Source organism: Paramisgurnus dabryanus, chromosome 5, assembly GCF_030506205.2.
Source record: "Paramisgurnus dabryanus chromosome 5, PD_genome_1.1, whole genome shotgun sequence".
Lineage (NCBI taxonomy): Eukaryota > Metazoa > Chordata > Actinopteri > Cypriniformes > Cobitidae > Paramisgurnus > Paramisgurnus dabryanus.
Window position 1 is genome coordinate 19,497,331 of NC_133341.1, and position 117,191 is coordinate 19,614,521.

At 37.7% G+C, this 117,191-nt stretch overlaps 11 protein-coding genes and 1 long non-coding RNA gene across 17 annotated transcripts; 5 read left to right on the top strand and 7 right to left on the bottom strand.

Moving 5' to 3' along the window:
* The first annotated feature begins 410 nt into the window (after positions 1-410).
* On the top strand, positions 411-1,668 carry ift22 (intraflagellar transport 22 homolog (Chlamydomonas)). The gene is made up of 5 exons (XM_065250176.2): positions 411-518; positions 612-694; positions 776-865; positions 975-1,177; positions 1,351-1,668. Exons 1-5 carry the CDS (start codon positions 480-482, stop codon positions 1,497-1,499), a joined length of 564 nt encoding a protein of 187 aa, XP_065106248.1. The 5' UTR covers positions 411-479; the 3' UTR covers positions 1,500-1,668.
* A 134-nt stretch (positions 1,669-1,802) lies between these two features.
* atp5l (ATP synthase, H+ transporting, mitochondrial F0 complex, subunit g) lies at positions 1,803-4,356 on the bottom strand. The gene is made up of 3 exons (XM_065250177.1): positions 4,197-4,356; positions 3,556-3,716; positions 1,803-2,009 (listed from the first exon to the last, which is right to left on the bottom strand). The coding sequence occupies exons 1-3, from the start codon at positions 4,246-4,248 to the stop codon at positions 1,911-1,913; spliced, it is 312 nt and encodes a 103-aa protein (XP_065106249.1). The 5' UTR covers positions 4,249-4,356; the 3' UTR covers positions 1,803-1,910.
* A 3,568-nt stretch (positions 4,357-7,924) lies between these two features.
* Positions 7,925-14,517, bottom strand: nherf4b (NHERF family PDZ scaffold protein 4b). 4 transcript variants are annotated; one of them, XM_065250179.2, is made up of 11 exons: positions 14,341-14,517; positions 11,976-12,003; positions 11,661-11,722; positions 11,368-11,579; positions 10,881-11,085; positions 10,314-10,450; positions 9,772-9,976; positions 9,492-9,688; positions 9,186-9,395; positions 8,626-8,850; positions 7,925-8,504 (listed from the first exon to the last, which is right to left on the bottom strand). In XM_065250179.2, the coding sequence occupies exons 1-11, from the start codon at positions 14,360-14,362 to the stop codon at positions 8,454-8,456; spliced, it is 1,554 nt and encodes a 517-aa protein (XP_065106251.1). In that variant the 5' UTR covers positions 14,363-14,517; the 3' UTR covers positions 7,925-8,453. The 4 variants fall into 4 exon arrangements, with proteins under 4 accessions (XP_065106251.1, XP_065106250.1, XP_073670791.1 ...); XM_065250178.2 differs by having other exon boundaries at positions 11,976-12,009; XM_073814690.1 differs by having other exon boundaries at positions 11,976-12,792; positions 14,341-14,373.
* A 6,037-nt stretch (positions 14,518-20,554) lies between these two features.
* On the bottom strand, positions 20,555-42,220 carry abcg4a (ATP-binding cassette, sub-family G (WHITE), member 4a). 2 transcript variants are annotated; one of them, XM_065250181.2, is made up of 15 exons: positions 40,733-42,220; positions 36,590-36,827; positions 28,075-28,192; positions 27,715-27,847; positions 27,575-27,625; positions 27,292-27,437; positions 26,629-26,752; positions 25,314-25,428; positions 24,495-24,634; positions 24,288-24,386; positions 24,013-24,181; positions 23,751-23,851; positions 23,321-23,479; positions 21,076-21,194; positions 20,555-20,998 (listed from the first exon to the last, which is right to left on the bottom strand). In XM_065250181.2, exons 2-15 carry the CDS (start codon positions 36,816-36,818, stop codon positions 20,773-20,775), a joined length of 1,929 nt encoding a protein of 642 aa, XP_065106253.1. In that variant the 5' UTR covers positions 36,819-36,827; positions 40,733-42,220; the 3' UTR covers positions 20,555-20,772. The 2 variants fall into 2 exon arrangements, with proteins under 2 accessions (XP_065106253.1, XP_065106255.1); XM_065250183.2 differs by lacking the exon at positions 40,733-42,220 and adding an exon at positions 40,499-40,637.
* A 1,554-nt stretch (positions 42,221-43,774) lies between these two features.
* Positions 43,775-45,944, top strand: LOC135732263 (cobalamin binding intrinsic factor-like). Its single transcript, XM_065250184.2, has 4 exons — positions 43,775-44,027; positions 44,880-45,018; positions 45,164-45,297; positions 45,752-45,944. The coding sequence occupies exons 1-4, from the start codon at positions 43,949-43,951 to the stop codon at positions 45,814-45,816; spliced, it is 417 nt and encodes a 138-aa protein (XP_065106256.1). The 5' UTR covers positions 43,775-43,948; the 3' UTR covers positions 45,817-45,944.
* Positions 45,945-46,455: 511 nt separating this feature from the next.
* Positions 46,456-49,059, bottom strand: LOC141282188 (uncharacterized). Its single transcript, XR_012336707.1, has 2 exons — positions 48,735-49,059; positions 46,456-48,624 (listed from the first exon to the last, which is right to left on the bottom strand). It is a non-coding gene; the product is annotated as an uncharacterized lncRNA (long non-coding RNA).
* A 1,962-nt stretch (positions 49,060-51,021) lies between these two features.
* On the bottom strand, positions 51,022-59,821 carry hinfp (histone H4 transcription factor). Its single transcript, XM_065250185.2, has 10 exons — positions 59,706-59,821; positions 59,110-59,315; positions 58,491-58,720; positions 57,721-57,820; positions 57,346-57,498; positions 56,208-56,285; positions 55,906-56,026; positions 55,634-55,772; positions 55,198-55,322; positions 51,022-52,748 (listed from the first exon to the last, which is right to left on the bottom strand). The coding sequence occupies exons 2-10, from the start codon at positions 59,270-59,272 to the stop codon at positions 52,388-52,390; spliced, it is 1,470 nt and encodes a 489-aa protein (XP_065106257.1). The 5' UTR covers positions 59,273-59,315; positions 59,706-59,821; the 3' UTR covers positions 51,022-52,387.
* Positions 59,822-60,616: 795 nt separating this feature from the next.
* Positions 60,617-65,388, bottom strand: dpagt1 (dolichyl-phosphate (UDP-N-acetylglucosamine) N-acetylglucosaminephosphotransferase 1 (GlcNAc-1-P transferase)). Its single transcript, XM_065250186.2, has 9 exons — positions 64,599-65,388; positions 64,369-64,489; positions 63,947-64,160; positions 63,473-63,619; positions 63,159-63,243; positions 62,886-63,074; positions 62,481-62,568; positions 60,854-61,009; positions 60,617-60,773 (listed from the first exon to the last, which is right to left on the bottom strand). The coding sequence occupies exons 1-9, from the start codon at positions 64,751-64,753 to the stop codon at positions 60,708-60,710; spliced, it is 1,221 nt and encodes a 406-aa protein (XP_065106258.1). The 5' UTR covers positions 64,754-65,388; the 3' UTR covers positions 60,617-60,707.
* Positions 65,389-65,866: 478 nt separating this feature from the next.
* On the top strand, positions 65,867-95,768 carry c2cd2l (c2cd2 like). Of its 2 annotated transcripts, none has more exons than XM_065250187.1 (15): positions 65,867-66,214; positions 67,116-67,543; positions 85,981-86,076; positions 86,299-86,418; positions 86,764-86,877; positions 87,223-87,336; positions 87,525-87,627; positions 88,738-88,870; positions 89,380-89,444; positions 89,538-89,659; positions 90,125-90,296; positions 90,400-90,504; positions 92,765-92,898; positions 93,421-93,658; positions 93,983-95,768. In XM_065250187.1, the coding sequence occupies exons 2-15, from the start codon at positions 67,181-67,183 to the stop codon at positions 94,234-94,236; spliced, it is 2,133 nt and encodes a 710-aa protein (XP_065106259.1). In that variant the 5' UTR covers positions 65,867-66,214; positions 67,116-67,180; the 3' UTR covers positions 94,237-95,768. The 2 variants fall into 2 exon arrangements, with proteins under 2 accessions (XP_065106259.1, XP_065106260.1); XM_065250188.1 differs by having other exon boundaries at positions 92,768-92,898.
* A 423-nt stretch (positions 95,769-96,191) lies between these two features.
* h2ax (H2A.X variant histone) lies at positions 96,192-96,867 on the top strand. The gene has a single exon (XM_065250189.1). The coding sequence runs from the start codon at positions 96,296-96,298 to the stop codon at positions 96,722-96,724; it is 429 nt and encodes a 142-aa protein (XP_065106261.1). The 5' UTR covers positions 96,192-96,295; the 3' UTR covers positions 96,725-96,867.
* A 156-nt stretch (positions 96,868-97,023) lies between these two features.
* Positions 97,024-104,950, bottom strand: hmbsa (hydroxymethylbilane synthase a). Its single transcript, XM_065250190.2, has 14 exons — positions 104,733-104,950; positions 102,716-102,769; positions 102,176-102,248; positions 101,765-101,814; positions 100,881-100,936; positions 100,201-100,278; positions 99,915-99,992; positions 99,681-99,756; positions 99,415-99,528; positions 99,105-99,143; positions 98,588-98,707; positions 98,267-98,320; positions 98,046-98,132; positions 97,024-97,948 (listed from the first exon to the last, which is right to left on the bottom strand). Exons 1-14 carry the CDS (start codon positions 104,760-104,762, stop codon positions 97,778-97,780), a joined length of 1,080 nt encoding a protein of 359 aa, XP_065106262.1. The 5' UTR covers positions 104,763-104,950; the 3' UTR covers positions 97,024-97,777.
* A 632-nt stretch (positions 104,951-105,582) lies between these two features.
* Positions 105,583-115,119, top strand: arcn1a (archain 1a). Its single transcript, XM_065250191.2, has 10 exons — positions 105,583-105,738; positions 106,993-107,256; positions 107,882-108,061; positions 108,825-109,024; positions 109,807-109,971; positions 111,073-111,238; positions 112,189-112,336; positions 112,442-112,550; positions 113,087-113,291; positions 113,547-115,119. Exons 1-10 carry the CDS (start codon positions 105,736-105,738, stop codon positions 113,634-113,636), a joined length of 1,530 nt encoding a protein of 509 aa, XP_065106263.1. The 5' UTR covers positions 105,583-105,735; the 3' UTR covers positions 113,637-115,119.
* Positions 115,120-117,191: the final 2,072 nt, after the last annotated feature.

Consider the following 117,191-nt stretch of genomic DNA (forward strand, 5'->3'; position numbering starts at 1 on the left):
GAGCACTGCCCCCTGCTGGATATTTTCAACTTTAGGAGCGTGCATAAACAGGTACTCGTATTCTGCAATATGAATAAAACATTAATTAATTAAAATATACCTACAAACTCAAGTAGATTGATTATAAAATATATATTATACATGCATCTATAGTTTCAGTGATTAAATTTGCATCTCTATTTGGCATATTTAGAGTTTGGGAAGTGTAGCGAATCTGCAACTGCTATATTTACCTACCATCCCATCGCCTTGGAAACGAGGTGTTTATATTAGCCATAAGCTATTACACAATGCGCTTCACATCACATTGATTTGACAGTTCTCCTTAACGCGTTAACCAACATTTTACAATTTATTTATATCCCATGCAGAAGAGAAATGTTTAATTGTTCATACGACTTGTTTGTAGCTTGCTTGCTTGCTCGCTCGCTCGCTAGCTGGTTGGCCAACTGAGCTGCCTTTTCCCTCAATGTTTGAAGATGTTCAAGTTGAAAATACTATTGATTGGGCCGAGCGAGGTAAATTCGTTTGTGTTTATTTGTTATTCTGTTGCATGCGATGTATTTTGTGATAAACATTTTAACATAATTCAACGTTTTATAATTTGACAGTGTGGAAAAACAGCACTTGCTAATTTTCTCTCCGATACAACGGAAACAATCGGGTCTGAATATAGCCCAACACAGGGCGTAAGGTGGGTTAAATATGGAGTTGTTTCTATGGGAAACGTTTAATTCGGTCGTCTCCAAATGACACATACATTTTTTTTCCTTAGGATACTCGAGTTTGAATCACAGAATCTGTCTAATGGCAACAAACATTCAGCATGTGAGGTGGAACTGTGGGATTGTGGAGGAGATTTCAAGTACGTTAACAAAACGTGTATCAAGTTTCTTTCCCCGTCTGTATGTGCGTTTTATTTTTTTGTATAAAAAGATCTTACCTTTTTCTAAAGTGATATCGTTTGCTAACAGGTTTGAATCCTGTTGGCCAGCTTTGATGAAGGACTCCAATGGGGTACTGATAGTGTTTAACCCAGATGTGCCCAGCCATCTGAAGGAAATAGAGACCTGGCATTCTACATTCATCTCTTCCCAGGGGTTACTGGAGACCCAATGTCTGTTAATAGCGCACCATAAACCAGGAAGTGGAGCGGGTACTGCTCGTCCAACATTAGGTACTGAATCAAACTCGACAAGTGTTTTATAGGAGCCTAAATAGTATCTGTAATTAATTAACTAATATAAACTGTTAATTTGTATTAACGTTGAATTAACTCAAAAGTATTTTCCCATTTTTTGTTTGAAATTAAGAATTAAAGTAGACTTATTCCATGTTTCTCCCATATAGCCCCAAAACTGAGCAAACTGCCTCTCGTTCACTCAAACCTTGAGGAAGATCCTGAAGTTGTCCGCCAAGAATTCCACAAATACTTGGGAAATGTTCTGCGGATGCTTTCAGAAAACCAAGAACGTGAAGAGATGTCAATTATTACATGATTAGATTTTTATACTGAATCTTATATCACGAAATATACACTTTATACATAATGTGCATCTGAATTTTTAATATGGTTTGTGACGTTTCACTTTTTTCCTTTAGTTTCAAAGATAATACAGAAGTGTGCTCTGTAAGTTCTGAAGTTCTCTGAACTCTACTACATGCATAAATTAACAAGTGCAATAAGGCATTAATTAATGCCTTACAATAATAAAAAGAGAAAGTTAAACAATATCTGAATTTACTCTACCATCACGATAAGATATGATTATAAGCTCAGTGATAAAAAAGCAAGATCACTATTGTTTCTTTAATAATATCCATTTATTTAGTTCCTGGATTCCAAGAATTCTGATGAAGGGAACAAACAAAGCTCATCAAAGAGAACAAGCAAAACAGACAGTCCACATTTATACAGCATAGCCAATAAGGCCTCCTTTTCCAATAATCTCCCCGATGTAGAACCACATCAGAACTTCTGTTGCAACAAGTCCATTCCTTAGAGCATCCTGTGGAAATATTTAAAGAAAGTAAATTAGGCATTAAATTCTGTGACAACTAGTTAGCCGTTTAACCAGACAAAGATAAAGACACCACCCTAAAAGGTAGACACTTCACTCTACTCTTTATAACTGCATTACAGAAGTAACTTGTGGTACAGAGATTCTGCTTTACATGTACTACAAACGTAAAAAGCCAGGACAGTTCTCTATCAAACATGCATCTATATTCAGTATTAAAGAGCAACTATATTCTGATTCAAGATTTTACATTTCCTTTGGTGTGTATTAGTACAGGGGTTTTCAAACCTGTCCTTGAGGACCACTAGCCCTGCGTTCCAGTTTTTTTTTTATGACCTTCCCTCAGTCTCATTCACTCGGATGTACGTCATTGCTTACATTGTACGAGTGCCCACTACTGCTGAAACACTTGAAGTAGGTTCAAATGGATCACCCTAAGCCCTTGATCATATGGAAAGTGGAGACCGCCCCCCCCCCATGTGCAAAGCGCAAGTTGCTAAAGTGACGTCACAATCGTGATGCATTGTGGGATATGTAGCTGCCTGAAGTGTACATGTGAAGTAGACTCGCTCCCTCTGTCAAATTCGAGGAAGCAAGGGTCTGTCCACACAAACTTCCCTCGTCCACTTGACAAAGTGGAACGCACCTTTAAAATGGCGACAGGGATTCCCCCGAGGGGAAGTGTTTAGGGAAGTTTGCGAGTGTGTGTCTAAAACTGGAGTGGAACGCACCCTAGTACTGCACAATTTGCATGTCTCCCTCATTGGACACACCTGGTTTAGCTCAGCTCATTAGTAGAGACTGCAAGACCTGAATTGGGTGTGTAAAGTAACTGAATGAGGTGTGTCACAAAAGGGAAACATGCAAAATGTGCAGTACTAGTGGTGCTCCAGGACAGGTTTGAAAACCCCTGTATTAGTACATATTAACGATATGCAAAAGGTACAAACCACAAGTTAAATTGTTTCCAATGTAAATCTCTTTCCTTGGATTATAACAAACAAACAGATTGTAAGCAACAGTTTACTTCCTGGGACGGTTGAGGTGTACAAGGCCGATATTTTCATAATTCCTCCCGCTTTAACTCACAGCCTGTAAATTAACTCCTGCTAGCATTGCATTGTGAGCAAATCTTTCAAACATAGTAAGGAGCATCAGAGGTATTCAGGCCAATCGGACACAGCGCTTTTCAGATCGATGAGTTTTGTACAAAATCAATGCATTTGAGGAAGCGAGGATATCCAGAGCTACAAAAATGTACGGTATGTGGAAAATAATGTGTTTATAATTCTAAATCATGCGAACACATTTTATTAAACCAAATACACAAAATAATGTTTTTTTAGCAATGAAATAGGTGCACTTTAAAGACACCTCACTGTCTTTAAGGCTGATGGTTTAAAGTTCTGTTTAAACGGGAAATGTCTTTCACACTGCTGGTATTGCCACACATATTTTTGTACAAAATACTGTTCTTCATATAGTGCTTAATACTTGCACAGTCAAGTGAACACGCCAACCCATCCATACTAACCCTGACTGTGGTCTGAGCAAGCCTTCCTGACTGAAAGCCCTTGAGGAGATCTTGGGCACCGCTGATGGCCTTGGGGATCTCTGCTGGGGTGGGTGGCACCAACTCCACACGGGCGTAATACCAAAATGTGGATAGCCGAGGTTTGGAGTAGGTGACAGCGGCTTAAAAAAAATATCAATAGTGAGTGTTATTAATCATCTCAAACATAAATGTGATATATAAAATCTGTCATGATTTTTTATACATAAAAACATCACAAAGTAGAGGCTAAATAACTACAAAAACACAATGTGAGTAATTGTTATGCGAAGACATCACACGTTGACATTGCCACTGTCAACTTCACCATACTCCTGTAGGACGAGCTAAGAACCGAGAATGAATTGACAGCTCAAGATGAAGCGGCACACTGACATTGAAACTAATAATAATGTTACACACTATTTATGTATCATTATTGTATTTTCTTGTTCTCAAAATCAAGCGATTACATCTGTGCAACTAATCATTTTAATGTTTGAATGAATGCATGTTTTCCTGATTCCTGTGGCCTGTTCCTCCAACTGCCGAAAACGAAAGCACGCAAATCGAATAAAAGACATATAAACCTTAAAGGATATTTAATATATAAATATTCTTACCGCCGACCAACGATGGTACTTTAGCCACAAGTTTCTGTACTGCCTGAGCCATGGTTTGCGTTTCTGTGAAGGTTTATTCGCCGCTAGTCTTCACAAACTGAGGCCCTTCAACGAATGTCACCTCCAGCGAAAGACCCTACAACTTAGGAGTCACAATATATGCCTGACGTTAATGCCGCTAGTGTTTATAAAAAAAATCTCTTTAGATTAGATATCAAAGTGCTGGACCTAAAATTATGTGTTTCATGAAAATACAAATTACGTATAAAACAATATATTTACAAATTGTTTGCCTGATTAAAATACTTTTGCGCATAAAAACAAACGGCACAAGAACGTCGACTAAGTGATAATGCTAATGTTAAACATGTTTATTCCTGCGTATGCGCTACTGGTTATTTAGCAGATACTGGAATAATGTGTGTCACCTATATTATATAATAAATACAAAATAATAAAATAATTGTAAATACTATCAACAAAAAAATTATGTGTTTATTTTATGAACATATATTTATATTCTAGATGTAGCCTACTATATTATTGTACAATCGGGCTATATATATTGTTTATCTGGGGCCGTATTCACAAAGAATTTTAAGGCTAAAAGTAGCTCCTAACTGGCGAATTTAGGAGCAACTCCTAAAAATACTGGGCGTGTCACTCCTAAATTTAGGACTCCTAATTTTTTTCACTAAGAGTAATTCACAAAGCATTTTAGCCCTAAAAGTAGCACCTAAGTCTGGGACAGCTTAAAAGAAGTCGAGAGGACTCCTAACTCACTAAGACCTATTCACAAAGGATCTTAAAATGTCTTAGGTGCTGATCCTCCTTAACATGGACAGTTTCACCAACTCAAAAGCATTGCACATACTTAAAAGCACACTTTAATGTAAGCATATTGTTTATAACATTTGTTTCATAATTCATTACATTCATGGCAAGCAGGAAGTTTTTTAGAATTACATGAAACAATAATGAAATTAAATATTTAATATTATAGGCATACCTGTTGCCATGCTAGTCTGTTTAAAGGCTGCAATCTCAACCCTCTACTGCGATTGTAATGCATACCACCGCTTCTCGCAGTCCGGGGTCCGCGACACAAGCGGGAATGCTGCATTGATCTGCAACAAATCCTCTCCCATCAGTAATGCGCGGGTTGATCCGAAATGAGCGGATGCCTGAGGTCACCCGCGGATTTTTTGCGGTCCGACTTGCGGGCGGGTTAGTTGAAAACGTTGGTCGGGTGCCGGTTGTTTTGTACATTGACCCGCGCATCGTTGTCTCGCATGTCTCACGCTTTTGCTTGATATATCAGTGCCGAATTTCCCTTTTATTACGTTTCTTTTTTCCAGCACCAACTGGAACAGCAGCAGTAACTGATCCTGCATCCAGTTGGGCTTTCTTTTCCGTTTTGGCGAGTTCATAATCCACCGTCATTTATTTATTACATTAGGATTCTTCAATATGGGCAACATTTACTTGCTTTAAGTAGTCTATTTAGGCTAATAGGATGTCAATTAATCAAGCAAGTGTTAATGTAATGTCGTTTTTTATTATTAGGCAATTGGCGGTTTTCATTTGGGTATTAGGCTACCTTGATTTAATTTAATTTAATTTCATTCACGACTTTTCTTTAATATATGCATTTTGATGGCATTACTATTATTATTTTGTGTAGGACACAGACATATTTCAATGTTGTAATTCCATGATTTGGTGCGTCTGTGTTATGTTACGCATGACAGCTGTCATCTAACAACCAATCACGGTGGTCATTGCGAGGCAGCTCGTGCATGAGAATTGACGTCATCCGTAGCAACGAAGACTCACTCTTAGTTTAGGAGTTATCATTTTTCCTTACTAAAAGTAGGTCTGAAAGGCGTTGTGAATAACTTTTAAGAGAAAACCCCTAGCTAAAATCTTTTAGTGCGATTTAGGAGTACTCTTAGTGGTAAGATAAAATGCTTTGTGAATACGGCCCCTGATAATTAGACTAATCTGATTTTAAATAATAATCTGGGGCCGTATTCACAAAGCATTTTATCTTATCACTAAGAGTACTCCTAAATCGCACTAAAAGATTTTAGCTAGGAGTTTTCTCTTAAAAGTTATTCACAACGCCTTTCAGACCTACTTTTAGTAAGGAAAAATGATAACTCCTAAACTAAGAGTGAGTCTTCGTTGCTACGGATGACGTCAATTCTCATGCACGAGCTGCCTCGCAATGACCACGGTGATTGGTTGTTAGATGACAGGGCTGTCATGCGGAACATAACACAGACGCACCAAATCATGGAATTACAACATCGAAATATGTCTGTGTCCTATACAAAATAATAATAATAGTAATGCCATCGAAATGCATATATTAAAGAAAAGTCGTGAATTAAATTAAATTAAATTAAATCAAGCCTAATGCAAATGAAAACCGCCAATTGCCTAATAATAAAACGACATTGCATTAACACTTGCTTGATTAATGTACATCCTATTAGCCTAAATAGACTACTTAAAGCAAGGAAATGTTGCCCATATTAAAGAAGCCTGCCTAATGTAATAAATAGGCTAAATGATGGTGGAACTCGCCAAAACGAAAAAGAAAGCCCAAATGGATGCAGGATCAGTTACTGCTGCTGGCCCAGTTTGTGCTGGAAAAAAGAAACGTAATAAAAGGGAAATTCGGCACTGAGATATCAAGCAAAACTAAGCGTGAGACATGCGAGAATGTGATGCGCGGGTCAATGTACAAAACAACTGGCACCCGACCAACGTTTTCAACTAACCCGCCCGCAACTCGGACCGCAAAAAATAAAAAATAAATAGTGTACCCGACCCGCTCCCTGGCCAGCATTTTTTTAAGTAGTAATTGTTTAATAGTTACTGTAATTGCCATCTTTATTTCAAACGACCCGACCGAACGCGACCCGAATATCATAAAAAATATTTTTGGATGACTCGCGACCGCGGGTGACCGCATGCACCCGCTCATTTCGGATCAACCCGCGCATCACTGGGGAGAGGATTTGTTGCAGATCAATGCAACATTCCCGCTTATGTCGCGGACCCCGGACGAATGCGAGAGGCGGTGGTATATGCATTACAATCGCAGTAGAGGGTTGAGATTGCAGCCTTTAAACAGACTAGCATGGCAACAGGTATGCCTATAATATTAAATATTTAATATCATTATTGTTTCATGTAATTCTAAAAAACTTCCTGCTTGTCATGAATGTAATGAATTATGAAACAAATGTCATAAACAATATGCTTACATTAAAGTGTGCTTTTGAGTGTTATGTGCAATGCTTTTGAGTTGGTGAAACTGTCAATGTTAAGGAGGATCAGCACCTAAGGCATTTTAAGATCTTTTGTGAATAGGTCTTAGTGAGTTAGGAGTCCTCTCGACTTCTTTTAAGCTATCCCAGACTTAGGTGCTACTTTTAGGGCTAAAATGCTTTGTGAATTACTCTTAGTGAAAAAAAATAGGAGTCCTAAATTTAGGAGTGACACGCCCAGTATTTTTAGGAGTTGCTCCTAAATTCGCCAGTTAGGAGCTACTTTTAGCCTTAAAATTCTTTGTGAATACGGCCCCTGGGCAAAATATATGTAATAATATTTTAATTAAAACAAAATCATCATGTGTCAGTCTTTAATAATATGTGTAAGACATGTATTTACCAGGCATTATATTATCAGACAAAATAACTTTTAAATAAGTTGATATTTATTATTTAATTTATTTACAAATTTGACCCTCATTTTAAAAAGACATTTCATATGGTATTAAAATGAAAGCACAAATGGCAATTCAATACGACACAATATGGCAAAACCTATAATGAAAATGGGAAAAACAGAACTGTGAGCAAACATTTTGTAATATTATAATAATTTTTAGTGATTAACGATTCAGATATAAATAGTTAATGTTATATAGCCAGTTGCACCTGGACTTCTCTATTTCCAGACACAACTTCATAGCCTAAAACATCAGTCAAACCTCTTCTCTTCTTCACAGCATTAATTATGCATTAAATATGTCAAAGCAATGATGCCCAAGAGCTAGACAATTTTAAACACATGTATACTAGACTTTCCAGTCAAATTGGTGTAGATGTTGTCTTGTTCAAACTAATTAACCAACCAAACACTTATTTCATAATTCTCAAAAAGCAGATGTCAATGCATTTATCAGGGCAGTTTTAATAGCTGTCCCATACAGTATATGTGCACGTGGATTAAGCCTTGTAATCAGACATCATCAATTGGTGGTTCAGCAGCACTGAAGGCATTTTTCTCCACCTGTAACAATTAGTAAATTAACTTATGAATTAATAAAGTGCATTTAATCAGTAAGTTTGCTCTTAAGTCTCAAACACCCTTGGTTTGTGTGATTGAGTTGAGTATAGATGTCATTGCATACCACAGAGGTTGTCGTTACATTGTTTGCTCTGATTGGCTTTTCATTTGTCTTTAGCCACTCATAACCTCTCCGATCGACTACTAATAAGGAAAGAGATCTTCCTCCTTGCTTCACTTGTAAGATCACATCCTCCACAGACTCATTCTCCACATTCTGTCCATTCACCTCCACCACCACATCACCCTGCAGGAGACCAGAACTCCCTCCTGGGCCTCCTGCTGTCACCTAAACACCATCAAATAACACCATAACAATAAAGCAATGGTTGTTTTATACTGAAATGTATTTTTACAAGGTTAGTATTGATAATCTTGCTATGATTGTTTGAATATAACATGTTGACATCATAATTATTTAGTCAGGCAATGTTTTGTTGGCAAGCAAGATATTTATCTCCATGGCTGATTGTCCAGGTGTATACTTCAGAGAAGAATACTTACAGAATAGTGCTATTTAGTCCAGAACAAAGCTTAAATTGTAACCTGGAAACCAGCCTGAATCCTATCGGAGGTCAGTATCGTCTAAAGACGGATTTTGTCAATGAAAGGACTTTATTGTACCTGGCTGATAAATGTGCCAGGTTTCTGTTGGATGCAGCCCAAATTGAAGCCAAAGCCCAGTGAACCCCTCTGCAGCTCACAGAGTCTAATGTCAGGACTGATCTGCACATCCTTCTGGGGCTCAACAGGGGGAGTCAATGGGCTCTCCTTTTTTTCTTCAGGTCTATGGGATGGAACATCCAAACAGAATAGTAACGGAGAAAGACCCAACTGAGAAAAAAATATATATATATTTACTTTTTACAGACACATCTTTTATACTCAAAGTTATATCAATCCCTGCTCCCCATCAATCAGTAAATTCACCTTAGTGTAGAAGTCTTTACCCTGAGGTTGAATGGTTGTGAGAGTGACCTGATATCCACTCTGTTTGATTTTGCTGACAACGTCCTCATGACTTAGTGAGTCTGTGGGCTCCCCATTCACTTCTAGGAGCAGCTCACCTTCTTTAACACCTCCCAGTTCAGCAGGGCTCCCTTTATCCACCTCGCCCAACCTGTGGGCTATGTAAACAAAACACAAATATGTAAAAATCCATTCTAAAAGAATGTAGAAGTAAATGTCATAATGTGTTTGTGCCTCTCACCAATGTATCCAGCCCTATTTATCTCCTGTTTAAGCAGGACGCCATACCCCTGAGTCCCCAAAACCAGATGCAGTCTGCGGGGCCGGTAAGGCATGCTCTCAGCATCAGCCATGGCTGGCAGAATGGGCATTTTTCTGCGGGCATAACTTTTTTCACTCTCACTGTCAATCACCAGCACTGTCACATGATCCTTGCTCTTTTTCACCTGGAAATAGAATCACTCGAGTTTACAGTTTATCAATTTATATTTCATGCACATATCAACACATCTCCATACTTTCCCTCTTGATATATAGCATCTTCTGTACAGTCATCATCTTAGCCTACATTTTTCTAAATTTTCACACATCCACCATTCTTACTTCTTTCATTTTTAGCTTCGTGTCTTGCTGTTGTATTTGAATGTCTGCTATAGAAGCTTAATGTATCAAAGAAATTTCTTGTGTACAAGCAAATGTTTTAACTTGAATGCACTAATATTCTTACGTTTCACATTTTATATCACTTTGTATTCTAAAGTAAGTCTTTTTAATTTTGTTTACCATTTTGCTAATGGCAGAATGTGTGAGTTCAGAGGCCATGGCACCATTGATCCAAACCAGCTGTTCACCCTTTTTTACCCCTGCCTTCTCTGCAGCACCTCCTTTAACTGGGCTCACCATGAATTTGCCTTTCTCGCCTACATAAAAAAAACATAATTTATCAGTCTCATGCAATCACATGGGATTTAAATTCAAAAACAGCTTAAATGCAGAGACAACTACACACTCAGAAAATAAACGTTGTCATTGGGACAGTACCTTTAAAGAAAAGTGTACTTTTTAAAAAGGTTTCGTCCCTGTGAAAATTATTGTACCGTCTTGAACCTTTTTTCTGAGACAACGTAAATTATTGGTTGAGCCCCTGGAAAAATATGAATGTTGTGTCTCTGTGGCACAATTAAAATATATCTCTAAATGTTTGGGCCTTCCAGCCAGCTGGACATAACATTGGTTCATGAGTTTGGGGCAGGACTATCTATTTTGTCTGAGGATGCCATTTAACCTCGGTTAAAAAGATTTACATAAAAGTTTGAAGATGTTAACTTCAAATGTATGAATGATATGTACCCTCTATGGGGAGTATGTTGAGGCCCAGCCCAGATGCAACACCCCTTGTGATGTGGCAGAGACGAGGCGGTCTCCATCCTTCCCCACGGTTGACTATAGCCAGTTCCTCAAGATCACGACCCTTGGACACAGTCTGATCATAGACCTGACCATCCAACACCATGAGGCAAACGTGTGAACCATTCACCTGGATCCTTCGGGCCACCTGTGAACCAGATAAAAACATGATAACAGAAGTGTGTTGCAAAACTCAGAAAAAACTTGTATGCCATATGTGACTTGTATGCCTTTTTTTTACATTTATTTTAAAATCATTTTACACTGTCTGAAAAATGGTCAAAAATGGTGCCAAGCAAGGTCCTTATATGTACCATTTAAGTACAGATATATATTTGGTACCATTTTTTAAGGTACTACATGTACTCTTTGGTACCATTATGTATACAATGATTTCCAAACCTTTGAGTCACAGGTCATGAACAATCACCTCTTTGTGTCCCAAGTTGTCTACAAACATCTCATTGACTTCAAGCAGTCGGTCCCCATCCTTGAGCCCGCTCCTCCATCCCACACCCTGTGACTCTAACTGTCTGATAATGTGACCCTGTCTCCCTCTTTCCACTTTCAATTGGAACCCAAAGGTCTCTCCGTTCTCTCTCTTCAACACACAAACACGCGGTGAGAGATCTGATGCCGGCTCTGTTGGCAGAAATCATAGTTGAATGACAAACAATTTGTTTAAAACTTTTTAAATTTGTTGTTAAAAAATATAACACTAACCTGTATCATCTGCAGTCATCATGGCTGGATTGTCAATTCCCAGCTTGGGATTAAAGCTGAACCTTCTCAGTGAACATTAAAAACGTTTAAGGAATCATTACTGTTAAGTACTGTACACAAACAGCCAATAAGATCAAGCGCATTGCAATAAAGCTGATAACATGCCTTTTAGATTGTACAATACAACATCTTGCGTGCATGTGTGCTCTTATCAAATATAAAGCCACAAAGTCATGAGGTAAAAGTCTGCCTGTGTTGGCATCACGTGTGAATGGAGGTCTGTGTAAAGGGATGTATCATAAAAACATGACTTACTTTGTCAGTTCCATGCTTTCCTCCAGAACTGCAACTAAAGTAATGTGGGAGATAAATGAATATGAAATTTTGGAGATTTCACAGTGAGTTCAACCACACCTAACATTCCTGGACAAAAAAATCTCACCACAAATTCCAAGCATTGAGTCAAGATCAGCAATTTTGCTTCAAAGGACAAAATTTGGCCTTGAGTCCACTTATCAGCTAATTTGCTGTTTTCTCTCCTTTATAATTAAGATTTGGATCTCTGTTGTTGGAATTTTCCAGGTATATTCCCACAATAGTGAGAACACAATGATGACTTTTAACCAAAACCTAAAATAATGCTACAGTATATGGCAATGATTGAAGACCTCAGTTAAATGGGGTTTGGATGTTTGCCTTGCACAACTTATATCTATTGCCAATTTACATATAATGCTTACAAACAAAGCATTATATTATGTATGTCACTTTTTTATTCGTTATATTAAATTATGCATGTCACAGAATTGCTTGTCATCATCTTTTCAGTGAATTCAGATCACATTGACTGGTTTATAGCTTCAGCTGGTTTCATAATAATTTCCTAAGCCACAGTTCAGTGATCGTTACAAATTTAAAATATCACAAATACGAAGAACATTACACAATGCAGCCAAGTTGACCTTTAACACACTAAAAATATGATAAATCATAGATCTAATTACCCTACAGTTTTTTCCTTTACAGTGATAGATCAACTGAAGCCAGTAGCATTGGGTGGGAATTCACACAGACATCCAACCATGACTGACTGCGATTTACAATTAATGTTGACTTTTCCCATCAATAAAGACTGGGAAGAAAAACACGGATTAATACAAATGACAATGTGTATCAATGTGACCATAATACTTTGTAAGTGTCACATCTGTTGATACTTTGGGATGTCTTAAAGGAAAACACCACCGTTTTTCAATATTTTACTATGTTCTTACCTCAACTTAGACTAATTAATACATCCCTATTTTTTGTCAATGCGTGCACTTAATCTTTGTACAGTGCATCGTGAATGTGTTAGCATTTAGCCTAGCCCCATTCATTCCTTAGGATCCAAACAGGGATGAATTTAAAAGCCACCAAACACTTCCATGTTTTCCCTATTTAAAGACTGTTACATGAGTAGTTACACGAGTAAGTATGGTGGCACAAAATAAAACATGCCAATTTTTTAAGCGGATAAAAATGAAAACAATATTGTATGGCGGAATAGCACTTAGTTTGCAGCACTTCGACCTCGGCGTACAGTAACATCATCACTCATGATTACTCCCCTCTAGCTCAAATTTCCGTCAATATTACTGCGCCCAAGGTCAAAGTGCTGCAAACTAAAGGGGATCGCACACCGGCCACGCCGCGCCATTCTAAATCAACTGAACACATTGTTTTCTATGAGTATACGCACACCTGCGCCGCCAGGTGGCGCCTGTCCGCGCCGCTCAGCTGTGACTCAGGAAGTTGCTCAAATCCCTGTGGCGCCATACAGCGCCATTCACATAGTTTAACATTAAATAACATCATATTTGTCCCAAATCATTAACGATTAACATTGGCTGCTAACGTATATTTTGCATTTTGAAGTAGACGCTATCTGACGAAGCTCGCGCTATTTAATGTGCACTTCTGGTTTACAATACCTCCGAGTTCTCCTAGGCGCCACGTGACGCGGCGCGGCGCTGAGCTGCGTGGCCGGTGTGCGATCCCCTTAAGTGTTCTTCCGCCATACAATATAGTTCTCATTTTATCCGTTTTATTTTGTGCCACTATTCTTACTCATGCAACTACTCATGTAACAGTTTTTAAATGGGGAAAACATGGAAGTGTTTGGTGACTTCTAAATTCATCCCTGTTTGGATCCTAAGGAATGAATGGGGCTAGGCTAAATGCTAACACATTCACGACACACTGTACAAAGATTAAGTGCACGCATTAAAAGAAGATAGGGATCTATTAATTTGTCTAAGTCGAGGTAAGAACATAGTAAAATATTAAAAAACGGTGTCGATTTCCTTTATACATTCATTATCATTCAGGAATTGAACCAATTTTCCATAAAGCAAACAAAGTACATGACGAAAACAATGAAACAAACCTCAGACTTTTCTTTTGCTAACACAATGTTTTTCAATTATTAAACCATTAACCATAATTTTTTTTGAAGACATGCAAAACTTTAATTTTATTTTGCAAAGCTCAAAATATGGTCTTATATTATGATGCCTCTAGCACAAAATAGCAATGTTATTACAACACCGGCAAAATCCACAATGAACCAATGTAAATAAAATGCATGAATAAACAGAGATAAAAACAAAGTTTGAGCAAATAAGTAGAGAAGGTGAACCTGTGTTGTCTCTTGGTCTCATAGTGGCCCTTGTCAGTGCGAACTGTGAGTTTAGGAACACACTGATATTACACACCGTTTCATTTTCTCATGTGTTCCTAATTCTGAGTCACCTTTAATGGTTAATCTGACTGTGTGCTCAGAGGAATGGAGCTGTACTGATAGTCCTCATGTGAAACCCCAATACACACACAAACATCCAGTCATTCCTACTGTAACATCTCATACCTGCCAGTTGGTTGAGCTAGAGGTAAGAGCAATGAAATGTAAGGAGAGAGAACCTATTATAAAAATATATCATGTCATATATTATTTATACCATATTTGTCTTAGAAGAGAAAGTTGCCAATCCTTTTTTGTATATAAATAGGAAGTTTGAAATAAAGGTGGGATGAAGTGATAATTACATATCCAAAACCATTCATATGTATCCTTTCTGAAGGACACAGTGCTAAGCTGCTAATTGCAAAAGTGCCATGAAAAATGTGCCTCAGGATATTAGTTTTTATCTTCCATGCGAAATTAATCAGGATAAGAAGAATAATGAAAAAAAATGGAATCTGGTTCCACGACATTTTGAAACAATTTTGAGGGCCATCTGAGAGAGGATAATATAAATTACAGTAATATCAGTATTAATTTAACTACAAAAAATAATAACACTGTGCCTGACAAATTTTGTACAGTTTGCTGATTTAAAGGCGGGGGGCATGATCTCTGAAAGCCAATGTTAAAGGACAAGTTCGGTATTTTACACTTAAAGCCCTGTTTTCAGATTGTTTATGGTGAAATAGAACGGTTTTGACTGAAATTTCGACAAATGCGGCTGCCCTGAGAATTTTCGGATGTTTGTGTTTCATCTCACACCTCTACAATGGGTTTAATGGTGCACTGGAACAATCCTTTCTAAAATGCATTAAACTTTTGTTAACAAAGACATGAAACTCACCGAGTGGTCAGGGGTATTCACTGATATGCTCACACAAAAATCGCTGCAAAAGATGCTTTCCAACAGCTGTTTTAGCATTCGTTGTTAACTTGTGGACCTATTTTTCCAAACGCCTCACACCCGTACATTCTTCCGCTTAGAGCTTGAATAATAGACACTCCAGCCCAGGTGGTGGCGCTAATCCGCCATTGCCAATTGCAAGAATAGAAACAAAGTTCCCGGCGCGGAGTAATACCGTACCTCACAGCACAACTAATACAAGTCAATGGAGTTGGCAAAAACTACGATAAAACAGCTGTTGGAATGCGTATTTTGCAGCGATTTTTGTTTGAGCATACCAGTGAACACCCCTGACCACTCGGTGAGTTTCACGTTTTTGTAAACGAAAGTTTTATCCATTTTAGGAAGAATTGTTCCAGTGCACCATTAAACCCATTGTAAAGGTGGGAGCTGAAACACAAACACCCAAAAATTCTCGGGGCAGCCGCATATGTCGAAATTTCAGTCAAAACCATTCTATTTCATCATAAACAATCTGAAAACAGGGCTTTAAGTGTAAAATACCGAACTTGTCCTTTAACATTTGAAATCACCTAAAATACGCCCCTACACAATTAGAATCTGGACCTACTTTTGATAGACCCGCCCCATATATACGCAACCCAGGCAACAATAGGTGTGTTCGTTGGCTGACTTGAAGCAGTGCAATCCGGTTATTATTTTTGTCCGACTTCAGCTGGCGCTGCAGGCACGTGACTGTGTCATGTGTTTTTTAAGTACCGCAAGAGCATTTCGAGAGTAGCCGGCTAGCTCAGCCGGTGCAGCCTCTCCAGAGTTGTGATGACGACATAGCTTTACGTGATTGGTCGCCTCACTGATGACAACGATCACGTGCGTCTCAAGTTGAATCCAACCTTTAGTTCCACTAATAAACATTATAAATGTTTTAAAACCGGGAAAACACTTTATTATGTATAAATATGTTATACTGTGTCGTGTAATAAAATAAAAATGAAAATAACAAACTCTATTGGTATTTTAATAATATAGGCTTGTTTCCCGTTATTTTCGGGTATACAGTATAAGCAGCAATTAAAATATTCTATATAAAATGTTTCTGGTTGCAACTTTTTATTAAAAGTTTTGTTTTTATCAAATTCAGCATCTAATTCACTTCATTCGCGATTATAATTATATTATAACAAGGAAACACGGCGCACACGTCACTACGGCAAGCAGCAGGTGTCAGGCTTGACGGCTCCGTCTTCAGTTCCTCCCTCGACTGCAAGCGGCAAACCTCGCCGATCGGTCTGCGCAGCGCCAGATGATCTCGAACACACCTATTGTTGGTTAGTAGACACACCCCTTCCTGCTGATTGGCTACAAGTGTGTTTTGGTACTCTGCCTGAAAATCATGCACCCCGCCTTTAATTCACCAAAATTTGAGCAGACTGTCCCATGGCATAAGTATAAAAATTATTTAGCAAAATACTGGAATATGTGTAGCCAGGGCTACTGCAGAAACAGAACGCATTAGGTTATATATAAATGCATTTATTATAATCGTTTGAACATGGTTTAGCACATATAACTTGCATTTCGGATGAGACAAACATAATAAATATGCAGAAATAAAAAGGGAAGCTAACTGCAATAAATCGAGTTCTCCAAGCGCACGATTTACACAATCACTATGCAAGCCAAAACCTTGCAAAATATTTTCATACACAAAACTGAACCAGGATAATTCTTAATATTTCACAATCCGTTTGGATTTTACCTGCTTATCTTTTTTTCTAATCTGAGAGAGAATTATTGCAATATTTTTTTGTTAAGGCATGCATATCTAAGATGTCTAAAAGTAAATAAATACTAGATAATTTTATATGATTGCTAGAGGTGTTTGAAAGATGATCCTGGTGTCTCTCTCCATAACTTTGGCTCCATGTACAGCAACCCATGACATAGGATAATGATAATAATAATAATAACACAAAATGGTGATTTTTACAACAAAGGATCGACAGACAACCACTGGAAATATACAGCATATTCAAGGATTAAATAGAAAATATAACTCACTAGGCACAGAACATTACTATTGCTATTAGAAACAGGTATTATCCAACTCTCTGCACAAGAGATTGCACATTCTGTCACACCTCTGTACCATCAAAAGAAAAAAAATCAATCTTTTGTACATTTCCTTATTCTATCCCTCTCCAGTGACTCCAAAGGAAACAGAACACATAAGACGCTTTTATCTAAAAGGCTCCAGGTTGGTTAGTATTACACAATACTGAACACCGAGTTGCTGACTGTTGTATAGGACGTAATCTGCTCGCCTCTCATTGATTCCTCTGTACAGCTCATAAAAATGGAGTCTGTGGTCCGAAAACATCTATGACCACGGGTGCTCACCTTGGATCTTATCTCTCACCTTGTTTTCCCTTGGTATATGGCATAAAAGTACAACTTATATCAGAGCAGCATTTTTTGATTGCAGAATGACCAAAAGATCATCTTTAAAGCTGTGTGCAATGTTTCAGCGGACAGATTGTTCTAAAAAAAAAAGAGCAATCATATCTTACAGTACTATGAGCTAAACTGTCTAAATGCTACCATTTTATTTATCAGATGGCAAATAGTCAACTTATAGTTAAGCCCAATGTTAATGTTTCTCAAACAAAACTAAAATGTCTGAAAATTAACCCTCTTCAGATTATTTTGCTCTTTTGGGGATATGTTCTGGATACATGTGCAAAACTATTTCTCACACCATCTTGCTTTTTGATTCGAATTCCTCATGCATATTCCACACTCCTAAAAATGCTGGGTTATTTTTAAGGTATAAAAGGGATGAACCCCAGCCGTAGTGTTAAACCAGTGTTCTCAAACTGGGGGTAGCGAGAGATGGTGCCAGGGGGTCCCCAGTTTTATGACATTTTATAAAATACATGAATTTATCATACACTGTAGTTAAAGGCAAACAGCTGCCATAAATACTGTAATTTCTACAGAATTATTTTTTACAGTGTAAATTCTGTGTAAACAAACCTTAGAAGAATATTGCTACCAACCAACAGCACTGCACTGGACAATTTAATACATTTTGTTTGTCAAATTCTAAGATTGAGATTGCTTTATGTCATGAATTTTTTTTTTGGGGGGGGACCACGAAGGGATGCACACTACAAAAGGAGTGGGAGGGGGTGTTTGCCAAAAAGTACTACTGGGTAAAAAATTTTACTTTTGTGAAAATCATGAAAAACGCTGGCGCTGGCTGGCAACTTTTTTTTTAAAAACGCTGGCGGCGAAAGAGTTAAGCCAGAAAATGTTGACTCAACAATGGGTTAAAACAACCCGTGTTTTTGGTGTTACCCAGCACATGTTAAATTACAACCCAATGGGTTGGGTTTATCCCTTTTTGCTTGAAAATAACACAGCATTTTTTAGAGTGCAGTCACGACACTCCAGGAGTGCATGTCATATTTACGGAATATAAAAATAAAAATTATAAATAAATGTGCAAAAAGTTTGATAAACAATCAACAAAAGTGCATACATGTATTTACAATTTGCTTGAAGCATAACACATACTTTCTTCGTGTATATATTCTCAGGTTATTAGTATTCGTCAATATATAAGGAGACATAACACATAGCAGAAATATATTTAGAAGTAACACAGAGTCCTTTGTGAAAATGTCTGCATTGCATTGCGATATTGAGTCGCCTGGTTAGGTGGTACAGTAGCAAGAAGTGTACATACAGGTGAAAACAAGAGACGTAGATTCATCCATCCGGGTTATAAGGACTCTATACCACTGAAGACTTTTAAACTGTTCATCCAGCATTCCATGTTTTTCATAACACACATTCCTGGTCTGGTGTGTCATCGTGTCAATCATTTAACTGCAAATGTTGAGAAGGGCTGACATCTGCAGCAGTGTAGTTCAAGTGTTCAGGGAACAGTCACAAAAAAAGCAGAAAGAAGTGGGCCAGCTAGACCCAATTTGACATTCAGAGAGTGACATCTTAATATCATACATCATTTTGTCATACGTCTTGTTCAAAGATGCTTGTCTGATCGGTCCCAATTCACATGAAGTTCTTCACCTTTTTGGTCATTGTAGGAAATTTCAAGTTCAAGGTACATCCCTGCTGATGAAAATTATAAGAAGAACGAATGGCCATTTCTCTTGAAAGTCCACACAGGCAGTTGTCCAAAAATTCAAGGTAACAGGACGAGTGATTTTGATACTGACAGTGAGATATTTCAGTTCTCCCTCAGAAAAAATACAGGCAGTTCACATCAAGGGCACTTGCTACAACATTCCTCAAATGGTTTTAGGATTCTTTGCCCAGAACTTTGCCAAAACTGAAAGTGATCAGCGGGTTATCATAATAATAGTAACATTGCTGTATTAACTTCTGCAGAAGCGCAGGGTATTGACGGAAGACAAAAAAGAAATAAATTGAAGATACGCTGGTTGGACAACTTGTATATCAAGCTCGGCACAGTTCTTGGATCAGCTGTTGCTCATCCCCAGTACAGTTTGATTGAAGTACTCCAGGCATGCAGAACAATCGCTTCCAAAACACTTTAGCAGGGTCTGAATGAAGTTCCTTAACTATACGACGATATGACTTTCCCTCAATCTGGTATAAAGAGGTGTGTTCATATGTTGGCTGTTGGCCATCCACATGCTATGAAGGGATTGTCATGGGATTGTCATTAGATCCAGACCTGTCAGCATGCTTCAGTCACATTAGGGTACAATGCATTTACAAAGTTAAACTGCATGTAATACATTCAAAAAAGTTAAATGAAAGTATAAATATTTTAATTTACACTGTAAAAAAAATCCGTAGAAATTGCAGCTGGGTTGCCGGTAATTTACTGTAGATTTAAATTTATGTTAATTACTGGCAACATTTTGTTCAAAGTTAAATGAACATTTAACATTTACAAGTCTTTGTCTTTACAGAGTAAACTAAAACAACAGCATCAAGCAAGACATTCTGAGAAACAAAATCACAAAGCAAAAAACACAAAAAGGTTGATGATGATTTCTATTTGCATGAGGCTGTTATTGTATAGTTTTATTCTGTAAAGATAAAGACTTGTTAATATTTAAAATGTATTTAACTTTGAACAAACTTTTGCCAGTAAATAACATAAATGTAAATCTACAGTAAATTACCGGCAACCCAGCTGCAATAACATTGTAATTTCTACGGATTTTTTTTACAGTGTACTATTTTATACTCATCTGAGAATTTAAAACATTTTCAAGTAACAAAAACTGAGCATAATTGTTGCACTGCCAAACTATGGCCCCGATATCAATGTGCATTGGTTTCTGCATTCTTTGAAGAATTGTTATGTGCGTTATGAGTCTATGTGTGTGTGTGAGTGTGTGTGTCTGCATTTTATGTCTATGTAAAATAAGATGTATGTGTAACATTAAGCTCTACCCTTAACGCTCTGATTTGACTTTATAACGCAGGACTAGGTAGGTGGCAAGTCTCAAAATTACGAAGAAGATCCCCAACACAATGAAGTCCACATAGAGCTTTGCATCCTCCACATCGAGGAGCTGCAGTACCTCCTCTGGCTTCTGGAACTTACACACTATGCCTGGACACTCCAGCTCTGAGCGATTCATGCCATAGATAGAAAGGATCACTCCCTCAAAGCCATACCTGTGGAGGGACAGATGACATTATTTAGTGTGTACGTTTTTTAAGGTGTTTATGATTATTATGGTTTCTTCACTGACCTGACGTATGACAAATAGGAGCTCCACTGCAGATATTTAGGAATGGTGTCAAAGTTGACAAAGAAGCCTGAGAACAGAAGGACCGGGATGGCAGAGACCGGACCTATGAATGTGGCGACCTGAAGATGAAGCAAAATACAAAGTTTTCCTCAGAAACGCTCAACATAAGCCATTGCTCAAGCATGAGAATGTTTTATGAATGTAGTGAATTAATGCAGTATAAATTTAAGCTACAATTATGTATGTTTGAAAAAAACATAAAAAGCAAACATCTTCGAAACATAGGCATGGCTAGAAAGGATAGTTGTGATGACTTAGGGTGTTTTCACATCTGTGGTTCGGTTCATTTGGTCCGGACCAAAAGCAAAAAATGATACATCGTAACTTTTTTAGCAGTTTTGGTTTCATTTCACACCACTCTGATTGCTCTGATCCGCACCAGTTGAAACTAACCAAAATTCTGTCATGTGATAAGATCAACATCACTCATTGGCCACATGTTTTTGAACGTATTTCCTAAACTGCTTTTCGATTGGTCAGAATCAACGTGCGCGAAATTCCAACGGAACCTCCGGAAGTAAACCAAAAGACGGAAGTAAACCATGGACAGACGGCCGGAAGCTGTAATTATGTCTCCGTGGTGTTTATACATAGTTTGTATACAGCACTCTAGACAAACCGATTTATTTTCAGAATGAATCGCGGATGAGGCTTGAAAACAACGTTTTAATTCACTACAAACGGCGAAGACACCAAATTTTTTAAAGGCTGCCCCCGCACCTCCTCGCAATTCCAGGTATGTCCGTGATTTTTCATTGTGCTAATATTGCTAATAGAAACGGTCAACAAACACTTCCTCATCCGATAATGCACTGCGCAGCTGACTACGGCAGCTGGTTTAGTCCAAAATGCGCAGTACTTTTGCAGTTAGGTCGGTTAGATCTCGGATCGTGTTCTCAAATGAACCGCTCTAGAGTTCGTTTGAAAGCGTACCGAGACCACCTCTTCAAGGTGGTCTCGGTCTGCTTGTTTGGTCCGCTTTTGGTGCGCACCAGAGTTTGATTGCTGCATTCTCACCTGCCCAAACGAAAAACACTGTGAAAACACTCTTAGGCATATACCTTGTTCACACGGTTGGTCCAAATCCGATTTTGGTGCATAGCCGATTGGAATCCAATCACATTTAGAGTGTGTGACCGGCCAAAAACTTCATGAAATCCGTTTTTTATCAGTTTCAGGCAACATCCAGAGGTGTTTTGAAATCTTCATATCGCATTTCCGGAAAGATATCCATTTCAGTCTGACTGCTCTGATCGCATTTGTGTAGCTTTTTGGTTACGTCATGCTGTCACATCATGTTAACGCAACCCCAGCCTAAACTTTGGAAAAGTCCATTTCTGACGAAATGAAAGGGGTGTTTGGGAAAGTCCATGTATTGGGGAATATAGTTTCTTCAACGTCAGACGTCGAGGCAGATTGTCGTGCCAGCGCGATGTCATTGCCATAGAAACAGTGCAGATAATCCGGAACATGGCAGAATGCTACAGGACGCACAGATCGGATTTGAACAGTTGTGATGCACAATATGGACAGTAAGTCTGTCAAATCGGATATGCACCAAAATTGGATATGGACTGACAGTGTGAGGTATAAGTGACTAAGCTCACCAAGACAAGAAACACATTTCAAACTACATGCTTTTCATGAGAAGTCTGATGAGCTTCAAGATAAGATCAAGACAAGATGAGATTATTTCTCTTAAGCCTTCTTCGGAAGGTAAGTGTTTCTCATGAGGATGTATGTAAAAATATTTGCATGCCTCTTCCATGAAAACTCATGCATTTGGATGAAGATACATTTTCGATGGATGTGTAAGTTTATAATTCGAAACACCTGAAAATGTGCTGCACGTGTGGCTAATTACATGTGGCAATTAAATTACCACACAATCTTGGGGTTTGTCAAAAAACAGTAGGTAATTCGCCCGGGAATTTTTAAGCGGGTGGTCAGAGAAAAACACAGACATTCTGGATTTGGACATTAATGACCACCCCCTGTAAGTGATGAAAATACCTTACTTCCACACAAGAAGCTTTAGATTAAGTTAATACCCAAATATAACAAAACTGGGAACTCTTGTCAAATCTCCTGAGTTATGAAAGCGCGACCTCTGAGCAATACAATTTTCTTCTAGGAATATATTGATGTGAACAGAGGTATCACCATTATGATAAAGTCACCAGACCTGCAATGAGGTGGATGCAGCTCCAATCAGAAGTCCTAGAGATTGAGCCACCAGAGCAGTGGAGGTGGACAGGGCCATGAAGAGAAGATATCTGCCCGCTTCTGGAGGCTGTTCGGTCATCCAGTACACTATACTGCAGTACATTATTGGACATATTATCTGTAATAAAAGATAAACCAACCGATAACTAACATTCTTATGTCCCTGGATTTACCACAATAGTGCTAAAATAAATGTGGTGTCCAAACTAAAAACAACTTGAACTGACTAAAATACATAAGTGCCCTTTGTTTTGCCTCAAAAGTAATGTTTTTAGTAAGGAATGTTTGTTAAAACTAGTTATATTTTATAATTAGAATAATGAGTAGTCCTGGATTAAACTAATCCTTGTCCGAGAACCCTAAATGACATAAGAAAGATGTAGACATACCTGAAATGGAATGTCCGCCATAGTCTTTGCCAGGTAATATGCCTTTAGACTGTACCAGTAGTTAAGATGCTCCCTTAAAAACACAGACATCTCCAGTGGAACTGCAATTAAATTACATACATTTTAAATTAGTGAATCCATTTCACTGATACTGCAAGGATGATAACTCTCAGTCAAGCCAATATATGCGAATCTAATCAGTCACAAAGGGATTTGGTAAATACTCGGATCAAATCTATTTTCCATGCTAATGAAGCCTTACATGTGAGGACTGTGGGCATAAGTGCAGCAAACATGAGGAACAGCATAGAGAAAAAGAGGAAGCCGGTGTTGTTAAACACTTTGCTGGCATCATTTCCAATGTTCAGGTACAGCAGACCAATCAGCACACCAATAAACAAGTGCGACATCACCCTCAGATGGGTTAATACCTAAACACACACACACACACACACACACACACATTAATACATCAACACAATGTCTTAGGTGCTTTCTCCAATGACCAGTAACAAGGGAATAAAAGAAAACTTCTACCGTGTCTCTGCATATAGTGATGAAGGTTCTCTTAAAGAGAATACAGAACTGTGTGAAGGTACTGGTAGCAAATGTGTGTTTCTCAATAGTGCCTGAATCCTGAATAAATAGAAAGAAACACAAAGGTGGACAGGTCAGAGACAGATGATCTAATAAACAAACCAATTTTGTGTCCATGACTTGTTTCCATCACATTAAGTGACTTACATTATAACATTGGGAGGGAGATGTGGGGTCATTCTTGTCGATGGAGTTTTTCTTGCTCTCATCTGAGCACAAGCCTCCCTGAACGGCCTCGAAGAGCACATGGTTCAGATCCCCATACTCTCCTGAGGCGACCTCAATTACTGCCAATAGAGAAGTAGTGGAACTCATACACATGCTGACCGATCAAGTGATAGATAAGAGGATTACAATACAAGCCATTATATAACTAAACAAACTGATATTATTCCTTAAAAAAAATCTGTGTACATTATTTTAATAATTCATTAAAGGTACAATTGCATTGTGTATTTCACTTTGGTTCTTATTGATCATTTCCGTTTTTGTAGCTTAGCTGCTGGTACAGTTTGGAGAAAATAATTTTTCAAATGCGTAAATGTTATGTTTGAAACTACTGACTGGCACTTGTTAAAGGGATAGTTCACCAAAAATGTTGTTCTTAAACTGTATGAATTTCTTTTTTCTGATGAATACAAAAGAAGATGTTTTGATAAACGATGGTAAGCACACAGCTGATTGACTTCCATAGTAGGAAAAACAAATATGATGGAATTCAATGGGTACCGTCAACTGTGTGCATACCATCATTTATCAAAATATCACCATTTATCACAAAACTTCCGTAATATTTCGTAATAGTTATATCATATAGTAACCATAATAGTTGATAGCATATAGTTGACTCGAACTCTAGTCTTGATCTAGAGTTGGACTCGACTACAACACTGCTTGGTATAAACAGGCCTTAAATTTCTCTCTCATACACACACACTCACATACACACGTACACAGTAGACCTACTAAAGTCTGCAGGATTGTGATACGTTGGGCAGTGGAGTCCGAGATTTTTCAGGTAGGGGATTAGGTAAGGTACCGTCCCTTTATATATGCACTGACCTTGACTCAGTATATAAAGCTGTAAAGAAAAACAGACAGAGTTCTTAAAGAAGACATATCAGACTTTTTCCATGTTTATGTGCTATAATTGAATCCCCAGTGCTTCTATCAACCTAGAAAATGTGAAAAAAAAAAACAGTAACTTAGTTTTGGTAAACCATTCTCTGAAAACATGTAAAAAATAGGTCATTGAAATGTGGCTCCCCTTGTGATGTCAGAAGGGGACAATACCACCCCTTAATCTGCACTATCCAACCACAGCACTGCTATTTAGGGGCTGTCAACACGGAGACGTGAATCACTGTATACGTATAAATTTTTTATCGTATTGGCGTTTCGTCCACACGGATCTGGCATTTTGGGAGACTGGAACCGCTATTTTTTGAAACCGGGTCCTAAAGTGGTTAAATCTGAAATCGACACCCTTGCGGTTTCGTGTGTAGAGCCTATCCGTATATTTTGTGAAGCGAAAACGTCATCACGTCACATCACACTACTAGCTTTATTACAGCAAAATCTATTGCTTCTATGCAATTGTGGTGAGCAAGCGATAATGGACAACACCATATGCCACATGCTCTTAGATCCACCACGGAAGACAAGCAGGAGAAAGACAAAAAGAGGCTTTTGCTCTTGAAGTTGTTGCGTTTGCCATCACTTCTTCTTCTTGGTTCGTATACAGCGCGCAAGGTTATGCGCATGCTCAAAGTCTTCTTCTCCGTGTATAGTGTATATCTGTGGGAGAAGTACAGCGCCCCATACTGGTCTGGCATATATACTACACCGCTTTCAGTCGGTTTCAGTGGTTTCGTTTGTTCGCAGATATTTCTTGAGACGACGCCGTGTTTACGGATTATTTTTTTTAGAACGAGAAAAAAAATGATCGGATAGGGAATGCACCGGCTTTGTGTGGACAAAACCTTAGTGCAGAGATCAACTCATTTGCATTTTAAAGGACACACCCAAAACAGCACATTTTTGCTCACACCTACATAGTGGCAATTTTAACATGCTATAATATCTATATGGTATTTTGAGCTAAATCGTTACACACTGTACATACTCTGGGGACATAAAATATTTATTTGATATCTTAAAAAAGTCTTGTGAAATGTCCCCTTTAAATCATTACACATCATTAACATACATACATATATACATACATACATACATAGTTTTATAGTTTTAGATTGTAGCAGTCAAAGAGTAAATGATTCACCTTGTCAAACATCTCAAAGAGTTTAGCACTGGGCTGGTGGATGGTACAAATGATAGTTCTTCCTCCCTGAGCTAGAGATTTCATTAAGGACACCACCTGGAAACAGGATGCACTGTCTAGACCACTGAACGCACACAAACACACACACACACACACACACACACACACACACACACACAGAGAGAGAGCACATGGACATTTTTTTAAAGTTAAAAATAAATGTTTTGCAAAAGAGTAACATTACAGTTAATAATCACAGACTGATATTTCCTAGTTCAGTGATCCTTATGCCTGGCTTTTCAGGTAATTTATAGCCAGTAGATTTAAGTACTGTCTTGTTGGTGTACTGTAAGCAGTATGGCACAGCATGCTATCAGAGACTAACAATCACCCACCTCCAGCCCCAGCTCCACCTGTCTAGATCTGTTTAATTTGCCTAAAATTATACATCAGCATCACTTTTATGCTAACTACTGTGTATTAGCAGCAGCAGGACATCATACTTGCTCTGCAACAGCAGTAGCACGAGCAGATCTAGTTCTGCCAAGAACAAATATATTGATGTTATGACAAGTAATATGCTAAAATGTATCATGAGTCATGTTGTCATGACTAAATTATGGTTATAAATATGCCTGCATGTAATATTGATGATATTGATACCTGGTGGGTTCATCAAAGAACATGACAGGGGGGTTATTGACCAGCTCCAGAGCGATAGCCAGCCGCTTACACTGGCCACCAGACAGAGAGATAGTACGAGTATGGGCACACTCCTGCAGTCCTAATGCTGTGAGGATCTCATTCACCTGTCATACATGATATTAATATGGATTATTGTTTATAACTAATGTTACAAACAACCACAAAGTGTTGATATTTGCAAACATTTGGTGACACTTATGGCACAGAAAACTAAAATACAAAAATGCATAAGTGGACTTACCAGTTCTTTTTTTACCTCCATATTTTCATTGAGTTTGAGGTTAACTGAGACCTACACAAAATAATGAAACATTAAATGAACCAGTAAGTTAGGGGCTAAAGATGCACTGAGTAAAAAGTCACATAAGGACCATCTCTTACCATCATTGCCTCTCGTGTTGTGAGGTTTGGCAGTAGCATGTCATCTTGCATGATATAACATGACATTTTTCTAAAGGTGCGGAGGTCACGGGGTCTTCCATTTACCAGGATTTGACCTTTCATGCCTGTCTCTCTGTGGAGAGAGAAAGACACAAAGACAAAAATCTTAATGCATGCATAAAATGAATGCAGTACAAGGAAGGAAATTAATAATACATTTTTCTTTTTTAAACAATATTCTTTCCCATCAATCCAGGGTGCAAAGATTCCACAACCCCGCAGAGGATAAGTGGGTATGGAGAATGGATGAAAAAAGGGAATATTCCTTCCTTGCCAATGTACACAAACATGCAAGCTCACCTGTAGCCAGCGAGAATATTCATGAGAGTGGATTTGCCAGCCCCAGAGGGTCCCATGATTCCAATAAGCTCTCGACTGCAGAACTTTCCAGAGAGACATTTCAGAAGGGCCTTATATCCTGTTGAAAAATTGTTTGGGTATATCATGTAAATTGTGTTGTACAGTATAACAGAAACGAGCTTACCAATAGGCACAAAATAGGTGGCTAGCAACAAACAAGCAAACAAACGGGGTGATAATATACTTAAAGGGACACTCCACTTTTTCTAAAAAGTATCCACGAAAAAAGTCCCCTGCTATTGAAAATAACCAAAGGGACTACTTTCAGGCACTGCTAGTCATATCGGCCTAGAAAATCCCAACTTTCAATTTTCCTTCGGTCTTAGTACACGATGTAACTACAGAAGAGTCAAGTTTTAAATGGGGAAAATATTGAAACTTTTTGGTTATTATTGAGCGCGATGCTATGCTAAAAGTGGTACTGCCAGACCCGGAGATTGGCTGAATGGATTCCAAAACGGTAAAAATCAAATGTTAAAATCTAGAGGAGCTGGAAAATATGCATTTTTCAAAACAAAGTGGAGTGTCCCTTAAAGTCCCTGTGAGTATTAAGCTAAATGCAAATCTGAATAAGTATGTAAAGTCTGTTTATTCTGATTATTTAAGTCACTTCCAGTAAAATCACTTACAATGGGAAATAGCGAAGAGTGCAGAGTGCAATATGTTTCATAATTAACTTCATACTGCACTTTCCTATTAAATATCATCCGAACAAGTAAGCATTTACTGTAAATTTACAGTAGTGTTGTTACTTAAAATAAACATTTGCTATGACTGATATTAGCTTCCACACAGCTACTGCAAATGGGTATTTTACAAGGACATTATTATAATTTGTTGCATTGTTATGAGGCTTTCACTGGAGACAAATTAAAATAATAATTATTTGTGTAGTCATATACATATATTTTTTTTACATTATTCTGAAGAAAATTTAGTTTAACCTGATACATGTTAATATGTAGTATCAAAACTGATACGTTTAGTTGAACATTTAGCATTTATGTCATACTTTTCTCAAAAACATTAGATCAATCAGTGATAAGTGGACCCCTGTTGAAGAACCCTGCGTTAGTGGAATGAGTCATAGAATTGACTCTTATCTACTTTCCGTCTGCTTCAAAATGGAAACAGGATCTGGGGCTGTAAATGCATTCAATCACTAAACTATCTTTTATTGTTTTCTGTTTACCTTGTATATGCTATCCGCTCCATGTAGCTTTCTTTACTTATGGTTTATTTAATAGGGACCATTCATATTCATGAACAGTGTTGTCAGAATTAGTTAACTACTTTTCATCTGTAGTTCTATGGCAACATAAGACTAACATAAAGACCAACAATCATGTAACATTCATTCGCTATAAATTAAAAAAAAAAAGTAATGACATATACAATAAAAAAGAGAACATACATAATGGCAAAGACATTGTTCATCCACCTCTATACTGCATTCAATTTAGTCAAAGTGTATGAGTGATAAAAGTGTGACAGTGATATGTGATTTTCTAAAAGCCACTGTTTTAAATCAGTTTTAAAGGTCTTGAATGTGGGACATTCTCTTATTGGAAGGGGCAAGCTATTCCAAAGTTTACCAGCTATACATTTTGTCCAAAAGTGGTGCGCCTAAATGTTATCACACACTCCCAAGTCTGTAAAAGAAGCCATGCAGCAGAGAAGGGGCAAGATTATGTACCATTTTATAAACCAAACAAGCATTTTTGGAAATTTTCATAATAATTAAAGCTTAAGAATGTATGTCCATCCAAAATTTTAAAAAGGTGAAATGACAATGCCTTTATCACATTTTTTATTGCTTTCTTAAATAGGGATTCAATACTTTTAAGTTATGCTATATAAGAACAACGTGGCAGCTTTAGTGTTAAGAAATGGCCAGAGCCTGCTTTAAGTCAAGTTAGTTCAGTCAGTGGTCATCTCCTGCACTTTGTTCCATTCGTATAAATGCAATATCCTATTCTGAAATATCTGTGATATGATCACATCAGCACAGCTATGATTAAAGGAATAGTCTACTCATTTTCAATATTAAAATATGTTATTACCTTAACTAAGAACTGTTGAATCATCCCTCTGTCATCTGAGTGTGTGCACGTAAGCGCTGGAGCGCGCTGCGACGCTACGATAGCATTTAGCTTAGCCCCATTCATTCAATGGTACCATTTAGAGATAAAGTTAGAAGTGACCAAACACATCAACGTTTTTCCTATTTAAGACGAGTAGTTATACGAGCAAGTTTGGTGGTACAAAATAAAACATAGCGCTTTTCTAAGCGGATTTAAAAGAGTAACTATATTTTATGGCGTAATAGCACTTTTGGGAGTACTTCGACTCGGCGCAGTAACACCCTCCCTCTCCCATTATGAGAGTGAGAAGGGGAGCGGACTTTTCAGGCGAGTCGAAGTACTCCCAAAAGTGCTATTACGCCATACAATATAGTTCCTCTTTTAAATCCGCTTAGAAAAGCGCTATGTTTTATTTTGTAAAAATTTTTAGTTTTAGTTTTAAAAAGGCATAACAGTACACCTTTAACAAACTGAATCAATAGATGTATCCATGCAGTCTGAGGCTATGTGCTGATAAGGAGAAAGCATCCATCAATCTCCTATATAGTTGAGACCTGAGCGAATTAGGGAGGATTTCTGAAGCTGAGAAGCACAGAATCACATTCTGCAATATATTGAGCTAGTGAAGTATATGAAGGTGCCATCTGTGTACAATAAACATGTTGAATTCAAACTGAACTGAATAGCTGGTGCAGTACAAGAATGTAGAAATGCTGTTTAGCATAGAGACCACCAAGTTCTGAAACAGTCATCTAGCAAATAAAAACTTCTTTGGAAGCAAAAGAGTCACACTGCAGATTTTTAGGGCCAAGCGGCTCTCAGCCTTAACCATACGGTAATTCTAAGTCTACCAGTGAATACAGCATCTGTGTCCAGCATCTATGCTTAATCCCACAGTTTCATATTTTTTAAGGCAGCCATCCAAAAACCATCCATGTTTATGTCTCGACACTATCATTCCTGAATGATGACAGAGGAAAAGTGAAGAGAGAGAGAGAAAAAACAGACTGGGATAAGGGATTGCTGTGAGATAAAGGAGATAAAACATGACAGGAGTACAGTGAGAGAGATAGAGTGGAGCGAGAGGAACATGAATTAAACAAAAACAACAGAGGAAAATCAATAAAGACGAAAAGCTTGGGGAGAGAAAACAAAGGTATGAGGCAGTATGACATTTACAGAGGTGGGGAATAGCAGAAAGGCCACAAAGCCTGTACTTAGATGTCAAATGCATATAACCAGGATTAGCTCTTACATACATTAACATGCATAGGGTCAGGGCAGTACTTGCCTACAGTCACATGCCTACATAACATTAAATACAGAACAATTGAAGTTTGACAGTTTTTTTTAGTATATATATATGATTTATTGGAAATGTAAATAAATTAGACAAATGCATGGAGGCGGTGTATTTGTAAAACATTATTTCCTGCTTAAATACAGTCCAAAGTTGAACTAAGCAGCAGTACCGAGCCGGAAGTTGCGATTAACTTCACTTCCGTGTTGTGATGTATCACACAAGGAAAATAATGTGCATGGCCTGTGTTTTTCACTTTGATTTGATAAAGAAATGTAGGCGTTTCGTACAGAAATGGAACTGACTGACAGTTGGAGGGGGCGGAGTTAAAAGATGCTCCCGCCCAAGCCATCTATATGACGTCATCAGAGAATGATCACCACAAATGGGTGGAAGAATTTTCAGATTTTGACTAGAGTTCACGTGTGGAGATGAATTTTGAAATAAATAAAGACTAGTGGGCGTCTTTTTCAATAGGAGACAGGTGGAAAGCGGCAAAACGGGGGTGGTTAGGTGAAGCGGAGTTGGTCCACACGCCTTGCTCGTGTACCAAAACGCTTCCACTCCACAAGAAAAGCTGTAGCCAGGTGTCGATACATTTTTATAACGAACCCTGCAATGTTACATTAAAAAATAAATTTTTAAAACAGCAAAAACAGCATTTTTTTGAGTGTATGCATATCTGTGCAGGTTTGTCGTGCTGATTAAGCTAGCTAAAAAGGAGGAATAACGGCATCATCAGTTTTTTAACAGGGTAATTAAAATTGTGAAATATACATTTTTATAAAGCCATACAGACCTAAATATAGGCTCAACATCTTATTCCAAAACTGTGTTAAATTTTAAGTTTATTAAAACAAATGAGACTTATATTTATAGTGGCATCATACATCTCAAACATGAAAGAGTTTCACAACAGATGGAAAAACAGAGGGAGAGTATAATGAGGTATGAGGTCAAATGAAACAAAGGGATATTAATGTATGAGCTGCTACGTGAAGAGCGGCATAATACAGTTCAGGAAGACTGCCTTTAGAGAAAAATATGAGTTTTAGACCAAAGTCATTTTAAGGAAGTCGCATCAGTGCCGCGCCATATTTGCAATGCTTCCAGGAACAAGACCTGTCGATTCTGCACATGTGCAAAGTCCTTCTCAACGGATTTTCATTCTTTAAAGGGACACTCCACTTTTTCCAACTCCACTAGAGTTAAACATTTGATTTTTACCTTTTTGGAATCTGGCGCTACCACTTTTAGCATAACTTAGCGCAATCCATTGAATCTGATTAGACCATTTAGCATTGTGCTCCAAAATAACCAAAGCGTTTTGATATTTTTCCTATTTAAAACTTGACTCTTTGGTAGTTACATCGTGTACCATTGTGTATCCCCCATTATTACGATTACGTAATAATTCAAAATTACGATTTATTTTCGCCCTTGTGACGTTGGGGTTAGGGGAGTGGTTTCATTATTGTTTTTTCCTTAAAATTTTACGTTTTGTACGATTCACTTTGTACGAATTCATATAATTTGCCAACTCATAAAAAATATAAATTCCAGTGAGATCAGGTGAGAAGTAACAAAAGCTGCTGTGTGTGCACTTAGGCTTACTGGCCTAAATGCATTGAGGTGCTAAGTGTCCGTGCGTGTGACAGAGAGAGAGAGAGAGAGAGAGAGAGAGAGAGAGAGAGAGAGAGAGAGAGAGAGAGAGAGAGAGAGAGAGAGAGAGAGAGAGAGAGAGAGAGAGAGAGAGAGAGAGGGAGAGAGGGAGAGAGGGAGAGAGGAGAGAGAGGGAGAGAGAGAGAGAACTCTGGGAAACACTGCACTAGAACACACCTTACACTACGACTATCTCGGGTTAAAAATCAGCGCATCAGGCGGTTTTGGTCTCGCGGTAAATGCACTTAAAGAGAAAGCTAGACGAGCATTCTATGCCATCAAAGGCAAATTTAAACAAACAGACATTCCTGCTACAGTTTGGTGTAAAATATTTGATAGTGTAATAATGCCCATAGCTCTGTACGGTTGTGAGGTTTGGGGTCCACAAAGCCTAACAGATTACTCCAAATGGGACAAACATCCAATGGAATCCCTGCATGCTGAATTCTGTAGAAATATTTTAAGAGTTCAGAGAAGAACACCTACTAATGCATGCAGGGCTGAATTAGGCAGATACCCCCTAATAATACACATCCAAAAACGCTCCCTTAAATTCTGGTCACACTTAAACTCAAGTCCCCCGAACACACTTCAATATGAAGCCCTTAAAACTCAAGAGAAGAGACCTAAAACCAGTCCCATCTGTCAACTGGCTCTAAAACTCCAGACCAGCACTAATGAACGCAAACAAACCACAATAAACCAAATCATTAAAGAAAGTCAAACTTTATATTTGGATCATTGGGATAATGAAAGTAAAAACCAAAGTAAACTAGAATGTTATCGGGCACTAAACAGAAAATACAGTCTGTCAGAATATCTCTCCACTGTTAGAGATGTAAAGCAGAGACAAATCCTCACTAAATACAGACTCAGTGATCACAGTCTGGCAATAGAGAAAGGCCGACATAGACAAACATGGCTCCCAAAAGAAGAGCGAATCTGTGTCCATTGTGACAGTGGTGAGATCGAAACAGAGACACACTTTCTCCTTTACTGTGGTAAATATAAAGAGCTTAGAGAAAAAAACTTTGACAAAATCTCAAAGCTCATACCAGAGTTTCATAGCTCTTCAGACTCAGATCAAATGAAGATGTTACTGGGGGAAGACAGACACCCATCAGTTGCTGCTAAATTCATTTATCAGTTACACACCATCAGAAATAATCCACAGCCCTGATCTTGTACAGTACTTTTATTTTACCTCTCATGTGCCTCCATAAATGTACATTTGTATACTTCATATGTTTATATTTCAAAGTCAACTTTATATTGTAAATATCCTCTGATTCTATTTTATTTTGCAGTAGTACTTCATCCATCACCCAGCACCTTAGCTTAATTGCACCTTAATGTTTGTTAATATTGTGTTATTGTATGTTTCTTGTTTTATGTATAATGCTTTGGCAATATTGTAAGTGACACAATCATGCCAATAAAGTTCTTTAAATTGAAAATTAAATTGAATTGAGAGAGAGAGAGAGAGAGAGAGAGAGAGAGAGAGAGAGAGAGAGAGAGAGAGAGAGAGAGAGAGAGAGAGAGAGAGAGAGAGAGAGAGAGAGAGAGAGAGAGAGAGAGAGAGAGAGGAGAGAACAGAAGTATAGGGTGGCAGGAGATACAGTTAGGCTCATTAATGTGATCATTCGGTTATGCAGGGAAACCCCATGAGCAGTTCAAATGGACAGTGATCGATATATAAAAAATAAACTGGGTAGCTTTTGCTTGTATAGCTTAGTGCACATTATCAAAGGCCATGCAGTGCAATCAATATTAAGTGTAAACAGTAGATTAATTTTAAAGGAGAATATTAACAAATTTCAGAGGTTAATATGAATCACAATTCTTTCAGAGGTTAAAAAATTAATAAAATGAAAATTTCATGATTTAAGGACAAAAATAATAATTATACATAAGCTTAAGCACGCCAGTGATAGACTAATGTTCTAAAACTATTTTTTTTTTTTAGGAAAATTTAATAATAAAAAAATCATTTCTCCTGTAATTATAGTTTACTCAAATTCTCCTTCCTTGGCCACATTCAATTTCTCTCGTGTGTGCAAGGGGTGTCTCCACCATGTATCTGTTTATTACCTTACTAGTTATGTTACAGCCTGTCAATCTTATCTCTTACTTTATCTCTAGAGCCAATGAGACAAAAATATCAGAAAACCCTTGCCATGATAAGCAATTTTCTTTCATGCACCCATTCAAAACCAGCCAAGATGCTCCAGACAGCGTAAAAAACAAATGCACTGTACTCTGATCAAATCTAACCACAGAAAAAACACGGTACAAAGGAAGAGGATCCTTAGCAATACATTGAAAGTACATGCATATGGGCTGATCTCCTCCTGGCCAGGCTTGGTTAGCCTGGGCAGTTGACAGCAGAGTTGTCTGGGGAAGTGAATTATTTACTATATCTGAAGTCTGCTGAGAACAGCACTTTATAAGACACAGGGTGGATGACCACGGATGAGTATGCGTTTACTATGTCTTTTCAGGCATGCCTGTCACTGGTTGAAAAAGATAAATGCAGCTAAGCACAGTATTTTAAATTGTAGCTGTGAAAGGAAAATAATTTAAAGGTCCACTGTGTAGATTTTTAGAGGCATCTAGCGGTGACATTGTGAATTGCAACCAAAGTCCACAGCTTCAAAATGCATAGAGAAGCTATGGTAGCTGCCACAGAACAAACAAGGGACAATGAAGTGACAATGTAGTGACAAAAGACCCTCTACAGAACAGTTTGGCCATTTAGGGCTACTGTAGAAACAGTGTGACGCACATAACGGTTAAAAAATAAAAATGGTTTGTTCTAAGGTAATAAAAACAATACAATTCATTTTGTAAGGTGTTTATACACCACTCATAAAATAGGTCTGTATATTATATTGCATTTCTGTCAAGAGATCCTTCTAAAAGTTACACAATGCATCTTTAAGGTGACTATTAAAATTGTAAACACTTAGTTGAGATCATCACTAAAAAAGCCATTACTGTATTAGTGCGAGCAATTATTATAACTCATATAACATTTTTATTCTTTGTGTGCTACAAAGAATAGCCTATACAGTACACTCCGTCAAAATTATTGAAAGTATACCTATCTTGTAATTGCTCTAAGTTATTAATTCTTCATTTTAGCTTAGTTTTTAAAGTTGAAAGGTTACATGAGTATTTTCTGTGCCATGAACTTGCAGTCTGTTTGTTTGTTTGTTGCCTAACAGGGCTAAAAGTAATAACATTGGTTCAAACAATGGCATAAATCTAGGCCACGGCTGCCCATTTCTCCTAATGGCAGATGGTGGTGCTCGCAATTCTTTTTGTACCTCCAGCAATGATGAAATTACACACTCCGCCTTAAAGCCTTAACTTAATCATCAAATAGGATAAAGGATTAAAGCTGTACCTCGCTTTCTCCAGCAGGGACCTTCACGGATGGTGTAGGAGAGCTCAGTAAACTCCAGGTCCACCGCTGAACGCCGAGGCAGATGAGTAAACCTCTGCGCCTCTGTGATGTGGTTTTCCACTTTCTTTAGGTGAGTCAGCAAGGCAGCATCTTGAGCAGTTCCAACAGGATGCTTGATCTCCTCAATGGGTATGGAAACTGACCCCAGCTCTGGGAGCTTTGCAGCCATACCAAGAGCCTGGAAAATGTGTGCGGATACAAGGACGAGAAGGATCATTATAATATGGAATGATTTACAGTAAGTGGTTGAAGATGTACTGTAACTGTAAAGACAAAGATGCACGAGATGAAATACATAACTTGAAAGAGCAAAACTTCTATGTGTGCCCAGTCTGTGAAAAACCAGGTAAAGTCATACAAAAAATCATCCTGTAAAAATATAACCTTGATATCTTTATTTTGACTGAGTAAGGCCAAGGTTTAAAAGATTGAAATCAATGTTAAATTAGTAATTCAAACTTTGATGCTCCTGATCTGAAAATTACATAATATGGGCTTGATTTCACAAACAGGGTCACATTTACCCAAAACAATGGCATTACTTTACAGTCATTGACACATATATGCAAACCAAAACTGTCATGCAATTTCATGCCTCTGAGTCTGTCCCACATCTTTAAATTTGAGCTTGGAAATAGGAGGAATAGAAAGGAAATGAATTAAGCTCATTCCCGCTTTCAAAATGAACCTGTTATCTAATTCAATCATGATGGTCATAATTCTGAATGAGCATTCTCTCATGCTAACCTCATTATGTCACATATTAACATAATATGAAGTGTGATAAGTGACTGAAAGAAATAAAGGACATCTGTAAAAGTGTTACTATATAACCAACACAAAACAGTTATCTCTGTAATAAAGGAAGCATCTGTTCATGTGTGGGATGTTGGTTAAGCACTTACGGTTTCAGCTATTAGATAAATTACCATTAGAGGATATGAAATTTAACACCTGCATTAAAATCTTAAAGAGAAAGCAGTTTTCCATTCTTGTGAGGCCAGACACCGAAGACTTGGAATACAAATTATAGGACCATTTTTTAACCATGGCTGTATTAGTAATATTTAAACGTCCCATTCTTTCTGTGTTTTTGATGCTTTGATTGTGTTTACAGTGCGCAAAATAACATTTGTTCATGTGTCATGTGTAAAAAAGCAGGTTTTTCTTTTCTTTATACCGCTGCTTTTACGGTCCTAAAAACAGACTGATGTCTTCTTTGTCCTATGAAGTCTCTCCTTCAGGAATACGTAACGAGTTCTGATTGTGTAGTTTGTTAAAGGGATAGTTCGGCCAAAAATGATATTAAACCCATGATTTACTCACCCCCAAGCTGTCCGAGTTGCATATGTCCATCGTTTTTCAGGCAAACACATTTTCGGATATTTTAGAAAATGTTTTAGATCTTTCAGTTGATTAAATGTAATGTTACGGGGTCCACCCATAGTCCATGACCTTCAAGTCCAAAAAAAGTGTGTCCATCCTTCACAAATTAAATCCAAACGGCTCCAGGATGATAAACAAAGGTCTTCTGAAGGTAATCCGCGCAGTGTTGTTGTAGAAATATCCATATTTAAAACTTTATTAACGAAAATAAATACCTTCCGGTTGCGCCCCCATCTTAGACTCCTCTGTATTCAGGAGAGAGTATTAGCGTAGTGTACCCATTTTTCTTAGTGACGTATGACAAATTCAGAGGGCGGGTGCACAGAGCAGCAGCAGAGAAGCCTCCGTAGGCTGCGTAAGCTCTCATCCTGAATGCGGACGCGACTAAGATGGCGGCGCAACCGGAAGGTATTTATTTTCGTTAATAAAGTTTTAAATATGGATATTTCTACAACAACATCACGCAGATTACCCTCAGAAGACCTTTGTTTATCATCCTGGAGCCGTTTGGATTTAATTTGTGAAGGATGGACGCACTTTTTTTGGACTTGAAGGTCGTGGACTATGGGTGGACCCCGTAACATTACATTTAATCAACTGAAATATCTAAAACATTTTCTAAAATATCCGAAAATGTGTTTGTCTGAAAAACGATGGACATATGCAACTCAGACAGCTTGGGGGTGAGTAAATCATGGGTTTAATATCCTTTTTGGCCGAACTATCCCTTTAAGTGTGTTGTGATTCGACAGCAGCTTAGCTTAGGAGAACGACTGACGTATTCCTGTGGGCGGATTTTAGTTGACATCATTCAACCAGGAAGTAGAGGGCTGAAGTCCAAACCAGCCGTTCGCTGTAAATGGGACTTCTGTTAAAGAAAATATATCGTCTGGCAGTGAACTTTGAGCTTTATCTTTTTGCAGGTATTATTTATGCTCTAACAGCAACATTACTCTAACTAAAGTTTGATAAATGGGATCAGGAAAAACGTGACCTTTAAATAATTGAGCTAAAATGCATCCCTGACTGTGAAATCCAGGATTAAATCTCATAATCTAATTATAAGATTTTGAGCATCAAAGTTTGATTTTAATAATTGATGGCATGACCTAACTCAGTCAATATTAAAAATATCAAGGTCATATTTTCACACAGTGTTCTATACATTTTGTAGGATGATTTTATAGAAACAGTAAATCACAAAAAAAATTACTTTAGCTCGGTTTTCACAGACTATAGGTCACATTTTTGGTTTAAAATTTGGGGAATTTTTAATTTCTTCCTTGAGAAATATTTTTTCTTGCTGGATGTGGTAATGCTGAGGTTGTAATTCCGGAACTGTTGTAAGGAGTAGCTTTAAGGATCCGATAACAGCCTGACAACATAATGCTGATTCACACAATTTTACAGGATGACAGAGAATGCCAAAGCCCTATACACCACACACACATTTTACACATACAAAAAAGACCTTCAGTTTAAACTGACGTAAAGCACTGGCTGAAAATAGAAAGACAATTAGCTAAAACATAAAAATAGACACAGATTTTGGTACACAGGATCAGAAGTTGCCTTGCACATAACTCTGCATTTCAAAATGTCAGGCGTCCATATTGTGCAAATGTCAATTGAGCAATTATTCAAAATTCATCATTCCGATTTAGTGACACAGACACTGCGAAACATTGCACAAACCAAGAGGCACAGCCAGATTCCTGACAGCGATGAGAATGTGGAATCCATATGAGTTATTGTATTTCACGTCAATGAGAATGCACTTAGACAGCAGAATGCGTCTAAACCAGTTCCGGGTGCGATGCTTGATAGAGCCCTCAGCCCTGCCTCTCTGAAAACCAAATGTTTTCTCTGTTGCCAGCAAGCAAATTATACAGTTGAAGTGCTTGCATGTCAATATGGTACTTTCCATTAGAAAGGGTTCGGTGCATTTTTCATTATGGCTGCAGAAAAGCAGTGATGCTAAAATGTGATCAAGATTCATATGGGACACCAAGGAGTCAACATGAGTGTGAAGGTGAAACATGACCTCTGTACTAAGCTGTGACACACAGTGTCATTAAATGAAACAGATTCGATCATGATGCAGTCACGTGATGCCTTGATGGTGTTCACAGCTGGATAAATACATGCCTCGGTGATGGAGAACAAATCCTCAATGGACAAAAATTCAGCCAATCCACAGATTACTGTGATCAGCCTCTTTTATAAATGTAAAAACCAAGTCAGTTTTGGCAAATCTTGCGTTTTAATTTATGAACGTTACTGATAATCACACTTGGTTTGTGTTGTTCGACTAGTTAGCAAAACACTGTCTGGCTGTAAAAGGTGTTTACTAGTGCTTTTCTCCCTAACACAGACAGAATACACAATGAACAATTATGTTGTTAAGGAGTTAACCCTCTATTCAAAAACAAAGGAATGATGCTGAAATATCTTTTCATCTACCTTACATACAGTATGTGCTCATATCAGGGCTGCACATACTAAATGTTTCCAGTAGCATCCATCACATGCTGAGGACCTGTCAATGACATCACACGCATTCAAAACACACTGCTTTGAACAAGTGTTAATGCACACACACACACACACACACACACACACACACACACACACACACACACACACACACACACACACACACACAAACACAAACACACACAATTGCATGATACGTACTTTTCGACGTGTTGAGTTGATCTAAAGACGACTCAAAGGAATTAGCAAGCGTCAATCCTTACAAAGATGCCCAGTTCATTCCTTTTCAATTACATCATATGTGGACACCGGTACAATCAACAGGAGAGGGCCACGCGCAATAGTCCCGTGGCGAGAAAAGATGCTCAGGGTCCGATACACGCCCGATCCCGCTCACCGGTAACGGAGCGGAGGCTCTTCTTCTTCAGAAAACGGCAACACGTCACATTCATATCTTTTATTGAAAATACACCGATCTGGAGATTATCCCCATCCAAAACAAACACGAGAGTCATGAATAATTAAAAAGATGCAGCATCCGTGTTAAACCGTGAGTTTCGTTTCGGACAGTGAATGAAAAGACAAACCGTGACTCGATCATTGCGCATCTACATCAGTCATCCGGGATGCGCGCGGTGATGTGGGGAGAAGAGTTGCGCTCGTCGGTACTCCGGATGCTGCGCCGCAGTAGCTCCTAATTGCGCGCATGGGTTATGAGCATCCCTGGCACGCCGGGCGAGCTGAGATACTGGGCGTCACTGTCAGGTTAAAACTGCTAGTCTGAAAACTAAATAGTGGCGTGTTAAATAGTCGCAGATATTTAAAGAAGCAGACTTACTTACATGTTACATTATAACGCCTAGCTTGGGTAAATTCTGAAAATGTAGCATATAGTAAACCTCCTGCAGTATGAAGTTTCTATCTTCTGTTTAAAAACATGGATGCAGTTTAGGTGTTATGCAAAAAATGTTATGTGTGATGGTAGAGGCATGTAGGTGTTGGGTGGGGGGGTTACACACTCCTCTGCAGGAAAGAAAGGGCAGGGTTGGCATATAATAGCGCCATATTATAGACATGGGGCTGGTGGGGATCTCAATTTTCCCATGATCCGGTGAAGTTGTTAAGCAGGTGCAACGGTGTCTCTACAGTCTCCTATTCCACGTTTTCTATCATGGCAACAGGGGTTTCTCGTTTTTAGGGCAGGGACACGAAACGCACCGACAGTCTATTTTTAGTTGCCTGTGAGGTTACGTTGGGGGGGAAGCAAAGGAAGGGGTGTGTGTATGGAGACGTAAAAGTTAAACAAAGGGAAATTACAGCCTATCCGACATCATGAGGGAAATGTGCGCGCGGTCTCTTTAAAGACGGCACCTGCGCATCCGCTGGTGCTGATGCTGCAGTGGTCGGGTTATTCTCGGTGAAACCAGTGGGGTTACTCGCGTTCAAATTACGCCCTATATCATTCACTGAGAGTGCACATCTTTTCACTACAGTGATTCACTGTTTATTAAACACAAATATGTATAGATAGAAAGATAATCATTTTTGTTGTGTGGCATGTAATATGTTATAGCACAATAATGAATATATGTGTTTAGTCGTTTCTATTAATTGCAGTCTGTAAGGTGCAACTGCTGGTGAGTCACTGTTTTGGCAGAACTTACACAATGCAAAAAGTCTACTTCAACAACACTTCACTGCAAATTTTCTTTTCAATGATTAGGAAATCAGAATTAAGCTTGGGTCTGTAAGTGAGGCTGCGATAAGTTTTAAACATTAAAAAAATGACACTATAAATCAATAATTACTGACAGGTAAGAGTATGGCGCAGCTGTAAATCTGCACAGAGCAACACCGACTCAAAGCTGCTGTTGCTGCCAAAGGTGTATAGTTGCGGTTTATTTCGGGCTTCCAAGGCAGTACAGACGACATAGCTCTACAAACAGGCACTACTTTTGTTGCTATGAGCTTTAAAAATAAAAAGTGTATGATGTCGCTAAACTGGCAACACTGCTTGTTCTCTCTCTCCCTCTACTGGCAAGTAGGAGGTAATGGCTTTCACCAATGATTGGCTTTCATCACGGATGAGAAGGAATTAAGTATTTTCCCTACAGAACGTGCGCTTTTAGAAATGTTAATTATAATGGGGAAAAATAAAATATGCTACAGTAAAAACTCGTTATTTTGCTAACTTTAAAAAAACTTGAAATATAGCTAACGTTAAAACTCTAATAGATATAACAAAACTTACTTTTTAATTTCTTTTTGAAATAAAGTAAAATGTACAGTAAACTGTGTTAATAACCATATATTTAATAAATAGATAGACAGATAGATAGATAGACGGACAGACAGACAGATAGATAGATGCTAAAACTATGGTTTCTGTAAGTTAAAAATACAAGTCACCTCGCATGTTAGGAAAAATAGTTAACTCTGTTGTGCGTAAAGCCACAATGCAGATACAGAGATGAATAAGAAAACAGCAGACAGCAGACAAAGTGATGTAATAATAAAATAAAGATGGTTTATTGAATAATCTCAGTTGCATTTTCGGTGGTCTGTCTAACTTTGTCTGACTAGAAGCAGATTTACCAAACACAGTGAAAGTTTACCGCTTTAAAATATTCTCGTGACATTAATAAAAACCTTAAGATGGCATTAAAAGATAATACAGCGCCAACATAAGATTAAACAACATAAGAAAGTAAGCCTAATGTAGAATAGAAAAACAAAATAGAATAAAAACGTTAATTTATATAATATAATATAAAATAATATTTAAAATAAGAATCAAAGAAATGAAAGGTATAGGCCTAATTGAATTAATAGTCAATTAAGTAATGCAATTGAATAAAATACACATTACTGCATTTGTAAATAAATGAGTTCTAATGCCTTGATTTGGGTTGTATAGTGGGTTTTTGTGATAGCATTTGGGCTGCATTTTGAACCTTATATAGCTTACACACACACCACAAATTTTTATTCTGTTATGTGTCCTTTTCCTTCTAGACTTGATGTGGGAATGTAGCAGCCGTTTCTAAGCTTTCAGTGTTATCTAACAGTTCTCGGAACACAAATACCCAGAGCAAAACAAATGTTTGAGTCTCAAAAACATCATAGCGCAACCATCTCAATGTAACAATAATCTTTGCAGTCGAAGTGTAGCAATAGATGTGTGTCAACAGAACCTTGAGAAGTGAACAGACAGGTTATTTCCCAACAGTTTGATTCCCATCATAAAATAAGTGCGCACACATATACGCAGCATTAAGATAAAAGTTAAGTTAAACAAACAACAGTTCAGTGTTTAAAACATAAGAGCACTGGAAGCATTAATATTTTACAGAAACTCAAGAACATAAATAGGACACGAGTCTGCAAAAGACCATTAACCAGGAATCGCTGAGGAGAATGACTCGGAAAATGATTTGTCTTTTCTCTTTTGTGGCTCTGCTGTCTTTTGTTGAGCTTGGGCTGCCTGTTAAGCCAGGTGAGTGAACAAGATGATCCTCTCAACATTGTTCTTTTGTTAATAAGATGTCCAATGGCTGTCTAAACACAGACATCTAGACTAAAACAAGACAATTTTTGGGCTGTCAGTGAAAATTAAATAGACGTTTAATCATAATTCAAAAATAAATAAATAAAATAAATTAATTAGTTAAACAAGCACCTTGTATTCACTGTTGACGTACTTAATGAAGTATGACGAATCTCATACACTTTGGCAAAAACGACATGTAACCAAATTCAAGCTTGGCTCTACGTTGGTTACACATAGCCAGACTGGTTCTTAGTTAAAGAATTACTCCACTTTTATAAAAAATAAAATCCCAATAATTTACTGAACCCCATGTCGTTCGAGTTGTTAATGTCTTTATTTGTTTAGTCGAGAAGACATTAAGTTTTTTGAGGAAAACATTCTAGGATTTTTCTCATTTTAAAATAATTTATTGGAACCCAACATTTTACAGAAACTAAACAAGGCATAAGGGTCTTATCTAGCAAAACGATTGTCATTTTTGACAAGAAAAATACAAATGAAGCAATTTTAAACCACAATTTCTCGTCTTGCACCAGCCGTATAACGGCTCAACGCACAAAAACGAATTTCTTCTTGACTGAACAAGAAAGACATTTTGGATGACATGGGGATGAGGAAATTATTGTGATTTCTTATTTCACGAAAGTGGAGTAACCCTTTAACCTAGATGGTGAAAATTACAGTTATTGCTTGTTGGGTTAACTAGTAAAGCATGACACTAGCAATGATGTATAATCTGATTTCCTGTACTTTAAACATCACTGAATACAATTTTGTCATATTTTCTTTCCCGAACAGCTGAATTTGAAACGTATCCCGTGAAGTTGAGCATCATTAATGAGCTCACTAATGATAAAGCCTCATTCACCAGCTCTGTGACAGAAGGAGGGGTGCTGTTTGGGGTTTTAAATAACCTAAATGGTTCCAATGGATTTAGGTACTTTAGAGTTCTGTAATATGTTGTGCACTGTATTTGCAGCAAATTGAAAGGAAATCTGATTAATTTTGTCCCTGGTTTTGATAAATAAGAGATGATGACTCAGTGTTAGTGACATTGCTACTCTTTTTTGTTAATGCAATAGTTACAGCTATTCTGTAAACAATAACTTTGGATTATATCTGGAGAGTGTAAATGGAGTGGCTGGATCTGACAATGACCACACATACTGGGAGCTTCTGACTGAGAGTGAAGGACGCTTAACCCGACTGGAGACTGGTAGGAGTCTTTAAAATTGAAGAGTTTTTGTTGCAAAACGAGACAAATCCGTTTTTAACATTTTTGTCTTTTTTGACAAAAAAAAACCATTTGTGCTACCTAGCGGTATTTTTTAAGTTAGGAAGGTATAAATCAAAACAAACCAACTGCATTTGAATTTATATTAATTGGAATGACAACCAAAAAACAAGATTTCCTGAAAAATCTTATCTCGCAACGAAACTCATAAATTATACACATTCATCAGATTTGAATTGTTATGTTGCAAGGTTAAAGAAGGTTTACCTAATAAAATAGGACATTGACTGAATTTTTAAGCCTTTTAACTTTAATCATAAAGGTCAGTAAAGAGATGTTTGCATATACTTAAAAGACGCTAATTTACAAGAAAACACGTCAGAAGCACTTAGAGGGTTTTGCATCTGAACTTTTCTATTTTATAATTTCTTTGCAGGAATCGGCTGCTATCAACCCAAGAAAGATGAGCATATTATCCTGAGGTTCACCAAGTGGAATTAAATATAGATTTGTTATTTATGTTCTCTGGTTACATACAATACCACTCTTATTCAGTTAAAGATATAAATCAGTATCTTGATCAAGTCATGTAATTAATCTTAAGATTAAGTAAAAGAATCATCAACTCATCATTTCATTGTGTCTGATAAAATACTCTACTGAAGGTCTAAATTACTGAAGAAACTGAAAAACCTCCCTGTTCTTTAAACAATCCTGACTCCAAACAAATAATGTACAGTACTAGTAGAGTTTTATCAATGCATTCAGAAGTCCCTCTTCTAAACAGGAGCTAATTCAATGTGTGTTGCAAGATTAAGGGGCAGTTTCCCGGACAGGGTTTAGATTAATCCAGGACTAGGCCTTAGTTATATTAGGACATTTAAAGGCGCGGCGAACGATCTCTGAAAGCCAATGTTGACATTTGAAATCACCTAAACAAACACACCCCTAGCACAATAGAATCTGGAACTTCTTTTGATAGACCCGCCCCACACATACGCAACCCAGGCAAAGATGTTGGTTAATAGACACGCCCATTACTGCTGATTGGCTACAAGTGTGTTTTGGTACTCGGCCCAACTCCCTTTTCCAAAGAATTCTTAAAAATCGTGCACACCGCCTTTAAGTAGTTTTTACAAAAAACGTTACAAAAAACAATACTGGTGTGAATCTTGAAGATACGTCAGTGCAAGATGTTTTAAATTAAGGCAGCTCAAACATGTATTTTGATCTGGGACTAGGATAAGCCCTGTCTGGGAAACCGAACCAAACAGATCAGAAAAGAACAACAACTCATAACACCTTGGTTTTAATAGACAATAATTATCATAAAGGTCTCTAAATGTCTTTATCTTCAGTATGAGAAGTTCTGTCAAGGTTTTCAGTCAAGTTTCTCTCTTTACATTTATTAAAGAACTGCTCTGAAGTTCATTCCATAACTTACTTAATGATTTCAAATAAAATGATTTAGAAAATAACTCAAAATGTATCTATGGTCTTCTATCCCGCAGAAGCTGAGAAGTAAAAAAAAACAAACGTGACTTTTTTTCTGTAAATATTAATAGTGTGGTACATTGTTTGCTTTAATTACTGGTATGTTGGTTTAACTAGCAGCAGTTTAGTTCACCTACCACAGGGAATGAAGCAATCACAGTCACAGTAGTTGCACCGTGAGAACCAACTCTTCCAACCCGATTCTTTAGTCCTGCAGTTGTCAACGCGACTGCACTCATGGTTCAGAGGGACTGCATAGCTCTTAGGATTCGGACAGGTGGATGTGCATGTCCCGTCGATGTCTTTCTCATTGATCTCCACACGCCCACGATGACACACTCCTAATGTGCACACATGAGAGTAAGCAGCAGGGACACATATTGTGTAAAATAAAAACTTGTGCACACACATACAAACCAGTAGGAAAACTGTATGATACCACATGTACCTGTAGAACCTGTATGGTTCTGCATATTTCTGCATTTGACACTGCACACTATATGGGTCTTACAACAGCACTCTTGGAGTAATTTCAATAAAAATACTATGTAAAGCAACACCAAAGAGTTTTTTTTACCTTAAAAAAAACCTTTCCAAAAAGTTTCAGTCGTTCATCCACTCGAAATAGGGTGAACGACACTTTCACATTCACTTTGCAGCCCTCTATCGGCCAAAACCGCACTAAAGAAGTTTCCAACCGTCGGGTCGCGGTCCTGTAGTTCGAGTGAAAACTACAAAAACTTGCTTTACGGCAGACCTATAATCCAATCAGAGCCAGCTTTGCTGCAGTAGGCCAAATTATTTACGACAGTGGTAATGGACAATTCCGCTTCTAACCTGTAGGGGGAGCAAAAACTCTTTAGTGTTGCTTTAATTGTAAATGATTGCTTTGTGGTCCTTATAATGTTATTTTGGTGTCTTTTTGTTAGTGCCTTTGACACTAACAAACGCTGCCAAAAAAAACTGATTTGTTACAGCTGAAATAAAGGAAAAATCATAAATACACTCAAATAAAGATGGTTCTACTCAGTGAGGCCATAGAAAACCCATTTTTGGATCCCCAAGTAATCTTTTAGTCAAAAGTTCTTTAAAAAGGGCTGTAAAACTATCAATAACATTTTGTATAACAAAAAGTTTATGTGGATTTTTTTGGGGCCATTTTGGGGTCTTTATTTGATTTGAACAGTATTTAAGTAAACGACAGGGTGGAGATAGGGGTTCTTTATGGAACTAAAAAGAACCTTTTAGGAACCTTAATTTTTCAGTGTATCTGAGACCTAAGGCAGATAAGGTATGCAGAATTTGTCAACATTTTCCTAAAATCCAGCAAACTTACGCAAGCAGGAAGGTTTGGGGGTCCATTTCCCATTGGACTGGCAGGCTCGAGCAGGATCACCTACCAACACGAACCCTGGTCTGCAGTCATATCGCACCACAGAGCCCACCCACCAATCACTCCCGTACACCATTCCATTAAAATCTACATCAGGCTTCCCACAGCTCACTAAAGCAAAGAAAAAACACGAGAAATTAAACAAAAAATTACACAGAACAGTTTACAGAGAACATATCACAGTTGGTAAAGACCTTTCATGATTTGGCTTGTGGAAATAAAATAAAAGACTACTACCTAATAAAGATGATCAGATGTACCTCTACAGAGGGATTTGTATCCCACCCAACAGCACTCTGAATCTCCACAGCTATCTCTCCTCAGCTCCTTGTGTCGACCTCTGCACCCTCCAAAACAAAGCGGGGCTGTCCCAGACCAGTAAGTGTATGCCAGTTCATCTTCCTGTTCCACTTCTAAAAGACCTGAAGCATAGTTCTTACTGTTAAAATTCCAGAATTGTTTATAAAATGACTGTTACATTTTAAAACCAGTTTAGTTTTTTAGTTGAGAATATCACTGAACTTTTTCTTACCACTGCCTTGATAGTCTTCCACTGTTGCTACAGTAAGCGCAGTTACAGGCACTTGAGTGTAAATCACTTGCAAAGATCTTAGTAGTAGTAGCAGCAAAAAAGCTTCTAGTTTCATGTTGTTCAATATCTTCTTTTTAAATGCAGATAAGTCTATACCTCTTTTGTTCTTCTCATCTGCTTGTTTTGTCGTCTCATTTTCTAGAGCCTCATATATACAAGCTACATATATATGTAGTGCACAGTGTTCACTAGAGAAATCTGCAGTGTTTAGTACAGAGTTAAACCCTTAATCTTGTTACCATACTGGCTAAAGATTAGGTGAGAAAAAACCCTTGTGCGCATTGATTATACTGTACTAAAAACTAAACTAACTAAGGTTACTGTAAACTATTTGGATCCAATTTAGTTAGTCAGGATTGTTAAAAGGCCAGGAAAGTTTTCCAGTTTCATCCAATAGTATCAGCTGGTGGTTACTGGAGGAAAGAAACAGCACTGTTATGTTTTGTTCAAAATGCCTTTATAGGTTTGAAAAATGTGTTAAAGCTATAGCTCTTTGCACAATGACCCCATGATTTTCTCACCTTAAAGCCATCCGAGATATAGAACAAGCAAAATTAGTTAGTAAATTTTCTCACCCCATTGGCAGATAATTTTGCTTGTTCTAAGCACAAATTCGCTTTATATTTTGTCTAAAAACTAGACTTATTTTCTTAGGTCATTTTCCTTATAAAGAAAAAGGATCTTAATTAGGAATTTTTAGATATTTCTACTGAAAACACGATAAAAATACTAGAAAGTCATTTTTTGCAGTGAAGAGGGTTAATAAAGGCCTTCTGAGGGTAAACAATGTGATTTGGTAAGAAAAATATCCATATTTAAAACTTTATAAACTATAATAAATGGCTTCCGGTAGTGGCCATCTTTCACAATAACAAATACACTCACCTAAAGGATTATTAGGAACACCTGTTTAATTTCTCATTAATGCAATTATCTAATCAACCAATCACATGGCAGTTGCTTCAATGCATTTAGTGGTGTGGTCCTGGTCAAGACAATCTCCTGAACTCCAAACTGAATGTCAGAATGGGAAAGAAAGGCGAATTATGCAATTTTGAGCGTCTCATGGTTGTTGGTGCCAGACGGGACAGTCTGAGTATTTCACAATCTGCTCAGTTACTGGGATTTTCACGCACAACCATTTCTAGAGTTTACAACGAATGGTTTGAAAAGGTAAAAACATCCAGTATGCTGCAGTCCTGTGGGTGAAAATGCCTTGTTGATGCTAGAGGTCAGAGTAGAATGGGCCGACTGATTCAAGCTGATAGAAGAGCAACTTTGACTGAAATAACCACTCGTTACAACCAAGGTAAGCAGCAAAGCATTTGTGAAGCCACAATACACACAACCTTGAGGTGAATGGGCTACAACAGCAAAAGACCCCACGGGGTACCACTCATCTCCACTACAAAAAGTAAAGAGGCTAGAATTTGCACGAGCTCACCAAAATTGGACATTTAAAGACTGGAAAATGTTGCCTGGTCTGATGAGTCTCGATTTCTCTTGAGACACTCATATGGTAGAGTCAGAATTTGGTGTAAACAGAATGAGAATATGGATCAATCATCCCTTGTTACCACTGTGCAGGCTGGTGGTGTAATGGTGTGGGGGATGTTTTCTTGGCACACTTTAGGCCCCTTAGTGCCAATTGGGCATCTTTAAATGCCACGGCCTACCTGAGCATTGTTTTTGACCATGTCCATCCCTTTATGACCACAGTGTACCCATCCTCTAATGGCTACTTTCAGCAGGATAATGCACCATGTCACAAAGCTTGAATCATTTCAAACTGGTTTCTTGAACATGACAATGAGTTCACTGTACTAAAATGGCCCCCACAGTCACCAGACCTGAACCCAATAGAACATCTTTGGGATGTGGTGGAAAGGGAGCTTCGTGCCCTGGATGTGCATCCCACAAATTTCCATCAACTGCAAGATGTTATCCTATCAATATGGGCCAACATTTTTAAAGAATGCTTTCAGAACCGTGATGAATCAATGCCACATAGAATAAAGGCAATTCTGAAGGTGAAAGGGGTCAACACAGTATCAGTATGGTGTTCCTAATAATCCTTTAGGTGAGTGTACATCTGTAACCAAGACGGTTTAAGAGTACACATTGAAAAATCTGTCAGCCAATCAAATCACATTGGGGTCCAAGACATACTTACATCATCTGACCAGACAGACCTAAATGAATTAGAAATCTTCTTCATTAAGTTAATAGCATTCATTGGCAAACTCCATAACATCTGTAAGACACATCATATGTGGAGTTTGTTTGAAAAACAGCCCTTCAATAAGGCAAGAAACCAGTTAATGGCTCTTAAAACTTTTAATTTGATATAGAAAAATTCCAGTAAAAGAAATTTACCACCAGAATGGGCCATTCAGCAGAACAGAGTCTAAATAAACAGATCCCAATATAAATTAAATATAGTTACATTTTTAGTCAGTTAACAGTTTAATGGCACTTCCAACACAACTTTAAAACAGAAGCAAACAGCCATATTGTATAAAACTATAGATGTCCTCCTGAGAAAGACCAATCTTTTTCTCTTTACATTACTAACAATAAATTAGTACAATTAAACTAACGCCTCTCCTAATTCCAAGTCCATGTGTATATTTCACAAAAATTTACTAAATTAAAACTTTTATGTCATTCTAAAACCAAAAGACTTGTCTTCCTTGAAATGCAAAATATCTAGGATAAATGTCTGAACCTTTATCCATAAAATAAAGCTCTATTTAAAGGGATAGTTTACCCAAAAATGATTTTTTTTGTTATGATTTACTCATCCTCATGTTGTTTTTAACCTGTATGAGTTTCTTTATTCTTTTGAACTCAAAACATATTTTGATAAATGATGGCAAGCATGCAGTTGACCATACCCTTTGGCATCCACAGTATTGTTTTTCCTACTATGGAAGTCAACTGTGTGCTTACAATCATTTATCAAAAGATCTTCTTTTGTGTTCAACAGAATAAAGAAACTCATACAGGTTTAGAACAACATGAGGGTGAGGAAATCATGACAACATTATAATTTGTGGGTGAACCATCCCTTTAATTATTACAAAAAAGCCAGTATGATTTTTTCCACGGTATTCTCGGTCAGGACTGAGTGAAACCTTCAGTGAATGAATAACATCTTTAACTTTTTGTCTGAACACACTTTCAAATAGTTTAATGGTATTTTTAATGTAACTTTTTGAAGCTTGTTGGCAGTATAATTCACCTTCTACTTTCAATTTACAATTCAGCTGAACATCATCTTAACATTTTGTGTTTTATCGAAGCCATTCAATAATTTAGGCTTTAAACAACACAAAAAAAAACTTTGTTTTTCTTCCAACTATTTATGTCAGTTCACTACAGCCAAGCAGTTGTTTAGAAGTTTATTTGTTCTGTTGAGTGCTGTGATAACTGTGCCTAATCTTACAGCTCCTAAAACACACTCCATTTTAACTTTGGACCCCTGTTACTCTCTTACTCTAATAAATTTAACTAGACTTATAGGCATGTTCCAACCCCTTTAAATTGTCTGACACAGCAGTCCTAGCGAGCTTCAGTAAACAGAGGAGCCGTTAGAGCACCTCCATGCCCATCTGCTGTGCGGTGTCTTGTAGCTGATGCATCACTGATTCCTCACCTGTAGAGTCCATCTCTGAGGAGGTGCCAGCTGTCATTAACAAAAACAAGTTTTCTCTGTTCTCCTGTATCCTACAGTCCTCTGCAGCCTCCTTTCTTATTCTTGCCTCTGTATTTCCAGCCACAGTGCTAGAAGGCTGTGTCTCCTCTAGTTCTTCACCAGGCTGGATGTTCTGCTGGGTAGACTCGCTGCTGTCCCCCTCGCCCTGCCGCTCCCTCATCAGCTGTTCTGTGAGCTCTACACTCTCGTAGCGGATCAGTTGCAGACGCATGTATCCATCTTCGTGCTCTTTATATCTAAAAGGACGACAGGAAAGTACAGGAAAAATTAGAATAGGAAATGTAGCATTGGAAAGAAATTAAGCTTTTGTGCTTTAACAGCAGCCACATTTCAGACCTGTGCGTACTGTTTTTACTGTATAGACTGATATACATTGATCCAACACCAACATTTTAATTTAGAATTAATGAGCTTGTTGGATCAAATATATAATACCATAGACTTCACTGTTTATGTTAAATATAATTAATCTTTTTTAAATCTAGAGAAGTAACTTTCTTTTTGTCTTCTTAATGACAGACAGCAGGATTTTTTAGGCTACTGTCACTTAAAAGACATAACACACAAATCCAATATAATGATACATCAAATCAGATTTCTCGCTCAACTGTTTACGTTCACTTATTTTTGAATGCTTTATTCTGATTGGTTAAGAAACGTTCCATGGGTGTTGATTATTTTTCAGTAACCGCACACCTAACCTTCGCGTTGTGCCGCATGACCACCTTGGGTGTGCATTATTTTCTTATCATTTAACGGCCGTCGTCAATTATTCCTTGCATACGACATAGGGTGCACTCATATTATACTTAACTGGAGCAAGGAGTTCCCACACCTTGGTTAACTTCAAATTCAAGGACCTTTCAAGGACTTACCAGATCAAATACCCTTAAATTCAAGGACTAAATGTGGGGACACATTTCAAGAGAGAGCAAGGTTACCTTCGAGTTACCTTTTAAGATACATTGTTACACGTTGCGTCACTACTGTGACACTTGTGGACGCCTCCAGGGGAAAGTGCGTTTAAATGTGTACATCAAATTCAATGGTGAGGCTTAATGACAAAGACCAGGGTTCCCACACCTTAGTTAACTTCAACTTCAAGGACTTTCCAGGTCCAATACCCTCAAATTCAAGGACTAAATGTGGGGACACATTTCAAGTGAGAGCAAGGTTACATCATGTTACCTTTTAAGATACATTGTTACAGTTCCCTTTCAAGGGAACTCGCGCTGCGTCACTGCGGTGACACTTTGGGGACGCCTCCAGGGGTAAGTGCGTCTGAATGTGTATATCAAAATCAACCAATGGTGAGGCTTAACGACAAAGACAGGGTGACGCGAGGCCCAGGAAGTATATCGCAATCTGAAATATTGCCAAAGATGGCGTTACATGGACGCAGGAAGTATGGCAGGGGAGACGGAGTGTCTCGTTCCCTTCTCAGGGAACAACATTTACATACATAACCAGAGACCTTTTCATGTGTCAAACACAACTATGCAAAAAAGCATTTTGGTATGAACCAACATTTGCATACAGAAGATATAAGCATTTAAAGTGAACAGTTTAGCATGTGTGCTTAAAAAGTCTAGAATTTTTATATTATCCTACACAGAAAACTTCTAGCATAAAATAGATTCAAGCACTTTCAATGACCTGTATCTATGTATGTATATTTTCAAAAACTTCCCAGGGCCTTGAATTTTTTCCCCCAGATTCACAAACTTTCAAGGATTTCAAGGACCCGTGGGAACCCTGAAAGACAGGGTGATGCGGGAGCCAGGAAGTATATCGCTATCTGAAATATTGCCAAAGACGTTGTTACAGAGACGCAGGAGGTATGGCAAGGGAAACGCAGCGTCTCGTTCCCTTCTTAGGGAACAACAGTTACATACATAACCAGAGACGTTTTCATGTGTCAAACAAAAATATACATTTTGGTATGAATCAGCATTCGCATTTAGAATATACAAGCATTTAAAGCCAACAGTTTAGCATGTGCGCTTAAAGTCTTTTGGTTTTTATGACATCATCCTACATCACACAGGGAATAATATGGAAAATAGATTTAAGCACTTTCAATGACCTGTATCTATGTATGTTTATTATCAAAAACTTTGCAGGACCTTGACTTTTCCTTTCAAGGACCCGTGGGAAGATCATTTTGTGTGTATGTGTGCGGTCAAATGCATGGAGACATTAAGGAGAACTCAACGTGTGAGTGCGCTGTCTAAAACACGGATGTGTGTGCACGTCTTTGTGTGAGCGCTTTCGAGTGTAACAAAGGCAAAATCATTACTATTGTTTGTAAATTAATTCACAAATAAATAAATGTTTGGAGTAATTCCTCATATTATGAGGACATAGCTTGAGATAATGTTTAAAAATGTGCATGACACCTGCAATCCCATGTTGCAATTCAAGCCCTGTAGAAATATAGAAAATTGCATTGTTTTTCTATTGAAGCTGTCACCACTGGTCCTTCAAACATTTTATAAATCAATTTCACTGCTTTTCTAGAGTTTTCACTGTAAGGGTCCTGTCCTTCGGAGTGATTAGGGCATAAGGATGTTCACAAATGAAATACCCTCGTAGGCAGATCGTCTATCCTGACCATAACAAGACATTATGCTATTTTGCTAAAGCCATGTAGGCTATGTGAAATTAAAATGATGTGGCTCAAACCTGAATCTGGGATGTCCTGAGGGCCATTTGAACTGATGTTTCTTGCGTAGATGAGCAGTGAGGTTGTTCCCCCGAGTAAAGCACTGCTCACACACGTGACACCTGTAGCGAGGAGTGTAATCTCCCTAAATGCACAACACAAAACATCACATTTACATTCTTAACCACTCTGAAGGTATGGGTCAACATTGCCACAAATATATATATGGTAGCATGTGTAAAAAGTTTTATAGATTGATTTATTTGTTGTTATTTGCATAAGTTATTTATACATTCCATATGTTGTTTGCACATGTTGAAGGCAAGTCAAATTGCTTTCAATTATTTTCTAATTTAACTAGCCTATATATGTTTTTACTCTGATCCAGTCATTTACATACTGCATTTCAAATGGGCCATTTGTGGGCATGTTGCTGGCATCTTCTGATCGGCTCACCTCATGAACACGTTTGTAATGGTTCTTTATTGAGTAAAGTGAGCGGGTGGAGTAGCCGCAGTCAGCAAAGTCACATCGATATCCAGGCTCACTGCTGTGTGTGTCTAAATGCTTTCGCAGGTCTATCAGGTTTTTACAGCTGAAAACCAAACCCACATAGAGTGACAAATAAACTTTTGCTTCTCGAAATACAAAAACTTTTAATTACAAAAATATAGGTACAAATCCAGGGATGATGCATCACAACAATAACCTGACCTAAGGGATCTCACCTGTACTCGCAGTAGTCACAGCTGTATGGCCTTTCATTGGAATGTCGAAATTTGATGTGGTTTCTCAGTGAGGATGGTGATGGACACGTCATATCACAGAGTGGACATTTATAATGGTTGACTGTCATCAGAGAACACACAAAAAGATCATGAGAACAACCAGATCACAGCTTACTAGACAATTAAAACCTTTGATTCTAAAGCATATATTTATTACCAACACCTCAAGCATCAGCAAAACCTGATCAATAGAGCAAAACAAGAGTACAACCGTTATGACATGCATACAAAAAGACTCGTACCATGATTTCTCATGTGGTCTCTTAGTAGCCTCTCGGTGGCAAAACGTTTAGAGCAGTGAGAACACTGAAACCTTTGACCTACACAAACAAATAAATATAAGTAAAATTATTATATTACAGTATAAAAGTCAGAGAAAATAAATAAATACAGTACTGTGCAAAAGTCTTAGGCCACCACCAGCTTTTACTTTAGGCAAGATAAAAAAACACAACATTTAAGATTTTTATAATAAAATTTCTAAAAACCACTTGCACAGTGTGATGTGTTTAATGCAGTTGTGTACTTACATTATCCGAAAAGTTCCCAAGGATTTGTAAATCAAGAGAAATTACTGTTTTGTTTATATTGGTTCGTCCCTTGTAAAGTACACAAAATGTAAAAAACTGCAAAATTTTCAAAACAAAATGGCTTCTTCAAGCAAATGTTATTATGTCTAGGGCTCTATAACGATTAATTGCATTCACAATTAAATCGTATGCAGAATAAAGATTTTGTTTACATCATATATAGACCATTTTGCAAGATTTAAACAACACTGGTCCAGAAGCACTTCCTGTTGTTTTTAAGATTTCACATTTATTTTACTTTATTATTCAGTTCCAAATTTTCTGTTGGTTGTATTTTGTTCCAATATTAATTCATATTAATAGTTTGTTTAGTGTTAAAAAAATGAAACTGGAAGTGTTTCTGGACCAGTGTTGTTAACGTCTTGCAAAATGGTCTATGTGTGTGTGTGTGTGTGTGTGTGTGTGTGTGTGTGTGTGTGCGCGTGTGTACTGTGTTTAATAATTATGCATGTATATTCACACATGTATATATATACATTTTTACACTTATAATTTATATTTTTATAAGTAAACTTATATATTTATTATACATACATGTGTGTGTTTAAAGAAACATAATTAATATTATACAATGTAAACACACATATATAATGTATAAAAAAAACTTTTATTGTTTTGATAAATAATTATATACGGTTATTATACCATTGCTAAAATGACAATTCTAATGGTGGCCTGAGACTTTTGCGCAGCACTGTACATAAAATGTTACCGCTGATTCCTTTAGATATACATAATACTACTTTCCCTCAAACACATCCAATCATAGAGCTCGAACACAACTTCTCACCTTCTATGGAGGTTTGACGTCGAATGTGGTCGAAGAACTTTGTGTTGTTGGCAAACATTCCTCCACAGGTCGGACATGCCACCAGTTTTTCCTGTGTGTGACTACGCATGTGCTCCCGCAACTTAAACCTTCCCTTGAAAGAGGCTTCACAGTCTATAGTGGAAAGAAAAGTCAAAGGAAAACAATCAGGAACGGTTCTCCAAAATGCCTTCCTCTAAATGGCGTTCATTCTTTGTTAATGTACCTCTAAAACTGTAGTCAGAGCAAACACTGATTCTGAACAAGGAAAATAACTATCATTTACTCAAAATTTGTTGTCACCTCAAAAATGCATAATATCCATTATTATTACATAACTTTAAAGTTGTTACTTACCTTTCCAGCCACAAAACAACATGTTTTCTTCATTACCCTCCAGACAATGAGCATGCATCTCCACATGCCTGTAGAACCACTCTGGATTATCCATAGACATCTGAACATAAACACACACGAGTTTCATTTAAATACAGACAACTGTGGCACAGACAGACAGAACACATATTAGCCTTGGAGACCTGGGCAGTGGGCACAATATCACAAACTTTGATTTTATTATCTTTGACTAGCCACATTCAATACAATGTGCAATGTTTAGTCCAATATCAACTAAAAAGAAGCATGTTTCAAAAACTCTTAAAGGGAACATATCTTGAAAATCTGACTTTTTCAATGTTTAAGTGCTACAATTGGGTCCCCAGTGCTTCTATCAACCTAGAAAATGCAAAAAAAGATCAACCCAGTAACTTAGTTTTGGTAAACCATTCTCTGAATGCATGTGGAAAAAATAGGTCATTAAAATTTGGCTCCCCTTGTGATGTCAGAAGGGGATAACACCGCCCCTTAATCTGCACTATCCAACCACAGCACTGCCATTTAATGCAGAGATCAACTCATTTGCATTTAAAAGCACACCCAAAACGACACATTTTTGCTCAAACCTACAAAGTGGCAATTTTAACATGCTATAATAAAATATCTATATGGTATTTTGAGCTAGACCTTTACATAAATACTCTGGAGACACCAAAGATTTATTTGACATCTTAAAAAACTCTTGCGAAATGTCCCCTTTAAGGGTAGAGTCAGTCAGATTGTATCCTTACCTCACAGTGCTCCCAAAGACATAAGAAGTTCTCTTGAACCTCAGGCACAATGTTGCGGTTTTGAATACCGACCGAGCAGGTGCCCATGTCACTGTGGCCCCTCAGTATAGCAAGACCCCACTGCTTTAACTTTGTGTGGTAGCAGTGGAAAAACATGTGTCTGAGAATCTCTCCAGCGCCTTCCACTGAACAAAACCCACAGTCTCGCCACAGACAGTTATGCTCTTCTTCTGTAAAATTCAAATCATTTCACATGCATACATTTTAGCCCAAACAATAGAGACATAAGATAAAATATAAATATTTGCAATAATGCCATAAGATGTACGTTAGCATTACTAACTAGTAATATTTGTTATAAGATTGTAATCGGACCATTAAATTTGTGATATTATAAGGTATACACAGTAAGTGTGTTAATATACTGCCACACAGTGGATGCTAAAACAGGGAACCTTGTAAACTTTAAAAAAAAATAGATTCTGTCCAAAAACACCTGTCATTCCATTTGAAAGATTGCATCTACCTTGTTGTTTTAGGACACTGTATAAAACTAAGATATTATAACTTATGTGTTCTGAGACAAACATGCAGGGAGGCAGAGATATGATGGACCCACCTAATACATCAGGCTCACGCTCCACTATAGTTTTATAATGTTTTTCTACGTGCTGGCAAAACTCTTGCATCCTGTCAAATGTCTCCTGACACGAGCCCCACTCGCACCCCAGCTCCAGGTGCAGCTCCTCTCTGCGCGGGGCGCGCTTGCCCGAGGAGGGCATCGTAAAGTACGACAAATAAAACAATGTTTGGTCGTCCGGTTCCCTGAAACACACGGTGAAATTACATGTGAACTTTATTAGGACTACATTTCATTCGGCACCAAGCTAGCTTTCAGTTCTTATCTGTCAAATTATGTTTCTAAATGGCTTTACTCTGTAACCGAGCAGCGATATAATAATATCCTCCAACATATACACCCTCCGTAACTACTAAATGTAACGTTACTTGTTGTTGTTTTGTCAGGGCGAAAGTTTTTGACCTAGCATGAGGAAATAGCTGCTTAGCAAAACAAAACATTTGTAACATTTGCATCTGCTCTATTGACTGATCATTTTCACGGTTACCTGCTAGGACTAAGGCTTTTTATTCAATTCGTTTCATTTCATTTTGTAGACTTAAATATTTTAGTGTTAAATGTTTATAATAACTCACCTTTTGCGATTACTTTGAATAATTCTCCACGTTTCCCTACGAAATAACTAAACCAATCAGAATTCTCCTTTGCGCCGTCTCGTTCAAACCTTAACCAATCAACTTGCACCCCAGTGGTACGTCAAAATTATTATTCCGCGGACATCGGAAACCTTTCACGCGTTCCGCTTCGCCGAGTTGTATTCGTGGAGAATAATGTTTCTTTAACGTAAAAAATATTAAATACGACTGAAAAAATTTGCATAGCTGTTAAAAGGACCGTTTGTCTTTTCGTCATTCACATTCGTCAGTTTATGTCAAGCATTTGTTCGATCAATAAAGCGCAGCTCCAGTCACACGGAGTGTGTCCGATAAGAGGTCCCTCGATCTAAAGTGAAAAATACACTTAAAAGTTAAATATTTTCAGAATTAGATATCAAGAATAATGTAGTTTTGTTTAATTTCGGTTGTAAATTCTGTATCAAAAAAAAAAAAAAACTCAGACACACAATAATACCTCCAAAGTATTTTCACATTCATTTATTCAAATGAATTAAAGGCATATTCATAAAAATATATAAGTGCATATCAACTTAACTCAATCATTTTCTAAAACAGCTTCAGCCAATATATATAAACATATACCACCAACATTCCTGAATGTAATACTTCACATAACCTTCCAAAATAAAATATGATATTTTTCAGTTCACACGGTTGTTTCACAGAGAGACACTGCATGTAATTCCTTACATAAAGGCAAAGGCATGTTGTCTTAATCTTCAGAGCTTTCAATTCCCAATGTGAATTATGGGCTTTTGAACTGTCTGTCCCATTGCATGCAGATGTATCGTAGTCTAAATCAGTGAACTGCACTGTATTTTAATAAGACCCCATAGTTTATAGAGAACTGGCAGTTTTGCAATCATCCAAAAATTTTTTAGTCAGTCAACTATGGTCGTCTCCAGTTGAGAGCAGCAGGTTGTGAAGTCTTTCAGGATTTTACAGACTGAGCTTGAGGGTCTAGACATCGTAGAAAAGACGGACAAGTTGATACCGGATTCCAAATGCTACGGCACTTCCTAAGACCTGTAAATACAATGTATCGTTAAACCATTAAAAGTCTCATCTTTGATACAAGAAATATTCAAAATGTAACGTAAGCCCACCTGCATAAACAGCATGACTGCCGTCAGGGTTTTCTCATGGGTAGGTCCCAGTATTTTTAGTACCAGGTTGATAAGGGTCATGTTGTTACACTCAATAAACTCATCGTCTGCCTCCTGTCCCCTACGCACATCCAGAAGCCATAGCATTTCTGCCACCTGTAGGATGGAAGAGGGAGTACCATTCAAACTTGATTTCCCAAGTAGAGTGTGTTCTCGAAATAAACATTATGCTTACTATTTTTGCCTCATCTTACAGTGTGTAGATACAGTGGCAAGAAAAAGTATGTGAACCTTTTGGAATGTCATAGTTTTCTGAATAAATTTGTCATAAAATGTGATCTGATCTTCATCAAGTGAAGGGTATTGAAACATAATGTGTCCAAAAATAACACAAAAAATCTGATCTTTCATGTTTATTGAGAACAACCAAAAAACAAAAACTGATAAAAACCCCTCAAACTTTTGGATCTTTCATAGGAGCTACAATCATGAATTTTTGATTTACCTAAAGCTAGAAAGGGTTACAAAGTTATTTCAAAGACTTTAGAAATTCACCAGTCTACAGTTAAGCAAACAAACTACAAATGGAGATGCTTTGGGACTGTTGCTAGTCTACTAAGAAGTGGGCACCCAGTCAAAATGCCATCAAGAGCACAACGAAGACTCATCAATGAGGTAAAGAAACAATGCAGAATGACTTGCTAACATCTCTGTTCATGAGTCTACAATACGTAAAACACTGAACAAGCAGGGTATCCACAGCAGGACACCAGGAAGGAAGCCACTGCTTACCAAAAAGAACATTGATTTGCGCCTGCTTTGCTGTATCAGGGCCTGGCCTGCTTGCAATCATTGAGGGGAAGATAAATTCCCAAGTATATCATACAATTCTTGTGAGGATAATGTGAGAATGTCTGTACGTCAGCTGAAACTGTGTAGAAGGTGGGTTATGCAACAGGACAACGACCCAAAACACTGGAGCAAGTAAACAACAGAATGGCTTTCGAAAAACAAAATCCACCTTTTGGAGTGCCCAGACCTCAACCAAATAGAGATGCTATGGATTGACTTCAAGAGAGCCATACGCATGAGACATCCAAAGAATATGACAGCGCTATAGCAGTTCTGCCAGGAATGGTCTAAAGTTCCTCCTCAAAGCTACATGAAGCACCTGGTTGATGTTATTGCTGCCAAGGGGGGGGTCAACCAGTTATTAATTTTAAGGGTTCACTTACTTTTCCACTGCCATGTTGAATGGGTGTGTTCCATAAAGACATGAAAGATCAGAAAGTGTTGTGTCATTATTTTTAGAAACACAATATTTTCAATACCTTTGACTTAGATGAAGGTCAGATCACATCACACTAAGACAAATTTATTCAGAAAATCATGAAATTCCAAAAGGGTCACATAATTTTTCTTGCCACTGTATATAATCAACAGTAGGGTGACTCCATTATGCCAGGCAAATAAAAAAGAACATAAATGCCATACATTGCAGTGGAACATATGTTATACACTTTGTTATACACAAATTATCATTGGGGAAAAAGTATCAGCATTTAGAGTGGGTGCGATAATAGGCTTTATAAACTAAGATAAGTACTGACAATGTCATGTGTATTACCTTCAGAATCAGTTGTCCTAATTTGCCTAGGTCTTTCCGTTTGAACTTGGAGTAACTCATGCCAAGCTTTCCTGTGTCTGAATTTAACCTGCCAAAATACATTTTAGAGGTGAACGTTCGAGCTCTGAAACAAGATACTTCAGCAACACTACTGATATCTTATTACTACCACATACATTTGCAAGACAAGAATTATAGTAAACCCATAAACTGAAACCTCAAGCAAATATTTACTTGTTAAATACTTGTTTACTTATTAGAGACAACAGATCAAAGAACAGGTGATATGGCAAGTTATTCCAAATAAAAGTTCCCATTGCAAAATATCTGCAATCACATATACATTTATATTTAAATGTATTCATTGTTTTATCATGCTTTAAAAATTTTACTGTAATAACACACCTAGGCAGACGATGTCTAGGGCAGGGAATAATGTGAAACAGTTGAGGCAGAGAGTAAATGAAGTTGACGACTTGGGGGATGAAGAAGAGCAGCATGGTTTTGCTGAAGTGGCCCAGGATTCCAACCACTGCAAACGTCATTCCAGCAAAATAACAGAATGTGTCTCCCACAAACACAGACGAAGGGTACCTGTAGAGAGGAATTTAAAAATTATTGAATTATTGAATTGAGATTATAAGAAATATAGTTTTAAAAAGCCATTTTTTTACAAACCAGTTGTGGTAGAAAAGGGCTAAAGTGGTGAAGAAGAAGGGAATCATGAAGTACAAAGAAAACACATGGTCATCCCTATAGTCTCCTGAAAGAAAAGAACATCAAAAGAGATGTTTAGAGCTTAGGTCTATGTTACAGGTTTATTAAAATCTCAAGCAATATTTGTGAGGCTTAAACAAGAGCTTAATATCCTTAATTGACCCAATATTTTCATTTCCATTTTGGTATCTAGACATTTACCTATTTTAAGAAACATGAATAAATGAACAAATACAGCAAACGAAGCATTGATTGCAAATAGGTCAACATCTTACCATTAAGTTCCAGTAAATTAAAGACAATGATGGACCCAGATATAAAGAGAGCCTGTCCTGACTCAATGCCATTGATACCAGCCAAGATGTTGATAGCATTTGTGCAGAATACAGCCAACATTCCCATGTACACGTAATACAGAATGCCTGAAACACAAAATATAAACAAGTGCTTTTAATATTACCAATATAATCAAATTTACCCCAACTGGCCGGACTAGGTTATTTTTTCCCAGCGTGGGTTTACTTCGGTACTCCGGTTTTCTCCCACAGGCCAGAAACATACAGGTTAGGTAAACTCAACATGTTAACTGACCCTCCCCCAACATCTGTATCGAATAACTTGTGTGGATTAACTTGTGTATAACTGGTTCTCGCCATGAATATAGCCATAGATGCTGGAAAGGCATTAAGAATAAACAAACAAACCCCAAAAGGCAACCAACATTTACAACAAAACAGAGTCAAACTCACCCAAGTCCAGATGCATCCCCAACAGGAGACGAAAAGGTTTGGGCACGACAATGACGGTGTTACCAAAGTTAGTAAAGTAAACCATAAGGAGAGGAAGGGAGGCCATAGTGGGCAGCAGAAGCTTGTGTCTCCATCGTAGGTTCAGAACATCATCAGCGAAACCCAGGAAGATCATGCAGCAGATGGCCAACAAAGCACCAATAATCTGAACAAACTACATAGACATATCACAAATCAAAGGGGATATTTCAGTAATGAGAATGTGATTAAACTGGCATTGTATGAGGAAAAAGTCCTGTGGTGTATATATAATACACACAGTGATGATACGAGATTGTATCACAATAATACTTTGATGCTACTGGATGATAAGAATTTTATTTACAATTGTATTGCAATACATGATTTCACCAGAAATGTACCTCATTGTGAGGGAACCGCTGACATTGTTCTTCCATGAAGCACTTGAGGAAGGGGACAGGGATGAAGAGGAAGAGAATGATGAGGAAGACTGTCCCACTTATTACACCTTGGGACTCAGGCCTAGTCAAAAAATAAAAACAAAAGTGAATATCAGTTTTTAGACATTAAACTACATTGCATACTTCTACTTAATATATATATCATATATATTTAGTTTAAAAACACTTACACTTGTTTTTTTGTGGTTTTATTTAGGTCCAATCCAAAAAGTCTTGCAGATATGAAATGATCCTTAAAGGCTGGAATAAGCTTGATTGTTGCAATGCACCCCATTGCAGACATTAAAAAGTTTATGATAAGAGGAAGGACAGGAACAGGAGACATCTTTAGGGATTGACAACTATACAACTACTATACTGTACTTACTATAAATAACTATACGTCGCTCTATGAACTAAATCTGTTGTTGAAAAGAGCGTTTGCTGTCAACAAAGTTTACAACTAAGTTGTATACCCATACTGGAACTGACACTGAACCAGTTTCTCCGAGACTCTTAACTAAACAGCTAAAGACTTGTGTGCAGCCATTACTGCATGAAAGCTCGAGTCTGAATTACATACGAGATGTTTATGTTCAAACGGACCGAACTGTTATTATTTAAAAGCACTGAATGAATGAACGGTAGTTCAGATATCCGTAAATCGGGTAAAAAGAGACCTACAACAAATGAACCAACTCAGAAACTAATTCAACGGCATAATGTAAGCAGCTTTGACTTCTAAACGTTGTAGATATGTCAGTGTGTAGTGTAGGTTTCTTTCATCACAAAATCCACGTCTACTTCCGTCAACATAATCCGTCCGCCGACGGGTTACAATAATACCTCGGTCTTGTTATACATTCTAGAGGCTGTTGACTCTAATAGATTTAAAGCATAATTCTGTTTAATACTAACGGTATGTTATGACAGAAATAATGTAGGTGTTTATCAATGAAATTTATGTTAATAGATTTACTGTCATCTTGGGTTTGATCGAACCTTTTTAGGCGTAACACAACCGGAAACATACAAAAGAGTTTGTTAAAAGTCCCATTTATATAGTACCATACGAATATTTTTTGCTGTTATTTTTAAATATTATGTGATAGTATGACAGAAACAACTAATATAAGATACATTCGGTTTCATTTTATAAAGAAAATAATTATTCTTGCCTGTAGGTGTGTATTGTTAGTATATTTCTGAAAACGATTACTTAGTTATACAAACGTTATTTAGTTGATATAAATGCATGTTCATTAACAGTCCGTTTATAACAGGCATTACAGACAGTTCAAAAACAGTGATTAGAATTCTGCCACGTTCGCAGTAGAAAGCTCGCCTGTATACAAACCCTATGTTTACGACAATACGAGTCAGTAAAAGAGCGTTTGAGTAGAAGGGGTATGAGCATCGCGCATACGCAGCTCCTGCTGTTGGGAACATTGCGTGTCTCTTTAAATACATGCAGTGCGTGCGCGGTCGGTGTGTGTTGCTACAGCACTTGACAGCTCGTCTGTTCTGTATCTGGCGCATTACCATTACAGAACGTCCGACACCTACAGTGGGAGGACACATTTTCTTTTGCGTTGACAGCAGTGAATATTTTAAATGGCTTATATTTTATTTAGCATGCCGAAGATTCACCAAAAAGAGGCCATGTAACGATCAACTCTGGTTTAATCGCAGAAGATGCTAGGACCTACTGGTGTTGGGATTACGAAGACATGATGTAGCAATGGAGCTGGTGATCTCTAGCTAGCGTTTACAGTGGTGTCCGAAGACAACGTTTTACACCCAATCGGTATTAATTCACCTTTTGCTTTGTCGTTCAATCGCTTTGTATACGTCATTGATTTGAAGCTAGATTTTAAGACAGGGACTGTGCTACTGAAATGGTGATCAGTGAGGGCGATGAAGACGTGCACGATATAATTTGAGCGTCATCATATGCGGTCATTATAAGGCTTTGCATTAGCTGTCAATTTCAATGCATATATGGAAAGTTACGATGAACCCTCGGGCTACTTCGAGTCGACGTTGCAGTGCAACGCTGACCCAGAAACCACTGATATCAGCGCTGGTCGTGACAGAATTGGACCGGGTTTACATCAGACAGGGTTCTAGGGGTAGACTTTGCGATTAAAAAGCAAGCTGATCTAAGTTTTCTGAAAGAAGTTGGGACTTCTCTGGTTTCAGGACAGGACTGGCATTAAATGTCACACTTTCACCGAAATGCTCAGTCAGTTTGCTTAACTGTTTAAACTTTTAAGCACATGTGGTGGTACATACACGACACGTACACTTGCAAGGGTGTTTTAATACGAAGAGGCCTTGTTATACCTACAAAACAGTTACCATGGTAACCTCTAACAATGTTAACTACAATCATTGTTGCTGGAAAAACTGAGTGTTTTATAACTACAACTCTTTATAATATGTATTTTATGTAAATTATGTATTATAAATTTATTTTAGTTTTATAGTAATAACAATAATTGTAGTAATAACTATATTATTGTGGTGCAAACTGTAATATGGTTTGTTTTGGTAAGGAGACTTTCAAAAATCTGTAAAAATAACATGAAATTTAGCTTTTGAACGTAAAATTTTCCTACGATATCGTAATAACATCTGTCATTGCTGTATGCCTGTTTGCCTGCATCCAATAATTTTCCAGTCTACTTGTGTTTTTCTCTCTCCAGAATTCGAACCTTTGTGAGTCAAGATTTCATAAAAATGAGACTGAAGTGATTCATTGATCAGGGAGATGACGACTTTCCAGGACGTAAATTGGCTGGTTCAGGTGGTGCTCTTCTGTGCCTCGCTGTTGGTCGTCCTAGCCTGGCTTGTTCAATTCTCACTGGCCTTGCTTCGACCTGGGCAGGGCACCAGGGTGCAGGGTAAGCGGGAGACCCCCTGGCAGCTGCCCCTGAGTCTCACCCACCAGACCCTGACGGGCGGCGTGTGGGGTTCCCTCCTAAGGCTGAGGCCGGGGCGAGATGGGGTTGGAAGTGACACAGAGGCAGGGGTCAAAGGTCTTTTGTCATCGCTCTTTGCGTTCAAGTCATTCAGGGAGCACTGGCAGAGAGCCTGGGTGCGAGCGCTCAACGAACAGGCCTGCAGGCAAGGGGTGAGTTTGATTTGACAAGCAAAATGAAATGTGTAGTAATATTTGTAAGAGTTTGGTGTACAGATAGGCATGTGTTTTATCGCTTCATGCGTGCTTATACATGCGTAAGTATATTTATAGGTTGAGTAAGTGTGTAGGCACAATATCATGGCCTGGCTACTTGTTAGTGAATGTGTGGGTGTGAGAGTGTCAGGGGAAGCAGGAGTGAGAGACAGGTTTGTGTTTAACAAGCATCTCATTCCCTTTAGACATTATCTCATGTATCCGAATTAGCAATTTCATCTTTTGGCTAATCAGTGTTAATGTTTTGTGAATAAGGATGATTATATAAAAGTCAAATTTTTGCATAATATTCAATGCTCTTACTAACTATATCATAACATGTAGTTGGTTTATATTTAAAGTGACACTCCACTTTTTGGAAAATATGTTTATTTTTCAGCTCCCCTAGAGTTAAATATATGATTTTTACCGTTTTGGAATCCATTCAGCTAATCTTCGGTTCTGGTGTTACCACTTTTAGCATAGCTTAGCATAATCTATTGAATCTGATTAGACCATTAGCATCGCGCAAAAAAATAACCAAAGAGTTTCAATATTTTTCCTATTTAAAACTTGATTCTTCATGTACTAAGACTGACAGAAAATTAAAGCTTTTCTACAGATTTTCTAGGCAGATATGGCTAGGAACTATACTCTTATTCTTGCGTAATAATCAAGGACTTTGCTGCCGTAACATGGCTGCAGGAGGCGCAATATATTTTCATATAATATTCTTTAAATTTATGTAGAAAACAGTAGATCTCAAAAAATTACACACATCTGGGTTAAAGGTCTCTTTAGCAACAAATTTTTCCTGTGTATCCACTTGTCTGCTGTAAGTGTGCTTGTTTAGGGCTTGTGTGTTATTTAAAGGTCTCCGCTCCTAAATTTAACTCTAACTCTATTTGATCTGTGTAAATATCAAAGCCCAGTGTGAGCGAATAAGTGATGTCCATCCATAAGGTCATGCACAATTGTGAAAATCAGCCGGAATGGTCTTTACGTCATGGTGTCTTTAAAAATCCTTTCAGCTTTGTAATCTTTGTAGGCGATAATAATCTGCATGTTTAGCCTGGTAAGTTATGAGCAGAATGCAGAAATGATATTTTCACCAGACAGGCCCCTCCTGCTGGGTTTGACAACACATGCAAACTTGTTTGTTTTGTGGATTTAGACATTTAACTTTGAGAGCTGTAGAGAAAAGTAACAATATGTATGTATATCTCCTTCCATCTCATTTCCGTACTGGTCTCCAGCCAATAGTTGTGCCAGTTCAGCAACCCATTTATTTTCTCAGGTTCTCAAAGCAGGGGGAAGAAAAGGCTACAGAACACAGTTAAAGCTCACATAACATGAGCTGTTTCTGCTTATCTCGTGTTAATCTTGTGTACCTACAGAGTAGTATTACATCCATCATATATTTAAAGAGTCTTTAATTTTTTCAGATTTATAAAAGACAGATCAGCTTTACAGATTCTTTCCGAATAAACCAGACCCCCGTTTGAGGAGTAATGTGGGAAAAGTGAGTCACGTACAAGCAACACACACAAAACATTCTCCCACTTTCTCTGGATAAATTATGAATCATTACATATTTGTGTTGTTTACATTATATGCACTTACGTGCTGATTGCCAAAAAATACAGACATCTGATGCAGTTTTACTTACCATTTGTGACATATGACCTTGTTGGGACCGCCCCATTTCAACAAAATCCAGCGTTAAACAAACAAAGACGCACAACTCTGCTACTACCCCGGATAAACAAACTATATCCATTGTTTCCAAAATGCTGGGTTCTTTGGGAAGCTGCACAAGCTTTAATTTTTCTCACAAACAACGACACACTTCTTTGGTGATGTTGATTTTGTGTCAGCTCTTGGTTGGTGTGTGCTATTCCCGTTAAAGTGCCCATATAAGAACTTCCACTGTACTTCCTGCACTGAATTTGCCCATAAAAGAAAATGAGCAAGATTGTTACATAAGAATCTTTCATGTTCGAAAAAAAATTCCGAAACTTGTACGAACACTGGCAAAGTGCATTCGGCACAACTGCTTTTTTGACACTTTGCCTATGTTTATCATGAGGAATCCAACTCTGAAACAGTGTTAAAGGTCACGTTCTTTCTGATGCCATTTTTTAAACCCTAGTTAGTGTGTAATGTTGCTATAATAGCATAAACAATACCTGTAAAATTATAAAGCTCACAGTTCACTGCCAGGCAATATATTTTCTTTAACAGAATTCCCCTTTCAAAGCCTACAGCGAACGGCTGGTTTGGACTACAGCCCTCTACTTCCTGCTTTAACGACGTCAGTAGAACAGTTTTTTGACTAAATTCCGCCCACAGGAATACGTCAGTCGCCAGCTAAGCTAACGGCAAGCTAAGCTGCTATCGAATCACAACACACTTAACAAACTACACAATCAGAACTCGATACGTATTTCTGAAGCACGGACAGTGAAAACAGCGCTATACAGATAAGTAAATTGTACACGTGAAAAATGAACACATGTTATTTTGCGCACTGTAAACGCAATCAAAGCTTAAAAAACACAGAAAGAACGGGACCTTTAATAAGGTAGAATGCATATTTTCTCCTTTAGTTTGAATTTCAACAGAGTATGCTGGTCTTTTTTCTGGTTAAGAATATAGAGGCTTATATAAGTGTATTGGCTAGTTTGCTGTTTAATGTAGGTGCTCGCTTTGGCTAAGAACCAAAACCGCAGCTTCAATGGGTTATGCTGTCAGCAGATTGTGCACATGGGATATCAGGGAGTCCAGGAGGAAGGCTTATCCTAATGAATAGTCTAAAGTGTTAAAAATCCCCATGCAAGAGTGAGTCAGAATTGATTTAATGTTAAGTGTTGAACTATGGTTAGTAATTTTAAACATGACCACAGACAACAAAACCAGTCATAAGGGTCGCTTTGTTTGAAACATTATATACATCATCTAAAAAGCTGAATATTAAAGCTTTCAATTGACGTATGATTTGTTAGGATAGGGCAAAATATTTTGCACGGATACAACTACTTGAAAATCTGGAAACTGAGGGTGCAAAAAATCTAAATATTGAGAAAATCGCCTTTAAAGTTGGTCATTAAATGATGTCACCCACTCACAAAAATAAAGTTTTGATATATTTACTGTAAAAAAAAAAATACAAATATCTCCATGGAACATGATCTTTACATGATTTTGACCTATACAATGTATATAGATGTGAAAATTTGAAGAATAAATTAATAGTGAGGTTTTATCATACTGTAATTGAAGACTTCTCTAGTTATAAAAACTGATGAGATGACTTTGATGACTGTATGTAAACAGTGTATTAGTGAGATAATAGTTTTCAGGACTGCATGTAAACACACAGGTTATATTACTGGGATTATGGTTTTATGGCTGGATGTAAACATACAGGTTGTATTGGTATTATGTGGTGTTATGTGATGCAGGCTTAGTATAACAAGGATGGTCATCATTTAGCTGTTCTGCACTTCCCAGAATTTAGAAGGCTTTTCGCTGTGTAGTTAACTGTGGGTTATTTGCCTAGTCAATGTTTTGATCTCGTATGTGTAAACATGATATTATGTTTATCCAGGTTAGCAAAGACCCAGGATAAACTGGTTCAGGTGTGAAAGGTAGTGATGCACCGATAGGATTTTTTTTGGGGGGGGGGGGCGATACCGATTTAAACAGACAACTTCTGGCCGATACCGATATTAAACACTTTTATACAATACTATACAGTTAGTCTATTAGCTAGTTTATTTCTGCATCAAATTATTTTTACTGAACATGGATTGGATCTAATTAACATTCAACTGACCAACATAATAAGAGGTGGCACAAATTAAGCTAAAACAAATATAATACGACAACATGACAACCTTCAAAGGTGGTTTTTGATATTCTTCATTTATTTTATTAACAACATTAACTCATTTTCTTACATATAATAGATTTCTTTAATAAACATAAATAATGCCGGTGCTATTGCTTTAAACAGAGTATAAATATTGCTACTTCAAAAAAAGTTCGACTTCTTTTCCCCCACTAAAGTGCAGTCTGTTTCTTTAATTGTCCAAGACATTTGAGCCAGCTCAACAAAGGTTATATGGCAGCCGATACATCGGTGCATCACTAGTGAAAGCCTTAAAAAAGCTCAAAGTTCATTAGATTGCATTATACTTTTTTGATTCTAAATCTTGTCCCCTTATACACATATCATTCCAAATTCTAAGTTGTATCTGTGTTCAGGCTGTCAGCATCTGTTCTTTTCCTGAAACTCTTTTACATTAGCACACAGTTTAGTAATCCTGTGATTGTTGTTTACATTTTACAAAATAGTTGAGAGCAATGAATATGCTTCATGAGATGTCTTCCCAACTTTACTTGTTTTGCTCCATTTTGTTTCTTTTTACTATTATGATGTGAAACTATTTTATCATAGAATAACTTGACAATAGTTTTGCAATGATAATAATACAAAAGGAGAGATGTTTGGCTAACTGAGAGAACATAATAATTAAGAAACTGGCTTCAATCCACTGAGTGGTCATGGAAAGTGACATTTAAGAATGCAAAAAACCTTGCAGATAATCAGACCTAATGAGAAGGAATGCCGTCGTCAAAGTAGGCCTTTCAATTTAATCTACAATAACTGGAACAGAATTTATAGTGCCTTCATATCACAGTGAAATGTTGCTCACGTGACTCTATCTTAGAGGTGACCTGCATGTGCTAGTTAAATATTCCTCTGTTAGATTGGACTTTGGGGAGATGTTTCTATTTTAGACGCTTTGTTCTAGAATCTTTCTTTAAAGGAAAACACCACAGTTTTTCAATATTTTACTATGTTCTTACTTCACTTAGACAAATTAATACATATCTGTTTTTTTGAATGCATGCACTTAATCTTTGTACAGCGCGTCATGAATGTGTTAGCATTTAGTCTAGCCCCATTCATTCCTTAGGATCCAAACAGGGATGAATTTAGAAGCCACCAAACACTTCCATGTTTTCCCTATTTAAAGGCTGTTACATGAGTAGTTACACGAGTAAGGATGGTGGCACAAAATAAAACATGCCGATTTTTTAAGCGGAAATGAGAACTATATTGTATGGCTGAGCCTTGTTTGTGAAGCAACCCTTTCTAAAATGCAGGGAACAAACATAAACCCATTATATTTGATAGTAATACCTGTGACTTCTACTCGAAGAAACAACGCTAATGCGCGTTCTTGCTCTCACTCTAATTGACGTGTGGGCGTGCTTTTCCCGGACAAGTGCCCATAAAAGGAACGTGGGGTCAATTAGACGTAATGGGTACCCATGTTCGAAAAAAACCTTTTGAGTGAGTCTGGCCCCACACCTTGCATTTGTTTAGCATGAGAATTACAGCTCTTTAAGAGCACCTATTTCATTCAAAAAACAACGTTATTTTGGGTATTTGATATATTACAATGTGTTTGCATGGTTTATGGTTCAAAAAACACATTATTTTCCACATACCGTACATTTATATATTTATATTTGTAGCTCCAGATTTCCCTTGTCTTCCTGAAACGGACAGATTTTGTAAAAAACGGTCTCTGATTGGCCAGCTAATCTGTACGTTGTGATTGGCCTGAATACCTCTGCCATCAGCCGGAATTGTGACGCTCCTTACCATGTTTCCAAGCGGGAGGAATTATGATAATGTCGGTCTTGTCTACATCGCCAAAAACCAGGAAGTAAACTGTTGCCTACAATCCGTGTGTTTGTTGTAGTCCAAGAAAAGAGATTTACGTTGGAGACCATAACTCGCGTCATCGTTTACTTTGGGGTTTGTACCTTTTCCATATCGTTAACATGTACTGATACACACTTACACAACAAAGGAAATGTAAAATCGTGAATCAGACCATAGGTGCCCTTTAAACTGTGTTAATAAGTCAGAATTCATTTGGTACTAATGTGAACCTCTGGGGTACTAATATGAACTCTTCAGGAACATATTTTTATAATTTTTCAGACATGTGCTAAATTGCTAAATTGTTGGGTGGTTACTTTTGGGCCACTATTGTCAAGTCCTCCAGACAGCAAATCAAAGCAAAAAACCGAGCAGTGTATTCCAGCCTTAAGCAGACCAGCTATTTGTTCATCCCGAGTTCTTCTGACCTGAAAAACCTGACAGAGGGGTTTCTCCAGTGTGTGAGAGTTTCTTATAAGCGTTAGCTCAGATCAAGAGTGCATGAGATCAAGCAACTTTTTCTTGGCCCCTCTGAAACACTGAAGTCATCTGTTGACATAGCAACATGAAAACAAACACCATGGTTTTTGCCCTTGCCATGGCGACCACCTCTTAGGTTGGAGCGAGAAAGAGAAAGCGAGAGAGAGAGAGAGAGAGGTTTCTTTCATCATTTTCTGTTGAACCTCCACATTCTTGTTGTTCACACCCTTTTTTGTTTACTTACTTATTAATATAGCTATATTTTTCATGTATTAGTTGCTTTATCATAGGCAATGTATGAACAGCTTGAAAACAAAATAATAAAAGAATTCCTCCAACTTCCTAGGTTGTTTATAAAAGCCATATAACATTTTTATATAAAGGACGATTGCGACGATTTTGCCAGGAAAAATTTAAAGAATGTGACTTTATGTCTGGTTCAGAGAGCTTTGCCTTAAAATAAATTAACCTCATCTCATCTGTCAACATGATGTCGGTGAATCACGCTTACTCACTGTTTTGGCTGAGGCTAGCTCACGTCACTATGGGGTATGTGCCCTAGCAAAAAGTTGCCGATTGAAGTTCACTTAGTGGCCACCGGTGACGCTAATAAGAAGGGTTTCTGAATTCAGCCCATTTTAAGTTATGGTTTCTGCATTGAAAAGCGAACCAGAATAAGCAATAGAGACAAACGTCTTAAAATGTGTGGGGGGCACCCTAGTGGTTGCCTTCATTTTTACTTATGTAGATGGCAGTAAATGTCTATTGAATTGTTTCTTCACTGTAAAATTGTGAGTTGTTTTACCCAAGGTTAAGTCAAATTTGTACAAACCCAAATGTTTGGTTAAATTAACCTAGATTTCTATATGTGCTGCTTTTTAACACAGTGGATGGGTTGTCCCTACTTGGGTTGAAACACTCTAAGTCTACAAGAGTGTATTCATGAATATCAGCTGACGTCACTAACATCTCAAACATCTCAAACTTGTCTTCCGCCATTTTGGGTTCCTGAAGTGGTCGCAAAAGAACTAGAAACTATGCCTTCAATATGTTTTGAGCATCAAAATCACTTTTTAACAACACTAAGAAGGCTCGACACAACATGATTCTTTGCTCGAAGTATCACCTGTGTCTCTACACATGAACTCGAGCATTGAGAACATTGTTTGTGTACACAGAGTTTAATAAAAAGAAGGTTTTGAACAACTGACTTTGGCTGTTTTGGTGTCCGCTCGCCGCCATCTTGCCAGTCAAGATGTATCGATCTCCGAATGCGACGTAAAGAGGGAGTAGAGTAATAGCTCCTAAAGCATAGTTCCATATAAATGCACAGATAATTCGTTGTTTTGTCGCAAGTGAAAAACAACATTGACCTTCTAGTTGAAAAAGGAGCCTCATATGAGATTCATTCATTCACATTCGGAGATCGATTCTTTATGTCTGACAAGGATGGCGAGCGGACACCAAAACACCCATCTATAGTCTGTGAAAAACCATTAAAGAAAGGTTTTAATTGTACTTGTACAGAGGACTTGCACATATGACAATAAAGGACTTTTTGACTGAACTTATTTCCTCTGAGTAGTTTGGGCTGATGCTTTGGGCCATTAAGGGCACACTCATGTTATAGCTAACCAAACCGTGACCGAGGGCGATTTTGCCCCCCACCCTTCTCCCTCAGAAGCAAGCACTCACACTGTACTTTGCCCGATCCAAGCACACTTTCGTCATTAGGATAAGATTGTTTGGAAGAAAACAAGAAGTAAAGAACTCTCTTCCCATTAAACCCATCGTTGTTGTCAATATTAAATTAAACACTTATTTACTAATATACTGTAGGTATACACACAGTGGCGGCCCGTGAATGCTCAACCGAGGGGCGCTAATTCAAAATAAGTGTTCGGAGTGTGGTTCCTTTTTTTAAAATATGTGTTCTTCGCCTTGAGAGATCCTGTGTGCATCATCCTGCGCCCTCGAAAAAAGAAGTCACTGGCCGCCACTGTATACACATAATAATATATTAAGCATAGCAAGATGCTGATTTCATATCCATTGTGAGCCATATTTACAGATATCAACATGATTTAATTAGTGTAGTAAACATGTTTTTACCGGATTAATTGCCTTTTTTTAACCATACATGTTAAAAACAGGTTGTGGTCTTTAAAAACAGCAAATTAGCAAATTATTTAATTTAACTTATTTTTTTTATATTTATAAACTGCTTCACAGGCTGTATGAAAGTGCTTGTTGGGCTGGATAGATGTGGCCATAGTTTGCCCATCCCTGGCTTAGAGGCTTTCATCTCTCTTTCTCTCTCTCTCTCTCTTTCTCGTCCCCTCCCTCTCTCTCTCTCTCTCTCTCTCTCTCTCTCTCTCTCTCTCTCTCTTTCTCTCTCTCTCTTTTTGAAATACTTCATACACAAACACTCTCTTCTAGTAATCTAGGGATTTGGTGATGTGTGGGGGGTTGGGATGATCTGCACAGCTGGTTATTTGTGACAATGATGACAATAGAAGGACGTCCTCTGAGAATGAAACACATACACACACAAAATACGAAGTATGACACCTACAGCTACTTACATTTACATTCATATTTGGCAGATCATTTTATTCAAAGTGACTCAACAGTGCATTACAAGATATTACGGCTGCAATTAATCGAATATTGGACAGTAGTCAGTAATATTCGATGATGAAAATAGTGTTTAAAGAATGTCATTATCGATTAGTTTGGTCTGTGATGTCACTTGCCCACCACCCATTGCAACAGTGCAAGCTGCACAGAGGTCCTTATGCACCATACAGCAAAAGCTCTTAAGCTATTGCAGTGCGGTGGTGGGCAAGTGACATCATAGACCGAACGAATCAATAATGATTTTTGTTGAACACTATTTTTATTATTGAATATTATCGAATTTTTAACTCTTTGTTGCAGTCCTAGATGGTATATTTTTTATCAGTATAGGTGTTCCTTGGGTTTAAACCCATGACCTTTTGCACTGCTAATGCTCTACCGCTGAGCCATACAGGAGCAGCTTCAAGGGGACATGGCATGAAAATCTGACTTTCCATGTTTAAGTGCTATAACTGGGTCCCCAGTGCTTCTATTAACCTAAAAAATTTGTAAAAGAACAACCCAGTAATAAAATAAATCCCCAGAGGACACATTTGAAGTTCAGGCTCAAAATACCATATAGATCATTTATTATAACATGTAAAAATTGCCATTTTGTAGGTGAAAATTTTGCCTTTTAGTAAACCATTCTCTGCAAGCATGTGAAAAATTAGGTCATTGAAATCTGACTCCCCTTGTGATGTCAGAAGGGGATAATACCGCCCCTTAATCCGCATTATCTAACCACGGCACTGCCAATTAGTGCGGAGATCAGCTCATTTGTATTTGAAAGGACACACCCAAATACGGCACATTTCAAATACGTACTCTGAGGACACCAAAGATTTATTTGGGTCTTGTGAAATGTCCCATTTAAGGAGTGTTTAAAGAGCAGCAAACAATGTTACTGTGTCTAAAGATTACAACATTAATGCATACTTACTGTACATACACTCGATTGAGTGTTCAGTGTTTTAGCGTTTGCTAATATGGCTCAGTCCTGCAGGCATGTGTGCCTGTGTTAGCATCATCTGTGATGAAGAGTGTGTGTGGCAACTGTGCATGTGATGGGATGGCAGAACAGCACATTGTCATGCCTGCAGTGCACAATATAACAGTGTCTGCCAATGCACACACAGAATGGCAGTGATCTCAAGGTCAAAAATCATGTTAGTTTATTTCTGTCTGTTTATAGCCTCTCGCGCTTTTATGATTATTTTTCTTTCTTAAGAGTAATAACTGAATATAATTACTACATAAACAGCAATTGGCTATTCATGGAAAACAAACATAAGAAATATTATTTGTAATCTGATTGTATTTTTATTCATGTAGGCATTAATCATCGTAGGCTTTCACATTGACTTATGAATAAACTGCGGGGCAGCGGCCCAGATGTGAATAAAATGTTACAGCTCGATACTGTGGGATGCTGCACGGCCCACGGCAAAGTCTGTGCACGTCAACTTCTCCCCATTGTCCTTTATTGTGAGATTATGTCACACCTCTCTCCACAACTGTTGGCATTATTTAACCCAAGGAAACTTAAGATTGCTAATTGCATCATAGTGTCTTGAAAAATAATATTTTTGAGTTGGTTCAAAGAATTGGTGTGTTGTGTTTGTAGGGGCCAGAGGGTGTTTCAAGGCAGATTGGTTTGAACTCATAGTGACATTGTACCAATGTGGATAGGAATACACTGTGTCATCCACACAAACACACACGGTTTCAAACTTCCACTTGAGATAAGCACACACTATGGGCGTCAAAGACTAAGACATTGATTGTCTGATTAATGCACTACTACGGTATGCAATAAAAAGTTTATTCAACATTTCTTTATTACCCAAATTAGACAGTATAAAGATAACATAACCACAAATTTATAGACACTGATACTAAGCTCAAACAACTGCCGTAAAGTTCCCATGAGCTCATCTGTGTATGCAATCATACATTTCAAACGACATTAATGCATGCGTGCAGTATCAGTTTCTGCATGGCTTTTGTCTGTTATCTCAAATATGCATTCTTGATTTGAACTTTGTAAGACTTTTGTTAAAAATGCAGAGTGACATGGTGATTTTTGCTCGAGTGTGCTTAGTGGGGGTGGACCGGTTCTGTTTTTCATTAAGATCCCTAATTTTACTGATGGAACCTCAGAAACTGCTGATACACCAAAGAGAATTTCCTTAGCACTGTAAATGGATGTGCAGGTTTTCCCTGAGCTAAGAAATTATTGACTGAGGTAATACAATAGCGCAACAATAAATCTCAACACGGTTTATTGTTTTAGGGAATAATGTGCAATAGAAAGGCTAATTACCGAAACCTATGAGGTTAGTTCCCCCTAAAAATGAAAAATCCTTTTCATTTGCAACCTGTATTGCTATAGTTTTCCTAAAACACAAAAGAACATAAAAAAACTGCAGTTATTTTAACACAACAATAGTTTGTACCGACTATGTCTGTAAAGTTTGATTGATTAAAAAATGCACCAAACTGCACGCAAATGCATAAATCCCTGCGTGAGGAATAGGTTGAAATTCGAAGTAATAATCTTTTTTCCAGTGAGCTGTTAGCTCAAGAATTAACTGGATCATTGGGTCATTAAACCAAAAAGTTATTTATATGTTTTGTTTTCAGTAAATGTATGCATTGATTCGATTCATGAATCTATTCAATGGTACTCAAGGAAACAGCTTACTGCAAGCTTAACAAGTACAGTTACCATTACTGAATAATGTTCCTCTTAAGAAAAATAACAACATACTGGTTTGTGTGTTGTTGGTGCCATTGCAGTGCAGGTGTCAGTAGTGGCTAATAACCAGTGTCAGATGTGTGAATCTCTGCGTGATGCTGTGAAAGAGCAGAGTTGATCATGCAAATGTGTGATGTAAATGACAAGGATCTGTCTCTGTATGCAAATTATATGTATTGTGGTGATTCATTGCTGAAGAGACAATCAGATAGACATATTTAAAGAAAAAACTATCCTGTCTGTCTCTATATCAGCACACATAGAAAGTGAATTTCTCACATCACACAGCTTTAGTGTGGGGAGCTGACATCACACACGATTTACGATTCCCTATAGGCGGTTTCAGCAGCAACAACATAAAAAAACGGGTTGTTCATATATCATATCTAATGTGCATCAACTATTACACTGAGCTAACATCACTGTGTAAAATGAAGGTATACAATGTTAGCTACAGGTCATTGAATTTTTGCCTGGCTGCCAAACCTCTCAGCAGAGTTGTGATTCATGCTCGTCGTCTCACCTAGTCTTTAGCAAACCAAAACATTTTATTTTCGACAAGGTATTTTTTCAGAGATCAGTTTAGCCACTAGCCAGACCAATAAACAAATACAGACCGACGTTCACTTTGATTTAGCAAAACGTGGGCGTCCGATGAAACGTCTAGTGATTTCCAACACATAAATACATTGCATCAGAAAATACTGCCACTGACATTTTTGTTGCATTGGGCTTACCTTATTTTCATATTTTTGTAGTTGTATGTATTGTATCATTATAAAGGAAAATATATTGTATTATATTATTGTCATGTTAATTGTATTCTTTACTAATAATTCAATTGAAATGTATTTCTGTTGCGCTTTTCACAATTTTGCATTGTAGTAAAGTAGCTTAGCAGTAATTACTGAGTAATATAGGTGTTCCGTGTTCTCCCCACGGAAAGGGCAACCCAGTGTACAAAAGGATATTACTCTGTATTCCACATTTCTGTATTCTTTATTTTTTCTTCAAAAATGCAACAAGGTAATAAACCTGAAATAATAAGAAGTGTAACATTCTCAAATGCATTGCATACTACAAACAGTACAGCTCCCCAGTTCTTTGCAGTCAATAATAATAAATAACATTAATCAAAAATATGAATTAAATATAAATACACAATAATACCATTAATACAGATATATAAATACAAATTAGATATAAATATAACATTATCAATAGTATTTAAATATAAATACAAATATACAAGACATTATTAGTATAAATATATAAATATAAATCAAATACAAATATCCTATAATAATAATATTAGTAGCATACAAATACATAATAATAATATCATCATCATAAATTTCATGTATAAGCTTCATATCTAAATACTATACACCATGTTCAAGCCCTATCAAACTCTATGTAAAAAGCATACAGTCTTTTTACAAGCAGGAAACTACAGCTCCCAGAATGCCCTGCGGCAAACCAGGAAGTACTGTGTTATGTAAATGCCGGTCCGCGACTCATACAAAACCAAACATTCACAAAGCCAAAGAAACGAAACACGAATGAAAGGTATGGCACATCAATCTTATAAGTCTAAAATGTTATATATATATATCGCTACCTAGTCAACTTTATAAAGATAACGCTATGCTCTAAAGTTATCAGTTAACAACTTAGATCTACCGAAGCATAGCGCTATCTTTAACGTGCAACGAATGTAAACACAGTACAAAACATAGCATGGTGACATAAAATAACATGAAGCATATAACATAAATGCAGTCAAGATAACATATGAAATAAAGAGCTTACCAAGTGGCTGCACACCGGGTTGAACGTCAATATAACTAACTGAATCTCGCGCTTCCTTTTGTAGTGTATTAAACACCGGTCACATGCACACTCCTCTCTTAAAGAGACACTGCATTATTGGGCCGCGAATGTTTCTACATAAATGTTACTTGCAGCATTTTTTGCTCTAATATATAATAAATGTTTGATTAAACGTATACATAAGAAATAACAAAACTTCACAAATAACAGAACTCCACAAAAAACACAACAATAGGCTAATATATAAAAAAAGAGAGGCGTATGAAATATATGTTGTATATTGTCTAGTGTAGTATTACCTCCATGTCAGGTTTATTTAATAAAAAATAGAAAATGACTTTCAATAAGAACAAACATGAGTAAATGGACATAATGTACAGTAGGTGGACAATGGTTTCTTACATTTGTAAAAGTTGATGTCTCCAGTGTTGCCTTTTAATTGCCCCACGTTGGAACAAGAGAGTTGGTGGGTGCATTGTGGGTAAAAAGTGAACAAAGGTTGGAAATGATGTGGTTTTCTAAGGGTTCGGACATCACTACGAAATAGACGACACTCAATGCAGCACACTATACAGAAAAAATGCTTGTGTAAATCTGTGATCAATGCTTAAAGCAAAGTAATGAACATATGCCACTACAGTAGGGAATTTGTGTCCTTTCTTCTTTTCCAATAGCTCAGGGACTGAGCCAATAAATGCTACCTAACATGCCCTGTGATCTCATTGGCAAAATACAGATACAAAGAGAAAGAATCTATTTATACGTTTAATTTGCCAAGCTCTTTTAATTTTAAAATATCCCATACTAGTGCTCTTTATGCAATAGGTTCATAGGGGGCATATACTTTCAGTTTGATAAAGTATACTAGTTGTTTGGTATGTGTTTTGACACATTCCATTCGCGCTTCATGAATGTAAGCTAGATCTCATACATGATTTTATCTTCCAGTACAACTTTAACATTTTAAATATATTTTAAGTAATTAAAACCTATTTTTGTGTACCATAGTAAGTCTTATTTGTAATCTTCATACATTTGTAAATGACATCCTTTAATTGACTACTACATTTGGAACAAATCTATGGCACTACCGTGGTACAGTTAGGGGTGAGAACATAAGATGCGAATTGTGAACCTCTTCTTAAGGAGGTCGCATACCGGACGAGAAGTGCAGCGTTGGGTCGCACACCAGACATGCACATTAAATAGCGTGAGCTTAGTCAGTTTACTAAGGGTCTACTTCCAGATGCAAAATATGCATTAGCAGCCTATGTTAATGATTTTGGACAAAAATATTAGGGATGCATAATCAGTGGCGGCTTGTGACTGCTCATCCGAGGAGCGCAAATTCAAAATAAGTGTTCAGAGTGTGTTGCTCCTGTTTTCAAAATATTTTTTTTGTTGCGTCATGTGAACCATGTGCATCTCGTGTTTTGTCAAAATAAGTGCCTGCTGCACACGCGTCAAAACTGTTTATGATGAAAGAGACGGTAACGTTCACAAAATACATGCAAGACACTCCCTTAACTGTAAACTCTGATTACACATGAGATTATGCAAGTATCTGGCAAATTCAAGCGTCTCTTTTATCATAAACCCTTCAGACGCGTCTGCAGCAGGCACTTATTTTGACAAGACATGTAATGCACAAAGGATACATATTTGCACGCGCAGAACACATATTTTGAAATTACGAACCACACAGATGATAGGCTACATACATGTTGTGACGAACTTCGCATTGAGCACCCTCGAAAAAAGAAGTCACCAGCAGCCACTCTGCATAATAATTAAAGCCATTTGTGATAACTTGCTAGATAATGGGATGGGAGAAATTCTATAAATGTTTTAAAATCAATTTGAATAACAATAACATATATTTAAAGAGTAACTAAACCCTAAACCAACTTTTTTAGTTAATGATCTGTAAGAATGATGCTTTATTACTGCTGTTCATTGATTTTAGTAATTTTTTTGACATTTGGATATAAAAGGCCCTATTTTAACGATCTGAAACGCAAGTGCGAAGCGCAGTGCGCAAGTGAGTTTGTGGGCGGATCTTGGGCGCTGTTATTATTTTCCCGGTGTGAGAAATAACTCTTGCGCCGGGCGCAAATCAATAAGGGGTTGGTCTGAAGTAGGTTCATTATTCATAGGTGTGGTTTGGGCGTAACGTCAAATAAACCAATCAGAACGCTATCCAACATTCCCTTTAAACGCAAGTGCGCAAGTTCCATGGCGGGTTGCTATTATTATGACGGATTTACCAGGCGTACGCCAGGAGCGGAAATAGCCACGGTCTCATCAGCTGACATCCCCATCGTTGCGCCAAGCGCTACAATGATGTCAGGAGACGGGGGAATCCCAAGCTTGCTAGCATAAATCGGGCACGCCGTGTAACAGGAGGTGGATCTGCCTCTACATGAAAATGTATTTTAAAATGTATATATATGAAAATATTTTAATCGTTATTTGCATGAGAATTTTTTAACGCAGCCACACAATAAATAAAAACTATCACCACAATGCTATGATTCCCCTTATCTCGTGTATTAATATTTTTAAGTGTAACAATTTATGATTTGTAAAAATAACTGTTGCATCTGTGTAGATTAGATGCAAAGTGTATGCGCGTTGTGCATGCTATACATTATGGTCAAGCATGCGCCCTTAAAATAGCATATAATAAACAACACGCAACGCGCCACTGACTTTAAACTTTTTTTTTCTGGTCAGTGGCGCAATTGTTTTTTGAAATTGCAAAATAGCATCAGGCATGGTTTGCGCCGTAACACGCCTCCTTTTTTGCGCTGAACCGCCCAGGGAGCGCAAGTTCATTCCCTAGTTTGCCGACGTGCGTCTGTGGAAGGAAAAACCCGCTGGGCGCCGGTGCAAAATACGAATGATACATGCGTCACTGACAAAGTCAATTGCGCTGGGTGCAAGATAGGGCCCATAGTGTTTCAATACTACAATATATGGTGGAAAAACATTTGATTGCTGCCCTCTTCAGGTTGAACGGTGGCTACTGCAGTTTAATTTTCCCATTGGATGTTGTGTCCAAAAAATGACTCGTGACGTAAGCAGGTTCAAGCTCACCACGCCCTTGTTACAATCTCATCTTCGTGTGGATCTGCCCACTTTTCTTGCATTTTTCAAATATTGCCAGTGGGTGGAGTCAGGCTCTGACCAGGGGTTTAGTTACTCTTTAAAAACTGAAAATTATGTAACAACATACATGTTTCACATTCTTTCTATGAAAATAAAGCATAATTCTATGTGTTGTTTTTTGTAGCTTTTGCGACTCTACTAGAAAAACATCCTTGCCGTCCCCTCTTTGGTAATTTTAGAGTATAATCCTAAATTAATCCTTATCTGCTAACTTTAGCTTCTAAATATAGCCTCTCTTGTACACCAGTATGGGCATTTTCAACATCATTAAAATATTATTTTGATGTGACTGATCCATTAAGATTTAGACAAAGGATCAGTCATGTCAAATCAGACAGTATCATGTAAGCACCCTTATCTTGTTTCACAACACGCTAAATCATTTATGATGTTTATGGCTATAAGTGGTCCTTTCACGTCCATCAATGACAGCAGCGTGAGTCAGTGCTGTCCACACACTGTTGTGGTTATTCTCCGTTATTTGCATTACCACAGTGCTCTTATGGCAGTCATGCTTGAAGAGGGTTTCTACTCTTATGTCCTTGTATCCTATTATTGGCATGCTATTAATTTCACTTAGGTGTGGCCAAATCAGAGACCTTTGCTCATATAACAAACTTTTACATTTCTAAAAGAGTCATTATAAGCATGTCACTGGTATTTAATGCATGATCTCCATTGCAATCTGTGGAAGTCTGGCATGAAAGGGTTCGTTGGCACCTTGTTGTTATGGCAGTCTGCCATGTTTGCATGGACAGAATTATGTCATATCCTGATGATGGGTTTTTCTGACCAATGTTTTTGGCTAAAGGTAGTTTTGAATGTTTAGATGTATGCTTATTCCCTTATGCTTTGTCAGTATTGTTTTTAGGGACATTGGGATGTCCCCATTGGCTTTTTTAAGATTCTAAAAGTGCAGAAGTTTCCCTGATACGGTGTGGGACAGTGCTAGGCCATTGTACCTAGAATTATCTGCATATAAAAACAATAAATGCTAAGGTATGTCCTTTTTTAGGAAAGATATGCACAAGAATTGACTGTTAAAATGTACATAATGACACATTCAAACTTGTGTTACAGTCTTGTATTCACGAGTTTGCATTAACATGTAATCGATAGGGAATGAGATAAAGCATATTTGGCGTGCTGTCCGAGGAGAGGGCTCCGAGCTCAGAATTTTAGCCTGAACCCAGAGTACTCCCTTCTCTTTAACTATGATAAATTAATCTAGATGAGAGTGAGGTGATGGGGTGGAGGAGGGATGCTGCAAAAAATCCGTCACGGGACAGAGGTGAGGGACTGCCATTTATAGGCACCTCTTTGCACTGATTGGTTGGATCACATGACCATGCTCCTCCCAAACTTAGTTAAATAAACTTCATGACCGGAACCTGTTTTTTCCTCAAGAACTTAACTAGATTGCTGTTTATTTTATATTTCAACACCCACTCTTTCTGTTTAGTGATTTATGCAGGTTTTTAATTAAAATGATCCTTTTTTTCTCTCAGTTGCACTGTACTAAATTATAAAAGCGTTGCAGGGCAAGTAGTAGATGATATTGCAGTGCTGCTTTGCCTGTTTATCACCTTCATCTATCCATATGTAGATGGGATTTCTTGAAGCTGAGAAAACCTATGAATGCTCCTGCTTATTATAAACATGCAAATAAATATTTAGCCCGGGAGACAAATCTGAACCGTGCAGAGTGATGGCACCGAACTCCCTTCTCAGAACTCAACTGCAATTTATATGCAGATAAACTAATTGACACTCTCTATTTCTTCTCAGAGCTCCATTCAAATCACCTTTGATGACAGCCTTCAGCTCCCAAACTCAGCATCCATTGACCATGTGACTTGTACAGACCAATCGGCACGCAGCATGGTAAGCAGTCAAAGGCACCTACCTGAGCATTTAATGCATGCCTTTAAATTTGCATATTTATGTGCATAAACCTTTAGCAAATTAAGGCCAATGTATCCATCCTCTTGTCAATCCTTTAATGTTTATTTTTTCTATACGTCATATTATAGATTATTTTATGTGTTTTTTCATAAAGTGCCAACATGTTTTGTCTCTGTTCATCACACTCTTAACCACAACCAGGTCCTGCAGTGCAATTGTTCGGTTGACACCGTAACGTTCCCCGTGACTGTCACTCAGCAGTCACCTGCAGCCGTTTCCATGGAGACCTACCAGATCACGATGGAGCCCATGCAGGCTCAGGTAAAATACAAATGAAACGAATTTGCATTCGCGAGTTTGCATCAGTCTGCATAGCTGCACACTCAACTTTCATTAGTCTGACGTCCTCTCCGGGGCTCTCAGTTTGCCAGTTTTTTCCATCTCAATAGCTTAATGTAGATTGTGAGGTTTAGTGGCTATGAATATTGCATGCGATACTCATCTCAAACAAATGACGGCACTTGGTGCGCAGTGCCACAGTTTAATGTTTCATCTCTGGCTAGTAAAATATGAAGCGGCAGGCGATGATTATATTGCTTTTGCAAATTAAATGCCTTGTGAAATATGTTCCCGGTGTGAAAATATGTTGTATGTGGGCTTCTGTAGCTGAAGGTCTGTCTTGAGGAGGTGGAGGAAGAGGGTCTCCTTGTATCCTGGACTTTCTCCAGGCAACCTCAGCTTTCTTTAACCGTAACATCATGCCAAAGAGTTCATAAAGAGGTAAGAGTCGGCCATTTGGATCATTTCTATAAATCGTTTTTGCCTTAATCTGAGCATAGTTGAGCCAGACCTATGCCCAAGAAAACACACATACAAATAAAGTTGTATACTGTAGGTACAAAGTGTCAGCCAGATGCATAAATGTAACTTGCCAATGTCAGCAAAACGTTCAGTTACTGTGTCCTGCCATTGCAATGATGCTCACTTTAAGGCCAATGTGCCTGTGACACATTAAAACACAATCATTGTTTTTAATGCAAGTCAACAAAAATTGTATCCAAGAAATGATCTACAAGGAGCTATTTGTGTTAAGTGATGCTTATGCTTTGTCTTTTTCACCTTTAGGGATCTGACAGAGCAGCGGACAGCGATATGATTGCCGCCCTGGTCGAGGACACACTGTACACAACACACCCCGCGATGATCCTCAACCTGAGAGCCTGTGTATCAAGCCCTGCGGTAAAAATACCAGTATCCATTGCTATATCACACTGTAGGGGTTATCACCATAGGTCAGCTTTTGAAACTCAGATGCTGTGTTTTGGTTTGATAGCAACACTTGCGTGACATGTTGTGATGCTTGACGTTCTTTATTAGAAAACGCATGCAATTTGCAGGTTATTAAACATTCACACTCCTATTTATAGTTTCCAAGGGCGAAGCAGCTCGGTGGTCTGAACTCTCCGTCTCAGAGCTCACTTGTCAAAAGGATTATGGTACATCAGCTCAAAGCCACCAGTGTCAAGAAAGGTATAAAAAGCACATTCAGTTACACAGTGATGAGAAATGACATGTTTGAACATAAATGTGCCCACTCCTTTTTTAAATCCTCATAAAACCACATTAGTCTTATGGGACAAGCTGTTGGCGTTTTCTGAGAAACCTGATGTCACTTTGCGTAAGCCCCGCCCACAACCGTCCAAACACCACAATTAGGTCATAATTTCTATTTTAAAGAGCACATATTGTCTGACTCACATTTTAACATTTCCTTTTGTGTGTAAGTGTGTATTAGTACAAGTTAACGATATGCAAAAGGTACATACCCCAAAGTAAACAATGACGCGGTTGGTGGGGATTGGTGATGTAGACAAGACCAACATATCATAATTCCACACCCCAAAATTTAAATTTTCAGCGTAGGGTATTTCCACCTAAAACTTGCAAATACAGGCACATTCTAGGGACACCTGATATTAATATTACATTTTAGGTAACCCTTATGCTTGCTCAGTGTTATATGCAATTATTTTCTATAAAACTGATTTCTATAAGCTTATTGTCAAAAGCACTGTACAAATAAAGTTAAAGTGATTTTTTTTTTCGAATGCATTTACCCATTTGGCAGACACTACAATACAATACAATACAATACAATACAAAGTTAGTTACTGTGCATTCACTCATACATTTTTATCAGTATATGTGTGTCCTGGGAATCTCACCCCCTTGACCTTTTTTGCTATTAACGCAATGGTCTACCAGTTGATTTTTAGAGAAATATAAACACTGTAATATTGGGTAGAGAAAAAGGAATTTTTTTTTTTATTTAAAAATTTGATCCTGTATAGCTCAGTGGTAGACAATTACGTTAGAAGTGCAAAAGGTGATGGGTTCGAACCCAGGGAACACATATTGATAAAAATGTATACCTTGTAATGCACTGTAAGTCATAAAAGGGTCTGTGTAAATGTAAATATAACAAGTTTATAGAAATATATATTTTTGGAGTAACTATTTAGGATTTTTAAAGTTGGAAAAACTTTAAACAATTAAACGATTGTGAATTAAAGTCTGTGCACTTTTATAATGCAGAATGTCTGTTTTTCTTCATAAATGTTTTTCTTAACTCTTTCCCAGGATGTCAGACTCATTCTGGAGAGCTTTGTTGTGTTCTGAGTCTGGACACTCCCTCCATTGAACGAAGAACAGGCTTCCTTACTCTTTCCTCTACTACTGGAGCAGCCCTGCACTGGAATGATGACATTACACTGTAAGTATCATAGATATGCATCAGTGAAAACACTGTAAAAAGAAACCATCTGAGTAAGGCCATTTTTATTCATTTTACTGCATCATACTAGACTGATAGCCTTTTGAATTTATAAACACCTGCCATTCAACTCAAAGAAAGCCTGTTTTTCAAATTCCTCTTGTTTTTGTCATGAATGAAGGTGTGAAGCTGCATGTAGCTCCACCATTGGCTCTGTGAATGCCAACTCCCAGTGAAACAAAGAGCTATTTAGCACATTTAATTACAACCATTCCCAACACATCACCATCTCCTGTGTTGCCAGTTAGCAGATTGGTCAATTTAGTTCTTATGGCCAACACACAGATTGCTGATGTAGAGCCATGTGGGATACGTCTCTAACAATGCTAATTTAATACAGAAATATCCCAGCTCCTCTATTATTAAACTAATTTTAGTGTGTGTTGTATTACAGAGCATACGTAGTGTTTGTGATAAAAAAAATGCTGTTCTTAAATTGTGTCTATTAGGGATTTAGCACCAGAAACCAAAGAACTCAAAGTGAGGCTTGTGGAGAAAAACAGCAAGGGAGAGCGTGAGTCATATCAGTGTTTGTAAGATTACAGTGGGCAAATTCCTGCAACAGTCTGTTTTGCATTACATAATATACTTGTATTTCTTGTTTTAGAGTTTTTGCCTGGTCATGCTTCCTTACCATTGGATCCCTCTAAAAAGATTCCTAATGGACAACACAAGCTGTCCGTCACTCCGGGTCATGGTTTGGCTCCAACTGCTATCATAACATTAGAGGTGAGCGGCGTCTTACATTAGAGCTTATGACTGAAATTATAATGGTTGGCAGATGAATGAAAAGATTATCGTAACAGTGTGCAAAACAATTTGGTTTATTAGTGGGTAGCTGAATAAATTTGAGTTACTTTGATTTACTTTGAGAAGCACAATGATAAGTCCCTGTTTAAAAAGTCAATGTGAATTATTTAAAGGAAAACATATCTTATTACATCGGTACATCCTGTGAACTGAGCACTCAGCTTGTCTCTGATTAACTAGATAACTGAACTGTTTCTTAATTTAACCTAGTACCTTGTTTACAATGGACTTGTTAGACACACAATCTGGTACAAATTCAGGTACAAAAGAAGAGAATAATTTTTTATAGTATAAACAGAGATATGCAACAATAAGATTGCCATTGTTTGAAGAAACGTCTGGTTGTACTATAATAATTATATTCATATTTCTCCGTCCCTATAGCTGTTGTGTTTGGAGTCCAGTGATTTACGTTCTTGTCAGAACGTCACACCTCTGCGATCCTCAGTCACCCCGTCAAAAAAGGTGGATGTGGACCGTACCATCATGCCTGACGGCACAATTGTCACCACAGTGACCACCATCCAATCACGACTGAAACTAGACCGTAAACTAGGTACGGGTTGTTTCTTACAAGATCATTAAGAGCACACATGCCTTTCTTTAGGGATTATATTTGGCAGCTGTATCTCATCCAGTTTCCTCTTCTGTACCTGCAGGAGACTCTCCGTCTAGGTCTCCTTCAAAGGTGGAGGTGACTGAAAAGACTTCCACTGTGCTCACCAACAGCTCGCAGAGCTCCAGTGCCAGCACCACTCCCAACAGTGAGCTCTTTATTAAGGCTACATAACGTTTACATAACAACAATGTAGTACAAAACGGAAAAGTTTTCCTTTGCATTTTAGAAAAAAATGCACTTACAACCACAATGTTAACTCATTCCCATCAGCCTTTTATTTATTTTCACAAAGGTTTCACAAAATGCCTTCCAGGAAAATTCTCTTCTATAAATATATAAACAAACAAATATATCAAATAAAAGAACATACCTTCTGCTTTATAAACAAACAAACAAAATGGGAAAAACATTTCATCCTAACTAGATTTTTTTCTCTGCTTATAAACTCTTAAATATGGTTATTTTTCTTTTAAAAAATGTTTTGCTAAAAGCTGAAATAATTGCATTTTTGTGAAGAAATTTTGTCAGAGATCAGATTCGGAACGATTATCAAAACATACATGTAGTGTAAAATAAAATAAAGAATTTGCATACATGTTTTATAAATATCTAGTGTATAATAGCGGTATTACAGATCTCCATAAAAACTCACCAGGAACACGTGTTTTTCATGCAATTGTTTTCTCTTAGAGATGGCGGGGAAAGAGTTAAAAAGATTCATGTTTACACTGATTTGCGAAAACTACAAAAAAAAAAACGGAGCTGCATTGCATTGTGTCGCAACGCGCATGGGTCAAACGTGTCACGGACGAGTACAATAAACTATGCTTTGCAATGGCTGTGAATTCGACCGTGCACGTAAAACAACAGACTTTACTTTGGGCTTGAGGCAGGTTTTTGTGTCCGTGTAGTATAAAGCACCAAAATTTCATAAACTTTGTTAAAGATGCATTAATAAGCTCAGTGTCTTGACACAGCACAAACACAGTCATTTAGGCTGCCATTGTTGTTTTGATTAGGCTATACTCGTGCATGACTACACTGCAAAAAAATATTTACTTAGTATTTTTTTGTGTTTTCAGTATATAAAAAAAATATTTTCTTGATGAGCAAAAATGTATTTTCTTGATGAGCAAAATGACCTAATAAAATAAGTCTAGTTTTTAAACAAAAAATATACAATTTAAGTAATTTTGTGCTTCCAAAAAGTAAACAAAATCTGCTAATGGGGTAAGAAAATTTTTCTTGAATTGAGTGTTTAAGAAAAGGGTTCAAGATTTTTTTTCTTACTCCATTGGCAGACTATTATTATTATTTGCTTGTTTTAAGCACAAATTCACTTAAATTTTATGGTTTTTGTCTAAAAACGAGACTTATTTTCTTAGGTCATTTTGCTCATCAAGAAAATCCATCTTAATTTGAGAATTTTTAGATCTTTGTACTGAAAACAATACAAAAATACTAAGAAAGAAAGTAATTTTTGCAGTGTATAGAGTAAACTGACCATAGACTGTAAAAAATATGGACGTAGTGTCTGTGACGTCACCCATTGGTTTGTGAAGAGCATTTTTGAAGCTTAAAGTAGGCGGTGCTTGCCGTCGCCATCTTGGCCACGCATCACTCACGGATAACCGAAAATGGGCAAAGAGTTGGGGCATGGGTGAAGCTGAGGTGGCTCGTTGCTGAAACCACGGCCGCCTAGTTAGATTATAGTGACCGCAGTGGCAGTTCACCCGTCACTCAAGTGGCCACGTCCTTAATTATGCAGAACTTTAAGGCTTAATATTATTTAAACGGATGAGTTACAAAAAAAAAATTCACCCCCCTCACAGTTGTCATGAAGGGCAAAATTAGCTATATATACCGAAAACACTTTTTTGTACCAGGCTGTAAACATATTATTTTTAACTGTAAAGTTGGGCATTTTAACAAGGAGAATTGGGAATCTATAAGAATTGACTGCCTTTTGGAGCCAGCCTCTAGGGGACAGTCGATGAATTGCAGTTTAAAGTTCCGTATTGGCTTCATTAGAGAAATCAGAAAGTTGCCCCTCAAAATTAACAAATGCGCATGATGTCACCGTTATCACAGATTCATGTTGAAACGAGTTTAAATGGAGATGACAAGACATAGTTCTCAAAATGTAGCATTTTCAGAACCCCCAAATGCTGTTGTCGTGTAAACAAACAGCCAAACCGCATAAAAACTACCTGTTTCAGTTGAAAAAATTGTTGTGTAAACGGCACTTAATATTTATATTATGCAATAAGATAATATACCATATGTATGTGTATATCTATATATTATTGTAAAGCATTTTGTTGTATTTGCAGTGCAAGTACATTCACACTGAAGAAGTACGGGAAGGTTTGTGATCTTGTTTGTATCAATGTTTTATTCCCAAGCAGAAGGCACGCTCCCCAATGGGCTGGATCCCGTAGCAGAAACAGCTATTCGGCAACTGACCGAGTCGGCCAGTAAGGTACCCAAGAAGACGCCTACTAAACGCAGCACTCTCATCATATCTGGGGTATCAAAGGTTAGAGACTAAACTTGCTCTATACAGACATTTTTATTCGGTGTCAAAAAAAAACATCTTGGTTAAGCATCAAGGGAAATGATCAGCAGAACAGCGCTTCCCCTGGGTAATTTGTTTGTTAAGTCATCTCTTACACTTTCCTTCTGTGTGTTATGAAGTCCCATTAATAATACTGTATCGCTTTTACATTTAGCTAATATTAGCGTTGTTGTAATGTGTAATCTAAGTGTTTTTGAATATAAATGTCACCATAAGCTCATTCATTTTGTATCATGTAAGCATTTTGCATCAAATAAATCATGAGAACATAGTGATTGTTGCTTGGGTGATAGACTGTTTGCAGTATTAAATTTACTAACTAATCAAACGGGGTTCGCAGAAAGGCTAACTGCTTTTCAAAACACACTGCCACCATCCGTAAGAGGCCAAGATGTTTCTCAGTCAGTCTGATCTCTCACAGTTGTGCCCGCACAGGACATGTACACAAGAAACATTGTGTGAAAACGAATTTTCTTCCCACAGGTGCCCATTACTGAGGATGACTCAGGCATATCAGTGAGCTACGCCGCAGCCATGGACGCGGCCCTACAGGGGGCGCATTCTCCCAGCGGAGCCCCCAACAACCACGGAGCTGGCCCGCATCAGGATGCTGAAGAAACCACGCCGTCTGATGCATCAGAACGGCCGTCTGTGGATGATGCGGAGTCTGAGACGGGATCAACCGGAGCGCTAGAGACACGCAGCCTCAAAGACCACAAAGGTAAAACAGCTTTTACATGTAGTTTAAAGGGATAGTTCATCCAAAAATGAAAATTCTGTCATCATTACTCACTCATAAATTTCTTTGTTCTGATTAACACAAAGAAAGATGTTTTGAGAAATGTTTGTAACCAAACCGTTCATGGACCCCATTTACTTCCATAGTATTCTTTTATCCTACTATGGAAGTCAATGTGGTCCACTTTGGATAAAAGCGTCTGCCGAATGTACCTATATTCGTATGCAAGTTTGAATTTCTCTGTAATATCTTAAAATACAGACATTTTTATAACATTTCATATTTAGCATCATGTGTTTTTTTTAGTGGGATTCCTCCGGAGTGGCACCAAGTTACTGTTCCGCAGGAAACACAGAGAGAAAGAGCCCAGTTTCAGTCAATCCCATGAGGATGTTTCTAACCTGGGCAATGACTCCTCCACGGCGTCTTGCTCGTCCAGCAGCCGTAAGAAGTCTGGAAGCTTCTCCCGTCGCCTCATCAAACGCTTTTCCTTTCGCTCATCCAAGACAAAGGGCAAATCTAGCACAGCCAATGGAGGGGCGAAAACTGCAGACAACTAAAGGAGAAATAAAAAGCATAAGATGAAAAAGAAATGGTGCAGGCACCAGTCAAACGAGTGGCTCCATATTCCTCTAGAATAAGTTATTTGTGTTATACTTATCCTCCATTCTAGATTATCACGTCATCCCCAAGCAAAGTTGCTGTGTGTTTATGTGATAAAAACCTCGTCATCCACCTATGACTGCATCTTTTCAGGATGGCAAACTACGCAAAATGTGGAAATGAACGATTTAAGGTTGACTGATAATCTAATTAAACTGGAAAAGACTGCTTTTTGGATGAATTGAAGTTGAACAATGGATGAGAGTGTCGTGCAGTGACTCTTATTGAGCACAAGGGGGCGATCCACGACTATTAATGCCCTCAACACTTTTGCAATGTGTTTTCTTATTTATTTCGTTTTATCAGTTGCACTTTGGATCTTAATCTGATTGTTTACAATGGGGAATCATTTTTCGACGATTTTATTATGTTTGTGGATCGTTTACTGTTATCAGCACTGATTTATTTCTCCTGAGCACATTAGGAGTGTATGGAGGATCGGATACGCTAAGACATGCTGTGAGCTTTGTTCACGTTTTGCTGTTGTTATACGATGAAGAGATCTTATGCGCCGTGTTTTTAAGTAGTGGTATGTTTGATTTTTAATTGTGGCTTACTAATATTTTATAATAACGATGTTTCTATTTGTTTGAGATAAAGGAAAGGGTTATAGGCCTATCTCGCTAATTTGCGTTTGTGTGTTTTGGTTGTATAGTTGAACCCTCAATATGACAAGAAAAACACTACTGGACATTTGTGTAACAATTATATTTATAAAAGGATAAATCGGTTACTGTAGATCTAAACCTTGTTGAGCTACTTCACGCTGAATTTGCAGTTGAAAGTTATATTTTCATGGTTCACGTGATAACAACCTCAGGGGATACTATAAACGTGGAATACGCTTGATCATGCTTGTTATTTTTTTTTAGAGATGGCTTTTTGAACAAAACAGGCGTTTCCCGGTTAATATAGCATATTTCCTCTGTTCATTTAGTTGCAATAAAGTCATCCACAGGAACCTGAATCCGCATGTGATTTATTTAATATAAGACATTGTTGTATTTGTTGGTATACAATAGATGGGTTTTATTACAATACCAAGGTGAACATTTTACTGTTTTCTTTTAATGAAAACATTTGCTGTATACCATACCCCTTCAAACTTCGTTTTATCAATGTTTGGTTAAAGAAATCAGAGCTCTGATGGAAGACACCTATTTTTTAAGTGATTCCAACTTAAATACTAAAGATAAAACGCCTTTTTCTCACAGTTTAAAGTTACAACTCAATGCTATAAATTTGCTATAATCGATATAAACTCCTTGAACATAAATCCTGAATAATGTGATACAACTACAGGAATGGTATGATAACAGCGAACAAACTACAAAACAGGCAGTGGGCTTTACGAGGTAGTCAATGCTTTATATTATTGTGGTTCATTTGATGTTTAATTTATTCGAAATAAATTATTTTTGAAAATCCATTCTCTCTTTTTTCCCTCAGTCTGTCTTTTAAGATGTTTCTTATACCATAAAAATTACACACTGTGCGTGATCTAATCTAAAGTGTATATAAATTATACCATATACTTTACAAGTAAAAAGAAAAAACATTGGGGAAGAGATATTTTTTGAAATTCCGCCAAAATGTGCTTTAAAATTCAGAGGGAATATGTTCAATTGGTTTGAATTTGCCGCTCAAGTTTGACTGGCATAAAGAAACTCCAATAGTGGTGCAGATAAGGCTTACGTATCAGTCCCCTCAGCCGTGCTCTGATTGGTGCGTTTTTTTGCGCTGATTATGCACAGTCAAAAACGGACCAATAGTAAGTCTCATTCGCTCTACGTTTGGCTTTACCACCCAATCAGGTTCGTGTCTCAGAATTTCAACCAATCGAAACTGTAGGCGGGGATACACAGCCCCCTTTCAGTCAGTCCTTAAATACTGCAGCAAGTCCACGCTGGACTTCACTATTTTCTTCAATTACTTGAGAAGATAAACGTGATCGACATGTCTGGAAGAGGCAAAACCGGAGGAAAAGCCCGCGCTAAGGCCAAGACTCGCAGTTCCCGTGCCGGTCTGCAGTTCCCCGTTGGCCGTGTTCATCGTCTGCTGCGCAAAGGCAACTATGCTGAGCGAGTAGGTGCTGGTGCTCCCGTATATCTGGCTGCCGTGCTCGAGTACCTCACCGCTGAGATTCTCGAGTTGGCGGGAAACGCTGCGAGAGACAACAAGAAGACTCGTATCATTCCTCGCCATCTCCAACTGGCTGTCCGTAACGACGAGGAGCTGAACAAACTGCTCGGCGGAGTGACTATCGCTCAGGGTGGTGTTCTGCCCAACATCCAGGCCGTGCTTCTGCCCAAGAAAACCGGCCAAGCTGCAGCCACTACAGGGAAATCTGGCAAGAAGGCATCCTCGCAGTCACAGGAGTATTAAAAGTATTCCTGCACCGAACTGATTCAACCAAACGGTCCTTTTAAGGGCCACCCAATTCTTCGAAAAAGATCGAATTTCCATATTGACTCTGAAATAATTTGCTGGTGGTTTGCTTTTACTCGCAATAAATGTTATTTTATATATTTCTGTTTGTGTGTTTTATTAAGAGGTAACTTGATAGCCAAGTAAGTTGAACGACTTGCCCTGTTCGGGTGAAGTAGTGGTATGCATAGCTTAAATTGATTATCTATTGGTTCCTTTGCAGGTTTCATGAAATGACAAAGACGATAAAATGTTGGTAGTTAGTTTTCTTTAATCACAAGTCACTGAAATACAGCTTTACAGAGAACATCAACGTTGCTGGTTATGGCGCGTTTGGCCATGGTTGGTTTATTAGCTTAGTAGAGGCACTTGTGATAAACGCCTTTTCTTTGATTTACTGAACAAATATGATGAGTATACAACCTAACTGGTTGTCTTGGTCACATGAATTGCTTGCCCAAATTTCTTAGGCTGCTCACTTAAAGATTTTGGGTGTCACAAAGTCTTGAATTCTCAAGAAAATGAATAGCACCATTTCGGCATTTACATAAAATGAAATCCAGCACATTAAACTGAAGTCTTTGCGTCATGTCCTGAGGAATCTACAAATATTTTCTGGGCTGAACAGTGTTCAAAGCTACCCATTTTAAAATCTTAAAGGCAACCGTAAACGGTAGCCATTTTGACTCTCAATTTCATCTGCACTAGCATGATTTGGAAACTATAAAGAAGATTTTCATTAAAAGAAATGTGTGCCTGAGAGAAGTCATCAAAATTGATAAACAACATCTGTTTCTTTTGTGTGATTTAGCTGCCAAGGGAATGATGGCAAAACATTGTTATATAAAGGCACTAAGGTACACTAAAGTGACTTCCTAGATAAACTGATACATTCTCTTTAGACCATGAAAACGTAGCTATGGAGCACACTATTAAGTGTACTGCTTTTTAAAGTAACACCATGTCAAAAGTTCCTAAACAAAGTTTAGACACTCCAGTGCAACTAAAATGTTATTTAGCATCATTCAGTTTTCTGGCTGTTGTAAGAATGTCTTTGGCACCCTTATCAAGAAGTACATTTGCCAGGTCTACACCTAGTTTCTCTGCAGCTTCAAGGGCATTCGAAGATACATTGGTGGCAGTAACTCCAACGTGTGCACACTCCCGTGCACTCTCGTTCACCTAAAAGAAACAACTGTGTGTTAGTGGTCATTTCTATATGCAAGAAACTTTAGGAATAAGGATAATTCCCTTTGCAAAAAAAGAGTGTTACTCTTACTTTGTTGTCTAGTTCCACACTTATCTTCATAGTGTCCTTCAAGCAGTCAGCTCCATCCAAACTACAGACAGCCCCAGTCAAATACAACTGAAAGCAGTAGAGAGATTATTTACATTCATGCTATATTACAAAACTCATGCAAATGTATACTGTCAATCGACATTTAGTAAAGGATTGAAACTGAATGTTTATAAAAGTTACGATTGGTTTAGTGGTATTACCATAGACCCCTTTACTTCTGTATGAACAGCCACAGGCACACTGCAGCCTCCTTCCTAAAATCAGAATGGATAGTAGTGTGAATGCCACAAACTCTGCATCATGTGCTGGACTTTGCAAAAAGAAATAAATTCCCCATCTGACATTGATGTCACAAACAAATCCCATTTCAAACCTAAGGCTGATCAATGTTTTTACGGCACACTTTTCAGCAAAGCCAATCTACAAATTGCTTACAGTTGTCGCTTCATATTAAGTCGGGATAAAAAATTATTTTAACAAAAATGTACAATGCTTTTAGCTCTTGATATTCCAGTACCCACCAGCTGCTTAAGGAAGGCTCTCTCTGAGATACAGCGTAGCACTGTGTCTGGATGATGCAGGACAGACACCATTTCCAAAATGTCTTTATCTTGTGCTCGGACTTCCACTGCCAATGCTCCCTGATGATAAAGACACAATCATATTATATACTGAATGCCATTAGATTAGTGCATACTGTTGTTTGGTACATCTATTATACAATGGTCTTACAGTAGTTCGGTCAGAAATTCATCATGCAACATGCACATATTTAGTGCATGTTAACAGTTGTAACCGTTGACATACATTTTTAGACAGGTGTTTCCTCTAGTGTTTATAATGTTTAGCAGCAGAACTGTTGATCATACAGCTGCAGGTGTTTCACTTCTTGCATGAACAACTGACAAACAACTCCATAAAGAGCATAAACACTGAAAAATGCCTGCACTTAATTTAATACCAGTTTCAATTTACTGCAAAAAAAAAACTTTTCTTATTTTAAAGTTTCTTAATGTTTGTGCACATTTGTACATTTACCTGACCAACTGCATACATGCAATCTTCAGGTCCCAGAATCTGAAATGAACCAGAGTTTATAAAAAATATATTATGCATTACAAATAACATGACAAACAAGGTCATTAATCACTCACTATACTCCTACAATAGGCCTATTTACCAGATTTGGTTAGTGGTCACATATAATGTGCCTGTAATAGTTAGCAAAGGATGTGATATCATACTCTGAGCTCATACCTCTAATATAATCAATGAATATTAAGTTTGATATAATGGCCCTTGTCTTGAAACTTGAATCTACGACTTAAAATAATTATGCTTCACAAACCTGACTGATTCGGCTTTCCCAGCCCATGCGTTTAAGGCCTGCCGCAGCCAGAATAATGGCAGCATAATCATCCTTTTCATCTAGCTTCTTTAGACGAGTGTTTAGATTTCCCCTCTATAGCGGTAAGGTCAAAGATAAATACTATAGAACCATTACAATGCTATACACAGCAAACACCTGCGAAATGCATGCTTGCTGTGGCAGTCCTTGGAAAATGTTTCCATTAATAATATACACGTATGCACAAAATAAAAACTGTAGGATACAATATTTTCAAACTCCAGTTGAGGGAATCTTCTCTTCAGTTGAGCTGCCCTGCGAAGCGAACTTGTGCCAATCACACTGGAAGCAAACAAAGGTGTAACAAAATATGTTGATACTGATGTTTCTGACAGCTTCGGGGTATATAACGGCAAAAATTACTATCTTAACATAAAAGAGCATGCATGTAGGTATACAATTTTTATTCATTTCTATATAAAACCTGTGCTGATCTTTACCTTTTTTCTGGCAAGCTGTCCAGTGTAAGTCCAGCATTCTTTGGATGAAGCACCACTGCATCATGGGGATTTTCACGCCTTTGCAAAGCAATACAAAGTACCATTGGTGTTTACAATTCATACATTTATGTGACCAAAAATCACATTCGCAAATTAATATTTTATGTCCCCTGCCTTTGCTCAAGATTTTGGGATAGGCTCCAGCCCTCCCTCGATCTATCAGAGAACAAGCAGCTTTGGGGAATAAATGGATGGATATTTTTGGTAGGAATTTAAAGCTACTTACTGAAGAATGGCTCCGATAGTAAATCCAGGGGGCAATGAGGTAGGTAAGTCCTTTAGAGAGTGCACCACAATATCCACTCTAGTGGTTAATAAGCACATGTAAAATTGTTATTTGGTTGTATTGTGCCATGAAGCATATTTATTATATCACCTGTCTTTTAATGTAAAGAAATACTTTTACTAAAAACAAGTACACTTTTATAGCGCATGTGTTAAAAACAACACATCAGTGTTAGTTAAGTTAGTTAACACAAAAGTTAATCCTTTCTTAGAGTGTAGTATCAACAAATCTAAGAGAACTACCTCCACATCTTTTAATATGCACCGCTCATTATAAATTCTTAGTATTACAAAAAAAGTTTAGCTATATGAGGGAATTATAAAACACTACTGAATAGTGAACATAGGCTGAGTGATTTTATGTATTAAATGTGTGCAAATTTCCCAAGACAACATAAGGCTGAGGTATTTGATATGCTAAATCAATAAAATGAACACTACTACTAGTACTTTATGTCATTATATCAACTAAGAAATAGTTTTAAATATTAATATATAAATGGTCTATTTTTGATTTTTAAAGGGTTTAGGAATAGCACATTTTAGTATATGTTGAGATGAGAACAGTCATTCCCTATCAGAGTATTTAATAAAAGGTCAGTATTGATTGATGAAACTTACTCATTTTTCTCAAGGGCATTCTCTAGTTCCTTGGTAAAGAGGCTTTTTTCACCGATCTAAAAAAAGCCACCAACACAGACTGCATTATTTATTGGTTTAAAGGGACACTCCACTTTAAAAAAAAAAATATCCTAATTTTCCCCTAGAGTTAAACATGTGATTTTTACTGTTTTGGAATCCATTCAGCCGTTCTCCGGGTCTGACGCTACCACTTTTAGCATAGCTTAGCACAATCCATTGAATCTGATTAGACCATTAGCATCGCGCTCAAAAATAACCAAGGAGTTTCAATATTTTTCGTATTTAAAACTTGACTCTTCTGTAGTTAAATCATGTAGTTAAAGCAAAATTAAAAGGCTGCAGAAGGCACAATGATAGTCCGAAAATAGTCCCCTGGTATTGAAAGTTACTAAGGGGACTACTTTCGACTGCTGCTTAATATCATTTCGCCTCCTGCAGCCATGTTACAGCAGCAAGGTCCTTGATTTTTTACACCAGAATGAGAGTATAGTTCCTAGCCATATCTGCCTAGAAAATCGCAACTTTTAATTTTCCGTCGGTCTTAGTACATGATGTAACTACAGAAGAGTCAAGTTTTAAATAGGTCAAATATCGGAACTTTGGTTATTTTTGACCGCAATGCTAAATGGTCTAATCAGATTCAATGGATTGTGCTAAGGTATGCTAAAAGTGGTACAGCCAGACCCGGAGTTCGGCTGAATGAATTCCAAAATGGTAAAAATCAAATATTTAACTCTAGTGGAGCTGGAAAATAAGAATATTTTCCAAAAAAGTTGAGTGTCCCTTTAAGAGAACATCTTACATAGTTCAAAAGCATTTCTTTGAACAGAACCTGCACAAGATGACAGGACTGATATCATTACCTTTGATAATGCAGTGTCCAAGATTTTGTCCCCAATTGTGGACATGGCAACTGAAAGGCACATAGAAAAAGGTTAAGAGCTGAATAGTTGTGCACACTAGCTCCATTACTGACATCATCTTTTATCTATTTTGACACAGACAGTAGGATTCAGCAATGGAGCAGTGGTATGGATTACACATTCTTAGCAGAACACAATCTCTCTCTGTGCTTAGACAAACAGTGAGTGCACAAAGAAAAAGAATAAGTAGTGGCAGCAGGGTGTGTAACAGTACAGACAAGATCCACAGATACAAATCTATGCATATAAGGCAAGACATCTTTAAGATCTCTGCTTCCCACTGCACTTAAAAAGCAAACCATTGACAAAGTATAAACGTAAAAATGGGGGCATGCAAGTTTCCTCTCGTACCTATTTCAAGATGAACATCCGGATAAATCTCTTTTAGTGTGAAGGCCACACTGTCTGTTTGGATGCGAGCCAGCTGAGAGAGACACACATACCCATTAATGATAAAATGTAAAATGTTTTCTCAACATTTAAGATGAGTGACATTAAGGATTCTCTTAATGACCATCAATGATAAAATGCTAGCAGCCACTCCCTGCAAGTGCTATTGTAACAAGGGGCAATTTTATCTGATCAACATATTTGTTTTCCCACCCATTTCCATTTGGCTATCTGCCTTCACTTAACAACAGTTTCTACCACTGTAGTATGCAGTGCGCTTAAAATAATCCAATATTTCATAAATCTCTTGTTATATGTATATGATTTCATCTATTTGGCATATTGGCATGTTTAGTATAGGTTAATGTTTTTCCAAAGTTAGAAACATAGATGTACTTTATTGTAGTATGTATGCACTAGCAAGTATCAAGTTATCAAGTAAAGCTTTAAATTAAGTGTTACAATAAAAATCCATACGAGAAAGAAATAAAAGGACATTACCTGGCTTTTTCTTGTTCCCATCCGAATGACCCGACCAACTTTGCCATTTCCTTCCTGAAATAAAAGAGAATGTCACAAAATTTGATTTGAGTTTTTATCTTAACTCCTGTGAATGACATTACCAAAACAATACATTAAATCGAACCCTCACTCTTATGTATTTAAATGGACCGTCCATGTTTTTGCAGAATAAGAGATCTACAGAAGTAGAGTGAATGCCACAAGGCCCAGTGAATGAATGAGCTACTGGTGATGGGCTATTTTATTCTTCACAGTGTTCTTGTAATATCCACACCCTTTGTTTTCTGTGCAATGCTGATAAGCTAAAGGTGCCAATGCAGTGATAGTTGCATGTTAGATCTGGGGTGATTGCCCAACCCAAGTCTGTCCACTTGTCTCCAGAAAACTACTGTTGTTTATACTTATCTTTAAGTGCATTTATGCTAATTGCAACTCCAAAAGCAGTAAAGAACACATGATAACCTTGACTAGAATATAGTTTATTATAAGATTAATTATTCTTGTGTTAGAACACAACTTTTAAACTTGTTATATTAACCAAAAGCTCTTGACAAGTAAGAGACTGACTGGGCAAGAGTCAAGAGTCAAGAGTCAAGAGTCAAATTTATTTCATCCATACAAATGGAAATTACAGTGCTTACACACACCGTCATGCTCATACAAACAAATAGCACTAAAATATAATAAGCTAAAACATTAAATACACACGCATACAACTACGAAAACTCTACAAATGTACGTTTAAAATGCTCATTATGCTGCCTAACTACTTGTGGTATAAAAGAGCAGGCATACCGCTTAGTGCGTGCCACTGGTGGTCTTAACCGCCCACTACGCTCCATGACCTTGTTGTCCAAACAAGCATAAAGAGGGTGACAGGAGTCCTGCATAATCTTAGCTGCCATTTTCTCCAGGCGGTCATAGTATACTGTATCAATTGTAATTGTCAACCCAACCATTTTTCCAACCCTTTTGTTCAGTTTATCAATCCTCTTCTTCTCAGTGACCCCTACATTCCCACCCCATCCTACAACACAGTAGCTCCACACACTACATATAACAGACATAGCAAACATTTTCATTACATCAGAATTAACATTAAAAGACTGCAACTTCCTCAAACAATACATGCGTGGACTCAATTTGTCCACCAGTGATGAAATATGATCGGTCCATGTCAGCTTATCATTAAAAACCACACCCAAGTATCTATATGTGTTCACTCTTTCTACAATTGCCCCTTTAATTTCCACTGCCTCAGTTTCTATCTTATTTCTTCTAAAATCAATCACTAACTCTTTTGTTTTCTTAACATTGAGCTCCAAAAAGTGACTGTCACAGTACTCAACAAAGGCTTTTATCTCTTTTCTGTAGTGGCTATCATTACCCTGTTCAATTAGACCAATTAAAGCAGTGTCGTCTGCAAATTTCACTACTTGACAATTTGAATGCTGCATCACTACTTTGATACTGGATATCAATGCTTACTACTAAACAAAATCAAAAATCATTATTTTTTTTAAAGCAAAAACAATTCTATTCATTAACTTAGTTATTTTAGTCATTTTAATGGTAATAATTTGTGTGCCCTTCGTTGCCCCCTTAAAGAAAATGTATGACATTAAAACAATCTAAAACTTAACATTTTAATTAAACAAAACTTATTCAATTATACAATGCAGTGCTGTTGGTTAGTAGCCTTATTTTCTAAAATTTAATTACACAGAATTTATGATAAATTAATGTATTTTATAAAATGTCATAAAACTGGGGGCCCCCGGCACAATCTCGCGGCCCCCAGTTTAGAACCACTACACTAACTGATATATGAGGTTACATTTTATTATCAAACATTGGCAGTGTAAAAAAAAATCACTTGTTGCTAGATCCGCCTACTTATCTAAACTCTTCTCAAGAACCAATAAAAATACAAGACGATTGAAAGGCAGTTGAACTAACCAATGAAATGTCACCATTAACTTGAGCAGTTACTTACTTGAGAGATACTAATGTTCTTCTCAGTCATTTCCACAAAGAAATTGGAGCAATCTGCAGTCTCTAAAGTTTCCGTAAATGTATCGATAGTTTTCAGTCATTCAAGCGATTGTTTCGAGTGACTTCTGACTTCTAAACGCTTACTGTTCCCAAAGCCTCTGCGCGTGACTCCATTTCTACCGAATGACCCAGACGGGATCGACACTTCCGTCTGACAGCAACGTGCTTGTGTGTATTCAAGCTCCTCAGGCAGCACCACGCTGCGCATACACATACATTGCAATGACATTGTTCAGTAAAAGTCGTGTTTATGGAGCATTTTACCCCAAGGCTGAAAAATAAATATAATAGTGGAATTATAGCATAGTGGAATTTCTGTTTAAGACATTTTAAGACATAATCCATTAAAAAAATCTAATATTTAAAATAAAAAAAATATTTTACTAAAATACTTATTTTACTCTCCTTTACTAACTGACTCTAGTCAAAACTTCAAAAACATTAATTTCGTGATTTATTGACTTTTCGTGATTTATATAATGTTCGGAGAGGTACAACAATTTGAAGGTAATATACGAATTACTTTTTTTCTTGTGAAAAAAATATATAGAAAAATGTGGGATTTCTTAAACATGAAGTCAACCAGTTTTGTTTTTTTTTTTTTAGAAAGGGCAATTAAACAAATATATGTTTAATATCAATCAACTGTAATGTTGCAAAAAGTACATTTATTACAATTATCATGTATCCTTTATTATATAATGGGCTGTTGGACAGTGCCGTGCTGCTGCTGATGTTGGATCCTCCACATATGTCGGGCTGCCCTTTTACCCTGCTGACGAGCTGCTTCCGGTTGGAGACGTGGCTTACGATTCTGCCATATTGAGTCCGGGAGCAGAGCGCTGCACACAATTAACTGTTTTGTTTATCACCACGTAGCATTTGTACAACTACACAAACGTTGCCTAGAAAGTAAAGCACAGAAGAAACAACAGAGACTGAAAATGGTGAGTTTGGCTTTATATATTCATGGATAACTGCGGATTTTGACGACGTGTTCCGGTTTTAGCAGACAGCTTGAAGCTAGCTAACGATATGAACCACATAGTGGTTTATTGAGCGATAATCGTATTTATTTAAGGCATACAGTGAAATAGACATATTGTGAGTTTGTTATGCGACTTCATAATAACGTTTGACTTGTCGTAATGCCACTTCTTAACCTGTTAAGGCGCATGAAAAGGCGTGTTGTCAATTTAGTTAGCTAACGTTAACGTTACATCAGTGTCAGGTACTACAGGCCTTTTACATGAGCTGAAACGCATATCTATATATATATTTACATCTGCTGACATAAGAGTGTCAGCCAGAAATTAAGTGGCATTGGCTAATATTTAGGACCATTACACTTATGCTAAAATTGGCAACCATTAAAATCCATATGGTGAATTCAAAGATATGCGATTGATCTTAACATATTATCTACTGGACTTAAGCATATGGGCTACTTGACAGTTCTGCCAAATCAGTTAGTTTCTGTCTGAAATGTTTTAAATCCCATAATGCTTTAGTGGACTACAATGTTGTTTATTCCCAAGAACAAAATGCAAGGTCAGAAAGAAAGCGAGGGGTAGACAAAGCACTGCTGTGTTTATTTATTTCCCCATTAGGGAACAAGTGGATTATAAAGTTTGATGATAGAAAATAAACTTGAGTTACTGTCTTTTTATTGCCTGTTTTTGTTGTTTGAGAAATACTACTGATGACAGTGTTTTCGCAAATCCATGAAAACAATTGTGCCATGAATAAAAAACACTGAAACTACATCCAAACGTGTTTAATCTGCATACATTTATTACAAATAAATACAGATAATGTCTTATTTATGGAAAAACATCTCTTTCAGCATCTTTACAGTACTCCTAGTTATAAGTACATGTTGATCTTTTCTAAACAGTAAAATGTACTGTGTGCTTCCTTCAAATCTGTTGCCACAGTTGTATATCTTCACACAAAGCACCTTCTATTGGTAGATGTGCTATACATGTGTTATCCTTGAGCAAAACCTATTAAAACTGCAGTGCAGCAAGCACGAGAGCCAAAGTCATTTGAGTTTTGCTGAAGGAAGCAATGTTAATATTGAACTTGGTGGAAGTTTTCCATCTACACATCCAGTAAGTTTTTGCATTCTGTACAGTCCTCTCTGTAGTTTATAAAATTCATCTTGGAAATTGCTTATTGAGATTCTTGTTAAACACCAGGTGCTGTTGGCAGCAGCAGTATGCACCAAGGCGGGTAAGGCCCTGGTGTCGCGGCAGTTTGTGGAGATGACGCGGACGCGAGTGGAGGGTCTGCTGGCTGCTTTCCCTAAGCTGATGAACACAGGCAAGCAACATACATTCGTGGAGACCGAGAGCGTGCGCTACGTCTACCAGCCGCTGGAAAAACTCTACATGGTGCTGGTCACCACTAAGAACAGTAATATACTGGAGGACCTGGAGACACTGCGTCTATTCTCACGTGTGGTATGAAAGGAAATACTCATGCAAACTGTCTGTTCTAGATATTGTGACCCAGTCTGTGAAAACCCAACTTAAGTCTAAACTAAATCATCCTACAAAAAGTAAATAACATTCAAAGAAAAATAACCTTGATATCTTTAATAATGGCTCTTGAGTGAGTTTTAAATCAAACTTTGATTCTTATAGCCTTCTATTAAGATTACGACTTGTATTAGACACACACAGGGTCACTATTGTACAATTTTGAATGTCTTGCATGTATGAGGCACCATATCGTTCACATTTAAAGGAAAGCACCATAGTTTTTCAATATTTTACTATGTTATTACCTCATCTTAGACAAATTAATACGTACCTATCTTTTTAAGTAGATTTAAATAGAGAACTGTATTTATAAAGATGAAGTGCACGTATTGAAAAAAGATAAGTATGTATTAATTCTTCTAAGTTGAGATAAGATCATAGTAAAATATTGAAAAATGATGTTTTCTACCTTAAATCGGAATAAATAATATTTTTGCATGATTGTTTTTGTTCATTTATAATAAATAACATGAGAATCTGCAGTAGGTTAGATGAGTAGTGAATACTAACAGATTTGATTTTGTTAATTTTCTTCTCCTTGTAGATTCCCGAATACTGTCGTGTGCTGGAGGAGAGCGAGATTTCCGAGCACTGCTTTGACCTCATCTTCGCCTTTGATGAAATTGTCGCACTCGGTTACAGAGAAAATGTCAACCTGGCCCAGATCCGAACATTTACAGAGATGGACTCTCATGAGGAAAAGGTGTTCCGTGCCGTCCGAGAGGTAGGAGAGAGACATTTCTCAAAAAAGTGAAAAACGTGTCTTTAACTGTTAAAATTATATCATTTAAGCTTAAAACTAATTTTGTAAACAAACCTAAATTGTAATTTTCATTTTTTATGGATGACTCGGACAATGAGTAAGCAATAAGCAGACCAGCATGTATATAGAACTTTAGTATTGCATACAAAGCATCCCAAGAGATACCTCTTGAAAATAGCTAAGAGGATGCCAATGGAGTTCAAAGAAATGTTAATAGGTCCCTGCTTTGAAGAAACAAAATAGAAAAGTTTGGAGTTGACATTTTAGTTTGTCACCGTAACATTGGCTAGTTTTTTATTTTGATATTTAAGCACTGACACTTAAAATGTGTGTGCTGACAGTGTAGCTTAGCTATTGCCATATACATTAAGCTTTATGATTAATATAGCAAAACATTTAAAAGTGTGTCTCAAGACCATTTCATTTTGTGGCACTTTGTCTTACTTCGTTTGACTGATAGTGTTTGTGGCTAGCAGATTTGCTTAGCTCTAGTGCAAGCATTGAGGCAAATGAGGAGGAGGTTTGCTCACTGACTGTGCAGAATTTATAATTGAAGCAAGCCTTCTATTGATTTAATCCTGGTCATTTGTCAGCCAAATTGAGTCATTTTATTATTACCATGCTAGGAAGGGTCTCAAATGACCAATGATAGATCGATAGATCAATGATAGATTTCTCTTACTTGTGTAATACATAACTGCTGATGTGTTCGTTCGTTACTCAGACTCAGGAGCGTGAAGCTAAGGCAGAGATGAGGAGAAAGGCTAAAGAGCTGCAGCAGATACGGCGTGACTCCGAGCGTGGAAAGAAGGGGCCGGGCTTCGGTGGTTTTGGCAACTCTGGTATGAGCAGCAGCAACACGACCATCATCACAGACACGCTGATCGAACCCGAGAAACCTAAACCTAACCCTGTTCCCGTCAGGTACGCATATTGTTTTTGGAGAAAAGCTTTACACCATCTCTGCATCTCAATCTGCATACTATCCATTTTAAATAGTTTAAATTAGAATTAGTATGTCTCAAATCGTAGTATGTTAAAATAAATATGTAAAGTTCCTGGATGGTCTACTATTTTTGGTAAAAATTTGAAGTGTGGATACTTGGACATATAAACGACTGATATTACCCACAGCTCACCACGAAATGGCGGAGTTTAGTTGCGCTACACGGAATTAACAAATTAAATAAATGATGTAGCACTAAATCAATAAATGAATCTACAGAGTAAACATTACATGACAAATAGTGAATGATGTATACAACAGTTGTCACTTCTGTTTCACGTTAGTATGTCCCAGTGTGTGCATACTGTGTTGTTTTACACTCAACAGTATGTACTTTCAATAAAAAATACATAAAATTAGTTCATAGCATTAGTAGGCGAATTGGGACGCAGCTCGAGGGTCTGCAACCCTGTTTCTGGAGTGCACCTGTCCTGCAGATTTCAGTTCCAACCCCAATCAAACACACCTGAACCTGACAATCAAGTTGCTCAAGGATACCTAAAAATTAGTGACGGGTGTGTTGAAGTAGGGGTGGAACTAAAATATGTAGGACAGGTGCCCTCCAGGAACAACATTGGAGATTCCAGGTTTAGTACTTGTTTGACTAGTTTAATATTTTGCACTCCATAACATTTTTAATTGCATTGTCATTGCAGTTGCACAGACTCTAATCTGTGTTCATCTGTATTTTTGTTTTTAGGTCCAGTGGTTCAAGCAAAGCACTTAAACTGGTTGGCAAGGGAAAAGAGGTGGATGACTTCGTGGACAAACTTAAGTCAGAGGGAGAGAACATCAATTTGCCCGGTACAGGCAAAAGACCTTCAGATGCCTCAAAATCTTTACCTGCTCCTGTCCACACAGAGAGGTAATGAGGGTGTTTTTTCTAATGCAAGAATCAGACTTTGACATGTTACTGGATAATATACTTGGGCAACTTGGGCAAATAAATTATTATTTAAAGTTACAGTAAGTAGTACAATTCAGATTAAAACTAGTTTCACACATCTTGCATCTGCACCACATAAGTGGCCTCCATTGTGCTCATTATAACAATCTTTACACTGCATGCAAAACTGCAGCTAGACTTTCTGCCGCATACTTAGGTTGTTTTCACATATGTTGGTGCGCACCGTGGTGCGGCCTCGGAGCGCACCAAAATACATTGTATCATTTTTCAGTTAGTGCGGTCCGTGTTCACATATATATATTTTTTACTTTACTCGAAATGCCGCACCGTACACCATGTGACAACGGTCAGCGCTGTCATTGGTCTCTGACAGCTCTTACCGTCTCATGACCACCCCCACGTTTCCACGACAACCAGCTTGACAGGGAGAGCGCAGCTATCAAGATGTGGAGATAAACGATGCACGTCTTTGCGAAGTTTCTTTGCTTTAACGCGAAATTGCGTAGCTGTTCTATTAAAGCCTTTCTCACGGAGCCGTTTGCTAAAAGCCCGTAATGTCACTATTTGTGTGTGGAGGACAGCTATGCATTTATAAAATCATCAGCTCAAACGTAAAGGAGACCGCGAATCTCTATGCAACGGACCAGGATTGGCTTGTTTGTTGTTAACCCACAATATAACACCCGGCTCACGTCACAACGAAAGCCCAGTGGCTCAAACATGTGGAGAACTTCCTGTATTTGGTTCGGCCCGAGGTCCAGCAGTGTTCACACCACAGGTGGGTCGCCCCAGAGTTCGGCAACAGCCGCTCCGAGACCACCTGTTTAGAGCAGTCTCGGAGCGGTCGTTTAGTGCGCACCCGAGTGCGGCTGTTGTGTTCACACTGACCCAAACGCACCGTACTCGGAGCGACACGTCATTTGGGTCGACCTAAACAGTGTATATGTGAAAACACCCTTAGTCTATTTTTGCTGTGCGCACACCAGTCTGTGCTACCGATGATGAAGGTGAAGGTGTGACAGATGTCTGTTTTACCATCGTTTCTGCATATTTTTTTAGTGTGCATCTGCGAGTGGAGGAAAAGATCACACTGACATGTGGACGTGATGGCGGCCTGCAGAACATGGAAGTGATTGGCATGATTACCCTCAGAGTGACTGATGACAAGAATGGCCGGATTAGGCTGCATGTAAACAATAATGACAAGAGAGGTGTCCAGTTACAGGTGAGGCTTCTGACTATTTTTTTATTCTTTATCTGTTAAGGAAGGCAGTGGATTATCTTCTCTCAAACCAGAAAGGTGTTTTGTGTTACTGGTACATAATTTTAAAGAAGGGCACGTTTTAAAGAACAGAATGTACACTGTGTTAAAGGGATAGTTCACCCAAAAATATAAATTTCTTATTAATTTGCTCACCCTCAGGCCACCCTTACGAGTCTGTAGGTGCACTTTGTCAAAAAGCAAACAACAAAGAATGAGTACCCGTAGCTCAACGGTATATTGATTTCTTAATAAATAAACCACAATCAGTTATATAAGAAACTAAACATTTAGAACATTATAACCTGTAATGCAAAGGTCTTAGACCAGGAGTGGGGAACCCTGTGTCGTGGAGGGTCACTGTCCTGCAGAGTTTAGGGCTCACAGGATAGCAAAGTGTCCATCATATGAACACTTTGGGATCTTGCCGGAAGTAGTTGGTTATCTGCATACTTTTCGCCTATTGTTTTTGGAATGCTACGAATTCGAATTCGCCTTGCCTACTGATTTTAGCCTACTATTTAGTATGGAAGTGGGCGGTTTCGGACACAGCCTGAGTGTTTTTACAGAATTCGGGGGTATTATTCGCAAACCAAAAATTCCATTACTGCCACCTACTGAACTGGAAGATCGGCGGTGAGAAAGGGAAATGGTTATATGTGTGCTCAAGCTTCCTGTTACAAAATGATGTATTGGTAATCGCTTGTGAACTGACTGTATGCATTATGTGTGACAATTATGCTTGAGTTCTAATATCTCAGTTTCTCACAAAGGAAGGTTTTTCAATAGGATTATTGTTTTCAAATAAAAGTGAAAGTAGTAGTATATTATGTTATGTATTACTATTCATTCATTTAAACCACAATAACAATGGTACCAACAGTTTCTTACTCTTTTAATCCTAATCCCTGTAGACACATCCCAATGTGGACAAAAAGCTTTTCACATCCGAGTCCGTGATTGGTCTGAAAAACCCAGACAAATCATTTCCTCTCAAAAGTGATGTTGGTGTGCTGAAATGGAGACTACAGACCACAGATGAATCTTTCATACCATTAACAAGTCAGTCCTGAACATCATGTTATTACCAGTTAATTACAGTTTAGGTCTCGCCCATAGTGTCACATGGTCTGTACTGACAATTATATGTCTTGTGTCTCTGTGCAGTAAACTGCTGGCCCTCCGAAAGTGGAACTGGCTGTGATGTAAACATTGAGTATGAGTTACAGGATGACTCTTTGGAACTTAACGATGTTGTCATCTCTATCCCTGTACCGTAAGTAATAGTTGATTTTGATCCATGGCATATCCATACTGCATTCTCCTATCCATCCATCCATCCATCCATCCATCCATCCATCCATCCATCCATCCATCCATCCATCCATCCATCCATCCATCCATCCATCCATCCATCCATCCATCCATCCATCCATCCATCCATCCATCCATCCATCCATCCATCCATCCATCCATCCATCCATCCATCCATCCATCCATCCATCCATCCATCCATCCATCCATCCATCCATCCATCCATCCATCCATCCATCCATCCATCCATCCATCCATCCATCCATCCATCCATCCATCCATCCATCCATCCATCCATCCATCCATCCATCCATCCATCCATCCATCCATCCATCCATCCATCCATAATAGTTGCTATATTGCTATTAATAACATAATGATACAGTGTTTAGGTTGACATTTCTGTTTTTTGTTGCTTAATCCTATTCTAGTCTTCATTTGACCTCACTTTGGTTGAATTTTATTACTTACATTTGTATTTTGTTGAAACGCCTGCAGATCTGGGGTGGGAGCTCCTGTGATTGGTGATCTAGATGGAGAATATCGTCATGACAGCAGACGAAATATTCTGGAGTGGAGTCTGCCTGTGATTGATCTGAAAAATAAGACCGGTAGCCTGGAGTTCAGCATACCTGGCCAACCCAATGACTTTTTCCCTGTCAATGTCTCATTTGTCTCCAAAGGCAGCTACTGTGACCTTCAGGTAAGACATGAGGTCCTGAATTGACCTACAAATATGTTTTGAATGGCAGAAAATGCCTTCAAATAGTTTTGAAATAAACCGCTCAAACTGCTGAACTTGTAGATCATGGCTCTAGTGATGCAAAGGTAATTGAACTTGAATGCAATGTGTGAAGCTTTGATAGAAAGAATCTGCATAGTTTATTAATCACCATTTAAAACTTTGAAAGTCACTTTTTTTCCCTCATCCTGTTGTCTCCGTTGTTTTCTCTGCCAGGTCGCTAAGGTGTCTCAGGTGGACGGGGATAGCCCGGTTCGGTTCTCCTCAGAAACGTCTTTTTTGGTCGATAAGTATGAAATACTGTAGAAGGAAACTACCCGCTTATGTAATTCCACCAAATCTGACAGAAGAGCAGATAAATGGACTGAAAACATTCTTTTAATTCAAGACGAAGGGAGAGACATACAAATGGAGGTCTGATGCAGTCTTTATCATCTTCAGCAGACTTTATCATCTTCAGCAGTACTTTAACAGAATTCTTTCTCCACAAAAAGTGAAACTTTGACCGTTCTTTTCGCCCTTCCTGGCAGTATTGGCTGTACTTTTACCAAATTTGTTTCATAAAGCAACTTTCTTCTTAAATGCCAAACCAATCATGATGTCAGTGAGGGTTTGGGCTGAACTGGAACTGGACCAGGATGTGGAAGTGGGCAGGTGGGGGGCTCTGTTAATTTGAGGTTCTTATGGCAGGAATGATATCATTGATGTGTTACAACATTTGAATTGGTGGTTGATCCCACTGAACTGATAACCCTTCTAAAAGGTTAAATTCAAGTTGCCGGTGTATTTTCTGTTTGTGGTTCTGCCGGGTTTGATATTCATTTCTGCTGTAAATGAACTTTAAAACACTAGAAGACAGGACTTCTTTTCTCTTAATTCTCAGCTGATCCACTGTTTTAAATCATATCCTGAAATTAATCATAATTATTGTTTTGTCCATTTTTGTCATCCAAGCTCCCTGTTTTCTCTATCATTATGCTTTAGCTCATGTTTTTGTCTACTGTAAAACATGTTTAAGAAACCTGTTTGATTTGTTTAACTCTTGACTGGTTTGCTATTTTCATGTTTTACATCATGCAGTGATGTACGAATGCGAATCTTCCATTTTCAGATATTCAAAACGTTGCTTCCTGATATCAGAATAGGAGGTACTCCAATCTGAGGCACTTTGACTTATAATTCATGACTAAATATTTATAGCCAATTATAATGTGAGAATGGATTTCATACTTATATTAGTCAAATTCTAGACTTTACTATGCTGAACACAGTGCAGGAGGAGGAAATGTTTTAAAACGAGTTTTAAAGCAAGCTTTTCCTGGCATAATGGATTTGTATCATGTTTTATATGAAATGCTACATGTCTGGACTTTGATTCTATTCAAACATAATTAAATAGCAAGCCCCTGCCCCATCCTAGGTGTGTTGTGTATAGGACTCCTTGGTGGGGGGTCAAAATGTCTTTTTTAGGAGGGACCCCAGGTTTCCAGTCAGTTGTCAAAGCCATCAAGCCAATCTCATCCCCACTGAAGTGAACTGGCCCCACCTTCTTTGTTTGTTCCCAATAATATTTTGAATGTCTCTGCATAGTTTGTTGGGGGAAGGACATATTAAATGTTTTTGTTGTTTTTTGTTTAAGATTTGATGGAATCATAATGTGGATTCGGGAATGGTAGAAATACACCTCAGATTTTTTTGTAACCTTGTAAAATAATAAATTGGGGGTTCATGACTAGTAACATTCCAGTGTAAACTTATTAAAAGAAAATCATTAAAGAGTTTAAAAAGATTCTTTGGGAATTGTCATTTCTTCTGTAGCGTTATTACTGACTGATTCATTTTTCCATTTAGCTTTAGTCACTTTAGAACTGTCTGGAGATGCTTAATGTCAGATTTTTATAGTGGGCTCTTTTCTATTAAAGAAGCTTGAATGCAAGAATGAAAGCCGTAATAGCCAGGTTATAGATGTCATTCTGATTTGTGCAGGAAACAATGGATTTAGCTAAACTTCTGAAGAACCAGGGCTTTTCTTTTCAGTTAGGATAAACTGATCTCACTCCCTTCTTCTTCTTCCTTTATTTCTTAACGCCATTCCAGCATCTACGGCTATATTCATGGCGAGAACCAAGTAATCCATACATAAGTTTATTCAGACAAGTTGATTTATACACAAGTTGGGGGAGGGACAATTTGGTATCTCCAATTTGCCTAACTTGCGTGTTTTTGGCCTGTGGAAGGAAACCGGAGTACCCGGAGTAAACCCACGCTGACACAGGGAGAACATGCAGAAACTCCACACAGAAAGGCCACCTGCCCTAGCCGGGGCTCGAACCGGGAACCTTGATCTCACTCCCTAAAACCGTTTCCAAAGATCAGTTCATATCTTAGATTCAAAGTCCACACACTGAGCCCTAAGAGGGTTTACTTTCATGTAAAAAAGCTTTTAATTTGTAGTGTGTTGTGTTTGAGGATTTTTTTTTATCAAAATTGTAATGTCATTTAGATTTTCAAAGTTTCAAATAGACACTTTTGCTTTGTTTTGTTTGGTTTCAGACACTCAAACAGTTTTAAACTATTTACTTCAGACTAAAATTCTAAAAAACATTGTACCTTTGTAGTCTATTTCTTGGTAACTAAACACATTAAACTTAGGGGCTTTATGATGGTAGCCCGGCTTATTATTAACTTTGTTTACTTATAGTTTATTTACTAAACATTTTTTTGAGTTACTACACTATCCAAAGCCTATCCATACCTTTGCACAACCACCAGAGGTCGCCATGTCTATGCATGTTGTGATAGGAGACATGACGCCATAAATTATAAGTAAAATTATAATATTAGTAAGCTATAAGCAATTTTATAGAGTAAACCGAGTAGATTTTTATAGGTGTAAAACATTATTGACATCACTAAGATTAATGATTAACTGTAAAATATTTAATGGCAAATAGATTATATTTTACTTCGTCATTGGTCAACAAATCCTTAGTGTGCATCGCGGGTGCATTGTGTTTAAATACAGTCACGTGGCACAACTGTTTTTTTTACGTGACACAGATGCGTTCCATTGTTAACATGGAATCACATGGAATGTTCTGTTTATGACGTCGTAAAGAGTGTGGGTGGGCGGTCAGTATATAAAGCTAAGCGTTCGATGAATCGAGTCATTCTGAGGTAAGTGTCGGCGCTGTGGCAAATCTTTAAAGCGCCCCAAATTTAAATACTCTAGTCTTAAGATAAAGCGGGTTGAAAACATTGTTAAATCTTCGAAGAAATACCCTGGTGTTAGCTGTTCTCTATAGGGATTGTTAATGTACGTCGACGCAGTGTTGCATTATGGGACGTGGGCGCCATGTTTAGAGGCACCGCCGACCGCTATGCCATTTAATTGTGGGTGTGTTAAGCTAAAACTATGTAAACTTGAAGAAGAACCGAAGAAATTTAGGAGTTTGAAAGAAAAAGAGAAGGGACCCTATCAGGAGAAACTAAGTGCTACTGCCAAAAAACTTTATTTGGACAAATAAACAACAGATCCATATGATTTAGCAGCCCATGACTGGATTACGGATCCAGACGCACTACCTCCGCTCACATATCTGTTATTATTACCTTGTTTTTGGATTGAGTGCATACACTTTGCAGGAGTTTAAGAGCTATAAATCCCTTCAAGCTCATAGTAAGATGACATTCTTCTTTCGGAGTTTTATGACGGTTGGCAAACCAGCTAAAAGATATATGCCATTTACTTACAATGTATACGTATCTTAATGAATCTATAAAAAAAAATCCGTTTTATTCTGTGCAATGAATCAACACATGTTCATAAGATGGCACTTCTGTTCTTGGCCAAGTTATTAA

Coding starts and splice junctions, on each gene's coding strand:
- atp5l (XM_065250177.1), bottom strand. CDS start 4,248: ATGGCTCAGGCAGTACAGAAACTTGTGGCTAAAGTACCATCGTTGGTC. Junction 3,717..4,196: donor AGTACCATCGTTGGTCGGCG/GTAAGAATATTT, acceptor ATTTTTTTTAAG/CCGCTGTCACCTACTCCAAA. Junction 2,010..3,555: donor TTGCTCAGACCACAGTCAGG/GTTAGTATGGAT, acceptor ATATTTCCACAG/GATGCTCTAAGGAATGGACT.
- abcg4a (XM_065250181.2), bottom strand. CDS start 36,818: ATGGCTGCAAAGCTCCCAGAGCTGGGGTCAGTTTCCATACCCATTGAG. Junction 23,852..24,012: donor TATGCCCACAGTCCTCACAT/GTAAGGCTTCAT, acceptor ATTTAATTGCAG/TTCCACTGGAGATGTCTGTG. Junction 20,999..21,075: donor TCCTATTTGTCATACGTCAG/GTCAGTGAAGAA, acceptor GTCCCTCCACAG/GTATGGCTTTGAGGGAGTGA.
- LOC135732263 (XM_065250184.2), top strand. CDS start 43,949: ATGACTCGGAAAATGATTTGTCTTTTCTCTTTTGTGGCTCTGCTGTCT. Junction 44,028..44,879: donor TGGGCTGCCTGTTAAGCCAG/GTGAGTGAACAA, acceptor TTTCCCGAACAG/CTGAATTTGAAACGTATCCC. Junction 45,298..45,751: donor CTTAACCCGACTGGAGACTG/GTAGGAGTCTTT, acceptor ATTTCTTTGCAG/GAATCGGCTGCTATCAACCC.
- hinfp (XM_065250185.2), bottom strand. CDS start 59,272: ATGCCCTCCTCGGGCAAGCGCGCCCCGCGCAGAGAGGAGCTGCACCTG. Junction 58,721..59,109: donor GCGTGAGCCTGATGTATTAG/GTGGGTCCATCA, acceptor TGAATTTTACAG/AAGAAGAGCATAACTGTCTG. Junction 56,286..57,345: donor ACGTCAAACCTCCATAGAAG/GTGAGAAGTTGT, acceptor TTGTTTGTGTAG/GTCAAAGGTTTCAGTGTTCT.
- h2ax (XM_065250189.1), top strand. CDS start 96,296: ATGTCTGGAAGAGGCAAAACCGGAGGAAAAGCCCGCGCTAAGGCCAAG.
- dpagt1 (XM_065250186.2), bottom strand. CDS start 64,753: ATGTCTCCTGTTCCTGTCCTTCCTCTTATCATAAACTTTTTAATGTCT. Junction 64,490..64,598: donor AAAACCACAAAAAAACAAGT/GTAAGTGTTTTT, acceptor TTTTTTGACTAG/GCCTGAGTCCCAAGGTGTAA. Junction 60,774..60,853: donor CAGTCATGCTGTTTATGCAG/GTGGGCTTACGT, acceptor TTGTATTTACAG/GTCTTAGGAAGTGCCGTAGC.
- arcn1a (XM_065250191.2), top strand. Junction 112,337..112,441: donor ATCTTTCATACCATTAACAA/GTCAGTCCTGAA, acceptor GTCTCTGTGCAG/TAAACTGCTGGCCCTCCGAA. Junction 112,551..113,086: donor GTCATCTCTATCCCTGTACC/GTAAGTAATAGT, acceptor AAACGCCTGCAG/ATCTGGGGTGGGAGCTCCTG.
- ift22 (XM_065250176.2), top strand. CDS start 480: ATGTTCAAGTTGAAAATACTATTGATTGGGCCGAGCGAG. Junction 695..775: donor AGCCCAACACAGGGCGTAAG/GTGGGTTAAATA, acceptor TTTTTTCCTTAG/GATACTCGAGTTTGAATCAC. Junction 1,178..1,350: donor TACTGCTCGTCCAACATTAG/GTACTGAATCAA, acceptor TCTCCCATATAG/CCCCAAAACTGAGCAAACTG.
- nherf4b (XM_065250178.2), bottom strand. CDS start 14,362: ATGAGACCAAGAGACAACACAG. Junction 12,010..14,340: donor GAGACCAAGAGACAACACAG/GTTCACCTTCTC, acceptor ACATTACTTTAG/TTGCAGTTCTGGAGGAAAGC. Junction 11,723..11,975: donor GAAAGCATGGAACTGACAAA/GTAAGTCATGTT, acceptor TTCACTGAGAAG/GTTCAGCTTTAATCCCAAGC.
- c2cd2l (XM_065250187.1), top strand. CDS start 67,181: ATGACGACTTTCCAGGACGTAAATTGGCTGGTTCAGGTGGTGCTCTTC. Junction 87,337..87,524: donor CCTGTGTATCAAGCCCTGCG/GTAAAAATACCA, acceptor TCCTATTTATAG/TTTCCAAGGGCGAAGCAGCT. Junction 90,297..90,399: donor GAAACTAGACCGTAAACTAG/GTACGGGTTGTT, acceptor CTGTACCTGCAG/GAGACTCTCCGTCTAGGTCT.
- hmbsa (XM_065250190.2), bottom strand. CDS start 104,762: ATGACTGAGAAGAACATTAGTATCTCTCAA. Junction 102,770..104,732: donor AGAACATTAGTATCTCTCAA/GTAAGTAACTGC, acceptor CTTTTATTTCAG/GAAGGAAATGGCAAAGTTGG. Junction 99,529..99,680: donor AACTGGAGTTTGAAAATATT/GTATCCTACAGT, acceptor TTACCGCTATAG/AGGGGAAATCTAAACACTCG.